Raw genomic sequence first — 116,552 nt, forward strand, 5'->3', positions numbered from 1 at the left:
GAAAGAGAGAGGAAGGAAGGAAGGGAGAGACGGAGCGGGAGCGGGGGCAGAGAGAGAGAGAGCACGAGAGCAAGCAGATGGAAATAACCATACCTAGAAGGGTCAGAGAAGCCTTCCTAAGAAGAGTGGCATAAGAATTGGATTCCAAAGGATGAGTAGGAGTTTTCCGTACAGATAAGAGGTAAAGATGGGAAAAGGAATTGTTGAGAGGGATCAGTATGGACAAAGGTATGGAGTGGGGAAAAGGGGGTGTGGAGAGGGCATGGGGTGAAAGGGGAGGAGGGAAGGGTGGAGAACTGGGTTCCCAAAGTGTGGTCACCTGACCAGCAGCATCTGCATGCTGGAAACTCATATGAAATGCAAATTATGAGGCTCTCTCCTAAACCTACTAAATCAGAAATTCTGGGGGCAGGACTAGAATCTGTTTTTTTTTTTTGTTTTTTTTTGAGATGGACTCTCACTCTGTTTCCCAGGCTGGAGTGCAGTTGCTCACTGCAACCTCTGCCTCTCAGGTTCAAGCAATTCTCCTGCCTCAGCCTCCTGAGTAGCTAAGATTACAGGTGTGCGCCACTAGGTCCGGCTAATTTTTGTATTTTTAGCACAGATGGGGTTTCACCATGTTGGCCAGACTGGTCTCCAACTCCTGATCGCATGTGATCCTCCTGCCTCGGTCTCCTAAAGTGCTGGGATTACAAGCGTGAACCACTGTACCTGGCCTAGAATCTGTATTTTAATGAGTCCTTCAGGTAATTCTGACTCACACTCGTTTGAGAACTTTTGGGCTAGAAAGAGACAGAGCGTCCAATGCATTCTGGGTGGTTTTCAGGTCTAGGATTTCAGGCCTTCTCTTTTGTGGAGACCCCTTGACAGGTCACCCCTTGACAGGAGCTTACAGCTCAAGGGCTGCTCTTTTCCTTGGTCCCTTTTGGCCTCACCTGACACTAATGTCTGTCCTGGTCTCTCTCTCCCACTGGAGGACACTTCTGCCATGTGTTACAGCATCCATCACGACACAATGTGGGCACTTCCCTTATCCATGTGCTCAGGTTGTGTACAAGTGTCACATCAAATCACTCCTACAGTTAGTTCAGGCCTGAGTCCTGATTCCTTTTTTTTTTTTTGAGACAAAGTCTTGCTCTGTCTCCCAGGCTGGAGTGCAGTGGCATGATCTCGGCTCACTGCAACTTCTGGCTTTCAGGTTCAAGTGATTCTCCTGCCTCAGCCTCCCAAGTATCTGGGATTACAGTTGCAGGCCATCACAACCAGCTAATTTTTGTATTTTTAGTGGAGACGGGGTTTCACCATGTTGGTCAGGATGTTCTCAAACTCCTCACCTGAACCTCAGAGTTCTGATTTCTGAGAGACAGACAGTGGTATGTGTGTGACTGACCACACCGGGCTTTGCTGAGCACCGATGGGTTTGTTGATGGGACAGTTATGGAGAAGAAATCCCCTGAAAGCATCCTCCACCTCGAACTCATACTCACTGGTGACCGTTGCTGAAATGCCACTTTCTCTGCAAAGCCCTCTCCCAGACAGCCACTCCCCATCACTGTGACTCCACAGCGTCCTCAGCCCTCCCCATTACCTCTCAAGCTGTTCTCTAATAGCTTGGCTGTCCCTCCAGCACAGGGCCAGGACCCTGTACATCTTGGAGTGACATCCCAAGCACACTGCCTAATGTCACCCCCATTCCAGCAGCTCACTCTGATTGAGCACTTACTTCGTGCAAGCATCGTGCCATGAGCTTTACCCGAGCTGTGTCATTTAAACCTGAGAACTGCCCTATGAGATGGGTACTATTGTTGTCATTCCTGTTTTACAGATGAGGAGACTGAGGCACAGGAAATAAAATACATTGCCCAAAGTCACATGGCTGGTGAACTGCAGGCAGCCTGCCTCCAATAGATAAACACATGTTGTTGTTTTTGTGTTTGTTGCAGGAAGGGAGGGAAAACTGAGATTTCCTGAGTATCCTTATCACCCATGAGGTTCACAGTGCCCTCCCAGATTCCTGGCTATTGTCCCTTCACTTTGAGGGACATTGGGGAAGGACCTGGAATTGCTGAGCCTTGTCTGAGACCAGTGGCTGCTTTATTTAGGGCACAATGAGCCAGTGTCTCTGCTGTGACTCAGCCATGGGCCCAGGAATCTCCAGGGAGAGGGGACTGTCTGCAGGCCCTGGCTAGCAACTCTCCACTAACAGAGCTTTTCAGCTCAGGCTCTCTCAGCTGCTAGCTGCTGTAGCCATTAGCGCCGAAATTAGCATTGTAATTGCCTTTTAACTATTCATAGCTGTGAAAGAGATCAGGCAGGCCCCGCCTCTCCCTCCCTGCCTAGAGAGTAGCATTGGCTTCCCTCCCTGGGTCTAGGGATCACTCCCTGTCCACACTCCCAAAAAGGGTACTTCACACTCCTGAGCCTGTTTCTTCCTCCTTCAAGTGAGGGTGATAATCCAAGCTTCAGAGGCTTATTGTGATGCATATAAAATTCTTTTCAGAGTTCCTAGCACACTGTGAACAATGATACCAGTTGTGTTTGGAGACCCACGCAGTGTTAGGATATGCATGCAAGTCCATGCCATAGGCAGGGTTAGTGTTCAGGTCCTCCTGACTCTGAGCTTAGGGCTCTTCCTGTCCCACCATGTCAATCCTTAAAATTTGCCTTTCCCTGCCAACAATGGCTTGATTATTTGTAGGCTGGGCAATCATGCTTGTAATCCCAGCATTTTGGGAGGCCAAAGGCAAAGAATCACTTGAGGCCAGGAGTTGGAGACCAGTCTGGGGAACATATCAAGACCCCATCTTTCCAAACAATTTTAAAAATTAGATGGGCATAGTGGCATGTTCCTGTACTCTCAGCTACTCAGGAGGCTAAGGTGGGAGGATTACTTGAGCCTGGAAGGTAGAGGTTGCAATGAGCCGAGATTGCAAACTCTGTACTCCAGACTGGACAATAGAATGAGATCCTGTCTGTTATAAGTAAAATTTTTGATGCTGCAAAAGAAGTAGCACTTGAATATGAATTTCCTCAGCAAGGCAATACTTCTATAGAAGGGTGTGGCTCACAGATGGAACAAGGGTGAGCACACACCTGAACAGGGAGGGGAAGGGGTACTTATGCCTGACGGGGGTCGCCCCTGTTGGCTAGTGTTAGACCGCACAAGCTAGACTAATCCTGATTGGCTATTTAAAAGAAAGCAGGGGTCTGAGCTGGAGTGGCAGGGTGGGTGGTTTGGCCGGAAGGATGGTTACTGGTGGGTCAGAACATGTAGCCAGGGGTGACCTAGGTTAAAGAAGGTGACCGAAGCAGGTGACTGAAGCAGGTGATGGGGATGAGTCAGGATGGAGCTGGGGGCTGGGGGAACAGATGTGAATTACTAATTAGAACCAGTGGAGAAGGTTGTTTACTCGAACTACAAGGAAGTTAAACTTTAAAATAGATAATTAAAGAATAAGAGAGCTGAACATACTGACTGATTCTTTGAAGAGAAACTTGAGGTTCACTATGTCTAATATGTCTCAAATAAAAACACAGTCATATGAGCTGACAGTAGACAAGACCTTGCTTAAAAACGTTCAGATTTGCCATCATAATTAGAAGATCTTTACTATAAAATAATTAGGCCTCAATGAAGAGAGGGGACTTACCCCAAATGGGCTGCAACTACCGGGTCATCTAGTTTGTCTCTTAAAATATGAACACTAACTTTTGAGGTGCAGCAGAGTAGTGGTTGAAGGGACTGACGATGAAGCCCGGCTGCCTGGTTCCAGTCCAGTTCTGCCACCCGCCCAGGGTGACCTTAGGCCAGTTAACCTCTCTGTGCTTCGGCTTCCTATTCTGCAAAATGAGGATAACAATGCCTTTCCTATATGTGTGTTCTGAGGTGTGAATCAGTCAACGTACATGAAGCACCTGGCACAGCAGTAAGACACAGTGAGAACCAGGTAAGTGTTCGCTCTTATTACTCATTAGGCATCTTTATTCACCTGCTTGTGTGGCTTCTAAACTGCAGTTTGAGGAGGGGCTTCTGCAATCGTCATCAGCAAATTGTTATTAGGTGAGTTACCATCACATGGAGGCAAAGTGCCTTCTTACCCTCAGTTTCCACTTGAGTCTGAGTCAGGCCAGGAGGGGAGAGCCCCAGGCTGACCCCCTTTAAGATGCAAAAACTGAGGCTTGAGAGAGTTAAGTGACTTTCCCGAGACACACAGATTATAAAAAGAGGGGCCTGGCCTTGAATTCAATCAAGTCTCCTATGCTGGGAACCAAGTAGCAGGCCCTTCCGCTGGCCCTGCCTCTTCTCCGTCCTCCCCATAACCCCTGTCAGTAATCCCTGTTTAATGCAAACACCATATTCTTCCCTCCAGGATGAGGCATGATATCCAGCAGTGCTTAAAAGCACAAATAAGCTGACACTGAGATGAGGATGAATTGAACTAACATTTATACTACCAGTACAGGGCGTAAGTGCTAAGTTAGTAATATTTATATGACGATGACTATTACTATTATTCTTTTGTGGCAGGGTCTCACTCTGTTGCCCAGGCCAGACTGCAGTGATGCAATTAAGGCTTACTGCAGCCTCTGCCTTCCAGGCTCAAGTGATCCTCCTTCCTCAGCCTCCTGGGTAGCTTAGACTACAGGCACATGCCACCACACCCAGCTAATTTATTTATTTACTTGTAGGGAAGAGGTCTCACTGTGCTGCCCAGGCTGCTCTCAAGCTTCTGGGCTCAAGGGATCCTCCTGCCTCAGCCTCCGGAAGTGTTGGAATTACAGGTGTGAGTTACCATGCCTGGCCTGTTATTATTTAGCTCAGAAAATCAGCCCTAACGACTTCACCGACTTCACCGGATCCACCACTTCCAGGCCTACACAATTTAGGGCTGAGTCTTACTTTAAATATGTAAATGCTGCTGTGAGAAAGACGTCCTGGGGAGGGAGAAGGGATGGGGTCAGAACCTAAGAATTGCCAGGCACTCAGATGAGGACTTGGGAAAGCTGTGAAGAGGAGGTCCCTGCCTGATCTTATGAAGTTTACGGAAAACTACCTGATTACAAGATTTGATTCACGCCTTGAAAAAGAAGGCAAGGAACAGAACGCTATTATACAGAATAAGGGAGGGGTGGGAGCTCCACTTCTGATTAGAAGGTCAGGGAGGACCTCTTGGAGGCGGTAATAGTTAAGCTGAGACCTGAAGGAGCCAGTCATGCAAAGACTGGGTCGACAGCTTTCCAAGGCAGAGGGAATCAGGAAAATGATGGGCTTGTCTGAGGAACAGAAAGGACAATGAACTTGTGAGTCACACTAAGGGACGCCGTGGTGTGGGATGAGGCTGGCGCCCGATCACTGGGGTCTTATCCGCCACGGTGAGGAGTCAGAAAAAAGGCCCAACCCCAGTGCCCTAAGTCCGGAAACATTCAAAGCCGGGCCCAGGGTAGCGGGGTCCGGGGCCTTTGGGGGCCCGAGAAGGACGTTACGTTCAGGGCTACAGGGTGCAGTTCTGGGGCCCGTACCCCTAACCTCCAGCCTGGGGCCGGCAGCGCTCGACCCCTTTTCCGCGCGGGCCCTCAGCTCGGCTCCCTCTCCGCTCCCCGTGTGCCCGCAAGCGGGAGGGAGGGGAGGCTAGGGCGCCCTGTAGGCGGCATCGCCGCTTTCCGCCATTGTTTGGTCGCGGTGCTCTCATTTTCTCTGCAATCAACAATTTTCTGCTCATTTCCGCGCCGACCCGCGAAATTGGTGCTCTTCCTCGCCCGTCTGATGACAGCAGAGCTGGAGCCGAGCAGCTAGCTGCTCGGGAAGTAAGCGCCCCGCACCCGCGGTGTCCCAGGCTTTCGCTGCCACCCACCCACGCCAGGCCCCGCCCCGCCCCAGGCCCCGCCCATTCACACCAGGCCCCGCCCCCACACCCAGGCGTTCCCGCCTCACTCCCAGAGCCCCGCTGCGCCCCGCCCGCTGGCCGCGCAGGCGCACACGGCGCGGCGGCTGGAGGTCGGATGTTTCCGCGCCCGGAACGCGCAGCTCGCCCAGCTGCGGATCATCATGGCTCTTTTGTTCTCCGTCGCCCGCTCGCCCCGCTCTAGGAATGCTAACTGTAGGCGCCGCCAAGCCCCTTTCTTGCTTCCCTGGGTCGGAGTGGGAAGGGAGTTTTAAATTGAATTGTGTTCAGTCCGACTCCCAGCCCAGTCTTCCCGGCGCCATCCGTTCCTTCATCCACTGCGGACACCCATATCTAAGGTTCGGGGAGGATTTCCGGGGCACCCTCAAACCCAGCCCGTGGGATCCGGGAAGGCCTCCTGGAGGAGAGTCCACGAGGCCCGGTGCCGAGGATGGGGTGGGGTTAGGTCTTGGAGGGCTTTGAATTCCCGGCAAAGGATCTGGGATGGTTCTTGAGGCCAGCAGGGATTTTCAGGGAGATTGGGGGTGGAGGTGGGCAGGGGGTCTTGGTCACTTGTGTTTCACAAAGGTCCCTTTGGCTTTTGGGAGGAGGAGACTGAGACTGGAGGCCGGGGGACCAGGGAGGAAGAGGTTACTGCTGTGGTCCAGGTGGGAGAAGATGTCGGTGAGGTCTTGTGGGGCAGAACGCAGGAGAAGACTATTTAGGGAGTAAAATGTACAGAACCAGTAGCCAGTTAAGTTTAGGGGTGAGGGGGAAAATGAGGACACGCCCAGGATTCTGACTTCCGTGACCATATGTGGGGGGCGTCTCTCTGAGAAGCGCGGAAGGAATGAGGGTTGCTGGGTTGAGCAGATGAGGGAGCCCTCCTTCTCCCATCCCCTTCCTAACATTGTACTTTCCACACCTGCCTGAGTACGCCCTCATTTCACCTATGCCTCTGTTCAGCGGCCCCTCCTCTGAGAGGCCTTCGCTGACCCCTTTTGTAAGACACGCATCCTCTTACCCTACCCACTGTTTCTTCCCAGCCCTGACAACCTAAAGTTGCATTTGGATTTGTTTGTTGGTTGGTTTCTTTTCTGTCTGCCCCACACGACTGTGAGCTCCTTGAGGACGGGCTTTTGCTTAGTTCTTTGCAGTATTTCCAGGACCTGGGGCACCATTGCCTAGTCTCTGCTGAAAGAAAGAAAAAAAAGAGAGAGACAGAGAGAGGAGAGGTGAGAGGGGAGGGAAGAGAGGAAGAGAAAAAGGAAAGAAAGAAAGAGGCAGTGCAGGGTCCAGGCCTTGCTGGTTCATCACTGCATTCCAAGCTCAGCACTAAATAGCAATTTGTTCAATAAATGCATGAATGGATGAATAGTTGCTTCACAACCTAGTAGATAAAATCTAGACCGGGTGTAGTGGCTCAGGCCTATAATCCCAGCAATTTGGGAGGCCAAGGTGGGTGGATCACTCGAAGTCAGGAGTTCAAGACCAGCCTAGGCAACATGGTAAAACCCCATCTCTACAAAAAATACAAAAATTAGCCACGTGCACCTTTAGTCCCAGCTACTCAGGAGGCTGAGGCAGGAGAATCACTTGAACTTAGGAGGCAGAGGTTGCAGTGAGCTGAGATTGCACCGCTGCACTTCAGCCTGGGTCACAGAGCAAGACTCCGTCTCAAAACAAAACAGTCTAATAGATAAAATCTAAAGTCAAAATGTGAGCCGCAGTACCATGAGATACCATCAGGATAATGGATCGGTGATAGCCCATGTTTGTTGAGTGCCTCATTCACACCAGGGCTGTGCTACCTGTGCAGATGGGTTATCTCAGTTAGTGCTCATGACAACCCTATGAAGTAAGGACTTTTGGTGGCTCTGTTCACTCACATGAGGAAAATGAGGCCCAGAGAGTTTGAATAATGTGCCCAAATTCACACAGCTAGTAAACGGCAGGGCCAGGATCTGAGCCTAAGTTGGTAGCCCTATTACCAAGTCACAGCACAGTACATGAAGGCTGTGGCTTGGTGGAAAGGGTCAAAAGTATCCTCACACCCATCCCAAGGCTCCTCCTAACTTAGGTGATTTCTTCTCAAGGGGTCAGAGGCTCCATGTTGCCCCAGCCAGGCTCAGAACAGCAGCAGAAGTGTGGCTGTGTACAGAGAAGCTGATACCAATCCACCTGACCAGTCCTGGACTTTGAGACCAGCACTCCCTGTATGTTACAACATTCAGTCTTCACAGCAAACTTGGTGAGGCCCTTGCTTTAGTCATTCCCATTTTCCAGATGGAGAAAGCGAAGCATAGTGAGGTAAACCAGCTTACCTAGGGCCACTCAGATATTGTGTGGGACAGCTGGTGTCCAAACACAGGCAGGCTGATTCCAGATCGCACCTCTGTGCTTCCTTTAAGCTGACCACAGCAGGAGGCTGGGTGTGGCCAGGTGGTGGCTGCCAGGCATGGCTGGAGCAGTGTTGACCCTGTGGCCATCCTGCCTCTGCCCATTAAGGGGGCAGCCCTGGGAGCATCATAAACCCAGCTGAGGCTGAACCGACATAGCAAATCCGCTTCCTCCATCCCCTGTCACTGGACATCCTGTATTCAATCACCCACATATTCATTTCTTCTAATCTTTCTTTTCTTGACTGTGATAAAGTTATTTTTATAGTGCTGAGAACGTGCAAGTCATTTGAATTAAGTCTGCTGGAGTAGATCAGTTTGTGTTGTAGAATTAGGGTTAAAAAAGTGTATTTCAATGGTTCTTTTAACTGATTATGCTCCAGGAACTTACTATAAGAATCTCATTTGGGGTGTGTGTGTGTGTGTGTGAGAGAGAGAGAGAGAGAGAAAGAGAGAGAGTTACACCCACATCTAGAACCATGGGGTGCTCAGGAAGACCGCCTAGAAGCCTCTGTATGGGCAGGGTCTGGACCTCCCTTAGAGAAATGATGAAGGGAACTCTGCTATTATCTCCGTCAGGTGGTGGCTGCCCAACCTCTAGGGAATGGGGCAGAGAATTCACTCTTACTTAGGAGGGCCCTGAAAGATTTGGGTGCAGCTGAAGACTGTCAGCTCATGCCCAACCGTGTGCAATGGCAAAGAAAAGCAGAGTGATTTGAATGCCTCCAGCCACCCATCTAGGAGTAAAGGGTAGGCAGACATTGCCAGGCTGAGGGGTATTATGTGGTCACTGTCTGCCTTTCCTGGGAGCTCTTCGAGGATAGTCCTGTTCATCACTGTCTGCCCAGTGCCTGACCCTTTGGAGGCCCTCAATAAACATTTGGTGAATGAAAGGATGGAGAGATGCCATCAACACCAGCTCTCTGCCTGGGCCAATAGAGAAGTTGCCCCTAGGAAGGGTAGACCCAGCAAAGGTCTAGGGCAGCAGGGTTTCCAGACCCAGCAGGGGACCCTGTGCTCAACCTCAGCATTCAGGCCTCAGGAGCAGCTGCCTTCAAGGGACTATGTGAGTTTGGACGATAAGCGTTTCAGCAGTAACCAGTGAAAATGGAAGAAAAGAGGATTCTCCCCACATGAGCTGCTCTGAATAAATCCTTGGGACCGTTCTTCCACTGGCAGGGGTAGAGGTGGGGTGAAGAAGCTTCATTAGGACCAGTTAATTTGCTTCTCAGCCAGGTGGATGAGGATTTAAAACATCCCATTTGATTCAAAGAAATAAGTGATGGATGATTCTGGCTCCTAAAATTATGGGGTTAATTCAGCTTATTTCAGGGGCATTAAATGGGGTTATACAAGTGCCCCCAGTCCTAGGAGAAACTCTTTTAAGTTCTTCCAACTGTCGAGATGACTATTTTGTTACAAGAGCTAGAATCTCTAAGAGGCCAGGTCTGCTAGGGCCTCCCAACTGATGGTGCAACGGACAACCTGTGGCTGAAGGGAGAGACTTTCTAAATCAGCCAGCCCAGGCCAGAGCTGCCCTGTCTAAGGATAGCATGTCACTAGTTCCCCCAGGGCCCTCTGCCTCAGTGCCATTCCTCATCTCCTCTCCAGTGACCTTCTACCCTCTCCCTCTAGAGAGGCATTTCGGCCTGGGGTGAGCGATGGCTCTCAGGTATGTGATTATGCATGTGTGTCCAAACACCTGTGGGCGTGCTCTGTGCATTTGTATGTATGCATTCTGTATATGAGAATATGCATGTACATGCACTTGTGTGCTCTGTTAGGGATGTGCTTGTGTGTGTGTATATGGAATCTAGGTTCTGTGTACGTGTGTGCATGTGTCTCTGTGCATGTATGGACTATCGCATATAGTCCATACAGGCACATACTGTATGTGTGACTGTGACCACAGGACAGAGGGCCCTTTGATGATGGAGGGAACTCCCACACCACTTCCTCTGCACCCAGAGCAAGAAGGCTTGTGTGTTGGCAATGGACTGGCCTTCTTTAGGAAAGTTCTACCCACTAAGAGGCCTACTAAGCCCTAGTCACGGCCTCACAGCAGCTGCTTCCGGGCCTCAGAATTCTCCTGGGTTGTCAAGCAGTGGAGAAGCAAGTGACGCCCATAGCAAGAAGAAACAGTGACAGTCTCAGGTACCCTGTCTGCCTGGCCTGTGGTTACTCAGGATTCTAGTGTATAGATTGGGTGATAACTTCCAAGCCATCCCCTACTTCTCTCTCCTCCACCCATGCAAGGGTAGCATGCATCAGGCATGGTGCTGCCAGTTTTCATCCTGGCTCTAAGTCCTTGGGAAAATCGTGTCACTCTCTGAGCCTTAGTTCTGTCATGATATAGAAAACCTCACAAGATTGTTGAGAATTACATAAAAATTAAATCCTGTGCAAAATGAGAAAATACCTTCTGACTGGGCACTTCCTGAGGACCTGGGCGTGTCAACTTATCTTCGTGTCCTTGAGCTTTGCCTGGGATCTGATGTATGGCAAGTTCTTATTTCACATTTCTATGAACAATTTGAAATATGAAAGCCCTTGCAGCTTCCCAACTAAATTCATGCACCCATTTATTAATTCAGTATACTTTTATTGAGCATCTACTTTATGTTTGACCCATTTGAGGTATTGGGAATAGAACTGTCAATAAAAGGACTTACTTTCTAGTGCACATTAGCATATTAAAGGCTCTGAGAAGTCCAGCAGTACTAGGTTTGTGATAAACTTTGCTTAACTCAGTATTCTCTGTGTTTATGTAATTGTGGAATTCCCCACACCCCCTTCAACTCCATCCCCCGCCCCCATCGCTTTGTTTTGCTAATATGCAAATTTAAGGCAGGTTGTGGTGGCTCATGCCTATAATCCCAGCACTTTAGGTGGGTGGATCACCAGAGGTCAGGAGTTCAAGACTAGCCTGGCCAACATGGTGAAACCACATCTCTACTAAAGATACAAAAACTAGCCAGGCATGGTGGTCGGTGCCTGTAATCCAAGCTACTTGGGAGTCTGAGGCAGGAGAATCACTTGAACCTGGGAGGTGGAGGTTGCAGTGAGCCAAGATCATGCCACTGTACTCTAGCCTGGGTGACAGAGTGAGACTTCATCTCAAAAAAAAAAAAAAAAAATTCTGTTATATTCCCAACTCAAAGCCCCTTCAGAAGGGCTATAGAATATAATAATTAAAACAACTATTCTGGAGCCAGACACCTGGGTATGTGATCCTGGGTAAACCTCAATTTCTTCATGTGTAAAATGGTGATAATGGCTAGGATTGAGATAATGTCGCATCTCCAATGCTCAGCATTGTGCCTGGTATTTAGTATAATTCATTTAAATAACACCTATCACACCAGGTCTCCTCAACACCTATGAGATAATGCCAGTTGTCCTACATGATACCCAATGCCCTAATTGCCTCCCCAGAGTTATCTGAACTTCTCCCACAACACTCTCTTAGGAGCTGGTCATTCAGAACCGCTTGCCAATTCCCATGGCTCCCAAACAGCCATCTGTTGTTTCATACCTTTGTTCTCATGTTGCTTCCTCTTAAAATTTTCTGCTCAGTGTTTCCTACCTGGAGAACACACATTCATCTCCCAGACTCATCCCTTCATCACCTCCTCCATTAAATATGTACTCACTCCCTGATCTTCCAGCCCCAACTGATCCACCAGCTGATTGCATTTGCAGGCGTTATCCAGGAAGACCAGTAGAGGAATCACCCAGTTCATCTACAGAATCATGAGAAAATAATATGTCATTATTGTTTTAAGCCTTTAAGTTTTGGAGGTGGTTTGGTATGCAGCAGTAGACAACTAATGCAAGCTCTTTGAGGCCAATAATAACTAACTTTAACTCATCTTCCCCTCGCCCCTTGTCATTCAGAGGAGTACTTGGGGACCCCTAGGACTCTTGGTGAAGCCAGGAGAGAGTGAGTGCCCTTGGTTATCTCCATTCCAGACTAGAGTGGGGATAAATGAGGGACTTCCGCTAAATCATCAGTGGGAGGACCCTAGGAAGAATGAACTGTCTGAGAACCTACCCACAGATCCTCTGGGGACACTGTGAGTTGTCCAGGGTGCTGAGTCATCTGTTTTAGGGGAACACAGTACCATGCTCGGATCTGCCCACTCCTGAGCCAGGGTCACCCTACTCAAGAGCTGACCTGGTAATTGTTATGCTGACATCTGAGAGAACCAGGCTTATGGTGGGAATAGAGGGTTTGACATCTGTTCAAATGGAATTGAAATCGATTCTTATACCTTCACCCTTCTCCCTTCTACCCTCCCTCCCAGGAACCATCTGACCATTATAATAAAAATCCAGCTTTATGTAAATACCCTATCCTCCAAGTAATAAATGCCATTAGCTGAGCCTGGCTGAGCAATTGCACGCTTTTAAATATCCATTTGAAGATCTTTGAAAGCTCTCTCGAGGCTCTTGCTCATAATTCACTAAGTGGGAGTTGGTAATAACTGTGTTAAATGGCCAGGCCCTGCAATTCGCAGGAGGTGTGTCTGTTTGTGTGTTGGTGGTGATGGTGGCAGGGGGTGCTGGGAAGAGGATGCCCTTCCTTCCATGCTGATCGGTTACTTATTTTTAAGAGTCCCACTGCGGGCTCACAGTCCTTTGATGAGCTACTAATGAAAGAGCCAGATCTAACAATTAATTTCCCTAGAGTTATTATTTATTGTTTTGGCAACATTTCTCTGAAAAGCCTTAATCCTCACCTGGCTTCCTGATGGTTGAGGAGAGCCATGAGTTGAGAAGAGAAATGAGTTTTACCTATTTATTAAGCAGTCACGAATTGAGCACCTATGTGTGCCAGGCACTGCACTGGCACAAGATACACCCCTGCCTTCAGAGAGCCTCCAGTCTGGTGGGGGGCAAGATAGGGAAGGGAGCAGGCAGTAATAATACATAATACGATAGAAGGGACAGTGTCAGGGACTATGGGAGCCAGGAGTTGCACATAACCCAGATTGAAGGAGTCAGGGAAGGCTGCAGGAGGAAGAGTCCTTAACAATGACCTAGAGCTAACAAGATAAAGGAAAGGGAAGGGGACACAGGGAAAGGAAATACTGTGGGAAGAAAGACCAGCATCTTCAAAGACTCTGAGAGAGAGCATCCATAAAATGTTGGTGAGGTAGTGTAGTACTGAGAATTCTGTCACTGTTGTCACTGTAAATTTATATAGCCATTTGGGAAAACAGTTGGACACTAGTAAATTTGGAGATACACAAGCCCTGTAACCCAACAATTCTGTTTATTTCTAGAGATATTTCTATATACAATGTTAGGAGATATATACACAACAATTAGAGCAGTATGGTCCATAATAGGTAATGACTGGAAACAACCAAAAACCTATCAAAGGCAGAGAATGAGTAACTGTGGTGTAATCATACAATGGAATACTATACAGTAGTGAAAATGAATGAGCCACAGTATGCTTAGCAACACAGATAATTATTATATTGACACAAACACATACAAGATGACTTCATTTATATTAAATTCAAAGCAGACAAAGCTGAAATATTGTCATGGGATACTAAGGTGGTAGAGAGATAAAATGAAGCAACAAAATGGTTGACCATAGAATGCAGAATAGTGTTTGATTTCATAGGGAGGAAGGGGTATGATTGGGGTGAATCGCCTGGGGAGTTTCAGAAAATGTTTATGTTTTGATTTGAGTGGTAGTTACACAGGTGTTTAGAATTATTAAACAGTGCAGATTTATATCCTTTGTATTTTCCTAGGCTTGTGATCTATTTCAATATTTTTATTAAAGAGGTGAAAAGGCATCATTGTAGCCTGAGTAACTGCGTCCTTCTCTGAACATAACCATGAGAAGCCTGGCACAGCAATGAGAGGGCTGAGGGTGGTTCTCAGGGGACCCTCTGGTGCCAGCATCCTTCTTGGTTGTGTTTGTGTTTGGTGAATAGGCAACCTCACAATAGCAGTACCAGGGGTTACATAGGACCTGTAGGATTTTGGACACTTCTTAGATCACATCCATGAGATATGGCATGGCTTTGTTATCCAGAAGACCACCAGATGGCTAAATAGTAAAAAGAGCTTTATGGGTGATATCAGTTTGCGAGCTGGTAAAAGAAAGTCTCCAACGTGGATTAAAGGTGCTCTCTCCGTGAAGAGAGGAAGAACAGTTTGGATTTTCTGCCTCACAGTGTCCGTATTACATGATAGAGTCATACATAGTTCAGCAGGTTTAGGGGGAAATGTATCCATATCGATGAGGGGAGCTGAGCACATACATGCACAGTAGGTAAATACATATGTAACATACATCTCATGTTCACTTTGGGGTGGGGTTTTGGCATTAAAATGAGGTATAAATTGGCTCTGTACACCCAAAGGTGAACTATAGGATAGAAAGTTTGTACACAGCCTCTATAAGCTAGCTGAAGATGGTTTAAGGTCTGCAATTGCTTATGAGAAAGAATGCACAGTCAGTCGTCTCTTCAGTCAGAGCTATAATGGTCTGGGTTGTAAATCAGAGCTAGGAGGGATCTGATAGCTCCTATTGTTAGGGAGCTTAGAGCTAAAGGAATTTCAAAATGTGGCAGGACAGTCAGGCCCTGAACCCTTGACCCGTAGGTTACTTTATTTCCTTAACCTTTGGGTTCATCTTAGTTGATACAGCGGCATCTATTTTGGCCTCAGATCTCTCCTTCGTCCCCAGAGAACCCCAGGTAGGCCTGGTTGTGAGATTCACAGGGTAGAATGGAGTCAGGTGATGTTCTGGGAGAACCTGAGGGGAGAGAGAGCATTACTTTGTCTTTCCACCCGCAAGTCCGCAGGATGGGTTAGGGTTGTGAGGTGCAATCTGGCCCCAAAATCCAACTTCAGGGGCCAGGGTCTCTCCTAGGTGGACTCTGCAGTGGGTACACTAGAATGAACATTGCCATGAGGATCTTGCCTGGTTCTAAGTGACTCTGAATCTTTTTTTTTTTTTTTTTTTTTTGAGATGGAGTTTCGCTCTTGTTACCCAGCCTGGAGTGCAATGGCGCGATCTCGGCTCACTGCAACCTCCGCCTCCTGGGTTCAGGCAATTCTCCTGTCCCAGCCTCCTGAGTAGCTGGGATTACAGGCACGCGCCACCATGCCCAGCTAATTTTTTGTATTTTTAGTAGAGACGGGGTTTCACCATGTTGACCGGGATAGTCTCGATCTCTTGACCTCGTGATCCACCCGCCTCGGCCTCCCAAAGTGCGGGATTACAGGCTTGAGCCACCGCGCCCGGCCGACTCTGAATCTTTAACAGAAATGAACCTTGATGCCGATCTGGGGAAGAAGATAGGTGTCCCCAGGTTGTAGGAGCTAAAAGGGATCTCAGTGATCCCTTGTATCCAGCCCTTGGGACTTTTTAGATTTTGATTAAGTCTCAAGTCAACTTTATAATTGTTCATTTGTGAGAGTAATATATTCTTTCAAAACAAGTTATACAGTGTGAAATTGAATATAGAAAGTATTGTGGTTTCCCTTAAAATCTCATCTTGAAAAAAAACAAAAACAATATTAAGACCGAGTGTGGTGGCTCATTCCTATAATCCCACTACTTTGGGAGGCTAAGGTGAGAGGATTGCTTGAGCCCAGGAGTTTGAGGCCAGCCTGGGCAATGTAGAGAGACCTGGTCTCTAAGAAAAACAGAAAAATTAGCCAGGTGTGGTGGTGTGCACCTGCAGTCCCAGCTACTGGGAGGCTGAGGTGGGAGGATCACTTGAGCCCAGGAGGTTAAGGTTGCAGTGAGCCATTACACACACACAAAAATAAATAACAATAAGAAAAGAAATCAATAGTCTGGTATATTTTCTTCCACATGTTATGCCAGGCTCATACACATATATACAAACATGGAGTTCTCTTTTTTGTTTCAAAAAATGGGATCATACTGTGCTCATTACTCTGTGATTTGACATTGCATCTTATAATAGATCATGGACATCATTCGAGATCAGCCCTTCCAAATCTAATAGATTTTTTTTTCAATAGCTATGTAATATTCTCCAGTTTAGATGTAGCAAAATTTACGCAACCAGTCCCATGTTGATAGACTTTTAGGTAATTTCTATTTTTTGCCACTACAAATAAAGTTCAGTAAAAATCCATTGCTTATGTCTACATGTCCTGATGCATTTCTTCATGTAGAATAAACTCCCAAAGCTAAACTATGAGTGAAAGGATGCACTTTTTTATTTTAATAAATCCTGACAGATTACTTTCTCAAGATGTAGTCTTTCATACTTTCACCCATGATATAGGACATTCTCATGTCTCCACACCCTATGCTGGCAGTTATCAAATCACAACGTTTTCTTCCCTCAATATGATGATGAGCAAATGAGCAAAGCAGAAAAATCACAGAAATAAAAACACCACCGAAAAAGCTTATTTGATTCTGATTTGCACTTATCTGCTCACTATTAAGGTTGGTTATCTTCTTAAATGTCTGTTCATTTATATTTTCTTCTCCAACAAATGCTTATTCATATCACTTATCCATCTTTATATCAGGTGGTTTCTCTTTTTATTACTGATTTGCTGAAGATCTTTGTGTGTGTGTGTATATATATATATATATATATATATATATATTTTTTTTTTTTTTTAATGGAGTTTCGCTCTTGTTACCCAGGCTGGAGTGCAATGGCGCGATCTCGGCTCACCGCAACCTCTGCCTCCTGGGTTCAGGCAATTCTCCTGCCTCAGCCTCCTGAGTAGCTGAGATTACAGGCATGCGCCACCATGCCCAGCTATTTTTTTGTATTTTTAGTAGAGACGGGGTTTCACCATGTTGATCAGGATGGTCTTGATCTCTTGGCCTCGTGATCCACTCGCCTCAGCCTCCCAAAGTGCTGGGATTATAGGCGTGAGCCACTGCGCCCAGCCTGATCTTTGTATATTAAGTGATTAACTGTGGTCTCTTGCATGATTCTTCATTTATAAAGATAGAAAATGGTAACAGAGGGGAAGTGAGTTGTCCAAGGATACCAGATTTCAAGTGTCAGTGGTAGAGTGGGTCATGCCTCTAGATTCCCTGCCCAGGGTTTAATCCCTGGCCTTTTCCATAGCTCAGACTCTTGTGGCCAACTTTCTGAGAATTACAAGAACAAATTTTCTCAGAGTATGAGCTAAAGACTTCCTTCATCAGAATAATCTGGTGCTTCATTATAGTTCAGATTCTGGGACCACATCCCAAAGCTATTTATCGAGTCGGAATCTCTAGAAGTGGGGCCAAGGAATCTAGATTTTAAGAGAGCATTTTAGGTTGTTTTTGATTCCACCAAAATTAGAGAACAATTACCCTAGAAACTCAAAGTCCTTGCAGAAGCACTGAGTGGGAAGAGGGGTAGGAAAGTTAATGGGAACATTATTTAGTGATTCCCATCACCACCACCACCATCACCACCAGCTGAGGAAAGAGCCCTCAAGGTTGAAGCATCAAACCGGAGCTATCACTGGGGACCTTTTGGCCTAATTCTGCCCTTAAGCCACAATCAAGCCTTTGTGGCAATAGGGGTGAATCTAATATATCACTTTCTTGCCGGTATAAAGGTGTAAATGTCAATTTCTCCTCCTTTTTGTGAAGATTTGACAAAGCACTTAGAGCAACACCCATTTTAATCAACAAAGCAGCCAGAAAGATCACAGAGCATCAAGTGTGCCATATCCTGTCTGAGCTTTGGGTGGATTTGAAAATTGCACTTTTAATTAAAATTGGCATTTCCGCAGCTCAGATTGGAACTGACCGTTTTGCTGGGGAATTGCAAACTGCGAGGCAAACAATCTCGCAGATTGTTTAAGATTGAGAGGGAGGTTTAAGAACGCAAAGAGGAAGGCTTGTGTATGAACAGGAGGCGCTTGTTTAAATAATGAAGCGGAGAAAAGATAATGTAAAAATGCCTTTGTCTATGTTTAGTTAGGTTTCCTCAGAGATCCTGGTAATTGCGGCTGAGCTGTCCAAGGTGCTGACGGCTGGGCGAGAGGAGCGGTTGAATGTATGCACAACGCCCAGAGGTAAATGCCTGGTCTGCAGTTCTCAGCCCAATCAAGTTTGGCCTGCTTTATGGGTTTCTTTTCGGTCAATGACAAACAAAATTCCAGGCAGGTGATTACTAACTTTTGTGCTTTGAAGGAATGAATGAATGATCACTGATCACCTACTATGTATAGTGTGTGGTGCTCTGAAAAATGGGAAAAATGTCAACCAGAATTATTGGATCCTTTTCTTGTGATGTTACAGTAAACCTCACAATTGATCTCGTTGTGAGATTTCAGGATTTTGCGAACCAGAAAAATTTTAAGCCATCAAGGACAATGCCAAGTGAAGACATTTAAGAATAACAACTATCACCTGTTCTCTCCAATGCTTAATAAAAACAAAGGGCATTTTAAAGCTTAATAAGTAGAGAAAAAAAACTTAATAAGTAGGAAAACTGTAATCGCAGAATAAATAGCAGTTACTTAAAATGGTTTTTTAAAAACTTTCATTGTTTGACCTTATTTTTATAATTTCACTGAGAAACCCAGGAACCATCACCATGCATCATCATCAGCTTCAAAACTGGCATTTGGGAGCCATTAATCTGGGTCCTCAGGAAAGAAATAGAATCTCTCAAAAACATGGTAACTGCAGGACATCTGACTTCTGGCTACACATCCGATCTCCAGGGTCAGCCTGTTTTATTGTCTTATTAAAAAGTTTTTTCCATAGTTACAGTGCCTTCAATATGTGTGGGAAAGTGTCGAGGGGATAGGTAGAAGGAATAAAATTGACACTTGTTGAGAACCCACGCTGTCCAAAATCTTAAACTGTTTTAAGATGTTATACTTTATCACACATAATCTGGTTTTTACCCTCATTTGTTACATAGGCATCATTAATACCCCAACTTAAGGATGGAAAAGGTGTTACACATAATAATTTAATTTATAATTAAAGAACTTTCAAAGATCAACTTAAAATGGAACAATTTGTCAATAAATGATATAAAGATAATTGATGAGAAAAAAATTATTTTGACCTTCACACCAGGGCAGTCATTAAACACTTCCCAACTGAATTAAGTGCCCATGTATAGATAATATAAATATATAACATAGTTTTGTCCTTTTCTTTTTTTCTTCTAAAAAGCATACATGTGCAGAACGTGCAGGTTGGTTACATAGGTATACGTGTGCCATGGTGGTTTGCTGCACCTATTGACCCATCCTCTAAGTTCCCTCTCTTCACTCTCCACCACCCAACAGGCCCTGGTGTGTGTTGTTCCCCTCTCTGTGTCCATGTGTTCTCAATGTTCAACTTCCACTTACGAGTGAGAACATGTAGTATTTGGTTTTCTGTTCCTCTGTTAGTTTGCTGAGGATGATGGCTTCCAGCTTCATCCTTGTCCCTGCAAAGGACATGATCTCATTCCTTTTTATGGCTGCAGTAAAATATTTTTAAAACATAGATAAAACCCTGAAAACATAATTTGTGTAGTCATCAGATCTCTTAAGGTAAAAGGGCTTTACAAAGCTTAGCAACAACTAAGACATTTAAGAATAGCATCTAAGACATTTAAGAATAGCAACTATCAGACCGGGCGCGGTGGCTCAAGCCTGTAATCCCAGCACTTTGGGAGGCCAAGGCGGGTGGATCACGAGGTCAAGAGATCGAGACCATCCTGATCAACATGGTGAAACCCCGTCTCAATTAAAAATACAAAAAATTAGCTGGGCATGGTGGGGTGTTCCTGTAATCCCAGCTACTCGGGAGGCTGAGGCAGGAGAATTGCCTGAACCCAGGAGGCAGAGGTTGTGGTGAGCTGAGATCGCGCCATTGCACTCCAGCCTGGGTAACAAGAGCGAAACTCCATCTCAAAAAAAAAAAAAAAAAAAAGTAAAAACAGAAAACAAAGTGAAACCCATTCTAAATGCACTATCTCTGTTTTGAACTACCAAGGAGAAAGATATCAGGGTCCAGGGCAGTAAAACCTCTTGAAACCATTGTGCTGTGTGTGAATGAAAAAGATTTGAAGATTCTAGTTGACCACAAACTCAAGAATGTCAATCATGCAACTCAATTAGTATCAAGAGAGCACATGACCCAAGGTTTTATTGGTAAAGGCATAGTGCTACCAAAAAAGGAAGTAAGAGATACCTAGCTTAGGGCCATTTCTCTGACAGACTGGCTGATTTTTGAATAAATTAATGAAACTGATTGTCTTTCAAGATGATGTGTAAGGACAGAGGCAATCCAGCCTAGACTTTGGAGTAATACTGGCATGGATTTCAATCCCAGATCTGCCAACTACATGCTGTGTGATTTTAAGAAAATAATGTCATTTCTATGGGCTCAGTCTCCTCATCTGTAAAATGGGGATAATAATTATAATATCACTGAAAGGCTGTTGTAAGAACTAAATGAGATACCATATGTAAAACTCTTAGTGGACCGGGCACGGTGGCTCAAGCCTGTAATCCCAGCACTTTGGGAGGCCGAGGCGGGTGGATCACAAGGTCGAGAGATCGAGACCATCCTGGTCAACATGGTGAAACCCCGTCTCTACTAAAAATACAAAAAATTAGCTGGGCATGGTGGTGCGTGTCTGTAATCCCAGCTACTCAGGAGGCTGAGGCAGGAGAATTGCTTGAACCTAGGAGGCGGAGGCTGCGGTGAGCCGAGATCGCGCCATTGCACTCCAGCCTGGGTAACAAGAGCGAAACTCCGTCTCAAACAAAACAAAACAAAACAAAACAAAACAAAACAAAACAAAACATAACACCTCTTAGTGTAGTGCTTGACACATTCCAGTTCTCTCACTTCAGTGATAGTTTTTACTAGTGGTATTATTAACGATGAGTTCCGGGGTGGGATCTTCCTTGTATGTCATCTCCATGGGATTCCTGAGGAAGTTTGTTTTCTGGGGAGCTGGGGAAGTTATGCAATCTTTGCTAAGAAAACCAAGTTACATCCTGCCATCTGCATCTCACCACTGCCCTAGAGATACCCCAGATCTCTTCTGGTCTTGTTTCCCAGTGTGAACTACTGCAATCAGTGGCCAAGGCTGCAAGCCAGGCAGAGAAGAGGACTGCGCAGAAGGCAGAAGATGAAGAAATTGGGAATGCTGCACAGCAGCGACAGGAGCTCATTGACTCCTTCTCCCCAAGGGCCAGATCAGGCAGCTGGAGAGGCCTGTCATTAACTCTCTTTATTATCTACATTTTCTGCCTCACTGGCTCATCTGAGGCTGCAAATGGGACTCACTCCTTGCATGAGCCTTGCTTCATTGGCTTCTGGAACTGGGAGGAGCTGAATCACGGAAAACATTTATCAACTTGGGGGTTAAATGTGGGAGATAGGGAACTCGGTGTGTACATAATACACCAAGTTGTATTGTCCTGGGAACTTATCCTAAAAGGATCATGGTAGTTTCTACCCTACCGTGGCTTCTTCTGAAGCCAGCATCTCCTACTACTGTCATTGAAGGATCAGCATTGTCCTTTCTAGCCAGATTCATATAATTCACCTCTTACATTTTAAGAAATGTGTCTATATGGTATTCCCCTACAAGAACAGGAGCAGTGTTGCATGGGCTTATAGTGATGTGCTGCTTACAAGTCATGAGACCTTAGACTCTCTGAGCTTCAGTCTTTTTCTGTAAAATGGGGATGATTAACTGAGCCTTGAAGTTCTGGGTAAGGATTAATAATATCATCCTTCTGTTTTAAGCATTTACCAGACTCTAAGTGCTTGAGCATGTGCTATCTAAATCCAATCCTCAGAAAAATGAGGTAAACACTATTATCATCCCCATTCTGTGGATGAGGAAACTGAAACACAAGTTAAATAACTTGCCCAAAATAACACCTCTCTCCCAATCTTCCTGCAGGAAACTCATCTACTCCCATGACTTACAATATCATCCATAGACAACAGCTCCTATGTTTATTTTTTTCAGTCCTATTCTCTCCTCTGAGGCCCAACTTACTTGACTGGTCAACTTGGAGGTTTAACAGATCTCTTCAACTTATTTCCCCCAAACAGATGAAGACACTGAAGCAACTTGCTCAAGGTCAAACAACTAGGGAGTCATCAAGCGAGAATCGGAATCTAGGTCTCTCTTTATCTGCAAAGATCACACAACTGGGCACATTCTCTCTCTATGAGTTGGTGCTCTCTTCTAAATACCCCTCTCAGTCAGGCATAGTGGTGCATACCTGTAGTCCCAGTTATTCAAGGGGCTGAGGAAAGGAGAACCACTTGAGCCCAGGAATTCAAGGCTGTAGCAAGCTATGATTGTGCCTGTGAATAGTCATTGTACTCTAGCCTGAGCAACATAGCAAGATGCCATCTTTATTTTTATTTCAAAAGTAAAAAGAAATAAAAGAAGACCCCTTTCCATTCTCTGGCTCATACCCTAAGTCACATCTACCAGACTACTGTGATACTCACTAAACCATGCCAAATGTTCTCTCTCCCATGCTAAAGAGGCCCTGAGCACCAGCCTCAGGATGTGCTAAGAAAGAAGATATCCATAGGGGCAGAGGGAAGCTCCAAAGAGGGCTCATCAGAGAAAGTCATGGGGAAGAAGAGCTGTGAAAACATCTAGTCTCCTTCCATCAAAAGCTCCTGTTCTGTAGCTCAGGAATTATGTCCTTGAGGACTTCAATGAGTGTGTGTTGGGTGGGAGGGCAGGGTACCTTAGGGAGGATCTCTGAGTTTCCCCAAAAGAGTTATGGTGTATGGCAGTTCTCATTTATCAAAGCTGTGTATGCCTTCCTCCATCTGCCAATCATCTACCTTCTTTCTATCCAGTGTTAAATGCCCTAGTAGCACATGCTCTGTCATCTCCTTCTATACCGAGTGTTATTTTCAGTGTGGAACACAGGCTCAGGCACTCTGATCAGGGTATGCTTCAAAGTAATGAAGCCCTTCTTGACTTCCAAAAAAATAGATGGAGAAAACTCATCCTTAATTAATGACATGTGGCAAGTATCTGCCCTATGTGACCTTGTGGGGACTCCATGATTTCCCTCTATGGTCTCGAGAGAAAAGGGGATTTACCCAGGGTCATTGAAAGTTGACAGCAAAGCTGGAGCTTGACTCTGGGGTCTTTGTGACTATTCTCTTTACCTCAGACCAGCCAAACACACACAGGGAGCTTTCCTGAGATAACCTTGCATTTGACAATCTTGGAGGTCCATTTTCAAGCATTCAAGTCTTCCCCACTTCTCGGGAATCAGCCACAGGGTGATTCCTCAGGTCCTCCCCAAATAGCCCTTTTTCTGCCTCATGGAGTCAACTATGCCTCAGTTGGAAAATCCAAAAAAGTGTTTTAAGCTAAAAAATGAAACCCAGGACTTTTCTTTTACAAACATAGGGGCATGTTAACCAGTAAGTTTAAGAAGCCAACTCTGTACTAAAAATTCAAAAAGATACTGGATACTCAAGGTGAATGGAGAGGATCAGAAATGAGTGAAACAGAAGAGAAGCTAAGCTGGGATCTACTTCCTCCCAAGGTCACAGGCATTGCCATCAGCTGGCAGTGGAACTTCAGGCTAGTTATTATATCTCATTCATATCCTGTTTCCTCATTTGTAATATGGAGGATCTGATAGCAACTATGTCACAAGGCGGGTGGGTGGACTAAATGAGTTCTACCATGTAAGTAACTTAGCATGGAACACAACAAATACTTACTTTATTATCGTTGTCACTTCTTCCAAGTTCCTTCTTTGGCCTCTATTGGTGTGCAGTATCTCATTTTTTTTTTTTTTTTTGGACAAGTTTTTATTCTGTCACTCAGGCTGGAGTGCAGTGGCTCAATCACAGCTCACTGCAGCCTCAAATTCCTGGGCTGAAGAGATCCTCCTCCCTCAGCCTACCAAGTAGCTAAGACCACAGGTGTGTACCACTATGCCCAGCTAAGTTTCTTAATTCTTTTTAATTTATTTTTTATGTTATTTTATTTATTGTTTGTATTTAGATAGGGCCTGCCCTGTCACCCCAGGCTGGAGTGCAGTGGCAGGATCTTGGCTCACTGCAGCCTCAATCTCCCAGGCTCAAGTGATCCTCCTGCCTCAGCTCCCCAGTAGCTGAGGCTATAGGCCTGCACTACCATGCCAGGCTAATTTTTGTGCTTTTTGCAGAGATGGGATTTCGCCCTGTTGCCCAGGCTGGTCTCAACTGCCTGAGCTCCAGCACTCCTTCTGCCTCAGCCTCTCAAAGTGTTGGGATTACAGTTGTGAGCCATCATGCCTGGCCACATATCCTTCTTTTTCTAAGGTCATAAGAACCTTTAATCTCACTCATTTGCCCTTCCTTGGTCAAATAGTCTTTTCTTCAACCACTGGCCAAGTTGAAAGTAGAGACTAAAAAATACCACACCATTATTTGGCCTGCAAAGAAACTCTCCCTCCCATCCCCTCACCATTTCCTCTCCTTTTCCTTTTGCCTCTTCCCCCTTTCCCCTTCCTTTCTTCTCCCTCCTTCACCTTCTCCTTTCCTTTTTTCTTTCCATCCCTGCTTGCTTTCGCTTAAGGAAAGGCATCGCAGGACGCTGTCCGTGGTGCTGACTTGTTTTTTTCTCTGGCTCAAACTTTGTATACAAATGAAGAGACTACATAGCTACTGAATGTTGAAGCTGGGGACATTCCCCAAGCTAATCTCTGTGCCTGTGATGTGGCCAGGGCTCTGGCCATTCTCTGGTCACAGTGCCTCGGAGATGCTGATGCTGACCTGGACCAGAGGTGCCAGCCTGGGCGCTCCCAGTCCCCACAGCCATTGACTAGAGCCCCAGGGCACAGGCAGCTAGCACTTTATCTGGGTGCCCCAGGGACTGCTATTGGCAAAGTGACGGCCCCACGGGGACCAAATGTGGAGCTATAGCAGGATACACAGGCTAGAGATAAGGCCAAGAACAGATTCCCTTTAGCGCTCAAGTGCTGTTCGTCAGAAATCAACAGCCCCACAGCCCTGGCCCATGACAGGCATAGGGTGATAACAATGCCATGTGATCAGCAGCCTTGGAGGACAGGCTGTCACTGGCTCCCAGAGATAAGGAAACAATGAGCAACTCCTCTGCCTAGGGCAAGGCCTGCGTGGAGTCCCCCAGGGCAAAGCAGCAAGATCTAAAGTGTGTCTCTGACCCCTGGCCCCTCACCAGCACCCCCTCCTCCCAGCAGGCCCCCAGAGCTTCCTCCTGTCACCCAGGGATCCCTGGCTTCCATTGTGCACCCAATATTCTGACCCCTGTTCTCTGGAGTTAATCATGTTATCTCTTAGAGTGCAGGTGTTAGTGGATGATAACAGGCAAGCAGTTCCCTCCCTAGCTCGCTGCGCTATAGACACTGCTAAGGGTGGAGTGGGAGAGCAGAGCTTTCTCCATGTGGTTTATGCAGGCCATGGACTCAGCACTAATAGATTCTCTCCAGCCTTGGACTCCTGAGAAATCAAGAGGGTGGGTGTTGAGGGGCTCCCACATTTTCTTGTGTCTTCCCATTCTACCCCATTGGAGCAAAGCCGTTGACTATATACTTGGGCACTTATTTTGGGATGGGTTCCACTGCCCTGGATTGGCTATATCCCTTCCCCCACTGCTGTACACCCCTTCCCTACCATAGCCCCAGTAGCCATGAAATGGGCACTCAGCACACCTAGGCCTCAGTTCCTTCCCTGGCCCCTGCTTCATGAATGATTTAGGGATCATAGGCAACTCACTTCACTCTCTGGCCTCAGTTTCTTGAACTGTAAGTTGGGTTTACTCATCTGTAACTATCGGATCTGCCAGGTGGTATGAAATTCCAGTGAGATAAATATATGTGAGGAGTGGGTGGCGAGACAGCTGGGATTTACCCCCCACTAACCAGGCCCACTGAGTACAGCATGGAGCACTGCTGGGTGTCAGCTTGGCCTGCTCTGCCTGACACCCCAGGTGGCAAGATCATCCCCCTCTGCCCCATTCCCCTCCTCTTCCCTGCCTAGGCTGTGATTTCTCAAGGGCTAACCTCTCATACCCTCCTGTTTTCTTTCTTTCCATGTCTGTCTCTCAAATGGTTCTTGTTCTTGCCTTTTTGCTGATCTTTCATGTACATTTGCAAACCTCACTCTGGTTCCTCATTTGTTGCTGATGAAGAAAGAATGCAAAGGATTATTTAGCTCATATTTGGCACCATTATGGATGACTTTGATGTTGCTTTGGACAACCATCCAAAATCCTGGCTTCAATATTTTTTTGACCTCTTCTCAACTCCAATGACCTCCACCTCCTTATCCCTTCAGTTGGTGCCCGCAGACACATTCTAGACTTTGTCTTCACCCACAATTTACCTATCTCGAAAATATATTAAACTTTCTGGTGATAGCTCCTGTGTTCTTCATTCTCTATTTCCACTCTGCCTTCTCGTTAGCATCACTAAGATCTCCAGTTCTTTCTGCCTCCATTTCCTACCAAAATGCTTGCCCTCTGCTTGATCTGTTTCTTTTCTAACTGGCCAAGCTCCCCTGACTCATTATGTCAAATATCTCCCTGCCCATGCCTCCTTTGTCCCTCTGCTGCTCTCTTTATTTACTCATTTATTCATTCATCCAATACATTTTTAGGGCTAGTCAAGGGTATCAGTGGTATTTCTACGATACTTTTTTTTTTTTTTTTTGAGACAGAATGTTGCTCTGTCACCCAGCTAGAGTGCAGTGATGCAGCTCACTGCAGCCTCGACCTCCTAGGCTCAAGCTATCCTCCCACCTCAGCCCCCTCAGCAGCTGAGACTACAGGCATGCATCACCATATCCAGCTAATAAAAATTTTTTTTATTATTTTGGTAGAGACAAGGTTTCACTGTGCTGCCCAGGCTGATCTCGAACTCCTGGCCTCAAGCAATCCTCTCACCTTGGCCTCCTGAAGTGCTGGAATTATAGGCGTGAACCATTGTGCCCAGTCCCAGTACACTTTTATTGTACATCTATGTGAGAGGCACAGTGCTAGGATCTAGAGAGACTTGTAAGCAAAAGAGATAATAGTCCTCCTTTAGAGCTCTAGAATTCTATTCAGTCTAATTCACTCTTGGCTATTTTATTTGGGGTGCTGAGTGTTCCCTATGAATTTCTGGTTTCTAACATTCTCTGGACCCTCATTGTTGCTGTCCTATCTTTTATGGTTTATTTATTGATTTTTTTTCCTGGCCTGTCTTTTACATGGGTGCTACATTGGGTCAGCAGTTCTAGACATTTTAGTGTCCTGACATATATACAAATCTTTTTTTTTTTTAATTTGAGATAGGGTCTTGCTTTGTTGTGATCCTCCCACCTTGGGGCCTCCCAAACTGCTGGGATTATAGATGTGAACGACTGTGCCTACAAATCTTTTTATTTTATTTTATTTTATTTTATTTTATTTTATTTTATTTTATTTTATTTTATTTTTATATGGAGTCTTGTTCTGTCACCCAGGCTGGAGTGTAGTGGCGTGATCTCGGCTCACTGCAACCTGTGCCTCCTGGGTTCAAGTGATCCTCCTGCCTCAGTTCCCAAGTAGCTGGGACTACAGGTGCACACCACTACGCCTAGAAAATTTTTTTTCTTTCTTTTTTAATGTTGGTAGAGATGGGGGTCTTGCTATGTGGCACAGATGTGTCTTGAACTCCTGGCCTCAAGCAATCCTCCTGCCTCAGCTTCCCAAGGTGTGAGGATTACAGGTGTGAGCCACTGTACTCAGCCACATGCTGTTGCTTACACAGGTCAGTCCTGATCAGTGTGAATGCGGACTACCCAAAGGCATGGATACCAGGAGAGGAGAATCACTAGGGCCATCTTGGACACTGGCTACACCTATGGGAGATGGTCCCAGTGGGGAAAGCATGATGTTTGTGCATAAGTTGTTTGTAAGTTGAGACTTTCTCAGTCATATCTGCCTATGCTTTTGAGGGCATCTATTAGTCTTTAATTGTTCATTTTACTTTGCATTCCAACACCTCGAGCTTAACTAGCAAAGTGTATTTTTCTTCTGTTACAAGTGCAGGTGTGTAAGTTATCACTACGTTGGGAGTAATGAAAACAACCACCCTTTATGTAGCAGTTACTAAGTACCAGGCATTCTGGTAAGCACTTTATATATAGTAATTCATTTCACCATTAAAAAACCCTATGAGGTAGAAGTTATCCTTGCCCCCATTTTACAGATGAGAAAAAGAAGGCACACAAAAGCAAAGTAACTTCTGCAAGGCCTCACAGCTAGCAAGTGCCAAACGAAGGGTTGAACTATAGCAGTCTAGAGAATATGTGCTCTTAGTCACCACCCCTGACCACCAGCAGAAGGGGTTGTAGATGGTGTGGAACGTAGATGTACCCAAGTTCTCCTTGGAGTATTTGGAGAGGGTCAGTGACTGAGGGCCAAAGAGCATTGACTTCAAGGGCAGAGCATGGGAAGGGGATGAAAAGAGATGAACTAAGAGGTAGGAAAAGCAGCAGGAGATGGGTGTGTGCTGGAAGTCAGATGTAAGAGGAGTAAATGTGGGCAAGAGTGAGCGGCCCAGGCCACAGAGTCACTGAGCAGAATGAGGATGACATCAGAGGCCCTGGATGAGGCAGTTTGATGGAGTGGTGTGTGGCAACCAGATTAAAGTGAGCTGAAAGTGGATGGGAGGTGAGGTGGCAGGCGTAGACCACTCTTGGGACAGGTCAGCTGTGAATGAAGTGGGAGGCATGAAGCGAGTGGAGGGAGAGAGAGAAAGCCCCCTCCCTGCCCCCCACAGGACATGGGGATGGATCCAGGACAGATCCCAGCCTGAGCCCAGGCCTCTCACCCAGGCAAAGCCGAGCAGAATCTGCCAGGCAGAGGCTTTCTCTTCCAAGAAGGAAGCTCCCATCCCAGTAAGTGCCAAGTGAGGCCTGAAGACACAAATATTTGTTCGGCTTCTGCCCTTCTTGTTCAAACAGGGCATTCTCTTTGGGGATGGAGATTGGCTGCTGCAGCGAAGAAGTGAGAAGTCAGTGAGGGTGGGAGGGTGGGAAGGAGGAGCAAGTACTCTGGGGGCCACTAATGAATCCCCCAGGCTCCTGAGCTGCTGGAATCCATTAGCTCATGAAAGCAGCTAAATAATACCCCGGCTGCTTTAGGAGACATCTGTTCAAATAAAGCCAACCTTTCTCCTCGAGATGAGACTTCATCCCACTCCCTGGTGCCCATCCTGCTCTGTCTGACTGCGGCTGAATCAGGGGTTGTATGATACTGCCTCTCTGCACCCCCACCACGAGACTGTGTGTTATTGTGTGAGGGTGTGTGGTTATGACATGACTGTGTGTTACTCTGGAGCTATCCTCTGTGTGGGTTTCTTTTTGCCAGTGTGTAAAAGTCCACCTATGAATGGAATGACTCTGTGCTTGTGTGTACACATGTGTTTGTGACACAGTCCTGCTGTGCAGCTGTATTACGTGGTTTGTGACTGTGTCGCCCTAAGGCTACACGTCTGAGACCATGTGTTGCTCTAAGTTTCTTTCCATGCTGCGACAATTTGTGTCTGTGAGGATTCTGAAGCTGTCTGGATGCAGAAGAAAAGTTTGTGAAGTGATATCGCACGTTACTGTGTATAATTTGGTAGTCCACTGTGAGAGGCCTCCTCTGTGTGTGTGTGTTCATGTGCACAAACACTATAAATTTATCAGTGACTTTGCCCATGGCAAATTATGCTGTCTTGCGTACAGAGGTTCCCATACAAGGATGTGCCTGTGTGTTACTCTGTGAATTGGGTATTGTGCTACACACAGTGAAGTCATGGGACACTGTGTATTAGTGGGACACTTTATTGTGACTACTGTGTGCACAGAAGGACCTAAATCTCTGACTTCCCCTCGCAGTGGACAGATGTGGTGAATGTGAGTGATGGTAGGTGGGATGGGGCACCACTTCTCAACCGTCAGATAAAGTCTAAGCCTTAAATCCCAGAAAGGATCAGTCCAGGGCAAAGGCCACACCCAGGAGGCAGCCAGTCCAGTAACTGGGCAAAAGAAGAACCCGCAGGGAATCAACGTGGTCAGCTGCTGGCATCCAAGCCCAAGGAGGCAGGTGGACAAGTGGGGGCAAGGGCAAAACCTGGGGATTCCAGAACCTGCAAATCTCTGCTGCCACCATAATGAAGGGGGGTTAGACTAGCAATATCCACATGCATCAGAAGCACCGGGGAATTTTATCTAAATGCAGATTCCTGGGCCCATAACCAAAGACTCCGATTTACTAGAGCTGGAGCAGGGCCCTGTGATCTACATTTCTACCAAGACTCCTGGCCAGTCAGGGGACCGCACTTTAAGAAACACTGGATCCCAGGAACCACAGGGAAAAGGTGGGGAACATGTGGCATAGTAAAAATCCAGAGGGGGAAAAGGAAGAAAGCAAGAGAGGAGAAAAAGGAGAAAGGGAAGAGGAGATGGAGAAAGTGATGAAGCAGGCATCATTGGTATCCTGCCCGTATCTCCTGAGCACTGGTCACCACAGTTTGCACATGAGTCCTATGGGGTCTTCACCTGAGGAATCTTAGATTCTCTTGGATTCTCTCTCTCCCTTCCTCTCTCTCCCCATTTCCCAACTGGAATCATCTGCAAAATAAGCTATCAGTGCTCACATTCTTGTCTCAGTGTTGGCTTTTCAGGAATCTTAACCTGAGACAGGTGAAGGGAAAAAAATCCCACAGCTCAGCCTGAAGCATCCAGCTGACCAACTAGAGGAACAAGGGTGTGAGCTGGGACTGCCAGGCTGCTCCTCCCATTGGCTGTTTAAGTCTCTCCCCAACTTTGGGAGGTTGCAACTGCCTACGCAGGTGACCTGCTTCCTCTCTGGTGTTTTGGATGCCTGATCATTTTGATTGATCGTCAGAAGTCTCCACTTCCAAAGCATTGTTCTTGAGGCCACAGGCTGTTGTCCCCATGCCTGGCAGCCAGCAGTTCCACTCAAAGGCCCCTTAGCCCCGGCCTGGGGAGGCGACAGCTGGCCTGGGCAGAATCTGCTGAAACCCCCGGCAGCTCCAGTTCTGGAGGCCTCCTTCCAGTGCCATCTGGATGGAATTCCTCCGCTCAGACTGTTTGGAGCAATGTCTGCATGGTCAGATGTTGCTGCTCTTTGATAAACCCAGCCTCTCTCCCTTGGGCAGCCCCACCATCTGCTTTAGCTATTTCCTGCAGGAATATACTGCATGAAAAAAGACCCCTCTGTGGTGGGACCCAGCTGCCCAAAGGTCAGCCCCTGTGAATAGAGAGCCCAGGCTTTGTTGGGGAGTCATTTTGATGACAGCCTCTGACAAGTGCCCAGCACTTCCCAGCATATAAAGCACCATTCCAGCCTTTCCCCTAGTAATGGAAAGTGGGGATTTTGGATCTGACCCATGGGTCCATGTGCCTGCACTAGAATAGCAAATGAGTTTCATTTTGAATGGCGCCCTCATGATGGTGGCTTCCCAGGGCACCACAGTGAGGATTCTGAAGCTGTCTGGACTCAGAAGAAAAGGTTGTGAAGTGGCTTGACACAATGTCCTGGAGCCTGGAGTGTGGAGCGGTAGCAGACTGATGTCCTCAGCCACCTCCAAGTTCTTCTCAAGCCTGGGTGGACAGTCCCAGGGCCTGCTGGTAGCTGCCCATCTTGGATCCTCACTTCACCCTTCTCAGCCTGAGGTCTTCCTCTGGTGCCACGAGAGCTAGCGCAGTCTACTCACAGGGCAACCTGGAAGTGCCAGAGATTTAACAACCCCCAGGGTGAGGGCAGCCTCAACCTATAAGGGATGGTGGGTCAATGGATGATCCAGGTTCCCGGCCCCTTGGTGGGCCAATTCTGAGGCACATTCTTTCTGGGTGTGGTGCCTCATGCCTGTAATCCCAGAACTTTGGGAGGCCGAGGTGGGTGGATCATGAGGTCAGGATATCAAGATCATCTTGGCCATGGTGAAACCCCATCTCTACTAAAATACAAAAAAATTAGCTGGACATGGTGGTGCACACCTGTAATCCCAGCTACTCAAGAGGCTGAGGCAGGGGAATCACTTGAACCCAGGAGACAGAGGTTGCAGTGAGCCAAGATTGTGCCACTGCACTTTAGCCTGGCAACAGAGCAAGACTCTGTCTCAAAAAAAAAAAAAAAATAATAATAATAATAAAGACTTGCAGTTGCCCAAACACACCAGGTCTTTCCCATCACTGGACCTTGCTAGAATGCCCCTCCTTCACCCTTTTCATCTGAACAACTCCTTCTATTTTTTCAGGACTCAATCCAAGTTTCATCCCTTCCAAGAATGCTTCTGAGACTCCTTCAAATTGGGACATCCCTTTCCCCTATTCTCTTGGCCACAACACTTTTCTAGGGGACTGTTTCCCCCACACCCACATGACCTAAAGTAAGCCCAGCTCCATGAACTTGCTCTGGAACAATACCTGATGTTTAGAATACAATATGATTTTTATCTTACCTTCCAGCTCTATCTTCCACACCTGCTTTCTGCCTTCTCCAGCTCCCTCCACACTTGACATCCCCCATTCCTTTGCCATGAGTTTTCCCCTTTCAGTGAATGAGAAGTGGCCCAGGATGGTTCCCATGACATGTTAGCATGTGCCCTGTGCAGAGGGGGGTGGGAGGGACTTTCATATGCCTGGAGGATGAGAACCAAGACACATGCCTGGGAGTGAGATGAGGCTGCAGAACCCTCAAGCTCCTACTCAGACAGGCCTGGGTTGAAACTCAGTGGTGCCACCTACTAGCTATGTGACCTTGGGCAAGCCATTTCAACTCTATAAGCCTTGGTTTTCTCCTTTGTTTTTTGCTTGTTTTTGTTTTTGTTTTGAGAAAGAGTCTTACTCTGTTGCCCAGGCTGGAGTGCGGTGGCATGATCTCAGCTCACTGCAACCTCCGCTTTCTGGGTTCAAATGATTCTCCTGTTTCAGCCTCCCTAGTAGCTGGGATTACAGGCATGTACCAGCGTGCCCAGCTAATTTTTGTATTTTTAGTAGAGACAGGGTTTCACAATGTTGTTTAGGATGGTCTCAAACTCCTGACCTCAAATGATCCACCCACTTCAGCACCTGAAAGTGCTGGGATTACAGGAGTGAACCACCATGCCCGGCCAGTTTTCTCATCTGTAAAATGGAAGTATGAATACCTGCTTGGCAGGGGTGTCGTGAGAGCCCAGTAAAATAATGGACACAAAATGGTTAGCACGTGACTGACACTTTGGGAAAGCATCACCAAATTGCCATAATCATTGTCATGAAACAAGTCAATCTGAAAGCCTCTGCCATTTTTCCAGCCATAGCAGTGACAGGGGAATGGTCTTTTTGCTCAGACCTGACAGTGCCTGGCTTGTAAGGATAATTCAGGATCCTCCAAGACCCAGCTCTGGGCGGTTCAAGACTAGTCAGTTGCAGTTTGGCAGTTTTGTGTTGAGGAACCAGGTCATAGAACCCCAGAGGTGATGAGACTGCTGTTCTCTATGGCCCAAGACAGGGTCATGGGAGATCCTGGCCTTAGGGTTGTGGAGGAAACGCCTCCAGCTTCAGCTTTTATCTCAGGTGTCCTCATCAGAGCAGTTCTCAGTGGCAGAATTTTCAGGACACCAGCCTTGGCCAAAAAGCAAGTTCCAAAGTGAGGATGGAGGATGTGAGTTCAGACATCCCTCAACCGGCAGTGGCAGAGCAGACGGGGGTGACACTCAGGCACCTTCCAGCCCTGTCTTCCACACATGCTTTCTGGCCTCTCTAGGTTTTAAGTAACAATATTTTTTCCTTAATCATACTAGAAAAAAGTGCCACAGAGAATGATGATGTCTACACCTGGTCCACCTCTCAGGGTAGGGTGAGGGAAGGGGCAGATAATTCTCCAAGAGAATGAATTTCAGGGATACCAAAAGCACAAATCCACAAGAATATAATTGCCCCCACCCCACCATTTTATAGAAGATAAAAGTGGTTGTTCAGAGATGCCAGGTGCCCTGCCCAAAGTCACACAGCCATTGAGTGGAAAAAGCAGGACTAACACCCAGGGTTCTTTTCTTTTCTTTTTTTTTTTTTTGAGATGGAGTTTCACTCTTAGTGCCCAGGCTAGAGTGCAATGGCGTGATCTTGGCTCACCTCAACCTCCATCTCCCGGGTTCAAGCGATTCTCCTGCCTCAGCCTCCCAAGTAGCCTGGCTAATTTTGTCTTTTAAGTAGAGACAGGGTTTCTCCATGTTGATCAGACTGGTCTGGAACTCCCAACTTCAGGTGATCCACCTGCCTCAGCCTCCCAAAGTGCTGGAATTACAGGTGTGAGCCACTGTGCCTGGCAACACCCAGGGTTCTGAAGTTTTGAGCTCAGGATGCTTTTCTCATCCCTCGCACTGCTTCTCAGAGGCTAAAGCAAAGTGATCCTTGCTACCTCCAAGAGAGCCCCCGCAGCAGAGCACTCTGAGGGGGTCTTTAGTAACGCTGGTGAGGACCTCGATGTGGACAGATGGGGCCTCTACTGCTGCCAATTCCCTCCTGAACTGGCCTGGGTACGGATTCAGAGTTGATAGTGGGGCAGGACAAGCAGGAACTCTCCCCTCGCAGTCATCAGCCGGCCCATGCCCAGGCGCAAGCTGTCCTGCGTCCTCCCAGCCAGGCGACAGCAGGAGTCCAAACAGGCAATTAATTACTGCCTGGCTGCTGGCGGCTCTCCTCCTCCCCTGCTCAGCCGAGTGTGTAATGGAAATGGAACCAAAACAGACTCCCCTGCCCAGAGGGACCCTGGCATGCCCAACAGAGGATGAGCCCCAGGGAGGCAGGGAGGAGGACCCGAGACGCAGAGGTGAGTTTATTAACACAATGAACTTCCCTGACCCCTTCTCCCTCACCTTTTCCTGCCTTTTGGCTGCAAAAAGCAGTCTTTCCAGGACCCTGATCCCAAGTGATTCCTCCTTGGCGGCCTGAGGATAGTGGTATTGTTGGCATTAATTTTAGATAATATTAATAACAGTAAAGTAGGCAGTGTCCTACAGAATTCACAGGCATTGATTCTTCCAATCTTCAAATCAGCCTTTGATGTAATTTTTATTCCCACATCACCAATGAGAAAGGTGGAGAACCAGAGAGGTGGAATGGAAATGTCTTGATTTCCCTTTACTTCATTTACCTTCACTTTGGAAAAGTGTTTTCTTGCTAGATACTGAATTCTTGGTTGTTCGGATTTTCTCCAGCCAGTACTTTGACTATGTCACCTTAGCACTTTCTGGTCTCCATTGTTTCTGATGAGAAGTCACCTGTTAATCTTATTAGGTTTCCCTAGTATGTGATGAGTCATTTTCTCTTAGTGCTTTTGAAATTTTTCAAAATAATGTAGTGGTCAGAGTACAGGCTCTGGAACCAGACAGACCCGTTTAGGTCACTTACTAGTTGTTTGGCCAAGGCAAGTTACTTAACTTCTCTGTGCCTCAGTTTTCTCCTCTGCAAAGTGGTGATGATGGTCATATCTACCTCGTAAGGTCACTGGGACAGTGTTTGATGTGAAGCCCAATCAATGGTAGCTCTGTGTCTTCAGAGGGTATGTGCTGTTATCCTTGTTCTATTAGTTTACATTAAAATATTAAATGATTCAGTGTACAAACTACACTCTATGCACATGACAAACATCACAAGTGACTAAGAAACTTTTCTTCAGCAGAACATTCTCCTGAAAAAAAACCAAAAAACAAAAAACAAGACACATTTCATCCACAAGATTTCAGGCCATTTTGAATCCTCTTGCTCTGCCTTCTGCATGCCTCACCAGGCAGCAAGCTCAGCTGGGCATCTTCTTCCGTTCTTTGTATTAAGAACATAATGGAGGGGCCGGACGCGGTGGCTCAAGCCTGTAATCCCAGCACTTTGGGAGGCCGAGGCGGGTGGATCACAAGGTCAAGAGATCGAGACCATCCTGGTCAACATGGTGAAACCCTGTCTCTACTAAAAATACAAAAAATTAGCTGGGCATGGTGGCGCATGCCTCTAATCCCAGCTACTCAGGAGGCTGAGACAGGAGAATTGCCTGAACCCAGGAGGCGGAGGTTGCAGTGAGCCGAGATCGTGCCATTGCACTCCAGCCTGGGTAACAAGAGCGAAACTCTGTCTCAAAAAAAAAAAAAAAAAAAAAAAAAAAAAGAACAGAATGGAAATTTTTATTTGTTTCTGGAAGAGCCATTGACATTCTGATGATAAGCATTCTTCTATAAAACTTAGACACACTTCCCTGTAAGAGATACTTAGATGTTCCCCAACCTAGTTAAAAAAATCATTACCCCTAGAACTGGGCATGGTAGCTCACATCTGTAATCCCAGCACTTTGGGAGGCCAAGGTGGGTGAGAAACCAGGAGTTTGAGACCAGCCTGGCCAACACAATGAAATCCTGCCTATACTAAAAAATATAAAAATTAGCTGGGTGTGGTGGCCCATGCCTGTAATCTCAGCTACTCGGGAGGCTGAGGCAGGAGAATTGCTTGAACCTGGGAGACAGAGGTTTCAGTGAGCTGAGATCATGCCACCACACTCCAGCCTGGGTGACAGAGTAAGATTCTATCTCAAAAACAAACAAACAAACAAAAATCCGTGCCCCAGACTGGAGGAAACTCATCCAACTAGACATCCAGATTGGCAGGCTGGCCAGTGTGTGGCCAAAGGGAAGAAGAAACCCAGTTGAGACTAATGGCATCGAAAAGGCAAGGTACAGACACTGAAATGAGGCAGGAACTGCCCCTCACTCATTCATGGCTTGCTGGGGGTGCCCTGTCTTCCCCCAGCCTCTGAGCCCTGGGGAAGTGGGGGCTGAGCTATTTCATTTCTGTAGCCCCTGCACCCGGCAAGGGACCCAGCACAAAGCAGGAGATTGGTGAATATTGAAGAAAGGAACCAGCAAATGAACGAATGAATGGCATAGCTATTTGGGGAAGGATACCAAGTATAAAGCTATAGAGAAAAGAAGAAGGGAGAAATACAGTGCTATCCATTCTCAGCTCCTTACACGTGCTGAATAATCTCTACATTCTGCTGTGAATGATCTCGAAAGACATATTGCTAAGTGAAAAAAAAAGCTAGGTACACAATAGGGTGTAGAATCCTTTATCTTTGTTTATAAAAAGTGAAGAGAACAGTAAGAATATACATGTGTATTTGCTTATATATTAATAGTTGCACTTGTAGTGTAGGCAGATGAGAGGCTATGTAAGAAACCAGACACTGGCCTGTAATCCCAGCACTTTGGGAGGCTGAGGTGGGTGGACCACTTGAGGTCAGGAGTTCGAGACCAGCCTGGCCAGTATGAGGAAACCCCGTCTCTGCTAAAAATACAAAAAAATTAGCTGGGCATGGTAGCATGCTGCTGTAATCTCAGCTACTTGGGAGCCTGAGGCAGGAGAATCTCTTGAACCCAGGAGACAGAGGTTGCAATGAGGTGAGATCACACCACTGCACCCCAGCCTGGGCAACAAGGGTGAAACTCCGTCTCAACAACAAAAACAACAATAAACCAGTCACTGTGGTTAGGGCCAACCAGAACACAGAAAGATGGGAAAGAAGAGTTATAGGGAGACTTTACCCTATATGCAATTTATATATTCTGTAAATTTCTAAATCATGTGAAGTTTGTAAAGGAAAACAAAATATTGAAAATTTCTGCTCCAAGAAAATGTTGAGTAAGATCCACCCTGGCTTGATGGCTGGGGAGGAAAGGGGGTGCACAGTGAATACCTAGGTACAGCTGGTCTTCTCAAGGAGTCAGTATAACTAAGGGCTTGGAGTTCTCCAGGCTATTGATCTTGGAGCAGAAAACATTAGCTGAATTCCCAGGGGCCTTGAGCTTTCTGAAGTTGTTTCTCTAAATTCCACATCTCTCTTGCTGATAGTGGGAAGCCTCTGCACGCTCCCGTGATGGCTGAGGGTACAGTTGGTGTGGTCTACTGGGGCTAGAGACGTTAGGAAAGACCTCTTAGAGGGGCTGGAGACCACCCTCGGGTGGAAGGGGAGAAGCCGCCCCTAGGCCTGGATACAAAAGGCAAAGGAGGCAACAACAACAACCAAAAAAAAAAAAAAAAAAAAGAAGAAGAAGAAGGAGAAAAAGAAAAGGAAGCATTGTCCCTGCTTTCTCCTTGTCACCTCTCTTCAACACCCACCTCCTGAGAAACATCACAATATCCAATATCTTGTAGAGAGACTCTATAAGCCATGACATTGGGGTAGGTGGAATCCCTCTGACATCAGGATTATATTTGTAATTGACAGATGCAGGCTGGGCGCAGTGGCTCATGCCTGTAATCCCAGCAGTTTGGAAAGCCAAGGCTAGTGGATCACTTGAGGTCAGGAGTTCGAGGCCAGCCTGGCAACATAGCAAAACCCCATCTCCACTAAAACACTAGAAAAAAAAATTAGCCACGCATAGTGGTGTGTGCCTATAATCCTACCTACTTGGGAGGCTGAGGCAGGAGAATCACTTGAACCCGGGAGGTAGAGGTTGCAGTGAGCCCAGATAATGCCACTGTACTCTAGCCTGGGTGACAGAGCAAGACTCCATCTCAAAAAAGACAAATGCGGAATAGCACAAATGCTTTCAGGGAGCTCTGGACACTGAGTGTCTCAGCACAATGGGCTGGAAGGACGGGGGTGGGGGAAATCTACAGCACCACACCTGGGTTCAGAGTTGATTCTGGAGCCAAAGGAAGGAGCCAGCGCCTCCATGTGGCTGGCCCAACTCTGAGGGGCGTGAGTGCTGTCCAGGCACAAGAATCTCTCCTTGTCTTTGAGATCTAGACTCAGAGACCCCACAGTTGGAGGCCTGTGTTCTATAGAGGGACACCCTCTATAGGAGGCCTTTGATGAGCACATTCATTTGGCTTTTACACCTGAGAGGGCTCCTAACCTGTTGATGACATCCATGCTGATAGACAAAGCAGCCCAGGTTGTAAGTCCCCAAGAAGAAAACCCCATCCCTGGTCTGCAGCTGCAAGGATCAAGGGCAGAGGGAGGTCCCCAGCAGGCTGTACAAAGCTCAAATAACTCTGAGCACTGCCCTGGAGCCTGGTGACAGGCTAGCCCAGGCCATGGCCTCCTTTGCCCTCAAACACCCATTTCTTAACAGGATTTGCTCATCCTGGGAATAGACATTTTTCTTTGGCCTGACCTCTCTCAGGGGCTCCTGCTCATGTACCCACCTGCGAGTACCCCCATCCTCTTAGACTGAATATGGTCAATGTTGGTAAAAATAAGTATACCAACAGCAATAATAACAAGATTATCAAAGCTGTCATTTACTGTGTTTACTAAAAGGCACAGGACTTTACCCACATTATCTCATTTAATTCTCACAACACTGTGAGGAATGTACTATTATTGACCCATTTATGAAGTAAGAAAAGGGCACAGAGAGGTAAAATAGCTTCTATTGGGTCTCACAGCTGGCAGAGGTAGTGCTGAGATTCAAATCGAAGCAGTCTGATCCTTGGATGGGTTCCATTAATGGCAATGTGACACCAAGCTCTTGCTGGCTTTCTTCCCCAACCAGCCTTTCCTCCCAAACTCCCTGCATCAGATGTGGCTTCTCCTGGATTCCTGTCATTGGCTGTGGAACATCAGAATCATCTCTGATAAGTAGTTTGGCTTTGGTGACAGACAGACATGGGTTTGAGTCTTGACTCTGGCTCTTGTTGCTGTGTGGCCTTGGGGAAGGTGATCCTGCTCTCTGTTTCTTGGTCTCTAGTTGTGTGAAATGATCTGGCAATATCTGGTGGGCTTCTGTCACTGCTTGCCCAGTGCCTGTCCTTACTCTGAGAACTCTCTTCCCACCCCCATCCACAGGGCCATTGTTGGGTTGCCACAGTCTTACATGACATTGATGATGACATTGACTCTGACTGTAAGACTGTGGCAACCCAGTGACTGCATGGTTTTTTATTTTTGTTTTGTTTTTGAGACAGAGTCTCACTCTATTGCCCAGGCTGGAGTGCTGTGTGATCTTGGCAGAGGCAACCTCCGCCTCCTGGGTTCCAGCAATTCTCCTGCCTCAGCCTCCCGAATTGCTAAGATTACAGCCATGCACCACCATGCTCAACAAATTTTTTGTGTTTTTAGTAGAGATGGGATTTCACCATATTGGCCAGGCTGGTCTGAAATTCCTGACCTCAGGTGATCTGCCTACCTCAGCCTCCCAAAGTTCTGGGATTACAGGTGTGAACCACCGCACCCAGCTGATGATTGCAAGTTTATTGGAGTTGGGGGAGGGGGGCGGTGCTTGATTTTAGCTGGCCAAAGTCCTTCCCCTGGACTTTTCAAGCCAAGCTTATGACAAACAGCCAGTTCCACTCCAGCAGTAATAACTATGAGATGGGAGGCTTGGGAGCGGCTAGCGTCATGTTTGCTTCCATGTGGAAGAAGTTCACAGCAAAAGAAAAGATGACATGCTGAGAGCACAGAAGTGAAAAGAGAGGGGTCTCTGGTCCTGGCTTTCCTGAGGCCATGCTCCTGAGGTCTGCCCCTCCCACTATCACCTGAGACCACAGCATTCTTCCAGTAATGCTCTGTTGGACCTACGCTAGTGGCTGAGGTTGAGTATAAGATGAGATAATACATGAGGGGCACTTAGTACATTAGATGGAAAAAGTAAGTCCTCAATAAGTGATAACTACTATGACTTTTTTTTTTTTTTTTTTTTTTTGAAACGGAGTCTGGCTCTGTCACCCTGGCTGTAGTGCATGGTTTGATCTCAGTTCACTGCAGCCTCCGCCTCCCAGGTTCGAGTGATTCTCCTGTCTCAGCCTCCTGAGTCGCTGGGACTACAGGCACCTGGCACCACGCCTGGCTAATTTTGTATTTTTAGTGGAGACAGGGTTTTGCCATGTCGGCCAGGCTTGTCTCGAGCTCCTGACCTCAGGTGTTCCACCCACCTCGGCCTCCCAAAGTGCTGGGGTTACAGGTGTAAGCCACCAAGCCCAGCCTATTATGACTATTATTAAGACAGTACAAGCCTGGGCAACATAGCGAGACAACCATCTCTACAAAATTTTTTTTTTTTTAATTAGTCAGGTGCAGTAGTGGACACCTGTGGTCTCAGCTACTTGAGAGGTTGAAGTAAGAGGATTGCTTGAGCCCGGGAGGTCGAAGCTGCAGTGAGCTGTGATTGCACCACTGCACTCCAGCGTAGGTGACAGAGCGAGACCCTGTCTCAAAAGAACAAAAGAGCACAGACTCAGCTCAAATTCACACCCTGAGAAGCAGTCCATGGAAGGAGAGAAGATTAAATTGTATTTTCTATATGCCACTGTGAGCTGTGAGTCCAGGAAGTCTCCGTGGGAGGAGCGAGGAGCTTGAGAAGAGGGTGGAAGACATCTTGGCCGGAGCTGGAATGGGGAGACAGGTTGCTGAAGCGGAGGGCTGGACTCAGCCCCACCTCCCCTGCTCCAGGTTCTTGGAGGCCTGGCCTCCAAGGGGTACTCAGCATTTCTATCTGTTCCTCGCTGTCAGCACAGTGGTTTGTCCACAGGCTTGTGGACAGCCTCCTTTATAGCAGCCTCTTGCTGAGCACCAGGATAGAAGGATGAGAAAGACATCAGCCACACCTTCATGGATACATAATATGCCAGGGCAAAGCACAGAGGGTGGCAGGAAGACATAGGAGGGGCATACTCAAAACTTGGGGAATCAAAGCGGGCTTTCTGGATGGAGCGACATCTAAGCAATGACCTAGGAATGAATGAGGATAGTAGCTAATATCCCTGAAGGATAGATTGCATGTGAGGTGTTTTAGATGCTTTGTGTCCTTGAATGTAATCCTCTCTGCCACCTCTAGAGGGAGGACTGATTTTGTCCATTGAACAGATGAGGAAACTGGAGCTCTGCTGGGTGAAGTGCTTCCTGGTCACACCTACAAAGTGGTGGAGCCTGGATTTGAGTTCTGCTCTGCTTGCTTTACAGTGCATATCTGAACGACAGAAATGAGAGTAAATGAGAGTCAGGGTGGGAAGCAGATCATCCCCTGCAGCTGGAACTAGGGTGAGCCAATTGAGATGCTGGATAGGAGGCTGCTGAAGCAGGCAGGGGCTGGACACACCAGGCCTTGCAGGCTGGCGGGGAGGGAGTTTGTGCTTCATCCTGGGGGCAGCTGGATGATGGAAAAGGCCAGCGCTGGCTCTAGAACTCTACCAGGTAAGCATCTTGCCCACAGATGCAGGCTGGAATGCCAGTGCATGGGCCTGTGGCTCATGTGCCCTGAGTAACAGGCTGCCCACTGAGTCTCTCCTGCCTGTTGCAGCCCCCCTCTTGGCCAGGTGCTGGATAGAAGGAGCTCAAGGACTCAGGCCCTCTTCATCTGGAGTGGGGAGCGAGCTGAGGATTCTCAGCCAATCATCAAGCTGTCCCTAAATTAGCCATAATCACCCCTGATTGCTCCTTTGTCGCCGGGCTGGCTCTCAGAGCCGCTTCCATCTGAGGCTGTGGGGAGGGGCCCTTCAGACCAATGTGCAATGCAGGTTTCCTATTTTAGAATAAACACTTGTGATGGGGGGCTGGGCACCTCCTGATCACTCAGAGATCCAAAAGACAGGCACAGATGAGTGTGGGGGTGAACAGAACCAGTCCCCACAGTGGGCAGGACTTTACAGCTGGTGAGGCACTTCTCTGACCCTTGGGGCAGGATCATATCCCTATTTGACAAATGAGTAACAGGCTGAGACAGGGGTTAGTGTATGTAATCACAGAGTGCAGACAATAGAGCTAAGGAACGTTTCATCCATTCATTCACTCGCCAAATATGTACTGAACACCTGCGATATGTCAGGCACTGTGCTAGGTGTTCAATATAAACCCAGAACTTTTCTGATCATGATAATGATAACAATAGCCAGAGTTTATTGAGCATTTACTATGTGCCAGGTGCTCCACTACCTACATTCCATGTGATGTCTTGTCAATCCCCCCAACGGCACTGTGAAGTAGAGTAAAACAGGCATGCATATGGGGAAGGAAGCATTTCTGTCTCCATCCCAAAGGTTGGCATATGCCAAAGGTGGCATTTGAAGGAGACAGGAACTGAAGAGCTAAGGGGATGAGAGAGAGGCTCCAAAGAGGAGGGGTGACCTCAGTGTGGTGACCACATGGTGACCACAGGGGATCCGATCAAGGAACTCACCCTGCAGAGGGTGGGAAGCCCAGGGGACCTGATTAGGTACAGCCACAGATTGCACTGTACTGAGAGATCCAACTTAACACAAGTAAAAACCTCCTCTACACTTTCCCTTGAATGCCTGTGTGCAGCTCCCAGCTCCGACCAGCTTAACAATGAATGCCCCACCCCTTCCTCCCCATGCTGGGGCAGGGTTCGAGGGTGATCATTTTTATCCCCATTTAATAGATGAGTAAACTGAAGCAGAGAGGCTGAGAGTCACCTCCCCAGGGTCACTCAACCAGCAGTGGCAGAGTTGACTCCAGAGCTGAACCCTGAAGCAACATCCCCCTCAGGCTGGTCTTGTGGTCATGAGTCTAGCCTGAGGACCCCTTGATACCTGCAGGCAGTGGATGAAACAACCTCAGCCCCTCACTGAGAAATAGCAAACCCCTCCCCCTCCTGCATCTCACCCTCCCCACGGCCCAGCTCCGCTCAGAGCTATTAACCAGGTCACGCTGGCTTGTCCCAGTCCAATAGTTCCCTTAATTGCCTTTTTATAGCACGTCGTACAACTGTTCATTACGCTGTCATATTTCCCCTCGAAGGCAGCAGTGGGGGAGCCAAACTGAGGATGGGGACCCACCCAGGTGGCAGGGGCTGTGTGTGGGGCACCAATGTGTGAAGCTTATTTTCTACTTGGTCAGAACGAATTAAATGTGTGCTTCTCACACTTGGGTAATACAGGAACCACGTTTGAAGGGAAAAACAGTCACAGCCCCCCCATCAACAATTGACAAATTATCTTTATTATAATTTTATGAAAATATATACAGACAGAAAGCTAGGTATCAACTCCTTATCCTTTTAGCTCTACACAATTGGAAAAGCGGAGACAATATACCAGTGCGGCACAAACAAAGCCACAACATCAGACATTTCCAAAGAACGCGAATAATTTAACGTGATGGATAGTGTGTGGCTGAAATGAAGTCGCACTTGCACAGTGAATATGGTTCAGCATTTAGCCCCCCTCTGTTCTTTTGTCATAAGGCACATGACAGTTAAAGCAGTATTTGGTCATGTAGGAGACCTAGAATCTGCTGGTAGGCTTTTGAGATATAATATAATATAAAATTGGGCCGGGTGTGGTGGCTCAGGCCTGTAAATCCCAGCACTTTGGGAGGCTGAGGCAGGTGGATCACTGCAGGTCAGGAGTTTGAGACCAGCCTGGCCAATATGGTGAAACCCCATCTCTACTAAAAATACAAAAATTAGCCAGGTGCGGTGGTGTACGCCTGTAATCCCAGCTACTCAGGAGGCTGAGACAGGAGAATCACTTGATTGCAGGAGGCGGAGGTTGCGGTGAGCCGAGATAGCGCCACTGCACTCCAGCCTGGGTGACAGAGTGATTCCGTCTCAAAAAAAAATAAAATAAAATAAAAAATAAAGATATAATATAAAATTAGCCAATTCTGAGAGAGAATTGGTTAATTTTATAACCAGTTCTCACACCCTAGGTTGAGAAACAATAAATGTCCCAGGAGCTTTTTTTTTTTTTTTTTTTTTTTTTTTTTTTTTAATGCAGTCTTGCTCTGTTGCCCAGGCAACATCCACCTCCCGGGTTCAAGTAATTCTCATGCCTCAGCCTCTTGAGTAGCTGGGACTACAGGCAGACACCACCAATTTTTGCATTTTTAGTAGACACAGGGTTTCACCGTGTTGGCCAGGCTGGTCTCAAACTCCTGACCTCAGGTGATCCGCCTGCCTTGGCCTCCCAAAGTACTGGAATTATAGATGTGAGCCACTGTGCTGGACCAATCATTTATCAGCTGTGCAGGTCTAAGCCACCCTACGGGGAAAAACCACGCATTCTTGGGGCTGGCAAGCCATGACACAGGGCCCAGACCAGTAAGGCCAGATCTCACCCAGACTTTAGTGAAATCCACAAGGTCTTCTGAGAGAAGAGCACCTACTCTGTACCTGGCCCTATGCCTCCCACCTCCCTGTCGCAGGAGTTGCCTATGTAGTCTGGAGGGAGACAGGAGTGACCCAGAGTAGATGTATATACAAGTCAGTGCAGAGAGAATGCCTGGGAACTGATACAGAGAGATGTTTGGCCAGGGGGAGCCAGATCTGGATCGCAGTTCTTCCCTGGAGCCCAGAGACCCAAGCCCTGCCCTGCAGACTGACCGACAGTGCTGAGGTGATAAGAACAGCTCTGATCCTGTGTTCGACTCCTGAATCTGTCACTATCTAGCTGTGAGACCATGGGCAAGTCGCTTAACCTCTTTGCACTGCAGGGTCCTCACCTGTGAAGCAAACCTAAAACCAACCCATGTTCATGGGGATGGTGTGAGGCTTGTCCATGCTGGTGTGACCCAGGGAAAGCACTTAGCCTAGAACCTAGCAAAGAAGAAGCATCTGGTAAATGTTAACGTTGGCATCTTACCCCATTCCAGCTTTCAACGGAATTCAAAGAGAAAAACACGTTTAGATTGGGTTTTTAGGCTGGAGGCCATGGACTCACTACAGGTGGGCTTAGGGACTTGAAACCTTGTACAACATTGTGTGTGTGTTTCTAGAAGAATCTGCAGCCTCACCAGATGTCCACGGGGGCTGTGACCTAGAAAACTCTTTGGTCTCTGAGCTAGGTCAGGGCTGGCAGAAGCACTCAGTCTCAGTTCAGGCTGCCATGATAAAGTGACATAGCCTGAGTGACTTAAGCAACGGAAACTCATTTTCTAACAATTCTGGAGGCTGGAAGCCCCAGATCACAGTGCTGGACCAACCTCACTTCTGCAGGATTTGTTTCTAGAGAGGGCTCTCTTCCTGCCTTCTCCCTGTGTCCTCACATGGCAGAAGGAGACAGAGAAAGAGGAGAGAGGATGCTTTATTGTCCTTTCTTATAAGAACACTGATCCTATCAGATTGGCATCCCACCCTTTTCACCGCATTTAACTTTACTTCTGTAGAGGCATCTCCAAATATAGTCACATTGGTGGGGAGGGCTTCAACATATGGATCTGGGGGTCACAATTCAGTCCATAGCACTCAGTGAGATAGATTATTCTAGATCTGGGTACAGGCAGGTTTTGACCAGCAAAGGCTGACCCTTGAGGTTTCTAACTAAAGCAAGGACCCCCTGCAGCTCCCCTGGCCCCAGTAATCATCAGTCCTCCCAACTGTCTCCTTCCCTGCTTATGCCCATTCAGTTATCCATTCCCCATGTCCATTCCTGCAGGCCCTGCCTCCAGCTTCCTGAGATGATAGTGGGCTAGTCTCAGGATTGTGAGAATTTAAGGAAACAGTCCTGAGAGTGCACTTTCAACAGTGCCTGGCACACAGAGGGCACTCAGCAAAGGCAAGCTCTGTACCTAGAGGGTGTAGGAGGTCAGACACACGGCCCCTTTGCACTGCTGGAGTCCAGGGTTCCTGTCCCAGGGTTCACTAGAATCAGAGACCGACTCCTGTCCCAGGGTTCACTAGAATCAGAGACCCCACTATAGCTGTCTCTCCCGGTTATAACCAGTGACCCACAGATTCCTAGAGACCTAGAATCTGAGTGTTCTTGCAAGAAGTCCCTGAATCTGTGTGTGCACCCCAAGCCCTAGATGAATAAAAATCACATCTTATACACCTATGTAGGACTGACTTTCAACTACGTAAAAGATGATGTGAGCGTAAAAGACAGAAGAGCTACAGTATTTGTAATTCAGAGCTGGACTTTGGCTGTTGTGTGTTTCTTGGGAGGGGAAAATGGTTTTGTGACATTGGCTTAAGTCATCTCCATGAATGGGTGTCTACTGTGTGCTGGAGACCCAGTGACGGACGGATAAGGCTGACATGCTCCCTGCTTCCCAGCATAACTGGAGCTGTGTTCTCAGAAAAGGGCAGGAACCATTGGTCTAACGCCAGGCATCCCCAAACTTTTTACACAGGGGGCCAGTTCACTGTCCCTCAGACCGTTGGAGGGCTGCCACATACTGTGCTCCTCTCACTGACCACCAAGGAAAGAGGTGCCCCTTCCTGAAGTGCGGCGGGGGGCCGGATAAATGGCCTCAGGGGGCCGCATGCGGCCCGTGGGCCATAGTTTGGGGACGCCTGGTCTAACCCACCAGGCCAGGTCCAGGGCTCCTCCTTCAGTTCCAGGAAGCTTCTGGTTTTAAAGGCTGCTGAGGGCAAGACCTGGGTCCTCATGCCTCCTCCTCTCTGACCCCTTCTCAGAGCTGTCAGCCCAGAGAGCAGGAACCTGGAACCCCAGAAGTCATGAAATGCAGCCTCCCTTACCCTAAGGGAGGACTTCTCTGGACATCGTCTCTGATAGGCCATCCAGCCTCTGCCTGGACACCTCTGGAGATGGGGCGCTCACTATGTGTGCAAGGAAAACTGCTACTATCTACACAGTCGTGAATGTATTTTAATATGTCTTACCCTGAGCTCGCAGGGGCAGCAGCTACATGGTCCATGCCCCCACCTGATTTGACCCTGAAAGGAGAAGAAGCAGGGTCTTTGTTCCATGTATGGGCCCCTACCTGTCACCTCAGCCTTGCTGCCCCTCTCCTCCCTTGTGCCCAGGGACACAGCATCAGGAAATCGGGTTTTGGTTTGGGGAAAGGTGAACTTGGCTCCCTCCAGCTGTAGGGAAACCTCACCAATGTCCCAGCCCCAGGATACTTGGGGGTGGGAGTGGTTTATGAAGCCAGTGCCCATCCCCTCAGCAGGAAAAGCCTTGCAAGGCAGACATTGCTCTGGAAAAGGAGGGCTCTGAGCCACAGGAGAGCGGGAGGGGATCTATCTGTGATCATTCAGCCCCGAAATGATGCTCATGATGTTGGCTTTCCAGGCCATTAATTCAAGGGCTCCATGCCCCCCTTCCCCCAACTTGCTGTCTGCTATGGGAGATAAGCCCAGTTTTATTTAACCCTATTTACTCCCCCAAAGTCTCTGTTAGCCAGGCATTTAACCCCCTGGGTACTGAGGCATCAAAGACAGAGAGATTGAGCTCATGTGTCAGGAGGGGTTGTGTACGTTTCACTTGAGCCCTGGCGTCAGGGAATCTGATCCCGGTCCTTCCTGATTCACAATCCTGATCCAGTAGTCCATCCTTCACAGGGCTCTGCTGAAGTCCTGAGAGAAGGTAGAGACACCCCACGTTGGGTATTGACAGCACCTGCCATTTCTCCACATACCCTCTCCGTTCCTAGTTTCTTAGTCACAAGATCTGGGCTCTGGCATTGGCAAAAGAGGAAGGCTGTGGCATCTCTGCCTCTTTTGTGACCCACTGGCCGGTGGCTGCATCCAGCATGGCCTGCTTCCATCTCCCTCTCCCTGCTTGGTCCTTTTTATATCTCTCCTGCCCCTTCCTGCCCTTTGTTCGCTCCTCTTTTCCTCTTCAGTGATCATGCAAGAGAAGTCCTGTTGGTCTCAGTGTGACTTTGTGTGTGTGTGTGATTTCTTGTGTGGGGAGCTTGTCCGTGTGTGTGTTTACCTGTCCTTGCACTGCTGTATGTCTGAGCCTGTTATCCAGGTGCCTCTGTCCATACAGAGGGACCCACCAGTGTCTGTTCTGATTCCTTTGTGTGGCAGGCAGTCTGGGTACAAATCTTGCATGTGTCTGTCTGTGTGCTGGCCTGTCCTTGCTCTGTCAATGTCCTAGAATGCTCTGTTCAATCTACTAGAATCTGAATGTTATCCTCACGTCTTTGTATATCTATCCATCGGCTTGTCATGCTCTGTGTGAATGTATGTGTGTGCTGTGCTTCAACTCAGGGACTGGCCTGTTGCAAAATCCTCTCCTAGGGGACCCCTCCAGAGTAGCTATTTGGGGGAATTTGGAGGTCAATGGCTTCACCAGAGCAAAGCCCAGCTCACTACCAGCAAGGAAAGTCATCCTTTTGGTCTCCTGGACTCTGCCCTCTGCCCTGCTCCTGACCTCCATTCCCTTCTCTCCAGGTCAGCTCAGGACTGCAAGGAGTCAGAGCAGTCACAGGGCAGAAACAGAAGAGCGTACATTCCAGCTCACTCAACTCCCAGATCAATCGCAGGCTTTTTCTTGTGCATTCCCATTCCTCCCACCCCCGATAATGAGAACTGACCATTGAGTACAGTAACTACAACAATAACAAAATAATTGCTATCACATATTGGGCATGCAGCATGTATTACGCATCTCATATACAATATCTCATTGAATTTTCTCAATAATTCTATAACATTCTAAAGGATGTTATTCTTATTTTCATATTTTAGAGATGAGGAAATGGAAGCTCGGAGAAGTTAAAGAAGTAGTCAGTGTCACAGAGTTGGGGATGAGGTAGAATTATTCAGTAAAGTGTGGGTTGCTTGAAAACTTGACACACCTGCCTTTCACCTGGAAATTTCACCTGGGAAGAGGTATTTATTACAAACAGCAGGAAGAGAGGGAAATATGGGAGTTCCTTTCCCAATTTTTGGCATTTAATTATAGCCAGGAGGATTAGAATCTGATTTTGAATTTCATCTCTTTGGGCAGTGAGGTGGCCAAATACCAAACGGCAACCAGGGAGAGAGGATATAAAGAGAAGATGAGGTAGTGCAGGGAAAGGCATACTGGAGAGAGTCTCAAGATTCCTGGGAGTTCTAGCCCAGTTTTCACCTGGATTCTGTGTGACCTTGGGCAGGACACTTCCCTGCTCAGGCTTGAGTTCACTTGTCTGTGAAACTAGGTTAAATGTGAGGCTCTGTTGGGATATTTGGGGGAGTTTAAATATTGCAGAAAGGAAAATTGGACTGAGGGCTTTCTAAGGTCCTAGACCCAAGAACTGGAGTGGGGAGTATAGGAAGAGACCATTCTGTGTCATCTTGACAGTTCCTGGAATAGCCAGAATAGAGTCGCATGCACAGAAAGGGCTGTGAAAAGGTTCACTGAATGAAAGAATAAATGAGCCCATCTCTCACTGATGAAAGCACATCACAACCTACCTTGGGTCCTACAGCAAAGAACACCATAAAGGAAAAGAAAAGTAAGTAAGCACTTTAGACTCACTTGTCAGAGAAGGCATCAGTGGTCATCTTAAGGTCTGGGTGAGATGGGGTGGAGGAGGCACTAGAGAACCCTACAAGACCCAGCCTTTGCCCAGATCATCTCATGTGGGCCAAGGAATTTCACCAAGAACAGAAGGGGAGAAGATGGTAAGTAGGATGTGGAGGTCTTTGTCTATAGGAATCTGTAGGGAAAATTCTCTCTCTCTCTTTCTGGTATCTGGGAATTGGGGTGGACCGAAGGTCTCTGTACAGGGCAAATTTCGGATGGGGAATCACTTCTATTTCAAAGCCTCCTTGGAGGAGAGGATCTCTGTGTTTGGAGGAAGAATTTCTTTCCTGTCTTTGTTCTGGGTCTTATCATGACTTGATGTGTCTGTATTTGGAGGAGGGTTCTATGGAGAGGCTTTTTTGTTTTGTTGTGTTCGTTTTTTGGTCTTAGTAGCTGGAGGCTAAGAAGAGGGTTTCTGTCTTGGTTTCCACCAGGCAGGAGTTAGGGCTTTCCAGAGCTTCTGGGGAAATTAAGGGGGTACCTGGGAAGAGGTTAGGAGCATCTCTGTCCAATGTGGTGGAGGTTCCCTATGTGGAGAGAAGCCTCCTCCGGGAGACTGGGAGGTGCTTGGGTGGGAGGAGGTGGCAGGAGGTGGGAGGGTATAGAGAGGGAAGCCTGTCTTGTCCAGAGCAGCTCCAACTCTCTGCTCAAAGCCCTCGGGCTGCCCTACTTGTGCGCTGACGTGAGCTAATCTAGAAATACTGCAGCAAAGGAGTGGACTGGGGTTCCCGGGGAGAAAGGGCCTCGGGAGACCGGGAGACCGGAGATTGGGAGCGCCTTCCTTTTTTGTTTCCTTTGGTTTCTCTGTCTGCCCCCTCCCCCACTTCCAGTCACAGCCGCTACTTCTCCATTCAGGCTGGGACTGCCAGGTGGAGCCCTGCGGTTTACTGTTCCGGAGGAGTCCTCCGGTCAGCATCTCAGTTGGGGACCTACACTGGGACCCATTCAGAGCAGCGGACCATCATGGAGACTACTACAAAGGGACTCACACAGGCACAAACGCAGGCAACCCCATTCGGGAACACATACGCACGAAATCCAAAGCACCAGCTCCGGCACACAGACTCGAATGCGCACAAAACCACCCAGACACAGAATACACGCGCTTACCAAACCTCACATTCGGAGGCCACGCTGATCCAGCTTCAAACAGTGTCTGATAGAGCATCAGTCTTTGTCTCTGGGTCTCTCCCTTACTCGAGCTCATACACCCGTACCCCAATCAACAGAAACAGCCCAGGCTCTCACTGCCTGCAGGCGGCCGTCGGAGCAGGGACCCGGGGCTCCGCGAGCCTCCGCTTCTTCCACCCCGCCGCGCCGCGAGCCCTCTCGGTGTGGGCATTCGCAGACCCACTAGGAGGCTGCCGAGAGGTGTCCTCATAGAGTCCTGCCTTCTTCCATACCCCCCAAACGAAAAGAAAGCGAAAAGCCAACCTTTCGCCTCCATTCTGCACACATTTGGAGAGTGGTTGGTGGCGAGCGACCTGCACAATCGCTTCCCTCGCGGCATCCCTGGACAGGCGGAGAGAGGCCGGGTGACCGAGCCCTAGGCTGAGCTTCCTTGGGAGCGATCCATGCCAGCCACTTCTACCTTCAAGGGGGACTCGCGGCCAGGTTTAAGTGAGAAGGATGCGTGCCAGGGAAGCTGACTCCTAGACGACTTGCTCCGCCTGAGACGGGCAACTCAGTCCTGCGGGCTTTCGGGGTGCCCAGACCAGTCCTTGGCCAGAGGATCTGGGACTGCACAGCTGTGGGACTCTGGAGGGGGTGGTCCGGGGGCGGGAGGCTGCAAGCATCAGTCCTCGCCGGCCCCCTCCCTCCCTGCGGCGGCGAGGTGGGAAGGGCCAGGATGCGAGCTTAGCACCTCCCCTAGAAATGCAGCACTTCGCCCCCCTCACCTCCCCTGCCTTCGGCGCTCCGTCTTTCACGCGCTCCCTCCCGCCTCCTTCCCAAGGGCGCCCTTCTCCTGCCCCCAGCTCACGTCTGAATCCCTCGGCGCCCCCTTTCTCTTCTAGCCCCTTCCTCATATCCCCTGCCTCCGGGTATTTCCTCTCTCCAACCCCCCACCCCCTCACCGCCTGATTCCGAGGGGCGGGAGCGCACTGGGCCGCGCACGGGTGGGGGCGCCGCGCCAGCTTCGCGTAGCTGCTCTGACGCCGCTACCGCCGCCGCCACTGCCGCCGCCCTCCGCAGCCCAGCCCGCGCCCCACGGCAGCTCCGCAGTGCACTAGCCACCGCCGCCGCCGCCGCTCCGCCAGACCTGCTGCCAGCTTGCCCGGTCCAGCCCTGAGCGAGCCTCGAACGCCAGCCGAGAGGGTCATGAGCCAGAGAGCTCCGGGGCGCGGCGGGGAAAGCAAGCGGAGATAGCGGCTTTGCGCCCCCCAGCCCTCGCCGTCTTGCATCGCATTCCCCGCATCCTCGAGTCCTTCTGTCCTTTCCGCTGTCCCCACCGCCGCCATGGCCACCTTGCTCCGCAGCAAGCTGTCCAATGTGGCCACGTCCGTGTCCAACAAGTCCCAGGCCAAGGTGAGCGGCATGTTCGCCAGGATGGGTTTTCAGGCGGCCACGGATGAGGAGGCGGTGGGCTTCGCGCACTGCGACGACCTCGACTTTGAGCACCGCCAGGGCCTGCAGATGGACATCCTGAAAGCCGAGGGCGAGCCCTGCGGGGACGAGGGCGCTGAACCGCCCGTCGAGGGAGACATTCATTATCAGCGCGGCAGCGGCGCTCCTCTGCCTCCCTCGGGCTCCAAGGACCAGGTGGGAGCTGGTGGTGAGTTCGGGGGCCACGACAAGCCCAAGATCACGGCGTGGGAGGCAGGCTGGAACGTGACCAACGCCATCCAGGTGAGCGCGGAATTCCCAGTTCTGCCTGCCCTCCCCCTTCCCAGCTCAGCGAGCCGGACTCTGCTCCCAACAGAGGCCGCGTGATCTCGGCCTCGAGACCCCCTCCTGTACCCAGGAATCTCCGTTTCTCCATCCCTCCCAGCCCTGCTTGGGGACCTACGCCCCCAGGCGGTGTCTCCCGCCCTAACCGATACTCCCTCCCACGGCACCAGCTGCAGGACCGCTACGCTGAGGTTCGGTCTGAAACACCTGTCCCGAGACACTGCAAAAGTGAAGGAAACAGGGGGAGGGAGAGGGGAGGGATGAGGGAGAAAGAAAATCAGGATTGGAGGGCACGGTATGGTCTTGGACTCTGGAATGGATTCACAGATGCATTTTGGGGAGGAAAGAAGAAGGGGAAATCGCTGAGCTGGGAATCTCCTCCCCCCGCACACACGCAGAGACACGCACACGTACACAGGCAGGCACACCGCAAGCCCACAGCCCCCCTTCCACGAACAAACGTGCAGACAGGCAAAGGCGCACGACATGGATCTATATACAGATCACAGTACTATCCCCAAATGTACCTGCGTACACCCCTACATCTCCACGAACAAAAGCATGTACCTGCGCATACCAAACACACGAATACGCGTTTGAACATATGCACGCACACACATGTACAGACGCATGCAGACAGGAACTAGCCTGCTCCCTCAGGTGCGGCCCTGTTGGAGACATACAGGTGTACACCCACGAACGCACACACATGCTCCCAACAAGCACATTTAGTCCGCAAGAATCCCGCATTACCTGCGCACAGGCTCGCCCCTCTCGCCCGAAATCCCGGCTGCACCGCAAAGAGGCGGCCGACTCCTCCGCGGGTGACGCTGGCAAAGCCCTCTCGGAAGGCTAAGAATGACCCCTGCTCTCTAGGCGCGCCACCTCTCCCCTTGTTTCCAACCCCCCACTCCCCACCAGGCGGCGCAGGACTCCTCCACCCGGAGCAGGTTTGGAGTATTGGCAACGACCTCGGAGCCAGCAGGGGTTGGCAGGCCGCGGTTTTCGGGGCCAAAGGAGACTTCAGCTCTAGGCATCCCCGAACCCTTACAGCTTGGCCCCTCGGCGTCCCTGTAGCGCACTATCACTGGGGCCACGGAAGGCAGGTTTTCTGGGAGCAGGAGGCCTCCCCGGGATGGGTGCTCGACGTCTTGGGCTTAGCAGGATTCCACCGGGCCCTGCACACCAGATGGCCCGACACAAGGCGCTTTCCGCTCCGGGGCGCGGGGAGACCGCCTTGGTGGACCACTGAACCGGGGCTGCTCCCGCCTTCGCTGTAGCCCGCGCCTTTCTGGGGCATCTTTCAAAGCTCCGTTTGGTAGGCCCCGAGGGAGGCCAGGACAGGAGGCTGGAGGCTCTCAGGCCTCCGGGACCCCAGATTTCGTTAGTTCTTAGTCCCCATGTGGACTCTAAACCCTGTAGTCCTGTCCGCCCGAACCTGAAGCTTCTGGTTCTAGACTCCCGCTCGGCTCGGCTTTCCGGCCTCGCTGCTGCCTTCCCGCCAGGCTCCTCCTCCTGCTTCCCTCCGCCGCCTCCGCTTAGTCCCCTTCCTTAGGTCTCGCCTTCGCCCCACTCTAACTCCAGCCTTGTCCTAAAACTCTCAATTTCCAACCCTGCCTCCTCCTCCCCGAGCCCTGTTCCCCCAAGCATCTTCACATTGTCTCTGTTCTGGCCTCCCAGATACTTCGCCCACCTTCAGCCCCTCTCCCTCTCCACCCTGTCTCCTTCTCCCTCCTACTGCCGCCTTTAACGTTTCCTCCTCTAGTTTGAGCCTGAGACTTCAGAGTTTCCCTCTTTAGCTCCCGCTCCCCCTGTTCCAGCCCTACCATAAATCCCGTGCCCACTCTTCCAAGTGGCTCAGGCCCAGCTCACTACCTTTCTTAGCGCCCCTTTCCGACCACGCTTCCTCCTGCCTCTTCTCATCACCTCCCCCCACTCCTCATTCTGGTTCTGTCCCCAGAAACAAACCCGAAGTATCTCTGCTTTCCCCTTCCCTTCTGAGGCTTCTTCCTATTCTCAACCCTCTCCCATCCTAGCCCTCTCGCTATCTCCAGCCATCACCGCACCTTTCCTTCTCAGATCCGTCCATACATCCCTCCCTCTCTATCTCTAGCTCGACACCCGGGCTCTCGGTTAGCTCACCTACTGCTCCACCGCAGCCTGCCCTAAACTCCTCCTCCCCGGCGGCTCGGACCCAATTCTCAGAGTCCTTAGCGCCCCCTTCCGGCCACAGCGTTAAGCCACGCCCCCCCCGGCCCCCACTTGGGTTTCGGAGTTCGCTGAGCTTCGGCGTCCGGTTGCCTCTCCGCCCCACAGGGCATGTTCGTGCTGGGCCTGCCCTACGCCATCCTGCACGGCGGCTACCTGGGCTTGTTCCTCATCATCTTCGCTGCCGTGGTGTGCTGCTACACTGGCAAGATCCTCATCGCGTGCCTGTACGAGGAGAATGAAGACGGCGAGGTGGTGCGCGTGCGGGACTCGTATGTAGCCATCGCTAACGCCTGCTGCGCCCCGCGCTTCCCCACGCTGGGCGGCCGCGTGGTGAACGTGGCGCAGATCATCGAGCTGGTGATGACGTGCATCCTGTACGTGGTGGTGAGTGGCAACCTCATGTACAACAGCTTCCCGGGGCTGCCTGTGTCGCAGAAGTCCTGGTCCATCATCGCCACTGCCGTGCTCCTGCCTTGCGCCTTCCTTAAGAACCTCAAGGCCGTGTCCAAGTTCAGTCTGCTGTGCACTCTGGCCCACTTCGTCATCAATATCCTGGTCATAGCCTACTGTCTATCGCGGGCACGCGACTGGGCCTGGGAGAAGGTCAAGTTCTACATCGACGTCAAGAAGTTCCCCATCTCCATTGGCATCATCGTGTTCAGCTACACGTCGCAGATTTTCCTACCTTCCCTGGAGGGCAACATGCAGCAGCCCAGCGAGTTCCACTGCATGATGAACTGGACGCACATCGCAGCCTGCGTCCTCAAGGGCCTCTTCGCACTCGTCGCCTACCTCACCTGGGCCGACGAGACCAAGGAGGTCATCACGGATAACCTGCCCGGCTCCATCCGTGCCGTGGTCAACATCTTTCTGGTGGCCAAGGCGCTGTTGTCCTATCCGCTGCCATTCTTCGCCGCTGTCGAGGTGCTGGAGAAGTCGCTTTTCCAGGAAGGCAGCCGCGCCTTTTTCCCGGCCTGCTACGGCGGCGACGGGCGCCTGAAGTCCTGGGGGCTGACGCTGCGTTGCGCGCTCGTGGTCTTCACGCTGCTCATGGCCATCTATGTGCCGCACTTCGCGCTGCTCATGGGCCTCACCGGCAGCCTCACTGGCGCCGGCCTCTGTTTCTTGCTGCCCAGCCTCTTCCACCTGCGCCTGCTCTGGCGCAAGCTGCTGTGGCACCAAGTCTTCTTCGACGTCGCCATCTTCGTCATCGGCGGCATCTGCAGCGTGTCCGGCTTTGTGCACTCCCTCGAGGGGCTCATCGAGGCCTACCGAACCAACGCAGAGGACTAGGGCGCAAGGGCAAACCCCCGCCGCGCTTCCGCGCTCTCCCCCTTCTCCCTTCACCTCGCCCCCACCAGCCCGGTACCCTGCCGCCGCGCTTGGGAAGCCAAGCTTTAAACATCTCTGGTTCATAGTTTCTGATTATTCGGGGATGGGGGGTGGGAGGGGATAGGGATTCACGATCCGTCGCGTCTGCGTTTCTGTTGTCCTTTCTTTTCCACAACACCCTGGTGTGGGGGGAGGCGGGACGCATTTGCGGGGAGGGTTCTCTGTCCTTCCGAGTGGGGCCCCGACACTTTGGGTCCAGTCACCGAGGGGGTTGGGAATGGAGGGAGAGGGGGCGCAACTCGCAGGCGTGGAAACTTGACCTTGGGGGGACATTTTACATCCATCCAGTGCTCGGAATCTACAGCGTCCAGCCATTTCCAGCAAGAGCGCTTCCCATTCCAGAGACGTTTCAACCCTGCGGCGGGAAAGGCTGACTGGGAAATCCATTTCGGGTGGGCGATTTCCTTCAATGAAGCCCGGAGGCGAGAAGCCGCGGCGGGGCCAGCTTGCCTGCCGGTTTTAAGGAATCCAAACTCATCTTGTGCAATTTATCAGGTGTGGAACTGTTCTACTGTGCGTGTGGTGTGCTCGTGGTGAATAAGATGAAATGTATATCAGAAAAAAAATCTATCTCTAATTTAGAATGCGGTACATAATTATATCCGCAAATAAAGAAGAGACAAAGGCTTGCGCGGCCTGGTGTCGATTTCGTGTTCGTACCAGCCGGGATCCCGGCGCGCTGGAAGGCGTGGGAACTGGCTCCAGCCGACTGAAACCGGAGATGGTGAGCAGCTGAGGCTAAAGGGTCCGGCGAGGGGTCTAGGGAGCACAAAGGTTAGTTGATAGGGAAGAGGCTCCTCAGGTGTGAGGAGGAAGCCGAAGACCGAAAGTTCCACAGCGCTCCCCTCAGCCGCCAGGACCAGGTTTGTTCGAATCTCTCCCCCGAGGCGGGTCCATCTGAGAATTTGGTGGAGGCTCTCAACGTCCAATCTCAAAACAGAGTGGGACGGGGGAGCTTTTATGTATTTGACCCTTATAAATTCGTTCAACCAGTATTTATAAACAGCCGATCAGGGCTGGGGCAGTGTTGGAAACCTGGAGAAAGAAACTCAGCCTCGCCCTCCTGGAGTTTACAGTCGATTTAGGTGGAGACAGGCAATAAACAAAGGCAGGCAGAAATCCACAACGTGACTTCAGATTGTGAAGAGGGCTGTAAAGGAAGTCAGAAGTGGGCTGTGCATTTCGCCAGGCCCCCAGAGCCAGGAGCCAATCTAGCCTGGCGGGAGACATCTCCCACCCAGGAGAACCCCTCCCTGCAATCCAAGCTGGGGTTTGCACAGCCACAGCCAAGAGATCCGACTCTAGAATCAACAGCCTCAAGCTGTAGGGTCCCAGTCTCCCCTTGTCTTGGGCAGGCAGTCTGATAAAGTGTTTGCCTGAATTACCCAAAGGATCTAGTCGTTTTCTGTGCTGATCCCACCCCAGGCGCAGCACCTGCACTGCCTCCAGGAGAGCCAGTCCAGGGACTGTTGGGAAAGGTCAGAGTCAGACTTTCTGGATGGGAGCTGGGAGTGCAAGTCGGCTGGGTGGATTCCGGGGTCCTCTCTCACAGCGGAGGCAGAGGCTTCGTTAGGAACGACTTCTCCATGTTCGAATGGTGCATGGCAGGAAGCCGGGGAGAATGCTAAGTCGTGTACTTGTTCCTCCTCGCCCGCTTGTAAGTGGCCTGTGAGAGGCTAGGTGAAGATTTGCATGTGGAGAAGGGGAAGCTGCCTCGTGTGTTGTGAGAACCTTGGTAAGTGTGAATGCGTGTGCGCAGAGCATCCGTGTGGACGTGCTCCCTAAAGCGCCTGCGACAGAGGTGACCTCGCATCCAGTTCAGGCGGCCACAGAACTGGAGTGGGAAGGGGGGAGGGATAAGACCCAGTGCTCTCAGCCATCACTGCGGCTCTAATGCTTTAAAAGAGCCATCTGAGAGGTCTGCTACCTTTTGCATAATTCCCGGTTGTCACTGTTGTCACGCGTTCAGGATCTTGGACTAACTGAGGGGTCCTCAGTTTCCCGTCTTCCTAAGACCACTGACGTCTCCCAGGCCTGGGGTGCAGGGGCGGAGTAAGGGGCTGATAGTTTATTCCCCTCCCCAACTTCCAAGGCTTCTCAGCAGGTCCACGGACCCTGGGGTGCGCTCTGAGTCAGTGTGTCCTCAGAAAAATCCCAGACTTCTATAGTGGAAGGGAAGGCGAGAGCGTCACGCTGCACCAGCTCTGTCCTTCCCGTCTTTAAAAGGACGAAGGAGACAGCAGGCAGACTCCGCACGGCGGGCTCGCCTGGATCCGCTCCACTGATCCCGACTCCAGGTTTTGTGCTCATCTTGTAGCATCCCCTGTCCTGGGGGGCGAATCCTGAGGGTGGCCAGGGCGGGAGAACTAGGACCCTAGACACCCAAGGAAAACCCGAAACCCTGGTCGGTAGGATCGCATCCAGGACACTGGGAGAAATGGGGAGGAGGAGTGGATGGGACCCGTCTCTGCACCTCTCATCTCCCGCACCTGTCTACCCCCACCTTCACCATCACTCAAGCTAAAAGTAGAAGTTGAAAGGAAGAAGTCCCAGCTCTCCTCGCAGTGGGCTCGCTGTGCAAGTCCAAGGGAGCAGGTAGTTCCGGCAAGGCTTATTCCGGGGTCAGATTGAGAAGGAGAGGAGGAATCCGCGTCAGCCCCCCAGGACTCCCGTCAGTTCTTATGGGACACCCTAGCTGGACGCGCTGCAGACCCTGTAAACTGTCCCCACCTGCGTCCGCAGCAGAGGTGTGTAGGTGTACCCGGCCCCTTGCCTTGGGGCCAGGACCTAGAACCACCAAGACCCACGTGCGCCAGTGGAACCCAGAATCGCAATCGCAGGGTCCCAAGGCCGCCCTGCGTCGCCCCCCAGCGGTGAGAGCTCAAACTGCCGGCCGAAAGGAAGGATCTCCACCCTAGTCCTGAATGCTTCCTGTGTCCCCACACCTCACCCTCTGCCCAGTTGATAACTATTGCTTCTTTCTAGAGTTTTATTTCAGGTCCTCAACATTACAAAAGTTTTTAGTCATTTTTCTCCAAAGATAGATGGATGCTTACTATTGAACATGTTTTGTTATATGACACCATCCTATCCCAGGGACTGTGTTCCTCACTTAAAGACCTTGTAGGAAGGGAGCCAAACAGGCTCCTTGGGGGCCATCCAGAAAGTGGAGGGAATCCAGGCCTTGCTATTCTAGAGGGGACTTCAGTGACAAGAGCCAGAGGGAGGCTTTGGTCAAGGAGGGGACAGTCCTCTAGGTGGGCTCCATCCTCACCATGAGTGAGGGTGTGGCAGGGAGCTCAGTCCTGGACAGCGAAGGATTCATGCATTGCGCTGGTTTGACCTCAGAGAGTCAGCCTTGGGTGTCCTTCTCCTAGCTCCTTCATTTTTTCCTTTTCAAGATTATGAAGAATTTCTAATGTATAGAAAAGGTGAAAGAATTCTACTCTAAACATACATACACCCACCACCACCTAGACTGAATGATTAACAGTTTATAACACTGTATTTACCCCATACCTATCAATCTATCCATCCAACAATCTACCTTTAAAAAAAAAATTCAAATGTTGCAGACATCAGCATATTTCCCTCTCAAATAATAATTATTATTTTTGAGACAGGTTTCGCCTCGAGTCAGTGTGTCATCTTCAGAAAAATCTCGGACTTCTATAGTGGAAGGGAAGGTGGGAGCATCATGCTGCACCAGCTCTGTTCTTACCATCTTTAAAAGGGAAAAGGACTTGCCCAGGCTGGAGTGCAGTGGTGAGAACACAGCTCACCGCGGTTTCCTGGGCTCAAGCGATCTTCCTGGGCTCAAGCGATCTTCCTGCCTCAGCCTCCAGAGTAACTGGCACTACAGGCATAGGCCACCATTCTCAGCTAATTTTTATTTTTTGTAGAGACGGGGCCTCATCATGTTGCCTAGGAGTCTCATCAAACTCCTGGGCTCAAGCGATCCCCTGTCTTAGCCTCCCGAAGTGCTGGGATTACAAGCATGAGCCACTGTGTCCAGCCACCCCTCCCAAATTTTTAAGCATGCAGGACAAGTAACAGTGACATTCAGATAGCTAGCACAGCATCAGTACAGCACTAATCTGAGCCACATTGGAGATCAAGGCAAAAAAAAAAAAAGCAATACCCATCCTTTCTTTACTTCAGATGTTATTTTGTTCATATTTTGAACATTATTGTTCACTTTTGCATTAATTTTGATTTTTTAAAAATATTGCTTTAGCCAGGTATGGTGGCTCATGCCTGTAATCCCAGCACTTTGGGAGGCTGAGGTGGGCAGATCACCAGGTTAGAAGTTCAAGACCAGCCTGTCCAATATGGTGAAACCTTGTCTCTACTAAAAATACAAAAGTTAGCCAGGCATGGTGGCACACACCTGTAGTCCCAACTACTCAGAAAGCTGAGGCAGGAGAATCACTTAAACCCGGGAGGAGGAGGTTACAGTGAGCTGAGATCATGCCACTGTACTCCAGCCTGGCAACAGAGTGAGACTCCATCTAAAAAAAAACTTTTTAAAATTGCATTAAAATATTATTTATATCACTTTCTGAATTTTTTGCACCCTCTTAAATCTTGGTACCAAAGAAAATGCCTCACTTGCCTCATGCTAGTCCTGGTCCTGGATGTGATGTGAGGCTAGGCTTGGGAGATGAGCTCTGCCCCTCTGAGATTTGGGTCAGACTCTTTTCAAGAGTCTGACTATAGCTGGTTCCACAGTGATGCTTTGGGCACCATCTCTGCCAGTTGTGGAGTCCAGGAGGGCGTGGTGACGGCAGGGCCTCTGACCAGGGACACTCCAGCAGAGTCACATAGAGGACTGAGTGGAGGGAGCTTTATGATTCCAGATGCTTCTAGCAACCCTCTGGGGGGGGGGGATGGAAACAAAGTGAAAAGACTAAGGGTGTCCGGGCGTGGTGGCTCACGCCTGTAATCCTAGCACTTTAGGAAGCCGAGGCAGGTTGATCACTTGAGGTCAGGAGTTCGAGACAAGCCTCGCTAACACGGTGAAACCCTGTATCCTCTAAAAATACAAAATTAGCTGGGTGTGGTGGCACATGCCTGTAATCCCAGTTACTCGGGAGACTGAGGCAGGAGAATCGCTTAAACCTGGGAGGCAGAGATTGCGGTGAGCAGAGATTGTGCCATTGCACTCCAGCCTGGGCAACAAAAGCAAAACTCCATCTCAAAAAAAAAAAAAAAAAAAAGAAAAGAAAAGATAAAGAAAGAAAGAAAGAAAGAAAGAAAAGAAAGAAAAAGAAAAGGCTGAGGTGCTGTAGAGGGGTTGGTGGTGTCTAGAAAGGAAGGAGGTGGAGCTAGAAGGGAGAGCACAATTAAAGGAATTGTTAGTGTAAACCAGTACCTGTTTCAAGTTCTGGTAGTCAAGATTTATTTATCAAATATTTGTTAAGCACCCACTCGAGGCCATGCACTAGGCTAAGGGCTAATGTATGAGAATGCAACAGCAAACAAGACAGACATGGCCTCTCCGTAGCTGTCAGTGCCACCCCATATTCCCTAGATGCACCTAAGTTTACCTGAAGCTGTGGAGCAGGAGCCACTGCCAGTGCCTCCATCTGTCTCCTCATCTCCCTGAGGGCTTTCTAGGTTCCCTTGGGAGCATGGTTTGGAATTGTTGGGGAGCTAACAGCCCCCAATGCTCAATCAATTGGCCATAAATGCCTGTCTCCTGTCCTCTGATAGGATCATTTTAGGTCTATTCCACAAGGTATCTTGGAGGGTCCCCAACAGGATTGAACCTCAGGTGTCCACAAGCTCATTAAGCAATCTTTATTTGGCCTTCCCCCCTCCTTTTCTTCCTTTCCCTACTTTCATGTTCGCCCCCTACATAAATGGATTGCATCTGAATCTGTCTCAGAGTCTACCTTTAGGGAAAGCTAAACTAAGCTCCTGTATTCACAATGCTTCTAATCTAATATAATGGTCCCCAAATAGCTTTCCATAGTCAGGTGCCAGGCTGGGTGAATCAGAGTCAAATGGGGAGCTTTCTAGAGATTCCTGCTCCCCACCAAACCCCTGGATTCAGTTTCAGAAAGACCTTTCTCCTCCTCCTCCTCTTCTTCCTCCTCAATCTCATTCTCCTCTTCTTCCTCCTTCTTTCAAGTTCCCGATGTGCTACTGGTTTGGGGTCACTAATACTGAGAAGGTTTGGTCCATTGGAGGGTGGGTGGATGAATGGATGAATAGACAGATGGCTTAGTGGATGCTTTGAGGTCAGTGGTTGGATGGATGAGTCAATGAATAGATGAATCAGTGAGAGAAGGAAAGAATGGATGATAAATGAATGGTAGATCAATAAATGGTCCATGGATGGAAGGAAGAAAAGAAAGAAATATAAACAGGTCCATAGCAACCATCTTTAAGTATAGTAAACTCCACAAGGGGAGGGATATTCTCTGTGTGGCACCCTACTGCATCTCAACCGTCTAACACAGACCTGATACATAGAATGTTCTTAATAAATTGTGTTCAATAAATAAATAAATAAATAAATGGATAGATTAATATATTTTCAAAAAAGTTATCAACACATTAGTAGTACTAAAGTCACAGAAATCTGAGGTCAACCAAGAGTGGATGAACATTAAACAAGCACTGGGCTAATGACTTTGGGTAACAGCAATATTTAAAGGTCAGGTAGGTGGGGCACGGTGGCTCACACCTGTAATTCAGCACTTTGGGAGCCGAGGAGGGCAGATCACCTGAAGACATGAGTTCGAAACCAGCCTGACCAACATGGTGAAAACCTGTCTCTATAAAAAATACAAAAATTAGCCAAATGTGGTAGCACGTGCCTGTAGTCCCAGATACTTGGGAGGCTGAGGCAGGAAAATCACTTGAACCTGGGAGGCAGAGGTTGCTATAAGCCAAGATCACACCACTGCATTCCAGCCTGGGTGACAGAGTGAGATTCTGTCTCCAAAAAAAAAGTCAAGAAGGAGGAAGAGAAGGAGGAGTCAAGAATCAAGACTAAGAAAACATAGTCTGACAGAGAGGAAAAGAGTAAAAAGAGAATGATGTCCTGGAATTGAGGAAGGACAGGTTGCAAGACATAGAAAATAATAATAATTTATTTTTTTTCTCTGGACAAACATCATCTTGATTTGGGGCAGTCATGGAGATATGGTCACATAGTTTGGATGTTTGTTCCCTCTAAATCTCGTGTTGAAATGTGATTCCCAATACTGGAGGTGGCGCCTGATGAGAGGTAGATGGGATTATTATTCCCAATTCTTCAGTCCTTTACTTTTTTCTTCTTCACTCCTTTATAGTAGGATGATACATCCGTACCATTTGCCATGTAACTTTGTAGAGCATTTCCTTGCAGACGCTGATATTAGGCTTGGTCATGTGACTTGCTTTAGCCATTGGACTCTTAATTGAATACGATTGGTTTAGACTGCCTTCTTGAACTTCTGCTATTAGTCATGAGAGGAATATACCTGATCCAAAGAGGATAAGAGACATATGAAGCAGATCTGAACCTAAACTACAATCCAAAGCCAAGGCCAGCCAACCTGCAACCTAAAGTGGAGCTGCCCAAGGGACCTCTGAACAAGAAAAATGTTTTTTTGTTTTTTTTTTTGAGATGGAGTTGCATTCTGTCGCCCAGTCTGGAGGGCAGTGGTGCAATCTTGGCTCACTGCAACATCCGCCTCCAGGTTCAAGTGATTCTCCTGCCTCAGCTCCCGAGTAGCTGGGAATACAGGCAGGCACACCGCACCCAGCTAAGTTTTGTATTTTTAGTAGAGATGGGGTTGCACCATGTTGGCCAGGTTCATCTCCATCTCCTGACCTGGTGGTCCACCCGCCTCGGATATAAACCCCTGAAATTCTGGAGTTGATATGCAGTATAATTGCAGGAAAAAACCGCTAATATGTTAGACCAATGCTGTCCAACAGAACTTTGTACACTGGGAATGTACAAATTGATAGAGATGGTCTAATATCTGTTGTGTCTAACACAGTGGCCAGTAATCACATGTGGCCATTGAGCACTTGAAAAGTGAGTAGTATAACTGAAGAACTGAACTTTTAAAATATTTTTAATTTTAATTTGTTTTGAGATAGAGTTTCACTCTTCTTGCCCAGGCTAGACTGCAGTGGTGCGATCTGGGCTCACTGCCACATCTGCCTCCCAGGTTCAAGCGATTCTCCTGCCTCAGCCTCCCGAGTAGCTGGGATTACAGGCGTACACCACCACGCCGGCTAATTTTTGTATTTTTAAGTAGAGAGCAGGTTTCACCATGTTGATCAGGCTGATCTCCAGCCCCCAACCTCGTGACCGCATTCGGCCCGCGGGCCGTAGTTTGGGGACACCGGCCCTTGGCGATAAGTGAGTTCTCACTTGGAGTTCACGTGAGATCTGACTGTTTTATTTTAAAGGGCACGGCACCCGACCCCGACTCCTTGCTCTTGCTATCACCATGCGACATACTGTCTCCCCCTTCGCCTTCTGCCATGATTGAAAGCTTCCTGAGGCCCCATCAGAAGTGGATGCTGGCTCTGTGCTTCCTCCCAAAGTGGTTCGTGATTGATTCCTTCCTTCCTTCCTTTTCTTTCTTTCTTTCTTTTCAGACGGGGGTTTCACCATGTTAGTCAGGCTGGTCTTGAACTGCCGACCTCAGGTGATCCGCCCGCTTTGGCCTCCAAAGTGCTTGGATTACAGGCGTGAGCCACCAAGCCCGGCCCATGAGATTTCTTAACGTAAAGGAAGCGTCAAATGGTAGAGGGTCCCTTCTAGCAGGGTAGCAAGGCTGAGGGCGAGGCAGCCACCCTACGGCGGGGCCGCGGGCGGCCGAAAGCGCGCGCCCGGCGGTGGGGCGTGCCCAGGCAGAGGGGCGGGGCTCCGCCCAGCGCGGCGCTGCGGCCGGTGGTGGTACGCATTGGGGCGGGGCTTCCAAACTGGGCGTGCCGGCTAGAGCGAAGGGGCGTGGTCACTCACAGGCTGCTGGGGGCGAGGTTAAGCAACCTTAGAATTTCGCAGCCTGAATGGGTGGGTCTCAGCGATCCTGAAAGCAGCCTGGACAGCCAGAGGCCAGTCAGGTGGAAAGGTTGGCCGGGCTTCGGGAAGGGAGGCGGGATCGAGGCACTTGAGGGCCTGAGCCGCGCGGCGTGACGTCGGGGGCGCGTTTTTGTGGCGTTTGGGCTGACGCTGCGCCGAGGGGCGGTGCTGGCCGCGCGCTCCAAAATGGCGGCGAACGTGTTCCCGTTCCGCGACGCCCGGGCAGCCCCCGACCCGGTGCTGGAGGCCGGCCCGGTGGCACACGGGCCACTGCCAGTACCGCTGGTGCTGGACAACGGGTCGTTCCAAGTCCGCGCTGGCTGGGCGTGTCCTGGGCAGGACCCAGGTCCCGAACCGCGCCTCCAGTTCCGCGCGGTGTGCGCCCGCGGTCGTGGAGGGGCACGGGGAGGGGCGGGCCCGCAGGTGGGCAACGCCCTGGGCAGCCTGGAGCCACTGCGCTGGATGCTGCGCTCGCCCTTCGACCGCAACGTGCCAGTCAACCTGGAGCTTCAGGAGCTGCTGCTGGACTACAGTTTCCAGCACCTGGGTGTCTCCTCACAGGTGAAGGGCGGAGTGGGCTGGGTTGGGCTTGAGGGGAGGGGTGCGGTCTCGTCTCCGCTCACTCTGCACTGGGAGAGGTAGCAGTCACTTCAGTTGTTGCGATTGTCTTTTAGTGGATCAGATACTAGGCGCTGGAGGTATAGCAGCGAATAAAAGGCTGCTCCTTGTATCTTGGAGCATGCATTTGGGCATATATGCTCGTTAAGAAGCTCATTTATTAACAAATATGTATTGAGCACTTACTTTGTGTCGGGCACTTTTGAGGCATTTGGAGTACATCTGTGAACACACAAAACTTCCTGTGCTTCAGTTTACAATAGCAAAGACCTGGAACCAACCCAAATGCCCATCGATGATAGACTGGACAGGGAAAATGTGGCACATATACATCATGGAATATTACGCAGCCATCAAAAACAATGAGTTCGTGTCCTTTGTAGGGACATGGATGAACCTGGAAACCATCTTTCTCAGCAAACTGACACAAGAGCAGAAAATCAAACACCGCATGTTCTCACTCATAGGCGGGTGTTGAACAATGAGAACACATGGACATAGGGAGGGGAGCACTAGACACTGGGGTCTGTTGGGGAGGTATAGAGGAGGGACAGTGCGGGGTGGGGAGGTGGGAAGAGATAGCATGGGGAGAAATGCCAGATAGAGGTGAAGGGGAGGAAGGCAGCAAATCACATTGCCACGTGTGTACCTATGCAACAATCTTGCATGTTCTTCACATGTACCCCAAAACCTAAAATGCAATTTAAAAAATTAAAAAAAAAAACTTCCCGTGCTTATGGAGGGATTAATACTGTGGAAAGATATTCTAGTATGAAAACGCAGACAGTAAACAGAATTAAGTAGTAGATTCTGTGCTGCGATAGGACAGGAGGGGGTTACATTTTTTTCAATAAAATGGTCAGAGTAGGACTCATGGCGAAGGTGATGTTTGAGCAAGGACTTGAAGGATGTGATTCAGGTAGCAAGCCATGTGAATATCTGAAGGAAAAGCAGTCCAGGCAGAGGTAACAGCCAGTGAATAGGTCCTGAGGCAGGAGTGTGCCCTAATCCTAATTGCAAGGCTCCCTGTATGAGGGGGATAGTAGTACCTGGAAGAGGATGTCAGAGAGGAAGTGGAGAGGCAGGTCACACACCTTATTGGCTTTTACTCTGAGTGAAATGGGGAGCCATGGCAGGGCGTTGAGCCGAGGAAGGACCTGAGTTATGTTTCGAAAGGATCACTATGACTGCTGTATGCAGAATGAACTGTCATGGGTCATAGGGTGGAAACAGGGACAAGTTAGGAGGCTGTTGCAATAACCGAGGTGAGGGATGATGGTGACTTAGACGAGGCAGGTAGCAGGGAATGTGGTTAGAAGCAGTTGGATTCGAGAGATACTTGGAAGATGGAGCCAACGTGATTTGCTGACAGTTTGGATGGGACCTGGACTTAATAACTGAAATTGACTCTACTTTTGTATTTTCCCATAAAAATGAGATGAGAGTTTTACAGTTGCCTCTGATCAGGTTTTTGATTAAGATACCAACAGCAAATTCAGCCCTGCAATAAGGATATTGGGTTCTTTTATGCTTCAAAAAGAGTATTCTGTTACCCCTAATCTGTTTGCCCTTTCCTTTCAAAGTAGGGCTGTGTTGATCATCCCATAGTTTTGACAGAAGCTGTGTGCAACCCACTGTATTCACGGCAAATGATGTCCGAGCTTCTTTTTGAGTGCTACAGGATTCCCAAGGTTGCCTATGGAATAGACAGTCTGTTCAGCTTCTACCACAATAAGCCAAGGAACTCGATGTGCAGTGGACTCATCATTTCATCTGGATACCAGTGTACGCATATTTTACCCATCTTAGAGGGGAGGTGAGTTGCACTTGTGGCATTTGAGTGCTATTTTGAGAAGCATTCAGGAAACATTTATTTAGTGTGTGCTTCAATGGCAGAGTAGAAAGAGCAAGTCCTAGCCTATGAACTGAGCCGTTGGGCTTAGCTTTGAACTGCCTCACTGTGTGACTATGGGTAAGTCCCTTTGCCCATATTTCTGTCCTTTGTGACTTTCTGGAGGGAGTTGGGGTGGATGATCTCTTAGTTCTACGTTCATAATTCTACAATTTTATAATTCTGACTTATGGGGAGATCGCTAACATGGTATCTGCAGGTGGTAGGCATTCAATAGAAGTGTTTTGAATAACTTTTTTTTTCTGAGACAGTCTCACTCTGTTGCCCATGCTGGAGTACAGTGTCGCGATCTCAGCTCACTGCAGCCCCTGCCTCCTGGGTTCAAGTGACTTTCCTGCCTGAGCCTCCTGAATAGCTGGGACTACAGGCACGCACCACCACGCCCAGCTAATTTTTGTATTTTTAGTACAGACAAGGTTTCTTGTCTGTGTTGGCCAGGGTGGCCTCGATTGCCTGACCTTGTGATCCACCCACCTCAGCCTCCCAAAGTGTGGGGATTACAGGCGTCAGCCACCGCCCCTGGCCTTAAGTAACTTTAATTGAAAAACATCTTTGTGTTATGGAATCATTTTTTTTTCTTTTTTTTTTTTTTTTTTTTTTTTTTTTTGAGACAGTCTTGCTCTGTCACCCAGGCTGGAGTGCAGTGGCATGATCTCGGTTCACTGCAACCTCTGCTTCCTGAGTTGAATCAATTCTCCTGCCTCAGCCTCCCGAGTAGCTCAGACACTCGCCACCATGCCTGGCTAATTTTTTTTTTTGTATTTACTTAGTAGAAATGGGGTTTCACCATGTTGGTCAGACTGATTTCAAACTCCTGACCTCAAGTGATCTGCCCTCCTTGGCCTCTGAAAGTGCTGGGGTTACAGGGATGAGCCACTGCACCCAGCCAATTTAAAGGCCTTTAATCACTGTTGTTTAGACCTTTCAGGTACAGTGCCTGGCACATAATGGACCCTTATTAAATATTTTCAAGTTGAATACAAGGCAAAGGTAGTTTATATTATATTTAAAAATCTGTTCCCACTTTATTGTAGAGCTTTCACTGTCTGCTAAGAGCCTAGGCCAGCACAGTGCTTTCCCGAGAAGGTTTCTCACATGTCATAGAGACCCAGCCTTTCGAGCTGAATGTCTGGGTTTGCAGCTCTGCTGCTACTTAACTTCCTCACTTCATTTCCTGACATGTACAATTGGGAAAAACTGATTTCCCAGGGTTACCCTGAGAATGAAATGAGTTAAGGTAGATAATGGCACTTTGTAAACTATAAAGCAGACTGAACATATAAAGACAAATCCCATTGAATGTCTCATGAAATTTCTGTGAAAATCTATGAAGGAAATGGTAATTCTTAGGCATTACCAAACACTTCTGATGTATGGAGTTCTCTATTTTATGTAAACAGAATATGCAGAAATAAAAAGTAACATGTTATTTTTTTTTTTTTTTTTTTTTTTTTTTTGAGACGGAGTTTCGCCCTTGTTACCCAGGCTGGAGTGCAATGGCGCGATCTCGGCTCACCGCAACCTCCGCCTCCTGGGCTCAGGCAATTCTCCTGCCTCAGCCTCCTGAGTAGCTGGGATTACAGGCACGTGCCACCATGCCCAGCTAATTTTTTGCACTTTTAGAAGAGACGGGGTTTCACCATGTTGACCAGGATGGTCTCGATCTCTCGACCTCGTGATCCACCCGCCTCGGCCTCCCAAAGTGCTGGGATTACAGGCTTGAGCCACCGCGCCCGGCGTAACATGTTATTTTTATGTTACACTGAGAAAATTATTTTACCTGAAGGCTGGGAAATTATGAGTGAATCATATCCTGTTGTGTGCTGGCATCTGCTGGTGAGGTGTGATACAGCAGCCACATTTTAGTTCCCTCCCTCTGGTTCCCTCTGCCACTCTTTCTCACATTAGGAAAATAAAATTACTCTGGTTGTTTTACAGTAAACCAGGATGGGTGTGGTTACTTAATGTGTTTGCATCAGTAGATATGGAGTGTTTAGGAGAGGGCATCTTAAACTCTGGCCCATGCCAGTCACCTAGGGAGCTTGTTAAAATGCATATTCCCAGGCCCATGCCAGAGCAGTTGTGTCCTGTGAATTGGCATGTTCAACATTTCCCCCAGCTAATTCTGGGATACTTGGTCCCAGGATTACAGTTTGAGAAATACGTGATAAGACTCATTAAGATCCGACTTTGGAGTGCATCTTCTTCCTGTTTAGATGGCCGTGTGACTATGGTGACCTGGGAATTCCTGCCTAGATAAGAGGTTGCACCAAGGGAACGTTAACGTCCCTTCCTTCCAACTGTCAGGTTTTGTGTTTCTCTTGACGGTCTGTTTCTTCTCTTTCTCCCTTAAATTACCTCGTTTCTCCCAAGATGCTCCATACTCTAGCCTTCATGTTGCCAGAAATTTCAGTGCTGTTTTCTACCGCTTGGTTATAGATTAGATGCTAAAAACTGCAGGCGCATCAATCTTGGAGGAAGCCAAACAGCTGGTTACCTCCAGCGTCTCCTCCAGCTGAAGTATCCTGGGCACCTGGCAGCCATCACCCTCAGCCGCATGGAGGAGATTCTCCATGAGCACAGCTACATCGCTGAGGATTATGTAGAAGGTAATGAAGAGGATGTCTGCCTGCAGCTTTTTGGGGTTATCTCCTTTGGGGTATTCCTTAAATTACTGCCAGCATGATTCTTTGCCTGTTCGCTTTGTAAGCACCCCTTTCCTTTTTGTATTTCCTTTCTTAAACTATTCAGTAAACTGAATAGCTTAGTTGTATAGGTTCCCTTCACAAATGGTACCTTTTATAACTTGCCTGTAATACAGATCTTGGGATTGTACAACTTTCAGCTTTTTCCAGATGGTAAACATTTAAGTTTTAAGAGTGAGCAGAACATATCAGACTAAAAATATTTTAAATTAGAAAACACTTGAAATTGTTTTATTATACCATTAGAATAACAGCTATGCCCCAGAAACACCTCTTTCTCTTTTCAAGCTTGTCTTGAACTTTTGGTTGTATTTTACTTCAAATTAAAGAATTAAAGTATGAGTTTTAGTTACTATTGTCTTGTCACATGAATGTGATGAAAATATCTTCCTCATGAATTTCAATAGTTCATGTAAAACCAAAGGACTGTGGACAGTGTCACTGTGAATACAACTCTGTTTCAAGAATGGATTTGCTTGTTGTCGTTGAAGGTTCTGACTTCAGCTAACCAATAATGAACTCCTGAAGGGCAAAAGCTGCATCTTTTTTTTTTTTTAAATTGTGGTGAAAACCACATAACAGCTGGGTGCGGTGGCTCACACCTGTAATCCCAGCATTTTGGGAGGCTGAGGTGGGTGGATCATGAGGTCAGAAGATTGAGACCATCCTGGCCAACATTGTGAAACCTCGTCTGTATTAATAATACAAAAATTTGCTGGATGTGGTGGCGTGTGCCTGTAATCCCAGCTACTTGGTAGGCTGAGGCAGGAGGATCGCTTGAACCAGGGAGTTGGAGGTTGCAGAGAGTGGAGAGAGCACCACTGCACTCCAGCCTGGCAACAGAGTGAGACTCCATCTCAAAAAAAAGCCACATAAAATAATTTGCCATTTTAACCATTTTTAAGTATACATTTCATATGTTAAGAGCTGTGTCTTAAATAACTTTAAAAAGCATTTATTAGGCACCTGTTATTCCTGGGATACAAAGAAGTGGGGGAGACAGATACAGAAATAATTGATAAGAACACTCAGTCCCGAGAGTTCGAGGCCAGAAGACACAGCGGAAGCACACAGCTCTCCGTGCTCTCACTTCCTTGTTCTCCAGGTGCTCTGGTATTGACTCTTTTGTCACTCAACTTTTTCTTGTAAAATTCTATGAATTTTAACAGATATAGATCTATGTAACCAACACCACAATCAGGATACAGAACCGTTCCCTTATCCCCCCAAAATTTCCTCATGCTGTCTCTTTATAATCATATCCTGTGTCCATCCCAAGCCCAGGCAGTCTTCTCCTCACTTCTTCTATGGTTTTATCTTTTCAAAATGGAATCAAATAGTATGTACCTTTTGAGAGTTCCGTTTTACTCAACATCATGCCTTTGATTTACTCAACATCATGCCTTTGAGATTCATCCAAGTTGTTGAGTGTGTCAGTAGTTTGTTCCTTTTTACTGGGGAGATTGTGTTCATTGAATGGATGTGCTGCAGCTTGTTTATCAATTCACCATTAAGGATCATTTGGGTTGTTCCCAGTTTTTGGTGGTTATACGTAGAGCTACTGTAAGTGTTCATGTACCAGTTTTTGGGTGAACTTGTTTTCATTTCTCCACAGTAAATAGATTGCTGGGTCACGTTCTTGTATGGTATGTCTTTCTGTCCTTTTACTTTTAACCTACCTATATCACTATATTCAAAGTGAGTTTCTTAGTAGTTGTACCATTTAAAAAAAAACTATTCAGTCAACCTCTGTTGTTTAATTGTTAAGTTAAAACTATTTATAATGCACTTAATTATTTGTATGCTTGGGTTTAAGTTCACCATTTTATTATTCATTTTTGTTCCTTCTGTTTATTGTTCCTCTGTTTCTCTCTCCTGCCTCCTTTTAGGTTATTTGAGGTTTTTTCTTTAAGTATTTTATCTGTTGTGTTTTTTACTGTACCTTTTCACTGTAGTTTTTAGTGGTTTCTCTAGAGCTTACAGTAAACACAACTTTTCACAGTCTACTTAGAATCTGTATTTACCACTTGAAGGGGAATGTGGTTAGCACTGTACAGGCTCCTTTATTTTGTCCTGTTTATCTTAGAGTTGTCTTATTTATTTCATCTATGTACACTGGAAACACATCAGACAGTGTCGTGATTTTTACTTTCAGTTGCCAAATGGGTTTTAAAGAACTCGTAAGGAGATTAGTCTGTTACGTTTAATCAGATTTTCATCATTTCTGTTGCGCTTCCTTCATTCCTGACGTTCCAAGCTTCCTTCTGGTGTTGTTTCTATCTGAAGAACTTTACTTAGCAGTTCTTTTAGAATGGGCCTGCTGGCATTATGTCCAAGTTAGACAGCTGCTTTTAGTTGATTGAGTGGATTCAGGGATTGGGTGGAATGTATTTTCTCCATTTGGCCTGTAGCTGGAATGCTGGTATTGACTTTAATTGTTGTGTTCATAGTGTGTCCATTTCCTAACTTTCAAAATTGTTTCTTTGAAGAATTACACAAATGGCGGTGTCCTGATTATTATGAGAACAATGTCCACAAGATGCAGCTCCCATTTTCCAGCAAGCTCCTGGGCAGCACTCTAACCTCTGAGGAGAAACAAGAAAGGCGGCAGCAGCAATTGCGGCGGCTGCAGGAGCTCAATGCCCGGCGGCGAGAGGAGAAGCTGCAGCTGGATCAGGAGCGGCTGGACCGACTGCTGTACGTGCAGGTAATAGCAGACACCCAGCCGTGCCAACAAGATGGTCTCAGAAGACTTTCTTTTATGTTTTTCCTTGGCTTTAAGATGCTTTGACTGTTTGTCACCTTTGGGGTCAGGAAGGAGTCCAGGGAAGTCATCAGCATAGGATACCGTTTAGAAGCAGCTGTTTCTGAAAGAGCTGTGGACTCCAGCATTATTTATTTTCACTTTATAAATAAATAAAAAATAAACTCCATTATTTTTTTAAACTTTTTAATTTTGGTGTAGCATACATGATGCAAAATGCACAAATCTTTATGTTTCATCTTGATGGATTTTCAAAGTGAAACTCACCCATGTGTCTGCTGTCAGGTCAAGAAACAGCATTATCAGCATCCCGGAAGCCTCCTTTCATGTCTCCTCTTAGTAACTTTCCTATTTTCTTCCACATGCCCCCCACCCACCACCCCCAAAAAAAAGGTAACAACCTTTTAGACATCCATCACCACCTAATCAGTTTTACTTGGTCAGATGTTGCTGGAACTGTGATGCAGTGCTAGCCTAGAGACAGCTGTGGGAAACTGGAGGGAGCTGGAGGTGTGACTCTGTGCAGGGTAGGCCAGGGGAGCTCTGGAAGCCCTCTCCAGCTGTAGTTTTCACTGTTTGGCTTTGAAGCTACTTTCCTTCCTGTTTGTGACTGCTCTGTTTTCAGGAACTTCTAGAGGATGGCCAGATGGATCAGTTTCACAAAGCTCTGATAGAGCTGAATATGGACTCCCCAGAAGAACTGCAGTCCTACATACAGAAGCTCAGTGCCGCAGTGGAGCAGGCTAAGCAGAAAATCCTCCAAGCGGAAGTCAACCTCGAGGTGGATGTGGTAGACAGCAAGCCAGAGGTAACTGAGGGCCTTGGAAGGAGCAGCCCTTCTTGAGAGAAGGAGTGTCCTGAAGAGGGCTGACATCAAAGGGGTTGTGCCCAGAGTCAGGAGGAGAAGAGAGCAGAGGGGACATGGTGGTGGCAGAGATGGCACTGACCTTGTACCCACTGAAGTTTTACCAGAAGGGATTTCACCCTGTAGATCCCCAACCCCTGAGAGCAGAAAGTGCATTTAAGATAGGGAGAACGTTCACACACCAAACCTGTGGTGCTGTCTTAAACCTAAACCAGCTCCACTGATAGTCAGCGGCAGTCATACTCAACCTTTAATTTTCTTCTCGTGTTTTATTTTTTATTTATTTATTTTTTTTGAGACGGAGTTTCGCTCTTGTTACCCAGGCTGGAGTGCAATGGCATGATCTCGGCTCACCGCAACCGCCGCTTCCTGGGTTCAGGCAATTCTCCTGCCTCAGCCTCCTGAGTAGCTGGGATTATAGGCACGCGTCACCATGCCCAGCTAATTTTTTTGTATTTTTAGTAGAGATGGGGTTTCACCATGTTGACCAGGATGGTCTCAAACTCCTGACCTCAGGTGATCCACCCGCCTCGGCCTCCCAAAGTGCTGGGATTACAGGCTTGAGCCACCGCGCCCGGCCAGTTTTCAGGTCTTTATTTCAGATTTGAGCTTTTGTTTACTGAAATCCAGAACCATGCTGTCTTTGTTATGTATTCATCCGAATTTAGTTGTTATCATGCGTGACACGTTAGCAGGACATACTCTTCTTTATACCAAAGCAGTGCCACTATGCCACATGCAGACAAGGGATTTCAGATTTCAGAAGGGAACAAATAAAAAGCAGCTGTGATGATACGATTCTTCAGCAGTGGGAAACTAGTGTTTCCTTGTCTTTGTTCATTTGTCTGCATTTGTTACATGCTGTGATTCACCACCCATTCCTCCATTCTTGCATCAGATACTTAGTAGGCACCTACTTCATTTTAGGCTCTGGCACACACATTTAAATCTCCTTGAGTTGGGGGATTTTGAAATGTTGGACTTCAAAAGATTTTTCTATATGCACAAATTTGATGATCAGTCGGGCTAGGCACGGCGGCTCACACCTGTAATCCCAGCATTTTGGGAGGCTGAGGCGGGCAGATCATCTGAGGTCAGGAATTCTAGTACAGCCTGGCCAACATGGTGAAACCCTGTCTCTACTAAAAATACAAAAATGAGCCAGCTGTGATTACAGGCGCCTATAGTCCCAGCTACTCAGGAGGCTGAGACAGGAGAATTGCTTGAACCGGGGAGGTGAAGTTTGTAGTGAGCTCGGATTGCACCATTGTACTCCAGCCTGGGTGACAGAGTAAGACTGTCTCCAAAAAAAAAAATGATGATCAGTCACCAAAGCGTTAATGGTTAGTCAGCATTTTAGGGTCATTCTTAATGATTAAAGTCAATTACAGTCACATTTATTGGATAGATTTGACCATGACACTGGCTAGCCAGTTCTACCTTTCAAAAAGTATTTTCTAACCATATAATTCATTTAGAATGAATTGAATAGATATATGTGAACCAAAATTCATATTGAAATTCCACTTAAGTAGTAATAGCTGAATTGAATTAATACAGCTGGAATTTTACTTACAGTGGTCCCAAAAATCTATTTTTTCTTATAGGCCAATCTATTCTGGCCCTTGCTATTCTGCAGTTATTCCTGTGAGTGTGTTGTGAAGGAGCAGGTTTTGTCAGCATTCAAATGAAGCATTTAAACCAGAAGATGCTTGCTTTTCATAGCTACAAGCACAGCATAAGAGGCTAGGAGGGGGAGAACACAGTTTTTGAGCATCATCATTTGTTGGAAAACACAATGGGCCAAATATAGCAAGTTCTCTGGCTTTATTAGCCAAGATCAGGGTTGGCCTCTGCTGCTGCTTATTCCGCTCAAGGCTGTTTTAGGGAACCATGCTACATCTTCTGTGATAGGCCTTGGCAAACTGTCATTCCATGCACTTCCAAAAGAACAGTCATGTTAGTGTTTCTGAACACCACATAAGACATGTGGAGACCCTGGCAAACTCTAGCGGGGGAGAAGCCAGCTGTGGCAGAGAAAACTATTCTCTGTTGGATGCCTGTTCTCTGTGTTGAAATTATCAGCTTTGTTCCTCTCAGTGAATCATATGAATTGGGATAAGTAAATATCCTTTTAATATTTTTTGTGAAGCTAAGAAGTTACCTTAAGATGGTATGCTTTGAAATGAAGCTAGGTGAAGGTGAATATTGATTTTTTTTTTTTTTTTTTTTTGGCAGCTGAAGACACCTCTTGGAACTCAAAGCTTTACAATCATCTCTATTCCAGGGAAATTTGAGGGTATATCCCAGGGGCCCAGCACTCAGTGCCAGGCATAGTATACCAGGGATGCAGAGGTGATTAAGATGCAATTCCTGCCTTCCTGGGTACCTCAGAAACAAAAAACAAGGGCTGTAGCACCATGCTTAGCTGACTATAATGAAGCGTAGCAGGTTTGGTGGTAAATGTGTGTGAGAATACATATTTGGTTTTTTGAGAAAGGATAATGTTTCAGCTGACCCTTGAAAGATTATTTGGGCTGGGAAAAAGATTATTTGGGCTGGGCACAGTGGCTCACATCTGTAATCCCAATACTGAGAGGCTACGGAGGGAGAATCACTTGAACCCAGGAGTTTGAGACCAACCCCTGAGCCACATAGACCCCCATCTCTAAAAAAAATTTTTTTTAATTAGGTGGGCATGCATCTGTAGTTCCAACTGCTTGAGAGGTGTTCGAGGCTGCAGTGAGCCATGGTTTTGCCACTGCATTCCAGCCTGGGCAACAGAATGAGACCCTGTCTAAAAAAAAAAAAAAAAAAAAAAAAAAGGAAGATTATTTGATTTCAGTAGGTAGCAAAGGAGGAGGGAAGGACATTTTAGGTGGAAGGAACCACACGTGCTGGTATATATAGTGTGAACGAGAAAGGCCGTGGTGGGCGATGAAGTGGAGGTGACTATTAAGAGCTTTACTTATCAGGTTTACGAGCCTGCATGTCATCCTTCAGACACCCAGAGCCTTCCAGGGATGTTGAGCAAGGGTAACAAGACGATGAGGTTTTGTTTTGGGAAACTAACTGGCAGCAGTTAGGATGATGGGTTGAAGGGGGGAGAGGGGAGGCTGCAGGTGGGAAAACAAAACAAAAAGTGTTGTATTGTATGGAAGAGAGCCAGTGTGGACCTGAAATGTGTCAGCAGCCGTGGGGATGGAGGGTGGAGAAGAAGACACTTGAGATGTAGGATCCCAAGATCTCACTGCCATTTACAAGCGAAGGTGACAAGAGTAGCAGTGGCTATTGATAATAGAGCATGTGGCATGTGCCGGCCCCTTGCTGAACACTTACACAGGTGTCCTTCTGGTTAGGGTTAGGGTAGGTATACAAGGCAGCATGTATGTGCTATTGTTACCCCCTTTTACAGACAAGGAAAGATTTGGAGTGAAGTCACGTAGCTAGAGGTAGTGCTGGTCAGATTCAAACACAAGCCGTTCAATTCCAGATTCCACTCTTGTAACTCTTAGGCTGTATTGAAGGGCAGTAGGTAGATGGTAGTGTCTTTGACCAAGTTTGGGAAGATAAAATTAGCTCAGTTTTGAGCACCTTTTTTTTTTTTTAAGAGATTGGATCTTGCCGGGCATGGTGACGTGTGCCTGTAGTCCCAGCTACTCGGGAGGCTGAGGTGGGAGGATCACTTGAGCCTAGGAGTTCTGGGCTGTAGTACGCTATGCCAATTGGGTGTCCGCACTAAGTTCGGCATCAATGTGGTGACCTCACAGGGGTGGGGGACCACCAGATTGCCTAAGGAGGGGTGAACCGGCCCAGGTCAGAAACAGAGCAGGTCAAAACTCCCGTGCTGATCAGTAGTGGGATTGCGCCTGTGAATAGCCACTGCACTGCAGCCTGGGCAACACAGCGAGACCCCGTCTTAAACAGTGAGACCCCGTCTTAAAAAAAAAAAAAAGCGAGAGAGATTGGATCTTACTCTTGCCCAGGATGGAGTCCATGGTGCGATGATGGCTCACCGTAACTTCAAACTCCTGGGCTCAATTTATCCTCCCACCTCAACCTTCCTAGTAGCTAGGACTACAAGTATGCACCACCATGCCCAGCTGATTTTTTGTTTGTTTTTGAGATGGAGTTTTGATCTTGTTGCCCAGGCTGGATTGCGATGGCTTGATCTCGGCTCACTGCAACCTTTGCCTCCTGGGTTCAAGCGATTCTCCTGCCTCAGCCTCCCAAGTGGCTGGGATTGTAGGTGCCCACCACCATGCCCAACTAATTTTTAAAATATTTTTAGTAGAGACAGGGTTTCACTTTGTTGGCCAGCTGGTCTCAATCTCCTGGCCTCAAATGATCTGCCTGCCTTAGCCTCCCAAAGTGCTGGGATTACAAGCATGAGCCACTGTACCCAGCCTAATTTTTTGCTTTTTAATTTGTTATAGAGACGGGGCTCCCTGTGTTGCCCAGGCTGTTCTTGAACTCCTGGCTTGAAGCAAGCCTCCCACTTTTGCCTTTCAAAGTGCAAGGATTACAGGCACGAGTCACTGTGCCTGGCCCTGAGCCCCTTATCTTTAAAATCTCTGTGAGACATCAGTTGGAGCTTTTCAGGACTCCATGGGACATCAGATGGAGCTACGCGAGGACAGAGTCAATGGGGAGGGAGAAAAGAAAAATGCCTGGAGAATGCCACCACTTGAGAGTTAGGTGACGGAAGAAAAGCCAGGACGGAGATTGAGAAAAAGCAGTCAGAGGTAAAGGAGGCCAAAAGAATTGATGGGAGAGTTAAGAGCTTGAATGGTCAGCTTAACCTAGGATGACAGATTATTTTTTGAAACAAGGAAGGCTTGAAAGGATAAGAAAAGACCAGGTGTGGTGGCTTACTCCTGTAATCCCAGCACTTTGGGAGGCCAAGGTGGGCAACTCACGAGGTCAGGAGTTCAAGACCAGCCTGACCAACATGGTGAAACCCCCATCTCTACCTTACCTCAGAAGTCACATAACATCATTTGTACATACTTTTTTGGTTGTAGTCCTCACAATTCCCCACAGAGACTCAAGGGGAGGAAACAAAGACCCACCACCTCTTTACAGGGAGTGTCAAGGTCATATTACAGAAAAGTGTGTGGGATAGATGTTACTGTTCTGACCTTCTTTTAAAAATATAATCTGGCCGGGCGCGGTGGCTCATGCCTGTAATCCCAGCACTTTGGGAGGCCGAGGCGGGTGGATCACGAGGTCAAGAGATCGAGACCATCCTGGTCAACATGGTGAAACCCCGTCTCTACTAAAAATAACAAAAACATTAGCTGGGCATGGTGGCGCGTGCCTGTAACCCCAGCTACTCAGAAGGCTGAGGCAGGAGAATTGCCTGAACCCAGGAAGCGGAGGTTGCGGTGAGCCGAGATCGTGCCATTGCACTCCAGCCTGGGTAACAAGAGTGAAACTCCATCTCAAAAAAAAAAAAAAAAAAAATATGATCTGCTCCAGAGCCCAAGTGGAAAGAGTGTGGGAAGGCATCCTTTAGACTGCAGGCTTGTTGGTTGGGTGTAACAGAAGCAGATAGAGTTCGAGGAGGGATGGTGGCAAAAGTGATTGGATTCCAGGCGAAGTAGAGAAGGGCATGTGAATCCACAGGAAAGGTCATCACTTGGATTGAGAGAGGCCAGAGTGGAGGTTAGGATGAAGACGAAGAATAGGGTAAAAATGTTGGGTGTAGAGAGGAAGGACCCCAGTGGAGCCAGTGCTTGTTTTCACCTGTTACTTGGGGACTCACAGGTTATAGGTTTTGTCTGTAGTTATTTTAAATACACAGATGACATCTTTGTCTTCAATCCAGTAATACAATGGAATTAAGGGTCCAAATTGAGCGTGTATTTAAAAGGGAAGAGGAAAGAGTTAGTTGTTCTTTTCTCACCCACCGCTGCCCTAACTGTGTGTCCCACTTACACATAGATGGAGAAGTGACTCAGAGTATGCTTTTCCCAATTCTGCCACTGTGACCTTTTTTTTGAGATGGAGTCTCACTCTGTCACCAGACTGGAGTGCAGTGGCACGATTGTGGCTCACTGCAACCTCCGCCTCCCAGGTTCAAAAGATTCTCCTGCCTCAGCCTCCTGAGTAGCTGGGATTACAGGTGCCCACCACCATGCCCAGCTAATTTTTTGTATTTTTAGTAGAGATGGGGTTTCACCATGTTAGCCAGGATGGTCTCGATCTCCTGACCTTGTGATCTGCCTGCCTCAGCCTCCAAAGTGCTGGGATTATTGGCGTGAGCCACTGTGCCTGGTTCACTGTGATCTTTAATATACCTTTGGTTGCCATTCTGAGCTGGAGCAATGTGACTCCAGAGCCTGACCACTTTCTGTTAATGCCACCGTGCCTTCTGGTTCCTCCAGACGACAAAACACCAAATGAAAAAGAACTTTGATGATCAATTTCCATTCCTCTCCTGGAACCCCTTCGGGGTCATTCCTGAAGAACTGGGTTTGGTGCCAAGCCAAAATAGGCACAGACACTCCTGTGGTAGGGCTCCTTTCTTGTGAGGGGAGCTGAGAGTCTTCCAGATCACAAACTGCAGATGCAAGGGAATGTTCCTTTACTCCTTCTCTGCTGTCCCTGCTTGGACAGAGGAGCCTGCCGTTGCCTTCAGCTGGTCTTGCTGCTGCATGTAAAATCTTTCATTCATCTCTTATATTACCTACTTTGACCTTAGGCTATTTTTCTATTTTCCTTAGGCCTTTTCCATATTCCTAATGCCCCAGTTGTCTTAGCCTCATGATTTATAGAACTGCAGCTTAAGGCAGAACAGAGACTTTGGAACTGAGCAGTTCTGCCTCCTCTCACGTGTCCACTGCCTGCTAGTATGATGTGACCTTGGGCAAGTTACTTCACCTCTCTGAGCCACAGCTTCTTCGCCCATCAAATACAGTAATAAATATCTGCAGTGAGGATTGTGCAGATAGCAGGTGTCCCTCCCCTCTGTGTCTCATTCAGTATTGGCAGGGACGGGCTTTTGTTTCCTTCCCTGAGAGCAAGGTTCTTTGGATTCTTGTCACACAACCCGTCTTTATTCCTCAAATTACCTCTGCAAACCAGCCCCCTCTCCTGTACACAAGCCTCTCATGAAGAGACATTTGCTTTCCTTTCCAGGCTTTATCCTCAAGCCTGGAAAATCCCCCTCAAATATTGTAGAATCATCTATACTGAACAGAATTTCGAGTACATTGTCACCCATCTTGCATGCCATATTTGCCTCATGACTTTTGGTGTGTGAATGTGTGTGGGGTGTTGAGGGGTGTTGCCTTATTTGAATGCCAGTTTACATTTGCAGTATAGATGAGTAGGTTCTAGAGAAGTATATTTAAGTCCTCTGAATTCTGTTGGTCATTTACATACTTCATAAATTCTGAGAGTAAGGAGAGACTCAGAGAATTCATACTCAGTGGCGCAGTCTCCTCTCAGGCATACTTGGCTATTCGTTGCACTCTGCTTGAACCCTCCCAAGACACTACGTCATAAGACAGTCCATTCTGTAGCATCTGTCATTGTTACAGCATTCCTCTTTGGGGTGCAACTAAATATTTCTACCTGGAACTTCTCACCGTTGAGTCCAGTGACAGATAGCTAAAGATGTCACTAACTTAAAAATGGCTAACTTAAGATGGCTAACTTATTTTGTAAAGGTTAAAATTTAAAGTGCCCCGACTCCTCTTTTGGGAATGGTGCCAGCATGTCTAGACCCCGCCCAAGTTCATTGCGGTCGTAGAGCAGAAGTTGTTCTGCAGTACTCCACAGACAGGAAGCACTCTGCTGCCTTGGGGCCTCTAGTCCCAATCCCAGCCCAACGGGACCTACTAAGGAACTGATTGTTGAGCTCATTAGTGTTGCCACATATATTTATTTATATTTCTTAGTCAGGGTCTTGCTCTTTCACCCAGGCTGGAGTGCAGCGGCGTGATCATGGCTCACTGTAGCCTCAACCTCCTAGGCTCAAGTGATCCTCCCACCTCAGCTTCCCATGTACCGGGGACCACAGGTGCACACCACCACATCCAGCTAATGTTTGTATTTTTTGTGGAGACAGGATTTCACCATGTTGCCCATACTGGTCTCGAATTCTTGGGCTCAAGCAGCCTGCTTGCCTCTGCCTCCCAAAGTGCTGGGATAGAGGCATGAGCCCCTGCTCCTGGCCAGCAGATGTATTTATAAATTATTAAGAGGCTGCTTTAACTTTGCTTGTAGTCTAGCTGCCTTGTAGGATAGCAGCTGTCACACCCTTCTCTCAGAGTCGCGTGTGTGGTGGTGTGACTCATGCAAGCAGCAAGTCTTCCACGGGGCCAGCCATGAGCTGGCACCATCAGAAGGCTTTAGAGAAGGCGGGGGTTGGTGAGGCTTGTATAAAGTAGGAAAGGTAGGAGATCAAAGCAAAGCCCATTCCTGGCTTTTTAGTCTTCATGTTCATGTGTGCTTTTTTAAAAATAGCTTAGAAAATTTTTCATAGTTTTTATATAAGGTTTTAGAACATTGGGCAAGATCCCAGTTCTTTTTCGTGGCACCAAAATGCTGTAACTGAGGCCTGTTCTGTTTCATTTTGCTGCTTCTCTTCTTCTGTTAGACCCCTGACCTGGAGCAACTGGAACCATCTTTGGAAGATGTGGAAAGCATGAATGATTTTGATCCCTTGTTTTCAGAGGAAACACCTGGAGTGGAGAAGCCAGTCACCACTGTCCAGGTTTGACTCTCACAACCCAGAACATGCTTATTCTTTGAAGGTGTTGACATAAATGACTGGGCTCGTCTGCTTCTTTCGGACTTTAAAAAAAAAGAAAAACCTGTTATATTTTTTTTAGAAAATTGGGTACCGATACTTAAAACATCTGAAGTCAGGGATTTTTTTTGCCCCCAGTGATTGATTGGTTCCAGCACCAAGATCTGTGAATCTGTGAGAAACAATCCACCTGACAGAAACATTTGGGAACGTAATTGGGAACTTGAGATCTGAAGACTGGCTTTATGGTTTCATTTATGTTTAAGCCAATGCCAGTACACGTAATCCTCTTTGGAGTGTATGTTTCTGTCACTACAATGACAACCAGATAAACTGTCCTGAGTCTGAGGCCCACCTGGGAGAGAGCTTCCATGCACGGTTGGGATACTAAGCAAGGCGCTGAGCAGGAGACTTGTCCTCTAGGCTGAGCCTTTTACTGCTCTCCACGAAGTCTCTCCCTGCAACTCAGGGACCATTTCATGATGGAAACATGTATGTGTTTGTAATACGCAGGTTGAAAGAAGGTAGGAAATTGAATTAGCGAGCGGAGAGAGTTGGGAGAGGCTATCCTGGCATTAACAAAGGACAGAAACTTGGGATAAGAAATGCAGTTTGAGGAAACTAGCAACTGGAATGTTTGTCATTTGGCCTAAAAATATCTTTTAAACCTTGGGTTTTTAAAGCCCGTGTTTAACTTGGCAGCGTATCACCAGCTGTTTGTTGGGACAGAAAGAATTCGAGCTCCAGAAATTATTTTCCAGCCGTCTCTCATAGGAGAAGAGCAGGCTGGGATTGCAGAGACTCTGCAGTACATTCTGGACAGGTGAGACAGTGAATCTGCTTTTCTTTATGTTTCCTGAACCATTTCCTTGGATTTTGCATTGAATGGTAGATTTGATGGTCAGGCACTTGAAAATGCATCTCACTCTTCTTTTCATTGATTTGCTATGCTCAGATAGATTTCCCTTAACATCTTATCACCAGGCTGGCACCTCACTGGGGCTCTATAGTTGTTTTCTGAACCTGTAAATGCTGGATAGACTTGAGGAGCCTTAAGAGTGTCTTTTAAGTTTGAACAACCCGGTAACATGTACACTGGTTTCTATGTAAACGTTCACATTATTAAAAACTAGTGATTTTTGAATGCCAAGCATCTACTTGGCATTAATTCTGAAAGAAAAAAACTAGTGATTTTAAATCTTGCTAAAAATATTGCAGAGTTAATAAAAGTTTTTTTCCCCTCCTTGCAGGCATTTTACTTATTTAAGAGTTTACATTTCCCTAAGAATGCAGGCATTTTACCCATTTGTGTGGGCATTTTCCTGCAGTGTGAGTTTGATAATTCAAGTTGGGCAAGTAGGGAATAGAATTTTGTAGTGCTCTGGCTGTGTTCACTGAAACAGCAGGGAAACTTGTACCTAGCAAGGAAAAAAAGCTGCTGCAGGTACTTTGAGTGGCTTTGAGCTTTGTCTTAACAGTGGTTGGGAAAGTGATCAAATATGTATTAAAGCTCTTATTAAAAAAGATAAAAAGAAAGCACGGGTAGATAGATGGATTCTCAAAAGGGAGGCATGGCTTTTGTGAATAATGGAAATGTGTTGTGTCTTGACTGTAGTGATATGGAATGTATACATTTGTTAGCCTTTATCAAAATGTTTGTAAATTTATCCTCCATAAAGTTGATTTTTAAAAAAATTTAAAGGTATAAAAATTCTAATCGTGTTAAGAAAGTAAGTTGACCATTCAAAGTATGGTTTTGACTGGCTGTTTGGAAACATTGGGCTGGCATTCTTTAGAGATGCAAATGAAAAATGAAAGTTTTGATTTTTTTTTTAGCTTTTTGTATAGATTCTGTTTTGTACTGAGAGCTTACATTTCTGAATCTGCATTTCGTTCTGATTCGAGTTAAGGGACTATATCAGGAGTCGTTTCTTTCCTAGGTACCCAAAAGATATTCAGGAAATGCTGGTTCAGAACGTTTTCCTCACTGGCGGGAACACAATGTATCCTGGGATGAAAGCCAGAATGGAGAAGGAGCTGTTGGAGATGAGACCCTTCCAGTCTTCTTTTCAGGTACTGATTGTTTGGGTAGCCAGTTATTTTGAAAACAGCATTACCTGTTTTCTGTTTGCAAACGTAATAAAATGTAAATTATTTTATAACTCCATCATGCAGAAATATCCACTGTTAACATTTTTGTGACTTCTAGTCTTAAGTCTGTTTAATTTTTTAAGCAAAATGGGAATCATGTTTTCATACTATTTTGTGGTTTCTTTAAATTGGAAGATGATGTATATAATTCTAAGAGTATGAAAGAGTGTACATCAAGAATAAGCCTTTCTCCCTACACAGTCCCCTGGCTCTACAGTCAGAGCTTGTGCGTCTTACATTTTCTATGCATGTGAATGTGTACTGCTTTGTAAGCTGAACTGAACCTGTCATGTAAATTTTCCCATGTCATTATTCTTCTAAAAGACTTATCTTTATGACTGGTGTGAATGCCTCACAATTTATCTACCAACTCCCTGATTACCAAGAAACATGGTCTGATGAGCTCCCATCATGGACCAGGCACTATGGGGATGTCCTGAACATAGCACCTGGCTGCAAGGACCTTGCTGTCTGAGCCAGGCAAATTGGAGTGTAAGGGACATACAGGCATGGGCACCTGGCAGTCTCCATTGGCTTTCAGAGAAGAAGGCTCCATGGATCTGGATCTTCTCAGAATGAATAAGCATTTGCCATGTAGACGGTGTGGGGCGTGGGGTACATTGGAGAGAGCATCCCAGACAGAAGGACGAGCATGAGCAAAGGCACAGGTCCAGAAGCTTGTGGAGGGAGCGAGAAGTGGCTGAGTGTTGCTGGAGTGGCTGATACAGAGAAGTGGAGGTGGGTGAGGTAGAGAGGTCAACAAAGCCCACACTGCAGACTGTGCAGAGCCTGTGCATCCTACTAAGAAGCTCGGCCATGTTCTGCTCTGCTGCATGATGTAGTGTACATTCAGGAGGGCATCTCTGGGTTTTGGTCCTGACTCCATCACCACCGTTACTGAATTGTGCTAAACTTTGGCTTTCTCAGTGGTAGGAAGTGGATAATCGGTACCTGTTGCTGGGATTCGGTGTACTGGTGCACGTCAAGCGCCTAACAACGGGCCTGCACGTAATAAACTCTCAGACCCTGGCTGTTGTGCTAAGGGTCCCTAAGACCGTACCAGGCAGGATGATTCTCTGGGAGGATTCACAGGACTCAGTATGTAATCACACTTACAGCTGTGTCTTACTATGGCAAATCAGCAGAGAGACAAGGTGCCCAGAGGAAATCTGGGAGCAATCGGGTGTAAGCATCCGAGGCCTCTCCCTGTGGAGTCACACAGGACATAATTTCTCCAGCAGTGTGTTGTAAGAGCACGTTAGGTGTCGCCAACCAGAGAAGCTTGGAGGAGACGAAGTGCCTAGGATTTGTATTTGGGGGCTGATCACATAGGTACCCCCTGCTTGGAGCAGACCCAAATTCCAAGCTCACAGAAGGGAATCATGCGTTTGGCATAAACCACATTATTTGTATGAATGGGCATACTGACCCACTCTTACCAGGTGACGGTGGGAACCCTTCCAAAATTCAAGTTCCCAGATGCCTGCCAAGTCCCACACTTGTAAGTGTGCCTTTCTAAGGTCACAGTAGGCCAGTCCTGTTAACTCTTCTGCACAGCTCGTGTCTTTAGGCCACAGTGATGAACCGTAAAGGATTCTAAGCAGGGAAGTGATGTGATCTGATTTATGTTTTAGTAAGATATATTTGACACTGATGTGCAAGATAGCGTATTAGGAGAAATATTGGAAGCAGACCAGTTAGGAGGCAGCTTCCCCGCCTCTAGGAGGAAGTCCTCACTGTACTCCCCAGGGTTTCCAGGGTCCCTTGTGTTCTAACCTTGAAGAACTGTCCAGGGTTCTCTCATCATTTCCCCCTCCACCTTGTACTTCAGCCACAGCTAACTACTATAAGTTTTCCAGAGCTGCCATGTTTTCCTGCCTCAGGGCCTTTGCACATGCTGGCTCCTTTTGCATAGAGTACTCTTTCTAGCTTATCCAACCCTCTCAGTGGCTGGTTTCCTGGAAATCACTTCCTCCAGGAAGCCTTCCCTGTCCTTCCGTCTGTTCCTTACAAGATCCACCTCTGTTAGGGAAGAGACAGCCACTGTCTTGTGAAATGTGTTCTAAGCCCTTGGCTCAGTGTCACTTGGTAGCTATGCAGGAAATACGACAGCAGTGGCAGAGGTAGAGGAAGGGAGTTGATGTGAAAGAGGCTAAGGCAGTGAAATTGTCAGAGCTTAGTAGTAAGTTGGATCTGAGGAGGGAAGTGGGACCTAAGACAACTCCCAAGTTCTAGGTGGAGCAACTAGTTTGCTGAATAAGAGAGTCACTGGATGAGGAACAGTGGGAGGAAGGACAGGCTTAAGGGAGAGGATTGTACATTCTATTTCCGGGTGGGTTGAGTTTCCAGTGGACACACAGGGAGAGATGGCCACAGTTAGCTAGATGAGTGCTCAGTGGGGAAGGCAAGAGGGTAGATTCACACCCTCCCACTCACCACAAGCATAAATGTGCTCCGGGCACTCTTTGGGAGGGTAGGTGATGTTAAGGATGAACCCCTTAAAGAACACTGGCGTTTAAGAGCCACAAGACATACCCATGAGTCTAAGAAGGAGGTGGAGAAAGAGGAGGGGAGCAGAAGACAGCTGCAGTGCTGAAGCCAAGAGGTGACAGCAGGGGGTGTGAACATGGGGCTGGGTCATGCCGGCAGGGGCAACTTATGAAGAAATAGTGGAGAAAAAATTGTAGAGGATTTTCAAGATCTATTTCTTGGTAGTTTCCAAATTACTTTGTGACTATTCGTTGTAGGAATGCTGCTACCAGCCAGAGCTTTTCCCAGCCTTGTCATTTGTTGTTCTGGTCTCACCTGGCCCAGCCACAGCTCCCCTCTCCCCTCCTGTTTCTGCCCTCTTTCACATTGCTCATGTAATGAGTGTGTTACACCATCACTAAGCCCTGATGTTCCAATTTTAGATTATGTATTCAGCAATGGCTCAAACATACCAACCACCTAAGGCCCTCTGTGATCATTAGAAGGAAGAGAACCCCAAGATGTGCAAATTTACAACTTTCTTCTAAGTTTCTGTTTTTTCTTAAACAGCAGAACATTTTTAAACGTCCTAAGAATGTCAGACAATTCAAACCAAAATGAAAACCAAGAAAACTGTAGTTTCATCCTCTGCGAGCAATGTTCTTTTTATGCTTTCTGGTTGCTTTCATCTCATGTATGGTTTTAACCAAAAATGGATTGTTGAGAGCTTATTTTGTAACCTGTATTTTTTTCGTTTTCAAATTGTTGTGAGTTTTTCTATATCAATAGGTACATTTCTAGAGCATCCTTTTCATGGCTGTATAGTCTATTAACCATCTATCTTGCTGCAGTTTTTGTTAGTAATGATAGCTACCCTTTATTGAATACCCCACTAGGCAGCATCTACCATATGCCTTACACTTATGCTGTAAGTCCCCCTAAGCCAGGGGGTGGGGCCTCTGGTTATCCTAGTGACAAGGTCCTCATTCACAGGCCCCTTGCCTGCATGGCGAGCCCAGCAGCTAGACTCCTGAGCCTGCACTTTCTCACCTTGGTTTGTGCATGCTGATTCCACTGTTAATGGCCTCTGCCCTTCACTCCCGACAGTTCTGAAACCATTCCAACCTGGAACTCATGGGATTGGTGGAGTGGGGAGGTAAGAGGGAGGTAGGAAGTGAGGCAGGTAACTCCAGAACACAGGAGGCCCGATGGGAGCTGCAGAGTGTTAAACCGTAATGATCGGGTCAGCCTAGCTGAGGGCCTTCTCAGAGCTGCTGACCCCCGGCCCAAACTCCAATGAGAAGCAGGGGAAACTAAGCGTTGGCAGCCTCACCGAGAATGACCAGGTCACCCCTGTCTGCTGTCATTTCTCCTGAAGCTGTTTTGCTAGCCTGGCTAGAGCTGCCTTGCAGCAGCCTCTATTTCCCTCTGCCCAGAGTGGGGAGCAGGGCTAGGAAGGCCTTTTCCTCAGGTCATGGGTCTCCGCTTCGCCTCTCCCTGACAGCTTGTGGTTGACAGCATCGTGCAGCAGGAGGCTGGGCCACGGTCCCTCTTCGAGTGGCAGGTCTTTTGTTTGTAAACTGTCTGAAAATCCTCTGTTCTGGAGAGTCTGACATTCCAGCTCAGCTTTGTTTACAGGGTGTGGAACTAGCCCTGAACTGTCTTGGAGTGCACTGGACCCACCTATGTATATATTTCTGGGAATAAAATGTCGGGGGCTATAGCTGAGCCAGGTGAACATTCACAACTGGAGCCCTGGTGGAGGCATCCTGGTGAATCATCTTTGTGTTTCAGGTTCAACTTGCCTCGAACCCTGTACTGGATGCCTGGTATGGGGCTCGTGACTGGGCCTTGAACCACCTAGATGACAATGAAGTTTGGATCACCAGGAAAGAATATGAAGAAAAGGGAGGAGAGTACCTCAAGGAGCACTGTGCTTCCAACATCTACGTCCCCATCCGCCTGCCAAAGCAGGCCTCCCGCTCCTCAGATGCCCAGGCGTCCAGCAAGGGTTCTGCTGCTGGTGGAGGTGGTGCTGGCGAGCAGGCATAGCCCAGGCCCTCCAGGGACACTGCCCTGCACACCATGCCTTGGGCCACGTTGGCAGCATGACAGGACTGTGATTGTGCTAGGTGTGTCCACCCAAGTCTGCTGGTCACATTTGGCAGCAAAATGGATTTCTTCTGGGGAGAACAAAGTTAAGGGATACTGCGAACTGCTCTTCAGAAGCAGGTTCACTTGGAGGCGTCTGCAGTGAAGAGACTAACTGGCCTTCTGATGTCTTTGTTCAGCTGTGGCCAGCTGTGGCATCAGCTTCCTGTAGCAGTAAATGAAGACTGAATGGAGGACACAGATGTGCAGAATGTACAAGACTGATTTCTTACCACATTTTAGAGTCTTTTTTGTTTAAAAAAAAATCCTTTAAAATTTATCTTGTCCGTGTAGATACTTGATTCTTCTGGATATATTCAGAAATTGCATGAATGCCCAGCAAGGGGAGGTCTTTGATGTATATAAAAAAATGGTAATGTTTATTGCTGGTCACAGTGGCACATGCCTGTTAAGCCCCAGCTACGTGGGATGCCAAGGCAGGAGGATCGCTTGAGCTCAGGAGTTCGAGGCTATAGTGAGCTGTGATTGCACCTGTGAATAGCTACTGCACTCCAGCCTGGGCAACATAGCAAGACTTTGTCTCTACAAAAATTCCTTTTTCATATGCAATAAAAGCAGTCGCCTCAGAAGCTGGAAATATTTCCTTCCTCCTATTTTTTTTCTTTCAGATAAGGAGAAAAGGCCCAGAAAGTTACTAACATGTGAGGTCACTCTGCAAGCTCTGGACTTGTTGGTGCCCTCTTGTGAATGGGCAGGAATAGAGCCAGTAGCCCAACTTTGCTTTCTCTGCTGGAAACTTTACCACCATAAGGCTTACAGATGTTTTATTTCTGTCCCTCTGAGTTTGTTGGCTCCTTAACCTTTTCAGACTTTTCAGAACAAAGATTGGAGGACATTTATCCTTTAGTCTTTGCAGTTTTGCCATAACCTCATGTGTCCTGTACCTTCCCAGTTCTGTCTTAAGTGGACAGATAACCCCTCCCTTTTACAGAGATTGCTTGGCGAAAATTTTGGCCACAAAGACACCCAAGTATTGATCCCAGATGGCCCCTGAGCTAATACCATTGTCACCAAATTTCACCTCTAAATCCCATGGAGCCTCTAGCTCACCCCTCTGATGAGGCCACCTCAGAACCTGTTTGCTCATACAGTTTACCGGGGGCCACCGTCTGGATCTCCGGCTCTAGAGGGCTTAGAAACTGCAGACCAGGAGGGAAGGGGTAGTGGCGATGGAGAGAGTGGAAGACCACAGCTGACCCTAGAAAATGAGGAAAAAGGAAAGGTTATCACAAACCTTAATAGAAGATGCACCAGGGGATGATACTCCATTGAAAAGAAATAAAGGAAATAAGACAGTAATAGATAAGGAAAAGAGGCAAAGGAAATTAAATTGAATATAGTAGAAAATTGGACTATACTGAGTTTGGCGGTGGTGGCTGTGGTGGTGGTGGTAAACACAATGTGACATAAACTTTCCATCTTAACCATTTTTAAGCGTCCAGAACAGGGGTGTTAATTCTGTGTACATTGTTGGTCAGAAAATCTCTAGAACTTTTTCCAATTGTGAAACCACACTCATCCATCAAACAACTCCCTTCCCCTCGCCTCTGTCCATCCCCGACCCTAGGCAACCACCATTCTACTTCGTGTTTTTCTTAGATACCTCACATAAGGGAAGCCATACAGTCTTTGTCTTTTTGGCCTATTTCACTTAGCATCATGTCCTCAGGCTTCCTCCATGTTGCGGCATGTGGTCAGAATTTCCTTCCTTTTTAAGGCTGAATAGTGTTCCATCGCATGGATGTACCACATTTTCTTTCTTTACCTTTGATGGACATTTAGGCTACTTCCATTTCTTGGGTATTGCTGATAGTGCTGCAGTGAACATGGGAGTGCAGATACTTCCTCAGGTTTCTGCTTTCAATCCCTTTAGATATATACCCAGAATGCTGGATCATATGGTAGTTGTATTTTTAATTTTCTATGGAACACTCATACTATTTTCCATATTAGCTGACCATTTTCCATTCCTACCACCAGTGCACAAGAGTTCCGGTTCCTCCACATCCTCACCAACTCTTTTTTTTTTTGTAGTTTCCACATTCACTATCTTTCATCTTTTTGATAATAACCATTCTAAGTGGGGTGAGGTGATACTTCATTGTGGTTTTGATTTGCATTTCCGTGATGATTAGTGATGCTGAGCACCTCTGTTTGCTTGTTGGCCATTTGCATGTCCCACTTCTGGATATTAACCTCTCCCTAGATACATGGTTTGCAAATATTTTCTCCCATTCTGTAGGTTAACTTTTCACTCTTACTGTTTGTTTGTTTACTGCGCAGAAGTTAAGTTTGATACAGTCTCATTCGTCTGCTTTTGCTTTCATTGTCTAGAATTTTGGTGTTGTATCTGAGAAATCATTGCCAAATTCAGTGTCGTGACACATTTTCCCTAAGTTTTCTTCTAGGAGTTTGACAGTTTCAGGTCTTATATTTAGGTTTTATTAACTACATTAAATTTTATGTTGAAGAAAAAATCAATGGAACAGAAGTAATGTTTAAACTGGTAATAAAAGTTTCTTCTGCCAGGCGCGGTGGCTCATGCCTGTAATCCCAGCACTTTGGGAGGCCAAGGCGGGCAGATCACGAGGTCAAGAGATTGAGACCATCCTGGTCAACATGGTGAGACCCCGTCTCTACTAAAAATACAAAAATTAGCTGGGTGTGGTGGCGCATGCCTGTAATTCCAGCTCGGGAGGCTGAGGCAGGAGAATTGCTTGAACCCAGGAGGCGGAGGTTGCGGTGAGCCGAGATCGTGCCATTGCACTCCAGCCTGGGTAACGAGCGAAACTCCATCTCAAAAAAAAAAAAAAAAAGTTTCTTCCCCCACAAAACAAACCACCCTGAATATACATACTGTAAGGACACTTGGTGTGCTTGGGAAAATTGACTCAGGAGTCTCAGATCCTAGTGAACCAATTAGATTTCAAAGATAAAAGAAGTCCTCTTGGGCCAGGGGTGGTGGCTTACACCTATAATCTCAGCACTTTGGGAGGCTGAGGTAGGCAGATCACTTGAGGCCAGGAGTTGGAGACGAGCCTGGCCATCTCTACTGAAAATACAAAAATTAGCTGGGCATGGTGGTGTACACTTGTAATCTAAGCTACTTGGGGACGGAGGCAGGAGAATCACTTAAACCCAAGAGGCCAAGGTTGCAGTGAGCCAAGATTGCACCACTGCACTCCATCCTGGGCAACAGAGCAAGACTGTCTCAAAATAAGTCCTCTCAGCCTCCATGCAAAAAGACAAGTGACTTACACAAGACAGGAAATTTGGATGGTGTCAGGCTTTTTAACAGCGCTAATACTAGAAAGTTAAATAACTTGAATAACTAGAAAACAAAAATGATAAATTTGAAGAAGGACGGCAAAATGTTTAAACTACTGGAAAATCTAATTAATGTAGAAAGCACAAATGCATGTAATAAATTTTTTTAAAAAAATAGGCTGGGCTCAGTGATGCACACCTTTAATCCTAGCGCTTTGGGAGGCTGAGGCAGGAAGATAGATCACTTGAGCCTGGGAGTTTGAGACCCGCCTGGGCAACATAGGAAGACTCCACCTCTACAAAAAAAATTTAAAAGGCTGAGTGAGCTACTTGGAAGGCTGAGGCAGGAGAATCGCTTGAACCTGAGAGGTGGAGGTTGGAGTGAGCTGAGGTTGCATGCCTGTAGTCCCAGCTACTCAGGTGGCTGAAGCGGGAGGATTGTTTGAACCTGGGAGGCCAAGGCTACAGTGAGCCATGATTGTGCCACTGCACTCCAGCCTGGGTGGCAGAGGAGCAAGACCCTGTCTCAAAAAAAAAAAGTCTTTAGCACTAACCTGCAAGTTGGCCCTTTCTAGTACAGGAGAATGGGGATGGAGGGAGGTCATTTCCTTGGCGCTAGTCTCCCAGCTTGGACATTCCTCTCAGGAATACTTAACAGGATGAGGGAGGGGGCTTCGCCTCTGGCCAATGCTCAGCTTAAGTTGCCTTTTGGAAAAGTTCCAGAGGACATGGAGTGGGATTCTCCAAGCAGCCATTCCTCAGCCTAGACAACTCTCTGGTTCCACAAGAATTGGGAGATGAATTTGGCCGCCTGCACTTCCCAGCCCGCATCAGGTTTTGATGAGCACGTGGCCAGGAGTAGGGTGGTGCTGTCCACCCAATCCCCTGCCTGGGCAACCTCCTGAGGACTGCCCGGGATTGAGATTGATTGTATGCCCCAGCCTGGACAAATTTCCGGAAACCCTTTTGCTTTAGTCCTGGGGGCAGGGCTTTACCCACTCGTACTCCCCAGCTTGTAACGCTTCAGCAGTAATCTGGACTGGGTTTCATCACAGGGGGTGTTAAGTCTCCAAGGCTGTACAGTTGGACCGTGAATAACCATGCCCTGGTCATCAATAGAAAAGGGCATTCCAAGAGTGAACTAGGTCCTGGTGTTGATGGTGATTCTGCCAGCCTTTGCTATAGGCATTCCTGTAGCCATTCAGAGAAGATAAGGATTCACTCAAATGCTACAGTATACTCTAAGATATGAATAAAATGGACCAGGATATTTTCCAAGGCCCCCAAAGGAGAGGATGACCTGCCCTCATTTTCTTGACAACTTGTGCAATAAGGAAGCTCTTACAAAACTGCTGAGACGTTCTGGGAAATGGGGTATACCAATCATAATCAGCCAGTCCTGGCATTCCTCCGTGTGTGCCAAGCTAGGGGTTATGGGAACGGGGCGAGTGGGTAGATCCCTTGATGACACTCCACGGCTTTCTGGGGAGCACCAAAATGACAGGAATGCAAAATCTGAAGGCTCTTTTCTGAATCCCTGGCTGATCGTGGAGAAGGGCCAAGCTTAAAGAAACGGCCCAAGGATCCTGGTAGGGTGATGAAGGTGAGAGCAGAGGCGTGTCTCAGGGTCGTGCAGCATCTCGGCTTTGGCTCTTTGCAGGCTGTAGAAGCAGAATCCTAAGACTTCTTTCCGTTTCTTGACTTCAGTTCTCAGCCTGCTCTTTTGGCTCCCTGCTGTATAATGGAATTCCAGAGCTTGACCTTGAGAATGCAGATTCTCCTGGTTGACAATTTCTAGTGAAGGGAATCTTAGAAAGGGAAAAAGGAGATATTCCCTCTTCCCCTGCAAGAGTGGAAAAGCAGACACTCTCCCAAGAGCCTCATAAAGCTGGTGAAAGCCTGTTCTCATAAAGCACCCACGAGATCATTCCGCCTGCCCCCTGCTCCCAGGACAGGCACTTAGGTGAGGATGTGTGACTCATCCAGTTCTGATACCTGCTGCAAATGGTGTATAAACAAAGGAATCTTTTAAGCCACCTGGGTTTCAGAGAAATATAACTATGTACCTTTAAAAAAAAAATTTTTTTTCTTTTTTTTTTTTTTTTTTTTTTTTTCTGAGACGAAGTTTTGCTCTTGTTACCCAGGCTTGAATGCAATGGTGCGATCTCGGCTCACTGCAACCTCCGCCTCCTGGGTTCAGGCAATTCTCCTGCCTCAGCCTCCTGAGTAGCTGGGATTACAGGCACACGCCACCATGCCCAGCTAATTTTTTGTATTTTTTAGTAGAGACGGGGTTTCACCATGTTGACCAGGATAGTCTCGATCTCTTGATCTTGTGAGCCGCCCTCCTTGGCCTCCCAAAGTGCTGGGATTACAGGCTTGAGCCACCGTGCCCGGCCAAAAAATCTGCTTTTAAAAAAGTTAGTAACGTTGCTTAATTATATGTTGCCCTGGTAATAACCGTGTAATTGACATCTCTTTAAAAAAATGAAGGTATACTTAGTCTGTATTGGCCAGAAGAATTTCGTAAGTTTCTTTGTTCTTCTTTCTCCTATGACTATGATTTTCTTTGAACAAAGAATTTGAGAGACCTTGCTTTACTTTAAATGATCAATACATACTTTGCCTATTTGACTTGAGAATTGTGTATATGTTATACACAATTATAAAACAAATCAATTTCAATAAAAATAAGAGCACAATCCTTAAAATCAAAGCAAAGTGAAACAAATGAACCTTATTATATATCAAGTTGGTGGTTTACTCACACAGAGAGGACTTATTTGAAGTGACTTTAATTAGGTGACTTTATTTTAAGTGACTTTCCATGGTAGTTGAAAAAAAGGAAACCACAGTAGTTGACTATACATCTTCAGTGGGACATATTCTAACAACAAAAAAGGGCACAAAAGTCTTACTGTTTTCAGTAATTATGTTGTTAGTAATGGCATTGGTATGATTATTCTGAAGATATAAATATATGTGTGTATAAATTCAAATAATTATGTTAACATTGTTGGCAACCAAGATTTTCAGTATAACAAGATATAAAAATATAGAATAAAAACTGAAAAATCCTATAATCCTAAATTTGAATTGCACATATCTGTAGGAACACATGATGTATTTTCTCTTTACAAATATTAATTTATTGGCCTAGAAACAACAAACAGCCATAACAAGGAATATACCTCTAGTGACCACATTGTGGCTTCTCAATACCATTTCCCATTCAGAGGAACCACTGTTCCTTGGAGAAATGGCTGCTTCCAGTCTGGGGCAGGAAATATATAAAATGGGCCTGTAGGCCGGGCGCGGTGGCTCAAGCCTGTAATCCCAGCACTTTGGGAGGCCGAGGCGGGTGGATCACGAGGTCGAGAGATCGAGACCATCCTGGTCAACATGGTGAAACCCCATCTCTACTAAAAATAAAAATAAAAAAAATTAGCTGGGCATGGTGGCGCGTGCCTGTAATCCCAGCTACTCAGGAGGCTGAGGCAGGAGAATTGCCTGAGCCCAGGAGGCGGAGGTTGCGGTGAGCCGAGATCGTGCCATTGCACTCCAACCTGGGTAACAAGAGTGAAACTCCGTCTCAAAAAAAATAAATAAATAAATAAAAATAAAATGGGCCTGTAATATCTTTTTTTTTTTTTAGAGGTGGGAGGATGGTTTGAGCCAGGGAGGTAGAGGTTGCAGTGAGCCGTGATTGTACCACTGCACTCAAGTTTGGGCAACAGAGTCCTATCTCTTAAAAAAAAAAAAAAATGTCTGGGTGCAGTGGCTCATACCTGTAATCCCAGCACTTTTGGGAGGCCAAGGCAGACAGATCACCATCACCTGAGGTCAGGAGTTTGAGACCAGTCTGACCAACACAGTGAAACTCCGTCTCTATGAAAAATTCAAAAATTAGCTGGGCGTGGTGGTGCGCACCTGTAATCTCAGCTACTAGGGAGGCCAAGGCAGGAGAATCACTTGAACCTGGAAGGCGGAGGTTGTAGTGAGCCAAGATTGTGCCACTGAACTGCTGCCTGGACAATAAAGTGAGACTCTGTCTCAAAAACAAACAAACCCTCAAAATTCAGGAGTCAACTTGAAGAGGCTCCCGCTGGCCCAGGAATAGGACAATTTGAGCATCTGAAAAAATAACGATGAAAGGTTGAAACATATTAAAATTCACGAATTTGTCCTTGGTCACCTTTGGAAAATGCTAGGGAACCAGCTCATAATTCTGAAACTAGGAAATAAAGGGCACAAGTAGGTATTGATGTCACCTTTCTTGTAGAAACTGTACCTCATGGCAACCAAACGGATAAGAGAATGTTTTTTCTTTGTAGAGGACTTCCAGCTAAATAAATGAGACAAAATGATGAAATACCACCATTTTCTTTTTGTTTGTTTGTTTTTTGTTTTCTTTTGAGACAGAATCTGGCTCTGGGTGCCACTGTCACCCAGGCTGGAGTGCAATGGCGCGATCTTGGCTCACTGCAACCTCTGCCTCCTGAATACCACCATTTTCTAGCTCCTGATAAAATAATGGCAATAGACAAGTGTTCATCAATGACAGCTAAAAACCACTTGGTGAAAAGTTGATGGAAGGCTGGGCGCAGTGGCTCACACCTTTAATCCCAGCACTTTAGGCCGGGCGCAGTGGCTCAAGCCTGTAATCCCAGCACTTTGGGAGGCCGAGGCGGGTGGATCACGAGGTCGAGAGATCGAGACCATCCTGGTCAACATGGTGAAACCCCGTCTCTACTAAAAATACAAAAAAACTAGCTGGGCGTGGTGGCGCGTGCCTGTAATCCCAGCTACTCAGGAGGCTGAGGCAGGAGAATTGTCTGAGCCCAGGAGGCGGAGGTTGCGGTGAGCCGAGATCGCGCCATTGCACTCCAGCCTGGGTAACAAGAGCGAAACTCCGTCTCAAAAAAAAAAAAAAAAAAAAAAAAAAAAAAAAAAAAAAAATCCCAGCACTTTAGAAGGCTGAGGCGGGTGGATCATCTGAGGTCAGGAGTTCTAGACCAGCCTGCCAACATGGTGAAACCCCATCTCTACTGAAAATACAAAAATTAGCTGGGCATGGTGGCGGGCCCCTGTAGTCCCAGCTACTCAAGAGGCTGAGATGGAAGGATCGCTTGGACCCAGGAGACGGAGGTTGCAGTGAGCTGAGGTCACACTTCTGCACTCCAGCCTTAGTGACAGAGCAAGACTTGCTCCAAAAAAAAAAAAGCAAAAGGAAAAAAGAAAATTTAAAATCATAACAAATGTAAAGCATGGGCCTTGTTTGGTTCCTAATTCTAATAAGTCATGTTTGATAGACTCCTGAGAAAAGCAAGGAAATGTGGATATTTAATAATATGAAAGAATTATTGATGGTTTTTAAAGACGTAGTGGTGATTTTTGTAGTTTTGTGGAGTAAGAGAGAGAGGAGTGAGTGAGCTTATCTTATAGAGATATATACCGAAATGTTTGCAGGCGAAGTCATATTTGGGATTTGCTCCAAACTAATCAGGCAGGGACTTACAGATAAAACACGAGTGAGTGACCATGTGTTGATTGTCACTGAATATGGGGGAATAAGTACACAGGGGCTCATTATACTTCTGTTTTTGTGTGTTTCTGAAACTTTCAATTAAAAACATTAAGTTGGTCCAGGCACAGTGAGTGACTCATACCTATAATCCCAGCATTTTGGGAGGCTAAGTTGGGAGGATCCTTTGAGCCCAGGAGATTTGAGACCAACCTGTGCAATGTAGCAAGACCCCTGGCTCTACAAAAGCAAAAAAAAATTATTGAGGCGTGGTGATCCCAGCTACTCAGGAAGCTGAGGTGGGAGGATCACTTGAGCCTAGGAAATCCAGGCTGCAGTGAGCAGTAATTGTGCCACTGCACTCCAGCCTGGGCTACAGTGAGACTGTCTCAAACAATAAAATAAAAAGTAACGACACTCTTGTCTAGCCTTATGTATCATATAGCAATAGTTCTTGGATATCACTCAGTAGCAGTGCATAGTGAGCTGCTGCTTTAAAAAAAGAAAAAAAAAAACAGGCGTCTCACTGTTGTTGCTCAGGCTGGTCTCAAACTCCTGCCCTTAAGTAATCCTCTCACCTCAGCCTCCTGAGTAGCTAGAATTACAAGTGGGGATGCTTCTTTCTTGTCTCTTTATAATGTATGTCTGTATAAATTATATGTGTCGCAAACATGATAACACCATGGACATTCAATCAGCATATCCATGACATATACATATAAATTTTACCTAAATGGTAGCATATTACAGTATAACAGTCTCTCTTAGAGATCACTCCATAACAGTACAAACCGAGTTTCCGCTTTTTTCCCTTATTTTAATATTATTATTTTTAGAGATGGAGTCTCGCTCTGTTGCCCAGGCTGGAGTGCGGTGTCACGAACTTGGCTCACTGCAGACTCCACCCTCCAGCTTCAAGCGATTCTCCTGTCTCAGCCTCCTGAGTAGCTGGGATTAAAGGCACCCACCATCACACCCAGCTAATTTTTGTATTTGTTTTTAGTAGAGATGGGGTTTCACCATTTTGGCCAGGCTGGTCTCAAACTCCTGACCTAAAGTGATCTGCCTGACTCGGCCTCCCAAAGTGCTGGGACTTCAGACGTAAGCCACTGCACCTGGGCTCCTGGCCTCCTTTATCTTAAGAAATTAATAAGAATTGCAAACATTTTCCCATGATGGCATTTGTCTTTTTAACTTTGTTGGGTTATTTTTCCACTCAGATTCTTTTTGTGGACTCAAATGAAGCAATCTTTTAAAATTGCTTTTGGGTTTTATGTCATACTTAAAAAGGCCTTACTCATCCTGAGATAATTAAAAAAGTCCTATGTTTTCTTTTCATATATATATATATATATATATATATATATATATATATATTCCTTTTTGGTAAAACACACATATAGTGACATAACACATAAATGTACACCCAACAACTGTGGCTAAATGAACACCTATATGACTCTGACCACTACCCGCTGTGGTCAAGAAATAGAATACTAATCCCAGCACTTTGGGAGGCCAAGGCAGATGGATCACAAGGTCAGGAGATCGAGACCATCTTGGCTAACACAGTGAAACTCCATCTATACTAAAAATACAAAAAATTAGTCGGTTGTTGGGGCACACGCCTATAGTCCCAGCTACTTGGGAGGCTGAGGCAGGAGAATTACTTGAACCTGGGAGACGGAGGTTGCAGTGAGCCGAGATCACGCCACTGCACTCCAGCCTGGGTGACAGAGCAAGTCTCTTTTTTTGTTTTGTTTTTGTTTTTGTTTTTTTTTAAAGGAAAGAAAAAGAAATAGAGTACGGGTACCACCCTAGAAGCCTCCAGTGTGAGCCATCTTCCCTGATCAAAATCCACTCCTTCCTCCTTAGAAGAAGCCATTGTACCAGTGTCAACAGTATTCTATTCCATGTTCCTTATAGTGTTACTACCTCATTAGGCATCTCTAAGCATTCTTTTGTTGCCGCAGTTTTGAGACGGAGTCTTACTCTGTCACCCGGGCTGGAGTGCAGTGGCACAATCATGGCTCACTGCAGCTTCCAACTCCTGGACCCAAGGGATCCTCCTGCCTTAGCCTCCTGAGTAGCCAGGTCAGCTGGCATGTGCTATCATGCCCAGCTAATTATTTTATTTTTTGTAGAGACAGGAGCTTCCCTATGTTACCCAGGTTGGTCTTGAACACCTGGACTCAAGCAGTACTCCTGTCTCGACCTCCCAGAGCTCTGTGATTATAGGCATAAGCCGCTGAAACTAGCCCCTAAAATTTTATTTTATTTTATATATTTTTTGAGATGGAGTCTCACTCTGTTGCCCAGGGCAGTGGTGCGATGTCGGCTCACTGCAACCTCTGCCTCTGAGTTCAAGTGATGCTCCTGCCTCAGCCTCCCAAGTAGCTGGGACTAAAGGTGTGCACCACCGCACCTGGTTAATTTTTATATTTTTAGTAGGGATGGCATTTCACCATGTTGGCTAGGCTGGTCTCGAATTCCTGACCTCAGATGATCCAGCCACCTTGGCTTCCCAAAGTGCTGGGATTACAGGTGTGAGCCACTGCGCCCAGCTAGCATTGTTTTTAAGATTCATTCATGTTGTGTGTAGCTGTGGTTCATTTTCATTGCTGTGTAGTATTTTATTATATGCATGCACTATAATTTATTTATCCAGTTGGAATTTATCTTGGCATAAGTTTGTGGTAAGTCTCCAGCTGAATTTCTTTTGAGATGACTAGTCAGTTGTACCAACAATATTTATTGAGTAATCCGTCTTTTCTCTACTGATTTAAATGTCACTTTTGTTATTTATTAAATGACCTTGTATATTTTGGTTTACTTCCAGACTCGCTCATCTGCTCCATTCATCTTTCTATTTCTGAATTTGCAGGGAACTGTTCATTATTGTCACTTTATAATACACCTTACGATCTGGCAGAGTTTGTCTCCCATGTTTCTCTTTTTTTTTTCAGAACTTCTCTTGATTTTTCCTGCATGATCTTTGGAATCAGCTTGTCAAGTTCCAAAATAATCCTGTCAGTATATTTGTTTGCATCCCATTAAAATTATAGATGAAAAGATAGAAAGATGGCGTCTTTCCTTTGTTAACTCTTCTATCCAAAAATGGATATGACTTTTTCCCTTATTCCAGTCTCATGGCACATAATAGCCTTTTAAAGTTTTAGCCATGTGGTTCCTGCCCATTTCTTGGGAAGTAACTCATTCATTTAAACATTTGAATAGCATTCTATTATGTTTCATTCCATGGTTTATTTGATCATTCTTTGAATGGCATTTGAATAAATCTGTTTCCAAATTTATTCTATTATAAGTAGCACTGCAAAGAGTATCCCTGCAAAAACATGTATTTGGAAATGGTGTTACTATAAATGAAGTTGATGGACCAAAAGATTTTAAAAATATAAAATAAGAAGATAATAAAGGTCATGCTAATTTGAAAATAAGAAATTAGAGGTCAGTTTGCTATTGGCCAGGTGTGGTAGCTCTCACCTGTTAGCTCAGCAGTTTGGGAGGCTGAGGTGGGTGGGCCACTTGAGGCCAGGAGTTTGAGACCAGCCTGGCCAAGAAGGGGAAACCCCACCTGTACTAAAAACACAAAAAATTAGCCAAGCGTGGTGGTATACACCTATTATCCCAGCTACTTGGGAGGCTGAGGCATGAGAATCACTTGAACCTGGGAGGCAGAGGTTGCACTGAGCTGAGATGGTAGCACTGCACTCCAACCTGGGCGATAGAGCAAGACTCTGTCTCAAAAAACCAACAAACAAAAAAACAGTGTGCTATCATGGAAAAAACAAAATATGAGGATAAACAACATATACCAAATTACACATAGGGGTAAAATATGTGTATGAAGTAGAGGATCACAGCAGGAAAGTACAATGTTTATTACACTACTATTACCATTACCCTGGTCTTAACTGCAAAATCATTTCCTGCTTGTCCCCAGGCTGGAGGTCAGCAATGGCAAGGCTGCCACCATGACTTTGTTGAGGTTCTGCTTCAGGGCTTTTCTTCACTGCAGTGGACATCTGGAAAGCCTCCACCACAGGGACACTGCCAGGCAAGGGAATGGAAGCTGCCCGAAGGCTCCAGCTGTTCACTGAGTTAACACGTGGGAGGTGGACCACAGCAACTGTGTGGGGAAAACCTGGCTGCACAGTGAAGCCCAGAAGAATCAAGCAGAGCCAAGCACTGAGTAACACAGAGCCCCAGGGACATCATGTGAGACCCTGGATCCAGCCTTACCCAAGGATGTGTCAGAGCAGAGTTCTCTAAGGCACAAGCCACAAGTGAGCATAGCTGTATCAGGCCCAAGGGGGCACCAGAACTGGGGAGAGGGGCTGGGGGCCTCAAATGTTGACTGCTTTGGGAACTGTAGGAGTACTCAAGCAGTGGATGCTGGCAGCAGCCGTGAGGCCCCTCAAGAAGCCTAAGAAGGGTGCTGGAGCAGAAGGGGACACACAGCAGGGGATCAGGTATCTGTTGCTCCATAATACCCACCCCAAAACTTAGCTGCTTAAAGCAATAACTCTTGTATTTGCTCAGGATTCTGTGAATCAACAGTTCGTGCTGGGCACAACTGGGCAGTTCTTCTGCTAGTCATGCCAGAGTCATTCACATGTCTATAGTTGTACAGAACTTGACTGGGGCCAGTGGTCCAAGGTGGCCTCCCTCACATCGGTAGGGGTTCCTGGAACAGATTGAGTGGCTGGATCATTTTGTGCACGTGGCCTCTCATCCTTAAGAGCAGGCGTCCCCCTACGGCCCGCAGGCCGCATGCGGACCCCTGAGGCCATTTATCCGGCCCCCTGCCACACTTCAGGAAGGGGCACCTCTTTCATTGGTGGTCAGTGAGAGGAGCACAGTTTGTGGCGGCCCTCCAACGGTCTGAGGGACAGTGAGCTGGCCCGCTGTGTAAAAAGTTTGGGGACGCCTGCTTAAGAGTCTACTCCGACTTTATTCACAAGGTGGCAGTGTTCCTAGAGAACCAGGCCCTGTGTATACATGTGTTCCCAGCTCCTGACTGTATCATGTTTGCTGATGTTCCACTGGCCAGCGCAAGTCACATGGACAAGCCCCAAGTCTGTGGGAGGGGCCTCTGCATAGGCGTGGATGTCAGGAGTTGTGGTCCATTGGACTCCATTAGTGTCATGGCGTTGCCATGTAATATACAAGGCATGCTGGGCCCTTAGCCTATTTCTAAACTCAGGTGAGACCTTCCCTGGGACAGTCCAAGCATAAGCAGGTGAGCCTGGCAGGTGGGACTAGAGCTAGTGCAACCTGCATTACTGAGGGGATTGGGGTTTTGACAGGATTAAAGCGGGGGCTAGCATAGCACAGAGGAGGGGCCTAACCAGTGCCAGGGCTTTCAGAAGTCCAGTGGCTACAGGTGACAAACACAGGCTTTCAAGCCAGGCAGACCTGGGTTTAAGTCTTCACTCTGCCATTTGCTTGTTCTATGGTCCTGGGCTAGTAACTGCCCTACTCTATCAGTTTCTTCATCTGTGAAACTGACCTCACAGGGTTGCTGTGAGAATTAAAGGAGTTCAAAGGAGCTTAGCCTGACACAAAGCAGCAGTCGGTAAATGGCAGTGCCAGTGATCAGTGTGACAAGAGTGGTAGCAAACATGATGGTCCATGAAATTGGTGACGGGAAGGAGGGTCATGGATGTTCTGGATGAGGAGAGAGCTCTAGATGGGTGACTAAGAGTGGCTTGTTAGAGGAGGCCAGGGAGGGCATCCTAGGCAGAGAAAATGGTGCATCCAAAGGCATGGAGGTAGGAGTGAGGATGATGTGCATAACCAGCTGTGGTGCCACTGGCGTGTGTGGTGTGCCTCGAGGACAGGTGCCATGGCAGACTGCATTTTCCCCAGACAGATACCACCTATATCACATGATTGTCTGACAGTGTGGCTGTTAGGAGCAGAATCATGTTCTCACAAATATGTACATCGATGTCCAGTATCTCAGAATGTGACTGAATTTGGAGATAGGACCTTAAAAGAGGTGATTAAGTTAAAATGAAGCTGTTAGGGTGGGGCTGTAATCCAATATGATTGTGTTCTTACAAGAAGAGGAGACCTCACCAGGGATGTGCCACACAGAGGAAAAAACCATGTGAAGACACACTGAGAAGACAGCCATCTGCAAGCCCAGGAGGGGGTCCTTAGGAGAAACCAACTCTGCCGACATCCGATCTTGGATTTCTTGCCGCTACAACTCTGAGGAATAAATTTCTGTTGCTCAACTCACCCTGACTGTGGTACTTTGCTATAACAACTTAGCAAACGAATACATTGACTTTGACGTCCCTCCCGTCAAAGGGTGTCCTATTTCTTCTCTCCTTGAAACTCAGACTTGAGCCCAGCCACCGTGCTATGAGGAAGCCTGAGCTGGCAACCGTGAGGAAGCCCAGGCTGGCCCAGCTGCCATGCTGTGAGGAAGCCTGAGCTAGCCTACACAGAGACCACACGGAGAGAGACCCTTGGTAGCAGTTGCAGCTGACAGCCATCATCAGTACCCAGACATGTGAGTGAAAACACCTCCAGATGATTCCAGCTCCCAGCTATTGAGTCACCTCCCCACACCCCCACCCCCAGCTGGTGAGTCACCCCCAGCCAACAAGTATTTTCACCTGAGGCCCCAGACGTGGAACAGACAAGCTGTCACTGCTTCACCTTTTCCAAATTTCAGACCCACAGAACTCATGAGCATAATGAAATGGTTGTTTTACCCTTCTAAGTTTTGGAGTAGTTGGATACACAGCAATAGCAACTCCCAAGGGCTCTTCTAGATAGAGCAGCTACCCACAGCTTGGCTCTTTCAAATAAAAGCACAGATCGCTTGTCTCCCGAGCACTCCCCAACTTTGACAGAGAGCTGGTACTGCCACCTGGTGGCCAATAGAAGCTATGCCAGACCCGCTGTTTGTCCCTTTCTTATTCCTTATGAGTTTATTCACATTCATTCATTCGTTCATTCCACATTCACAATCCCTGATGGTGGCAGATCAAGTGTAGTTTTAAAAAGCATATTCTGCCGGGTGCGGTGGCTCAAGCCTGTAATCCAAGCACTTTGGGAGGCCGAGGCGGGTGGATCACGAGGTCAAGAGATTGAGACCATCCTGGTCAACATGGTGAAACCCCGTCTCTACTAAAAATACAAAAAAAATTAGCTGGGCATGGTGGCATGTGCCTGTAATCCCAGCTACTCGGGAGGCTGAGGCAGGAGAATTGCCTGAACCCAGGCGGCGGAGGTTGCGGTGAGCCGAGATCGCGCCATTGCACTCCAGCCTGGGTAACAAGAGCGAAAACTCTGTCTCAAAAAAAAGAAAAAAAAAAGCATATTCTAACATTACTGTTTTTTGTATGCTTTCATCTTTGGTCATGAAATTTAATTTACACATCTACAATCCCTTATACTCTTCCAAAATCCAAAATTCTCTGCAAACTCTGTTTGCACCGGTTTACAAAAGCTTATTCAGTAGCTAAATCTAATCTGAACTGGCTTAAGGCTATTTATAGTCTTTCATTAACATTTCACAGGTTTTGTTTTTGTTTTTGTTTTTGTTTTTTTTGAGACAGTGTCTTGCCCCATTGCACAGTCTGTAGTGCAGTGGCATAATCTCAGCTCACTGCAACCTCCACCTCTCAGGTTTAAGCAATTCTCCTGCCTCAGCCTCCTGAGTAGCTGGGATTACAGGCACCCTTCACCAAGCTTGGCTAATTTTTGTATTTTTAGTAGAGATATGGTTTTGCCATGTTGGCCAGGCTGGTCTCGAACTCCTGAGCTCAGGTGATCCACCAGCCTCAGCCTCCCAAAGAGCTAGGATTACCAGTGTGAGCCACCACTCCTGGACCACAGTAGAAATATTAATATTTCACTTGGGGGTGCTGCTCTAGCCCCCTCTAAGGATGTAAAATAGGAGTAGTTCTGAAAATGTGGTTCTGAGACCAGCTGCATTGGCATCAACTGGGAAATGGAAATGGAAATTATCAGGCCCCACTTCAGACCTACAGAATGAGTGAGGCCCAGCCTTCTGTGCTTTAACAAGCCCTCTTGGAGATTCTGACTCATGCTCACGTATGAGAACCACTGATATAGACTCTATGCACCCACCACATTGCATTTATAAAATTCACAAAATTCTGAAATTCCAAAGCACATGCAGTCCCATGGTTTATGGTAAAGGATTGCTTTCAGACCTGTATTTTTGAATTTTAAGTAATATTAAGGGAAGCCATGAGATTTTAATGTCTAAAAATGGGGAAAGGGGTGGGGTGCGGAGGCTCATGCCTGTAATCCCAACATTTTGGGAGGCTGAGGCAACCTGGCCAACATGGTGAAACTCTGTCTCTACTAAAAATACAAAAAAATTAGCTGGGCATGGTGGCGGGCATCTGTAACTCAGCTACTCGGGAGGCTGAGGCCGGAGAATTGCTTGAACCCAGGAAGCGGAGGTTGCAGCAAGCCAATATTGCATCCTTGCACTCCAGCCTAAGCAACAAGAGCAAAACTGTCTCAATAAATAAATAAATAAATAAAAAGTATCACCCTATGGGTGTTCATTTGCACATTGCATTTTTTCCCCAACTCATTTTGTTTTTCAGATTTATCTATGTTGATACAGGCAGTTTTATTTCTGTTCATTTTCTTTGTTGTTTAGAATTCCATGATGTCAAAGTACTCCTGAATCCATTTATCCGTTTCCCCATTGGTAGGCATTTAGGATGTTGCTTAGTCTTTTGCAGATAAAGGCCTAATGAATAGCCTTAGATGTGTCTTCTACACAGATGGAGGTTTTCTCCTCACTGGATATTCCTAAATTTGGAGCTGCTGTATTGCTGGACGTGAGTACACCCAAATAATGCCGCATTTCCCAAATAATGGCAAATTTCCCCCAAAACAGTTGCGCCAGTGTTTGGTTCCTCCCACCTTATGGGGTTCCAGTGACACAGTCTTAGCCAACTGCAGTATTAAGAGACTTGTTTATTTATATTTACTTTGCCTTTCTGATGGATGTGACCTTTATCTCCAGGCTGTTTTATTTACATTTCCCTGATAATTCAGGAGTAGGGCATCCCTTCAACTCATCTCTTGTGTAGGGATAAACATTTTGCCTTTCTGCTTTAGGCTTTGCCTACATACGGTTGACCACTAGGCAACACGGGTTTGAACTGTGCAGGTCCATTTAAACACAGGTGTTTTTCTTTTCTTTTTCTTTTTTTTCCCCAGTAAATACAGTAGGCTGCCCTTATAGATGGGTTCTGCATCTGCAAGCAAATTCGGATTGAAAATAGCTTATTTGTCGGAGTCCTGCAGGACTCCCAAAATTTCATGCACCCATTTTGGGAATCAGTCCCCTGCAAATACAGAAGGATGATGGTATCTTCCAAACCTAGATTTCCAGAATTCCAAAGCCTGGATTTCTAGAATTTCAGAAGACCTTCCCTCTCTTATTCCAGGCAGTAGCACATGAAAAGCACTTCGGCTTTCAGGCTGCCCCCTGGGCTGTGGGTGTTCCAGGCTCAATTTTGCCACTCAGGCCTGAGGAATACTTTTGTTTGCTGTCAGTGGCATCTGTCCTTCCCAAGAGACAAAGAGTGACAATCGCTAGATGGGTGAGAGCTGAGGGCAACCACGGTAGCAGCGCAACAAAACAAAAGCAGAAGGGAAGGAAACCTAACCCCGGTTTGTAATTTCCAAAATATTATCTTGCTGCATTTTCAAGCTCTGTTTATTAAAGCCCTGATGTATGCCAGGAATATATTTCTCTACTCTCTAAACAGTCCCACCAGCCTGCAAAAACAGGGTCACTTCATCTCTTCAACAAATTCTTGCTGTCAGCCACGGTGGCATGCACCTGTAATCCCAGCACTTTGGGAGATCCAAGCAGGAGGGCTTGAGGCTGAGTTAGAAGCCAGCCTGGGCAACATAGTGAGACCCTATCTCTACAAAAAAAATTTTTTTTTAATTAGGTGGCTGGGTGCAGTGGCTCATGCCTGAAATCTCAGCACTTTGGGAGGCCGAGGCTGGCAGATCACTTGAGGCCAGGAGTTTGAGACCACCTTGGGCAACATAACAAAAACCCATCTCTACTAAAAATACAAAAATTGACTCGGCATGGTGGTGCATGCATATACTCCCAGCTACTGGGGAAGCTGAGGCATAAGAGTTTCTGGAACCTGGGAAGTGGAGGTTATAGTGAGCTGAGATCATGCCATTGCAGGTCAGCCTGGGCCATAGAGCGAGACTCTACCTAAGAAAAAAAAATTGCCAGATGTGGTGACGGCACCTGTAGTCCCAGCATCTTGGGAGGCTGAGTCAGGAAGGTGGCTGGAGCCCAGGCGTTCAAGGCTACAGTCAACCATGATGCTATGATGGTACCACTGCACTCCAGCCCAGATGACAGAGTGAGACCCTGTCGCTAAAAAATCAAATAAATAAGAAAGTCCTGGTTCCTCCTATGTGCCAGGCTATGTTAGACACTTGGAATCCATGTTAAGTAAAAAGTCCTAGTGTCTGATTGGGCGCTGGGTGGCACTCACCAGATCAATGTCCTGGGGCTCCCATAACAAAATACTACAGACTTGGCAGCTCAGACAACAATTTCCTCACAATTCTGAGGGGTAGGAGTCTGAGATCAAGGTGTCAGCAGGGCTGGCTTCTTCTCTCCTTGGCTTACAGGTGCTGTCTTCCTCCTGTGTCTTCACAGTCTTTTCTCTGCCTCCAAATCTCCTCTAATAAAGACACCAGTCCTACTGGATTAGGGTCTACCCATATGAACTCATTTGACCTTAGTCACTTTTTTTTTCTTTTTTTGAGATGAAATCTTGCTCTGTTACCCAGGCTGGAGTGCAGTGGCGTGATTTCGGCTCACTGCCATCTCCATCTCCTGGGTTCAAGTGATTCTCCTGCCTCAGGTTCCCGAGTGGCTGGGATTACAGGCACCTGCCACCATGCCTGGCTAAATTTTGCATTTTTTAATAGAGATGGGGTTTCGCCATGTTGACCAGACTGGTCTTGAACTCCTAACCTCAAGTGATCCGATCACCTCAGCCTCTCAAAGTGCTGGGAATACAGGTGTGACCCACCGCACCCAGCTCCTTAGTCACCTTTTTAAAGACCTCGCTCCATATGCAGTCCCATGGTGAGATACTGGGGATTAGGACTTCAACGCAGGAATTCGGGAGTGGTGGAATCCAATTCAGCCCAAAACACTGTCTAATGGGAGAATTAATATGCAATGCCACAACTATATGCAAAATGACAACTGTGATCCCTGGGCTTATGAGGGCTACTACCAGGGGGTTTGGCTGAATGGACTCTAGGAAACCTTTCCTGAGAAAGTGATAGTTAAGCTAAGACCTGAAAGAGGTTGGGGGCTAAGCAGAGGGAGGGAACAGCAGGCCAGGTAGAGGGATGGGATGTGCTGCAGGGCTGGCAATACCCCAGCAGGCATATGAAGACCAAAAGGCAGTGAGCGGCACAGGTTGCTGGGGCTACTTCTGGGCATGATGTTGGAGATGGTGGCACCTTACCCCAGGTAAAAATCATCTGAGCACTCTTTAAAAAATACAGATCTGGCTGGGCACCGTGGCTCATGCCTGTAATCCCAGCACCTTGGGAGGCTGAGGTGGGCAGATCACTAGGTCAGGAGTTCGAGACCAGCCTGGTCAATATGGTGAAACCCCGTCTCTACTAAAAATACAAAAATTAGCCAAGTGTGGTGGCACATGTCTGTAATCCCAACTACTCAGGAGGCTGAGACAGAAGAATTGCTTGGACCCGAGAGGCGGAGGTTGCGGTGAGCCAAGATTGTGCTACTGGACTCCAGCCTGGGTGACAGAGCAAGACTCCGTCTCAAAAAAAAAAAAAAAAAAAAAAAAAAACAGATCCCAGGTCTCACCCAGGTCTGTTGAATCAGAATCACCAAGGGGAAGGGCCCAAGAATCTGCATTCCCTCCCAATTTTTCTTATTTTGAAAAATATCAAACCCAGAGAAATGGAAAGAAACGTACAAGGATCTGCTCAGATGTACTTTATTGGAAAAAAAAAAAGTACAAGGAACACTTGAATCCCCTTCACCTAGATTCACCAATTGTTAACATTTTGGCTCATTTTTGCTTCCTCTCTCTCCCTCCCTCACCCTCTCCTCACTGTATTTTAGGTCCCTAAAAATAGGGACCTGGGCCAGGTGTGGTGGCTCACACCTATGATCCCAGCGCTTTGGGAGACTGATGCAGGAGGATAGCTTGAGCCCAGGAGTTCAAGACCAGCCTAGGCAACATAGGGAGACCCCGTCTGTACAAAAACATGTTTAAAAATATTTTAAATTAGCCAGTTGTGGTGCCATGCGCCTGTACTCCCAGCCACTCGGGAGGCTGAGGTGAGAGGGTTGCTTGAGTGTGGGAGGCTGAGGTTGCAGTGAGTCGTGATAGCACCACTGCCCTCCAGCCTGGGTGACAGAGTGAGACCCCGTTTCAAAAAACAAACAAAAGGACCTTTTCCTCCATAATTGCAACCACAATACCATTGTCATATTTAAGAAGAGTAATGTCAATCCAGTAATGTCATCTAATGTACAGATATTTAAATACCCTAGTGGTTCACAACAGTTCTTTTTATAGCTATTTACCTGTTTAAGAGCCAATCAAGGTGCACACATTATGCATTTTTATTGTGTCTTTTTAATCTCCTTTAATCTAGAATGAGTCCCCACCACTATAAAAAAAGATACTAATTTTTAAAAAGAAAGTCTAGGCTTGTAGAATGGCCCACATTCTAGATTTGTCTAAATTTTCCTCATGATTAAAATTAGGTTAAGTATTTTTGGCAAGAATGTGACATAGAAGATGCTGAGTACTCCTTATTGCATCACAGTGAGGGTGAACAACGGCAGGTCGTCCCACTAGTGGTGATGCTGTGTGATCTCTCGGTTAAGGCAGAGCTCTCTGTTGTAAAGGTACGTTTTCCCCCTTTTAACTAGTAAATGATGGCTGCCATGATGTTTTGAACACTGTGACTACTCTGTTACCCAACACCTTTTTGCTCAATGGCTGTAGCATCTGTGGATGGCTGTTGCTCCCTCAATCATTACTTTGGTGATTGAAAAATGGAATCTGCATTTTTCTTTTTTCTTTTTCTTTTCTTTTTTGAGATCGAGTTTTACTCTTGTTGCCCAGGCTGGAGTGCAGTGGTGCAATCTCGGCTCACTGCAACCTCTGCCTCCTGGTTTCAAGCGATTCTCCTGCCTCAGCCTCCTGAGTAGCTGGGATTATAGATGTGTGCTGCCATGCTCAGCTAATTTGGTATGGAATCTGCATTTTTGTTTTATTTTATTTATTTTGTGACAGAGTCTCGCTCTGTTGCTCAGGCTGGAGTGCAGTGGCGTGATCTCAGCGCACTGTAACTTCCACCTCCTGGATTCAAGTGATTCTCCTGCCTCAGTCTCCCAAGTAGCTAGGGTTACAGGGGTGTGCCTAGCTAATTTTTATATTTTTAGTAGAGATGGGGGTTTTGTCATGTTGGCCATGCTGGTCTCGAACTGACCTAAGGTGATCCACTCATCTTAGCCTCCCAAAGTTCTGGGATTACAGTCGTGAGCCACCACACCCAACCAGAATCTGCATTTTTAATAAGTGCCTCAGATGACTTTTCTGTCCCTGGAATTTTAGAAAGCCCATTTAAGTCAACGTAAAGAATACAGGGGAGCCGGGCGCGGTGGCTCACGCCTGTAATCCTAGCACTTTGAGGCCGAGGTGGATGGATCACCTGAGGTTAGGAGTTCAAGACCAACCTGGCCATCATGGTGAAACCCCATCTTAAAAAAAAAAAAAAGAATACAGGAGAATGAGGCATTGCTACCAAGGCAGCTAAAGACATTAGCTAAGGCATGTTGTTCATTAGAATCTTTAAAATGCATATTCCTAGGCCCCATCCTACACCAAAGAATGAGAAAGGAGTACAAAGGACAGGCCCAGGAAGGAGCATTTTAACACTGTTTCTCCCCCACCATCCTGCCACCCGGGGATGTGGTTTGTTTGTTGCGACCAAAATTCACGTTAAAATTTGATCCCCAGTATGAGGGTTTGGGGAGGTGGCACCTAGTGAGAGGTATTTGGGTAATGGAGGCAGATCTCTCAGGAATAACTTGGTGCTGTTCTCCCAGTAGAGAGTGAGTTCTGGCTCTGGAGAGACTGGATTGGTTTTTGCAGGAATGAATGCTTTCCCACAAGATTGGGTTGTTTTAAAGCCGGGACAGTCCTCAGGTTTCCCCTCTTTGCACATGTCTGCTTCCCTTTTGACCTCCTCCCTTCTCTACCATGCTGTGATACAGGAAAACCCTTGCCAGAAGCCTGGGCCATACCCTTGGACTTCTCAGCCTGCAGAACCGTGAGCTAGATAAACCTCTTTTCTTTATAAATTACCCAGTCTCAGGTACTGTGTTATAGCCACACAAAATGGACTAAACCCCTCTCCCATTCCTTACCCATTTTATGATCACCAAAATTGGTGAAACACTGACTTAGGCTGTGATTGTTAATCCTGGCTAAGTGAAGTTGCATTTTCAACACACCTTGGGAGTTCTTTTGATCTGTATGTGTGTTTAAAAATAAACCTCCAGGCTAAGCATAGTAGCTCACACCTGTAAATCCAGCACTTTGGGATGCCAAGGCAGGTGAATCATTTGAGGTCTGGAGTTCAAGACCAGCCTGGCCAACATGGTGAAACACCCCGTCTCTACTAAAACTTCAAAAAAATTAGCCAGGCTTGCTGGAGGGTGCCTGTAATCCCAGCTACTGGGAGGCTGAGGCAGGAGAATCCCTTGAACCCAGGAGATGGAGGTTGCAGTGAGCCGAGATTATGCCAGCATACCCTAGCCTGGGTGACAGAACAAGACACCGTCTCAGGAAAAAAAAAAAAAAAAAACCTCTAGAAAAATTTAAAACTTCTTAGTGATTCCAATGTACCACCAAGACTGAGAGCCGCTGCAGAAGATTCATCGTAAATTGAATATAAAAATGAAAGCTAGGCTGGGCGCGGTGGCTCACGCCTGTAATCCCAGCACTTTGGGAGGCCAAGGCGGGTGGATCACGAGGTCAAGAGATTGAGACCATCCTGGTCAACATGGTGAAACCCCGTCTCTACTAAAAATACAAAAAAAAAAAAAATTAGCTGGACATGGTGGTGCGTGCCTGTAATCCCAGCTACTCAGGAGGCTGAGGCAGGAGAATTGCCTGAACCCAGGAGGTGGAGGTTGCAGTGAGCTGAGATCGCGCCATTGCACTCCAGCCTGGGTAACAAGAGCGAAACTCCATCTCAAAAAAAACCCAAAAAATGAAAGCTGTTGTGTCCCACTCTTAGTTACCCATAGCCTCACATTATCACAGGTTGAATTTACCACTAGCCGTAAATGTTTAGGGCTCCTTCCACCTACTTAGGGGGCTCCTAGTGTGTGCAAACAGCTTTTGAGGAGCTAACAAAAGAAGTGAAACAAAAGTAACTTCCCACGCATGAGGACGTGGGAAAAAACCACACATACAAACACTTGCAAATATTATACAATCGGAATTGTACAGACCAGGAAACCGACATTCAGAAGAGGAAATGACCGCCCAGCGAGTTCATGCCAGAGCTAGAACTCTTACCTGGGATGCCTTTCTCCCTCTTGGCTCATTTTTACTTGAACCCAAGTTGAACCCTCTGCACTCCTTGCTCTTCTTTTGGTTGTGCCTGGCCTGGAGCCATCACCTTCATCATCAGCAGTAGCAGCATGGGGACAAGGGCCACCTATCAAGGCTAACTCTGGGTCTAGCATTAGACTAAGTATCTGTTGAATGAATGAATGAATGAATGAATGAAAGCAGCCTAGCACCTGCCCACAGACTGACATTAAGAACCATGGGTTCGGGGCCGGGCGCGGTGGCTCAAGCCTGTAATCCCAGCACTTTGGGAGGCCGAGGCGGGTGGATCACGAGGTCAAGAGATCGAGACCATCCTGGTCAACATGGTGAAACCCCGTCTCTACTAAAAATACAAAAAAAAAATCAGCTGGGCATGGTGGCGCGTGCCTGTAATCCCAGCTATTCAGGAGGCTGAGGCAGGAGAATTGCCTGAACCCAGGAGGCGGAGGTTGCGGTGAGCCGAGATCACGCCATTGCACTCAGCCTGGGTAACAAGAGCTAAACTCCATCTCAAAAAAAAAAAAAAGAACCATGGGCTCATGCCTGCTATTCGAGCAAGATTGTTTGAGCTCAAGAGTTTAATACCAGCCTGGGCAACAAAGCAAGAGCTCATCTGTACTAAAAGTAAAAAAAAAAAAAAAAAATTAGCTGGGCGTGGTGGCATGCGACTGTAGTCCCAGCTACCTGGGAGGCTAAGATGGGAGGATCCCTTGAGCCAGGAGGCCGAAGTGAGCTATGCTCATGCCATTGCACTCCAGCCAGGGTGAAGAGTGAGACTCTGTCTCAGAAAAAAACACAAAACAAAAACCTTGTTCAGCCTGGGTGTGGTGGCTCACGATTATAATCCCAGCATTTTGGGAGGATCATGTGAGCCTAGAACTTCGAGATCAGCCTGGCCAACACTGGGAAACCCTGTCTATTAAAAATACAAAAATTAACTGGGCATGATGGTGGGTACCTGTAATGCAAGCTACTCAGGAGACTGAGGCAGAAGAATCGCTTGAACCCAGGAGGCAGAGGTAGCAGTGAGCCAAGATCGTACCACTGCACTCCAGCCTGGGTGACAGAGTGAGACTCTGTTTCAACAAACAAACAAACAAAACACCTTGGTTCAGATAACCTCTAGAATGAATCCCTTTAAACACCGGAATTAGTTCATTTTTCCCAGACTCCGTTGCCTCATAGCAACTGTATAATTCACCCAAATTCTACCTTCTTTATAATTTATATGTAACTATGAATTGACTGAGTTGCAGTTGACCAGGTGACCTAGAGTTATGTTGACATTTAACTCTATATTTTTAAACATCAGTGTTTTAGATTTTGTATTTTGGAGCCCATTTATTTATTTGCAGGCCCTCAAACATGTTCCCATAGCCTCACAGAATATTCAGTGGCCTTGGACTGTCCCTTAATGTCTTACCATAGAAGGTACCACAGATGACCTCCAAAATAAAGGAAGGGACTTTCCTCCCTGTGGACAGGAGAGAGAGGTGTGGAGGATGAGAGTATAGTTTAACTTTTTTAAAAAAAACAACTTTATTATAAAAAATAATAAATGAACAAAAATACCAAATAAAAATAAAAAACCAGAAAATGAAAAAAACAAAACAAAAAATGAAAACAAAACAAAA

The 116,552-nt window shown here is 47.2% G+C and overlaps 2 protein-coding genes across 3 annotated transcripts; both read left to right on the forward strand.

The window, feature by feature from the left end:
- Positions 1-52,371: 52,371 nt before the first annotated feature.
- On the forward strand, positions 52,372-57,597 carry SLC32A1 (solute carrier family 32 member 1). Its single transcript, XM_003936378.4, has 2 exons — positions 52,372-53,324; positions 55,683-57,597. The coding sequence occupies exons 1-2, from the start codon at positions 52,935-52,937 to the stop codon at positions 56,868-56,870; spliced, it is 1,578 nt and encodes a 525-aa protein (XP_003936427.1). The 5' UTR covers positions 52,372-52,934; the 3' UTR covers positions 56,871-57,597.
- Positions 57,598-65,980: 8,383 nt separating this feature from the next.
- ACTR5 (actin related protein 5) lies at positions 65,981-107,531 on the forward strand. 2 transcript variants are annotated; one of them, XM_074406530.1, is made up of 9 exons: positions 65,981-66,567; positions 68,211-68,440; positions 70,976-71,145; positions 73,731-73,948; positions 74,631-74,813; positions 83,479-83,595; positions 84,315-84,454; positions 85,572-85,704; positions 103,179-107,531. In XM_074406530.1, exons 1-9 carry the CDS (start codon positions 66,193-66,195, stop codon positions 103,338-103,340), a joined length of 1,728 nt encoding a protein of 575 aa, XP_074262631.1. In that variant the 5' UTR covers positions 65,981-66,192; the 3' UTR covers positions 103,341-107,531. The 2 variants fall into 2 exon arrangements, with proteins under 2 accessions (XP_074262631.1, XP_003936428.2); XM_003936379.4 differs by lacking the exon at positions 103,179-107,531 and adding an exon at positions 90,046-93,271 and having other exon boundaries at positions 65,985-66,567.
- The last annotated feature ends 9,021 nt before the right edge of the window (positions 107,532-116,552 follow it).

Source organism: Saimiri boliviensis, chromosome 9 (genome assembly GCF_048565385.1).
Source record: "Saimiri boliviensis isolate mSaiBol1 chromosome 9, mSaiBol1.pri, whole genome shotgun sequence".
In the NCBI taxonomy this organism is placed as follows: Eukaryota; Metazoa; Chordata; class Mammalia; order Primates; family Cebidae; genus Saimiri; species Saimiri boliviensis.

What these genes read in the sequence shown, in the direction of transcription:
- ACTR5 (XM_003936379.4), top strand. Translation starts at nt 66,193, where the DNA reads ATGGCGGCGAACGTGTTCCCGTTCCGCGACGCCCGGGCAGCCCCCGAC. An exon ending in CGCTGAGGATTATGTAGAAG is followed by an intron (nt 71,146 to 73,730) that starts GTAATGAAGAGG and finishes GTTTCTTTGAAG; the next exon opens with AATTACACAAATGGCGGTGT. An exon ending in ACCGACTGCTGTACGTGCAG is followed by an intron (nt 73,949 to 74,630) that starts GTAATAGCAGAC and finishes CTCTGTTTTCAG; the next exon opens with GAACTTCTAGAGGATGGCCA.
- SLC32A1 (XM_003936378.4), top strand. Translation starts at nt 52,935, where the DNA reads ATGGCCACCTTGCTCCGCAGCAAGCTGTCCAATGTGGCCACGTCCGTG. An exon ending in ACGTGACCAACGCCATCCAG is followed by an intron (nt 53,325 to 55,682) that starts GTGAGCGCGGAA and finishes TCCGCCCCACAG; the next exon opens with GGCATGTTCGTGCTGGGCCT.